This window comes from Culex quinquefasciatus, chromosome 2 (assembly GCF_015732765.1).
Source record: "Culex quinquefasciatus strain JHB chromosome 2, VPISU_Cqui_1.0_pri_paternal, whole genome shotgun sequence".
NCBI classification, from domain to species: Eukaryota; Metazoa; Arthropoda; class Insecta; order Diptera; family Culicidae; genus Culex; species Culex quinquefasciatus.
In genome coordinates, this window is record NC_051862.1 from 123138553 (window position 1) to 123264559 (window position 126007).

The following is a 126007-nucleotide window of genomic DNA, read 5'->3' on the forward strand; positions in this document are numbered from 1 at the left end:
TATAAACGGAAAGTTTCTGCGTGCATAATAATTCGTAAAATCATAAATATTTTTCATGACTTCTAAAAAATCAGTCATGGACGAAAATTCATGAAAGTTCGCAAGTCATGAATAAAATTTAAAAAATCATGAAAATTAATTCACGGTTCCATTGATTCATGAAAAGTATCACGAAATCATAAATTGTAAATTTTCATGAATTTTTATCGTCAAATTAGCTTCTCGCTACGGTAAAGTATCCCATTCTGCACTTCTCTCGCACTACTCAGTTTTCCAGCCGGCAGTCGGCCATGTGTGGACTAGATTAATGGTGTCCGATAACAGGGCTAATAAAACTGATGGCCCGGTCGTGATTGAATAATTTCTTCATTTAGACCCGATGATCGCCAGTAATAGATTGCGCGCGAATTAACTGTTATCCTTTGAGCGGGGGAGACCCGAGTACAATTGAGTCTCTGATGTTTACAAGGAAAGTAGATTTGCTCAAAGGAAGTTGATGGCTAATCAAGTTTTGTCGTATCATGTAAAATGTATCGTCAAACTGGTTAAATTTGATGCAACTTCAAGTAAAAATTCGAAACGATTCTAGCTAATATTCCATCTTTAAGGGTCACCGCTCCAACCGGTCGTTTGTGAAAACTTCCTCATCCGGTTCCGCGCAGTCATAACTTTCGAAGTCAATGTTGCGAAACACACTGCGAAACTGCGCCCAGGAATTCCCCCAAGGGACCAACACCGGGATAATCTAAATTATGATATAATTTAGCATTAATCTCCCTCCTGCCGTGCGAAATCTTGCGTCCGTTTTTGGTGGGTTCTGTTTGGATGATTTTCATCAAGTTGGATTTAAAGTCGAAGTCTTCGTCGTCGAGGGGAGCCAAAAAAGTTGCAAAATGGCGACAGATAAATTTTATCCCCCACCTTGGAACACCTACTTCCGGAAGACGGTTTTCCCTCTCGTTTGGAATCCTCCCGAGGAATTTTAGCAATTAGAAGTAAACAGGCCAAGAAATGGATTTGTGGAAAGTAAAAGTTTGTCATAAGTCTTGGGCTGGAGGTTGGCTTTTTACCCTCCTCGGACGCGAGGAGGTTTTCTCCAACAAACGAAATGGTTTTCCGGGTTTCTTTTTATTGTTGTTTGATTTATGTGAGCTATTTGCTCAGCGGGAACGAAACATTTTTCTTTTTTTTTTTGTCTGGTTGTGCATTTGACTCATACTAAAGATGTACTAAATCCAATTATACGTCTGAATGATAATCGTGTTTGATCTTTTGGTTCTGGATTGTAAATCATTCATAATTTTGTCAATTTAGAATTTATGACTCATGCAGAATTTTAGGCAGACTTTATATTTATTTGCTGAATGTTCAAATGTGTTTGTGAAGTCGTACAACATTACTCCAACATTGAAAACACAACAGCTAATTGATTTCGAAACTCATTTGAATCTGCAACAATGCTGATGAATTGTTGATTGGTTTACACTTTGTCCCCAAACCTCAAAAACTGAAAATTACAATAAACAATGCTTCATTACAGCACAACCCAATGAAATATTCATTGCCGAATCCTTGCACGTGTCCTGACTCCGCCAGTGTGTTTGTGTCGCAGTCTATTTGCGCTCCGCCGCTTCACTCTTATTTACACTCTCATCAACTAAATGACCCACCATTCATTAGCTTTTCGCAGAGGGTAATAAAGCACTTTTCGAGTGCACCTCGAGTATGAGTGGGTGGGTTCGCTGGCAAGTGGGAAAAAGAAAAAAGCAAGAACGAATGAGATGAAAAAATAAACGCTCGAGTTTGGGAGCACCACCACATGTGGGACGAGTGGAAATTGCAATTGCGAAAAAGCATCTTCTTCGTCGTGCACTTTTCTGCCTCCCGATTTGGCCGCCCCACTCAAACACTCAGAGAAGGAATAATACAAACACACACACATACAGTCGGTACTTGAGTTTCCTCCCATATTTTCGAGCAGGACCTTTAGGAGAGAGTTCGCTGCAATGTGATTTTAGTCTTTTTTCTGTCATGTTGTCTTATTTCTTGATTTGTCTATTCTACCATTTATGTATTTTTATCCTACTTTTTCCTCTATTCTTGTACCTTCTTCTGTCTTTGACCTGTTGTCTTTGACCTTCCGACTTTGACATGTTGTTTTTGACCTTTTGTCTTTGACCTGTTGTTTTTAACCTTTCATCTTTGACCTTTCGACCTTGACCTTCTGCATTTGATTTTCTGTCGTTGCCATTCTGTCTTTGTCCATCTGCCTTTATTCTTCTGTCTTTGTACTCAGTCTTTGTTCATCTGTCTGTTCCTTTTGTCTTTGATCTTTGGTCTTTGGTCTTTGGTCTTTGGTCTTTGATCTTTGATCTTTGGTCTTTGATCTTTGGTCTTTGGTCTTTGGTCTTTGGTCTTTGGTCTTTGGTCTTTGGTCTTTGGTCTTTGGTCTTTGGTCTTTGGTCTTTGGTCTTTGGTCTTTGGTCTTTGGTCTTTGGTCTTTGGTCTTTGGTCTTTGGTCTTTGGTCTTTGGTCTTTGGTCTTTGGTCTTTGGTCTTTGGTCTTTGGTCTTTGGTCTTTGGTCTTTGGTCTTTGGTCTTTGGTCTTTGGTCTTTGGTCTTTGGTCTTTGGTCTTTGGTCTTTGGTCTTTGGTCTTTGGTCTTTGGTCTTTGGTCTTTGGTCTTTGGTCTTTGGTCTTTGGTCTTTGGTCTTTGGTCTTTGGTCTTTGGTCTTTGGTCTTTGGTCTTTGGTCTTTGGTCTTTGGTCTTTGGTCTTTGGTCTTTGGTCTTTGGTCTTTGGTCTTTGGTCTTTGGTCTTTGGTCTTTGGTCTTTGGTCTTTGGTCTTTGGTCTTTGGTCTTTGGTCTTTGGTCTTTGGTCTTTGGTCTTTGGTCTTTGGTCTTTGGTCTTTGGTCTTTGGTCTTTGGTCTTTGGTCTTTGGTCTTTGGTCTTTGGTCTTTGGTCTTTGGTCTTTGGTCTTTGGTCTTTGGTCTTTGGTCTTTGGTCTTTGGTCTTTGGTCTTTGGTCTTTGGTCTTTGGTCTTGTCTTGTCTTGTCTTGTCTTGTCTTGTCTTGTCTTGTCTTGTCTTGTCTTGTCTTGTCTTGTCTTATCTTTGAAACAATTAGTATTGTTCTACACTGGATCTTTTTTTTTGTTTTTTTTTCTGCAGAACTCCTCATTAAAAACTTTCTCCCTTTTCCCACAGTCGAAGGAAAACTCATCCCAGACTTACATTTGCAGTCCATATAGGATTGCTTTCCCCCCATCTCCCAGATGAATACGATACTCCACAAGACTTTGTGAGCAATCTAGCCGGAACATCGTAATAGCGGTTCAGCCCAGAAGCTAGGGAGAACGAAACAGCTTACACTCCCGCCTTGGCCTCTCCTCGTGTCATTTATTTTCCATTAACTTCAATTAAAAATGAAACATTTGAAGCTGCTGGGGTAGCAAAAAATAACACATCGTAACGTAGCGTTGTTACTCTCCCCCTTTTCCCTCTGGCCTCGCAGGCTTCTTCGCCAGTAAGTGAGTGAGTGTGTGTAGAGTTGGTAAGTGCTTGCCCATCAACCAATTTCGAGTGCGAAATGGAGCCTTATGTTTGCCTTTGGGGAAGCTTCGTTTTGGGAGCTTTTCTGACGAAGAAAGATTCAGTTTTCAGTGGGGCAAGGGGATTGAGTGAATGGATTTCATGCCCACATCATTGCGAAATTGGAGAGTAGGGGCAAGGTTAACCTTGGGGATTAAATGTCCGAGTTTTGAGTGAAGGAAAATTGTACTCTCAGAATGGTCAATTCTTGAAATAATTTTATAACGCTGATAAATTGCACACAATGAAGTATGTATGACACTGCACACCTCATCTCTGATTTTTGCTTAATTAATCCAATTATTAGAAGCAGGTTGCACCACATCCAGATTATCCGAATGTTTTTAAGAAACTTCAGAAAATCTAATCACGGATAAAAAAAAAGGTTTTCGTATTTTTAATCAAAGGTAAGTTGTTGATTGCCTGTTACATCATCAAAGACATATATGATTTATTTTATCAACACTCACTTCCACCGCTTACCATTTTTGGGGTAGTGGAAAAATCAAGTTCCTTACAACATTGTTGTTTTGAATATTTCGATAAACAGTTTTAAATGGGTTTTTTTCAGTGAAACGTTTGTTTTAACGCTTAAGTTTAGCTACCGTGTCAACTCGATAACCAAAAAAGTATCAGTAAGAATTGCTTTTTGATACAAGTGTTGAAAAGTTGACCTTTCCAGCACTCAATGAACTTTTGAACACTGTTATTGTCGGTGAAGATTTGTAGAAATTAAAAAAATCTGTTGGTCATTAGGATGTTATATGAAAATCGATTTTGAACACGCTTTTTTTCAGGTGCAAAATTTAGAAAATTACAAAAAATACAAAAATTACAAAGACTACAAAAATTACAAAAATTACAAAAGTTACGAAAATTACAAAAATTACTAAAATTACAAAAATTACAAAAATTACAAAAATTACAAAAATTACAAAAATTACAAAATTACAAAATTACAAAATTACAAAATTACAAAATTACAAAATTACCAAAATTACCAAAATTACAAAATCACAAAATTACAAAAATTACAAAAATTACAAAAATTACAAAATTACAAAATTACAAAATTACAAAATTACAAAATTACAAAATTACAAAAATTACAAAAATTACAAAAATTACAAAAATTACAAAAATTACAAAAATTACAAAAATTACAAAAATTACAAAAATTACAAAAATTACAAAAATTACAAAAATTACAAAAATTACAAATATTACAAAAATTACAAAAATTAGACAATTTTGGAAAGAAAATTTGTAGAGATTTCAAATGAATTGGTTAACTGTGAACCGGTTTCGACACTCAGGTGCTATCGTAAAAGTACATTGTTTTTTGTTTTGTAACAACGTATATAATAGTAGTTTATGCAACAAGTTGCAAAAAGAAGATTTTTTCAGCACGAGTCGTACATTTATCCAACGAGGTTCACCGAGTTGGATAAATAGGAAGAGTGCAGAAAAAATCAAGTTTTGCAACGAGTTCCATACAACATTTTTTGCAATTCCCAAAAACACACGCTGAGTGAAATTTTGTGTAAAATTTTCATGTATTTTGTCAATAAATCGTTTAAATCAAAAAACATGTTGAAAAGTGTTACTTTTCAGCATTTATTTTGAAAAGTGTTGCTATTCGATTCTGTTATTTTTGGTACTGAAAAGTAGGCTATTTCGTCGTTCAAGAATGACAGGAAAAGTAAATAGTTTCACGACGGAATTGCAAAAAAGCAATATTATGACCAAATTCGTAATATCTAAGTTGACGATATCTTGAAAATCATAAATAACTTTGTAGATTTTGAAAACATTTAAATCGAAATCCAGAAAATTGTAAAAGATTGTGTTTAAAAAAAATGTTATGGATGTTGAAAACAACAAATTTTTTTGAACATGAATTTGAGCATGAGCATGAGCATGAGCATGGTTGACTGCCAATGAGCTGCTACTCCGTTATTGACAGATCAGCTGAAGTTAAACAATGAATCAAAAATGATCAGTGGGAACCAACCATCCGTTCACTGTTTAACCCCTGAAGACCCCGACTTTATTAGTCAATACCGGCGCCCTCCCAAGAAGCCTGCAGTTCAACAAAAGGGAGGAATGTTAGTCCGATAGTTGAAGTTGCAGACTCATCAAGCACATAGTTTTTTTTTTTTGTTGATACCGCTTAAGACCGTTGAATCCACAGCATCTCCTTCAAGCATCACGTGATTATTTTTTTTGGGTTAGTAGGATAAGGTATTGGCTTTTCGATGCCTCCCGAGCTACGATGCTATGGGGAGGACTTTCATAACAAACCCGTCGGCGAGCCTTCCGAGCAACGATGCTATGGGAAGGTCTTTCTAATTAGCACACAAAAACACTCGCGCACAGGTATTTAAATACTGAATAAATGTAATTTTTCATCACGATTACCCAGACGACATTGATGATATAGGAAGGACTTTTTTACAGTCATTTACAGTAATACTTAAACTTATTTTAATGCAACAATTCACACGACGTCGTGCCTCCCGATCAACGATGATATAGGAAGGACTTGAGCAAACCAATCAGGATGAAACACGAAATAAAATTCTTTTCTTTTCACACACAATGCCACATAATTGACCGCGCGTCACCACCCAACAAATTGAACTGATCTTTTTTCTGCTCGTGGGCCAGCCAACCAGGATGAAACACCACAAATTTTTTTGAACATGAATTTTATACAGAATAACTCTAACTGTGGATTTTACGAATGCGCTGACATTTTTTTTTTTGATAACTTTAATGAAGCTTTGTGATGATATTTTAAAACCTTCCAAGAAAACCATGCCCGTTCTGATGAATAAGGAATGATCCTTTGTTTCTCCATAAACTTAATCATTTCGCGCAAATTTCTCAATTTCCCAGTGAAGCCCGGAAGATTTTCTTTCACGAAGGCATATAAACAATTATCGGAAAAGCCCTCGTATTTACCTTTCTTCTGGGAAGGTAAATAAAGCCATCATAATACGCGGCTCTGAAGCGTGGAAATTGACGCACTTGTTGTGTGCAAACGTCGGAAATGCCAAATATTGTATTACCCATCAACCGTAGGACACCACACTCGCGTGGATCTGCACTGCCCGAGGGCAACTCTTGATGATTTGATGGCAAAAAGGGCGCATTTTCCTGCACTTTTTTCCACCCATCGTCGTTGGTCGTATGGCGTCACGGCTTTCTTGCTTCACGAGGACACCTAACCGAATTACTTTCCCACTTCATCTCGATTGGCTCTGGCTGGGATGGCGCATTAAGAGGGGTTGCGAGATTGCAAAGTAAACTGTCTAGGGCCGTACAATTCCCAGAGGGAACCTCTGCCAAAAGTCTACCAAGCATGCTAATTCAAGTTTCGAGGAATGCAAATATTGTGATTTGCGTTGGAAATATTTTTCAGTTTTGCTTAAACGCGCTTTTTTTCGTTTCTGAAGGAGAAAATTAGAGTGTACCTCGTAATGAGTAAACGAGATCAGCCTGAGGGTAACAACAGGCTGAGGGATCTTTTTTCTACTTGTAAAACTGCATGCGGTAATCATAAAATATTGAAGGGGAGAAAAATTTGCCGAAAATGTGTTTGATCAGATGGCCATCGCTCGCGGGTAATTTGGATAATGTTCGGAAAAGTAAACGATTGGATGAAGTGCAGCTATTTGGATACGTTCATGGTAATTGTTTTCTGGAAATTTTGAATACTGCTGGAAATCAAATTAAATATTGAAACATGTTGATCCAGGTACTATAACATCAAAGAAAAAGAAATGACCAATTTTGGATAAATCAATGTCCTATACCCGGGCAGACGGTAATAACAAAATTAATAATATTTCAATAACAAATCCTGTTAAAATAACAAAAAGTGTTATTATTTTATCATGAAGTTCAACTTCAAGAATAAAAAATAATAACAGTTTCTGATAAAATAACAAAATTTGGTATTGAAGTGATATTACATTGAAAATGTTTAATAACACGCTAATAAGAGGAAATGTTATGCATTTCAAAAACTCTCATAATAACAAAATTTGTTATTCGTTCGGTATACTGACTTAGAAATAAAATTACCATAAATCGCACAAATGGAAAAGTTTCTAAGTGTCCATAACAAAATCTGTTATTATTTTTTTCTTTTGTTAAATATGTTTAGATCTTTGGGATAATTTTGTCTAATTTCGTCGGGGTCATTATTTTGGCCATGAAATGGGGTCCTTAAGCTAAAATTATTCTTAAAAGTTGAAATTTTGAAAGTTGATTTTTTAATTATTTGATATACCCCCTAAGTGACTTTTCGAAAATTGGCTAGAACTATGGGATAATTTTGACCAATTTCATCGTGGTCATTTATTTCACCATGAAATGGGGTTTCAAGCTAAAATTAATCCGAAAAAATTAACTTTTGAGAGTTAATTTTTTTTATATTCCCTAACGGAATTGATGTGAATACAAAGAGACGAGTTGTTCCTTTTAATTCCGCTATATATTTTAATATCTTGACAGATACGTATTTCGTCTACTACATGCAGACTTCATCAGTGTTCTGTTCTCGACTGAAGGTTCATCGCTGGTGTATCCATATTTGTAGTTACTGTAGGTACTACCTCCTCGTTCTTCTTTTGTGCCTGTATAGGTAACAGCTTAAACAGCCACGTTGAGCCGTTACCTGAATCCTTGTTGAGTAAACGTTTGTTGCCTGCCTTGAAGATTTCCAAACTTTCAGCGACAGCCAGCTTCGATGGGTTAGTGATGTGTCTTAAGATGACCGCGTCGCTAGCTGTGATGTGATGTTTTCCCTCGATGATGTGTTCGGTTTCTGCTGACTTGAAATGGGGGACAAATCCTTTCCGTTTTTCCTCCATGGCAATTTTGACATATGTGTGTATATGCTCATCCAACCTGGTTTGCAGCAATCTCTTAGTTTGTCCAATGTAGCTCATATCCTGCGGCCACTGTGATATGAGCTACATTGGACAAACTAAGAGATTGCTGCAAACCAGGTTGGATGAGCATATACACACATATGTCAAAATTGCCATGGAGGAAAAACGGAAAGGATTTGTCCCCCATTTCAAGTCAGCAGAAACCGAACACATCATCGAGGGAAAACATCACATCACAGCTAGCGACGCGGTCATCTTAAGACACATCACTAACCCATCGAAGCTGGCTGTCGCTGAAAGTTTGGAAATCTTCAAGGCAGGCAACAAACGTTTACTCAACAAGGATTCAGGTAACGGCTCAACGTGGCTGTTTAAGCTGTTACCTATACAGGCACAAAAGAAGAACGAGGAGGTAGTACCTACAGTAACTACAAATATGGATACACCAGCGATGAACCTTCAGTCGAGAACAGAAAACTGAATTGATGTATTTATTGAGAATTTTTGATGTGTGAATAACAAAAACTGTTATTATTTTCACAGAGCCAGGAAGTCGGAGCTGACGTTGAAGTTCGAGCTGGAGTGAGACCTCGGAGACTGCATCAGATTCAGCAAATTTTCAGCAACTTTTACTTGGAGTCGGAATCTGTGAAGTCGGGTATTTTTGGAGAGCTGAAGTCATCGTTGACGTCAAATCCTGCATCCAGAGTCGGATGTTGTCTTCAAAGTATGGATTCAAAGTCGCTTGGAGGTACCCGACTCTGCAGCCCTGACTAGTATAGAGGAGTTATGGCAACTGCAGGTTTATTTGCAAATTACAAATAAACCAAAACAATAACTTTTTTTGTTATTATGCTGCTCCACCTCTCCGCACAAAATAACAAATCTTGTAATTCCTTCATGATTCCTTCTGTGTTATTGGTTTGTTATTGCAATAACAACATAATAACAGTTTAAGTTATTCTTCGAACAAATCTTTGCTATTGATTTTTGTTATTTTAACAACTTATCCGATCATCCCAATAACATATTTCGATCTTCTCACAATATCAAAAACTGACCTTCCCAAGTTATTTCCGTCTGCTCGGGTAGCTAAGAAAAAAGATAAGCCTGAAAAATAACTTTGAATTCTGACTTTTTGAGCTACAAAAATGTTAATAAGTCATGGATATTGCCAATTTAAAATCTTAATGTTGAATACACACTATACAGCTCATTACGATATATTGTAGCATTTGCTGATTGTAATCATTTTTTCACAAAAAAGTATAAATACCAAAAGTATATGAATATAACTTATTCCATTAGTAAGTACAGAAATATCGCTTAACAATCACTTAATTAAAACATAATCCCCTCATCCAGCAGTCGAAGCGCCACATACCCTTCCCGACATCTCCATAAAACTCCTTAAAACTCCAACCCTCAGAACCGTCTGCCAGGCAGACACTTGTTCAATCGTTTTAAGTGGAAGTAAATGATGATTAATATTTCATTAAGAGAGCAAACGTTCCGACGAACTGCTGATGCTGCTGCTGCTGCATGTTTTCTCAACAAAGCCAAAAAGCAGTTGAGTGGAACCTGACAAACTCGGCAGCGGAAAGGTTTGCTCTTTGGCAAATTGAATTACAAAAGTGAATCTTTTAACTCGGAGGAAACAATCCATGTTTGCGTCAATATAATTAATGCCTTTTGCCTTTGTGTGGAGGAGGGCAGAGAGACGGTGGTTGGAGCACGGATGTGAATCCATTAGGAGGGTCCTTAATCGCTTTTACAGCCGAAAGAGGGGAAACATTGAGATTTGTGAGTTTATTTTCTGGGTAGCTAAACGCCAGCAGTAACTCAATTAATGGCAAATAATAAAGATTTATTTTGATTCTGCCTTTCAGTTTCATGAATCATATCAATTAAATAAAAACAATACAGAAATAAATATCCAGAAATCTTTATATGTCTCCTGGTTAACCTTGAAAGTGTGATCGTTCTTCAATTTATGGTTTGATCAAGTAAAACAAAATTAAGCGCCTTTCGTTATGCAACATTCAAAACTGTTCTACATTCTTTTATACACAACAGCGTCATCATAAGACTATCAAGTTTCGCACACGTGTTTCTTTGGAGCGAGTTATGTTTAATTCAGTTGTTGAGTTATCAGGGCAGCGAGTGACCGCACAGGTTAAAGCTGCCAGAATTAACAACAACATCAAATTAAGGCTCTGGAAGGCATCATTCCAGATCAGCCATTTGGCGGCCATGTTTGTTATAGATAAACATTCAAATCTTGATTCAGAATGTTTCAATCAAAAAATGGTTTTCTTTGTATTGTTTGTAGAAGCATTTTACATATCGTGATTATTTTTCCATTGCAATTTACTATTTCTGTACCCTTCTACGACCTTAAAACAATAAAGGTCCGGTCAGTGGTGGTGACATTGGAGTTGTATTGTTAATTTGATTTTGGTTTACCGCGGTGTTCAAACCTCAATGTTTTATAGTGTTTTGGAAAGGGCTTCATCTGTACATTGCGTTAAAAATATAATAAAAGTACCTTTTCATACAAATTTGTCTTAAAAAGTTTGATAAACTTTTATTGTTTACTTTACATACTTTAGTAAAACAGTGGAAACATTTTTTGTTGAAGATTACACTCATCCGACATATCAAACTTCATTAAATTGCATGAAAAGTCATTTTGTTAAAAAAACCAAATCGATTTACCAAAACCTGTTTACCTAACCGGTACAAAAGTTTTACTTGTAAGTTGTTATAGTTTAGAAAAAAAATCTTAAAAATAATTATTTAAATTATACTTTGGTGATTTATTTTAAAATTTATTAAACAACTTTAACATCTGGTATAAAAAAAAAATTATAAAAAATTAAACATTTTTTTTAAGTTCTTTAAATTCTTGAGGGGTAATTCTCCGCCAACTCACACAGCAGTTGCCCCGACCCCTCTTTGATTTGCGTGAAACTTTGTCCTATGGGGTAACTTTTGTCCCTAATCACGAATCTGAGGTCCGTTTTTTTTGAAAAAAAAAGATAGTATTTTTCAGTTTTCCCACAAGCCTAAGCCATCGGCTAGGCTAGGTTCATTTTTCTGGTTCAGGTTCACACCACACGTCGGCAAGCATCGTCGGCTCAGGCTCATTGAGTGCCGTGAGCCATGGTTCATTTGGTTCAAACCAGGTGAGGCTAGCCAAAATTAACCATTGGCTTGAACCAGGCTTGTACCTGGCTTGAACCTGATCAAAGAATGTTAGGCTAAACGGCAAGCTTTGTTACACCGTAGTATGCTCAAACCGTAACATTGTTACATCGTAACATTGTTACACCGTAATAGTATTACACCGTAACATTGTTACACCGTAACATTGTTACACCGTAACATTGTTACACCGTAACAGTATTACACCGTAACATTATTACGGTGTAAGGAATGTAACGGTGTAATGATAGCTACGATGCAACGAATGTTGTGGTGTAACCATGTTACGGTGTAACAATTTTACGGTGTAATGAATGTTACGGTGTAACAATGTTACGGTGTAACAATGTTACGGTGTAACAATGTTACGGTGTAACAATGTTACGGTGTAATAAATGTTACATTGTAACATTGCTACACTATAAGATTTGTTACACAGTGCATTATTCCTATGGTTTTTATTAGCCTTGTTAGCCTGGCTTAAGCCATGGTTCATGGTTCACTGAACCAGGATTGAACCACAAAGGGAGGCTTAAGCCGAACCAAGTTTATAGGTGAACCTAGCCTAACCGGTTCATTTGGGAACTCTGGACTATTTTTCAATAATTTGTAGCTTGAAACGGTGTTGACAAAGAAATTTGGTGTCAAAGTGACTATTATGTAAAATAAGACGCCCGATTTAATGGCGTACTCAGAATTCCGAAAAAAAAACGTTTTTTTTTTATCAAAAAAACACTAAAAAAGTTTTAAAAACTCTCCCATTTTCCGTTACTTGACGGTACAAAATTTTGGAACATGTCATTTTATGGGAAATTTAATATTCCTTCTACATTGACCCGGAAGGGTCATTTTTCATTAAGAACATTTTTTTTAAATTTCATGATAAAAAAAATCGACAGGTCTGATATTGGCACAATGAAAGAAGGGCCAACCCCGACAATTTGCTTGGTATACCGAAATATTTCGTCGGAGAGTCTAGGAGCAATGTTTTTTTAAAGATTTTTCTCGATTTTATTGGATATTTCTTTTGAAAAACGCTGAAAATCAATGGATTTTCATATTTATCAATCCATCATTCAACCATTATTAATAAAGCAGAAAATTCAATTTCATATAGCATGGCAGTTTCACAAAAGCCCATCTTGTGACAAGTCTGCCATGAGAAGAATGAAAATTGTTTGCAAGATAGTTTACTAGCGTATTATAATTATTAATTTAAAATTTAATTTTATGATTTTTTTTTGTTTTTTGTTTTTGGCCGGATTATAATTTTTTTTCACAGATTGAGTAATAGTTCAATCAATTCTTCTAATCAAATTATTCGCTCTACAGCATTGCTTTGGCGTTCTCGATTGCAAGATTCCTACTCGTAACTAGGTGTCCGAAAGCTTGACTGTTGAGGCAATTGCAAACCTCTTTTTACACCTTAGCTTCCATCCACCCCGGGATTCGACCTGACGACCTTATTTTTGTGAGTCCAACTGCCTACAAACGACTCCACCGAGACAAGACCCAGGAAGACGACTCGGACGACTCTTACACCTGGACTGCACGGAAAAAATGTGTGCGAGAAATCAAGAATTTCTATTCTTGAATTTGTGAATAACTTTGTTCATGATTTCGTGATACCTTTCATGAGTTCACGAACTGTATTCATTAATGTTATTCATGGCTAACATATTTTTACGAACATTCATGAATTCATAAAAAATATTCATGATTTTACTCATGAGCTAACGACCTAACCTCTAGGTAAGACCGGTGCCAATATTACTTCCCCGTCCGACGGAAGGCGTGATCAGTCAAATCTTGTCTCGAAAAATGCCACCGGGACCTTCTGGGATCGAACCCAGGCCGATTGGGTGAAAGACAACTACGCTTACCCCTACACCGCTGGTCCCGGCGCCTTGCTAATTTTAAAAATAATAGATCAAAAATTATTACAATATTGAAAAATAACAATGAATTGGGTCCTAAAATGAAGCTTAGATTGCTGATATTATTGTTTACGGCGATAAAGCTTATTTTTCTGAGTACAATGACCCTTTGTACGAGCACAAAGAGTTTAAAATGGATTTTTAAATCAATTTTGAAAAATTAACCTCGCGGTCCTTCTTGACAGAAAAGCTCCTACTTGACAGCTCGTTCCAAGGGGATCATAGTTGATCCATCGAAAAAATGTTGTCCTGTAAAAAAAAAATTTTGCATTAAAATGAAAAAAAAAAGTGATCAGAAATGGTTTTTAATCGTGTTTTTTACCGTTGTACATAAAAATTGACATAGGACTTTAGTACCCAATTGATGAAAATATTTGTCGATGTTTGGTTAAAAACACTATAAAATTATATTTTAAAAAAATGTAAAAGTTACGGTTACGGCCTACACAAAAAAATCCGAATGTTACATCATTTAAGATGTACCGTCAACTGGGGCAAATCGGGACTTTTCTGATTGGTTTCGTTTACAGACTCAGACCAACAAAATATGTACATCCGTTTCTAAGTTTAAAAGCTTTAAGTGCTCTGAAAACTGCTGTCCCTATTCAGACTGTAGTCCCGATTCCCGAAATGACGGTAACACTTTTGCACTTTATTGAACATTTAAATTTGAATGCAATTTAATGTAAATTTGCATCAAATTATATGTACGTGAAAACATGATTTTACGTGTGATTCAACCGTTTACGTCGAATCTCAAATTTATTTACATCAACTGAGTTTACATGTGGTTCATTTTTTCCGTGTCGAGAAAATTCACATATTTTTTCTGTGTATCTACAATCACTTAAAATGCTTAACATAGAAAATTGCACTTAGCTTAGTAATTTGAATCAGTAGGAATGAATCTGTTCATATACGATTGAAAAGTAATCAAATTAGACACTTGACGTACCGTCAACAAGGGTGAGATTGGGTCATATAAATTTCTGTATTTTTGTTTGACCTAATTTCACCCTCAAAATCTACGGTAAGTTGACGTTTCCATATCAAATGTAAACAAACAACTGCAACAACTGAATAAGGTTGCCATCGAAGATGGCGTTACGAATGGTGCACGCCCGAAATGTCAAAATCGTGCAGTTGTACCAGCAATAGAAAAAAAGTGTGGCTGACATTTTTTTTCTAATGTTGGTACCGCTGCACAATTTTGACATTTCGGGCGTGCACCATTCGTATCGCCATCTTCGCATAAAAATCTGGATAGAAAAGCAAGCAAAAGCAAGATGAATATATCTCAAGCATTGTATTCTTGTGGGTGTAGAAAGTTTCTTTTTAGGGAAGTCTTTAATGGGAAACCATCTGTGATATTTCTACTTGAAAGGACTCGTTTTCGGACTGCAATGCAATGAAAACACCATCTTCATTTGTGTTTAAAAATAAATTTATTTGTTTCGAAAAAGTTTTTCCTCCCTAACGGCTAATTACTTACAATCGCACTTAAAAAATAAGTAGATCCGCGCGTTGCAATAAAAATTATTTCAGTCATTATTTACACAGAACAAAAAAAAACTTTTTCCTTGTAAAATTAAACTTTTTCGCGCGACTTCAATTTGCCTACATCTGCCTTGATCATTTGAGCTAGAGAGTTTCCTGCTGCTGCTGCTAATTGATACTGAGATGCTTGTTCGCGCTATTTCGTCGCTCCCGACTCGACTTTGTGTGTCGTTTTGTTTCGGTGTGCAGTTCGGCAAAAAACTTTCCTTCGTTAACAAACTCTTGTTAATGTTTAAGAAATTGCTTTCTCGTTGTAACTTTTCGTCGTCCGCCAACTTTGCGCAAAACTGCATCCACAGCACAACAAAAGTTGCTGTGCGACTGTGAATATTTGTCGCCCGTTTCAAAAGTGGCGATTTCTTGCAGTGTGGGAAGGGACGAGAGAACGATTAGCTCACACTTTCCGTTTGGCAAAGTTTCATTAAAGAACGACGCTTTGAATATGTATATATTTAAGTTTTGCTCTGCCTTGCTTCGCGTCGTCGGTATTTACAAGTTTTTAATTACTCATTTCTCACCTAGCTACTAGCTCTGTCGGTGCTTATCGGTTTGCCCGACTTACTAACTTAAAAAAAACACTTGTTTTAATTTAAAAACTATGGAGGGAAGAAATATTTTGCTTCACGAAATGAAAACAGAAACTGGAAGGTGGAAGGAGGTGGGAAAATATATACTTTTATACATGTTGCACACTTTGCGCAACTTGGGTCGGCAAAGGTACGAGGAGTTTAGAGTGTTTCGAGGCACTTGAGGAAAGGTTAGACGAAAAACTGGTCGCACCGCTTTTCAAGCAGTCAACGTCAACAAACGTTCGTGATAACTTTTCTCAGTGTGGTGAAAACAGTTGCGTCAGCTTTGCGTTTGACAGTTCGAAACCGCGCTCCGGTTGCTTTGATTCTTTTTTTATGGGATCAAGGGGAGCAATGTTGAAGGTGGGTTTCGAACTGTCAAACGCAGGGCTGGACTCGGGTGAAAAGTTTAATAAAAAGGACTTTCGTGGCAGTATTTTTTAAGAACAAAGAGATAATATTCAGCAATTTGAGGAGCTTAATTACGTTATTGTCATGTGTCTCGCATTCGTTTTCTGCACTTTTTTTTAGGTGGAAGATTCATCAGAACTCATTTCAAGTGACCTTTTTCGGCACGTCAGTTGAAATGAATTGTGAATGGCACCATTTGACCTTAACTTAGTTCCAACCATTCGAATCTCGCGCTCTCGCTCGCTCATTTCACAGTTAACTAATTATTCGACTTAGACGATTCTTTTGCTGGATTCTCACCGAGTAATCTCATAAATTTCCAGAGTTGCCATTCCAACTGCACTTTCGATTCGCTTCCGAAACATTTTTTTCTGAATTATTACGTCAGGTAATGGCACATTCGGTTCCAATCGACGCACAGACGATGAGAATATTTGCTTGTGATTTGTGAGTTTGAGATTTTCAGACGGGTTTGCCACCTTAGAAATCCTAAGGCAACATGAGCAACGAATAATTTTAATCGATCATACTTTTCTTTACAAAACAAATTACTCTTTTTAAAAAAATAACTGGACCTACACTTATCAATAGCTTACGGTTATATTTACAATCACAGTTTGGCCGCACCATCCAGCGATTGCCTCTGGAAAAAGAAGAAAAAAAAATAATTTCTTGTTTTACTTAAATTTCTATTCAAAACTTACCAGAAAGAGTTATTTGAGATCAAACAGAGCCCTTGGGCTGAAGCCGTTCGTCCAGATGATCGTTATTTTATTTCAAACACATAAACTCTCTTGTTGTCACTCTAATAATAACGTCTCTTTCAACTAGCTGCTCTTTCTCTTTCTCTCGTGATAAAATTTGAACTATTTTGTGTGTTTTATTCGTTTCTTAAAAATTGTGTGATTTTTTCCCCATTTTCATTGTTTTCCTCTCGTTGTGTGATTCTCTCGTAGCCTTTCGGATTCTTGCATTGTCCATTGTCCACCCGGTTCCAGCGACTCTACACGACGATCTCGTGTATCACGCGGCGGTTCCGGGAGTTGGGGGTCGAGTAGCCGCTCTCCAGCGCGAGCGCGTCGTCGTAGCTCATCGAGAGGTGCTGGTTCGGGCCCGGCGACTTGACCTCGTCCTGCTCCATGTACGGGTCGGGCAGACCACTGACGTCGTGGTAGGGTGATTCGGCGACAAAGTCTACACGGAAAAGGGAAGATTGGTTAGGTCTACATTAGCTAAAAAGTTTTCATAAACTATAATGAGTCCAAAATTCGTCGTTTGAACCTGAAGTCTCCAAATCTACAAAGTCTTGAAAAGTCTACAAAAATTTAAATGTCTCCAAATTAAGGAAATCTTGTAAAAACTAAATGAATTTATAATTGTTCCAAGTTTCAAAATTATTAAAAATTATTTGCTTTAAACTTTCCAATCATTCAAAAGTCTCCAAAACAGCAAAATATTTAAAAGAATGAACAGCCTGGGGGGTCATTCTCAAACACCGCAACCAAAATATTTCCTATGCATGTGCCCTCCTCCCTCCACCACTGAAAACGGCTTAAAATTATCAAAAGCTCTAAATTACGTTCAAGTCTGTGAAGTCTCCAAATCTGTTAAATATTAAGTCTCCAAAGAACTCAAATTCTTCTGAGTCACCAAAATCAGTGTGAAAGTAGGTTTATGAAATCTTTGAAAATAAACTAAAAAAAACACATCGCTAAACATGTAATAAACAATTGAGAACATTTTTTTTAATTATTAAAAAACAGATTTCTACACGACATCTAGCATTTTTTCAAAGTTTTCAACGCTACCAAAATCTGATTCACTTGAAACTATCCAAACTCTCCAATCATTTAAAAAACTGCAAAATATTAAAATAATGTTGTTAAATTAAACGACCTAAATTTTTCAAACACCTTTAATTTTGATTAAGTCTATCAACATAAAAAGTCTACAAAATCCTCGAATTCTCGAAATCTATATTTTTAAATCTTTGAAATTACACTCATCACCACACATTTGAAAAAAAACTTTGTAAAACTGATCTTGGAAGATTTAAAAAAAAAAAAAACAAAAAATTCTACTCGACATCTATCAATTATTTTTACGTCCTTAACTATTCAAAATATGATTAATTTGAAACTCTACAAACTCTCCAATCATTCAAAAATCTTCAAAACAGTAAAATAATTTTGTTAAAATAAACAACTTAAATGTTTCAAAAGTCCTTAATTATGTCTAAGTCTGTTAAGTCTCCAAATCTGTCAAAAAATCAAGTCTTCAAAGTCCTCAAATTCTTCAAAGTCTCCCAATCAGTATGTGAGCATGTTTTCAAAATCTTTGGAAATAAAAAAAAAAACATCACAAAACATTTTAAAAACACATAAAAAAATTGAAAAAATATTAGTCATGACATCTATCATTTTTTTGGTCTGTAAATCTACCGCTTGAAACCCTCCAATCATTCAAAAATCTTCAAAATAGTAAAATCATGATTTTAAATTAAACGACTGAAACATTTCAAAAACCCTTAATATTTTTCAAGTCTGTTCAGTCTGCAAATCTGTCAAAATATCAAGTCTCCACAGTTCTCAAATTCTCCAAAGTCTCACAAATCAGTCTGTAAGCATGTTTTTAAAACCTTGGAAAATAAAAAAAAAACACAAATCAAAACATTTCAGAAACTTATACTTCTAAAAACTAAAACTACCGAATTCCCATGTCCTCTGAAATTTTTCACGTTTTGTTAGTCTCCACGGTATCAAATTTTAAAAGTTTAAAATAATTCAAAAAGTTTAAATTCTCCAAGTCTCAAAATGAACTCTAAAAACATCATAACCTCTAATCCAGCAATGTTCTGAGAGTTGAAACGTCTCCAAAAATGTTCAAGTCATCAAAAGTCTACAATGTTCTAGATTACTTAAAAAAGTGTTAATTTATTGAAAGAAATTTGAAAAAAAAAAACAGATCCCTCCAAAGTCCCTGAATGACTTTAAAGTCTCCAAATGTGTTCAATGCTTCCAATTCTCTTTCAAAATTGAAAAAAAAATAACTGTCTGAATGTCTGAAAGTCTCCAAATGTCATTCAAAACCATAAAATGTCTTCAAATTCTCCAAAGTTCATTCAAAGTTTTAAAATGTCTTCAAAGTCTCCACTTGTCTTGAAAGAGTCCAAATATCTTCAGGCTCCAAATGTCATTCAAAATCATAAAATATCATCAAAGTCCCCAATTGTCTTAAATATCCCTAAATATCTCCAAAGTCTCCAAACTCACCCATATGCTGGTCCATCCTCTTCTTCGGCTTGTGCACCGACGCGTACGGATCGCTGCAGTAGTCCTGGCGCGACGGGTTCTGGCTGGTGCGCATGTTGTGGTGGTACTCGTCCCCTCCGTGCTGGCTCGCCGTCGTCATCAGGTGCGGATACGGGGCGTAATCATCGACCGCTCCGTACCCACCGTGCGTCATCGGGTCGTAGCCGTAGTTCTGCTGCAGCGGCTGGTCCATGTAGTTGTGCTGCGGTACCACCATGTTGGCCGAGTTGGACGCCGCCGCCGACATCTTGAGCTGCCAGATCGAGTCCTGCGAGTTGACGCTGCCGCCGTTGTTCGAGTTGGAGTACGAGTTCTCCACGTAGCCCATGTTGGACCCTAAGAAGGTGGGAGGAGATTTGAGGTTAGGATTTTTGTTTTGGAAGGGGGGATTTTGGGGTACTTACAGTCGTTCTGGGGAACCTGGGGCATCATGGCGTTCTGTTGGTGATATCCGTAGGTCTGCTGGCTCGCGTACAGCGCCTGGTTCTGGTCCATGGCGAGGTCCATCGAGTGCTCCAGGGCCTTGTTTTCGAGGCTGCTGGCCGAGTAGTACGGAGGTGGAGCCTGGTTCTGTTGGTTCACGATCGACGGGTGGATCGAGTCGATGTCGTACTCCTTGGCCTTGGCCGACTCCTTGGACTGCTTGCGCTTGCAGCGGCAGAACATCAGCAGCAGCACGGCGAACAGACCGGCGACGATGCAGGACACCACGATCGCGATCAGCGTCGGGAGTTCCACGAAGGCGGCTTCTTGGATCAGAGAGGGACCGACTAGAAAAGAGGGGGAAATTTGGTTAAGATTTGGGTCACGATCATACAACTGATCAATACTCACTGTCAGCTTCCATGTACTCGCCGCAGTACTCGTGGTTGACCTTCAGGCACAGTTTGACTCGCACGCGTGGGTTCAGCTCGTCCTCCAGCGCCGGCAGCGGGATCTCGTCCAGTCCAGTTCCCAGCGATCGTCCGTTGTTGCGGCGATTCGCCACAAAGTGCTCGATCTTGCTCTCCTTGTAGGTCGGTTCGTGTCCGTTGACGTCCAGCTCGACGGTTTCGATAATGTGCCAGGCGGCCATCGGGGTGTCACCGTAGATCACTGACTCCACGATCGCGATCATTGACAGGCAGGTCGGGGCGATGTTCAGCGCCAAGATGCGGGTTTCCGGGTCGAATGAGGCTCGCTGGGGAACGGGGACCTTCTCGACCTTCGTCGTTGCGCTGATCTCGTTCGAGTGTTCGGAAACACCCTTGGTGTTGAGGGCCTTTACCTTGAAGACGTAGCTCTGGTGATGATCGAGAGGGGTGATCGTGCACGGGACTTCCCGCTGGCAGTCGAATTCCATCCATTCGGCACCGCTTGCAGCGACTGCGGCGCAATCGTCGGTGACCAGACTCTCGTTGGGGATCACGATCTTGCGGTAAGAGACGAAGTACTTGGTGTTTGCGAGACCTCCGTCGAATCCGGGAGTCCACGAGAGGACGATAAAGTTGGAGCCCAACTCGACGGCCTTCAGCTTGGAGGGCTTCTCTGGGGGACCTTTCGGTTGCAGGCGGATCGGGACGTGGATCGTGTTCAGGGCGTTGGACACCCGGCAGTGGTAGTCTCCGTAGTCCTGGTGGCGTAGGTTGCTGATCTTCAGGATGCTGGTGTAGATGTCGTTGCTGTCCGAAGTCGAACTGATCTCGTAGTGATCGCTGTTGAGCAGCGGAGTCGGGTTGGTTCCAAACTGCCACATGAACTCCGGTTTCGGGTAGGATTGGACCTTGCAAACCACTTCGGCGACCTCCCGGATATCGTTGGCGACCTTGTTGTACTGGTGCAGCACGATCGGTTCGTGCTCGATCTTCAGGTGCATCGTAGAGTTGGCTTTGTTGACCTCGTTTTCGTACAGGCAGGTGTACTGGCCGCGATCACCCGACATCAGATCGTTCCCGTTGGGGCGGACCTTTCCGGCGAACTTGAGCATACTCTGGACGGTAACCATGCCGTTGGGTCCCTTGGCGATGTTGGTCTTGACTTCGAACATGTGCATATCGGGAATGATCTCGACATCGTCCTTCAACCAGGTGATCGACGGTTCCGGCTTACCCTTGGCACTGCAGGTCACGGTAAAGTCAGCCTCTCCAGCGCGTCGGATCATGTTGGACTGCAGCTTGGCAAGGAACTGTGGTGGTTGGTGAACTTCCAGCGTAGCACTAGCCATCTCTCCGTTACCGAGATCGTTTCCAGCGTGACAGTAGTACTTGCCTTCGCTCTGTAGACCAGCCTTCGGGATCAGATATTGGGCGCCCTGTGCGATCACCGTCGGGGACATTTCACCTCCAACATCGCGGTACCAACGGTACTGAGCCAACGGCCAACCCGGAGGATCCGCCTTGCACATCAAACTCACACTGTTCCCAACGTGAACAACCGGCTTCTCCGGAGTGATCACCGACTGACCAGGCTTGTGACGCACCAACAACGCGATCGAGGCGTTACCCTCCCGTTCCAGCGTCTTACCTCCGTACGGCTTCATGATGTTGATACCTCGACAAACGTAAGTTCCGGCATCCTCAGCGCGAACATCCCGCAGCGTCAGCGTGTCTCCGTTCTTGCGGAACTCCAGATCGCCCTCCTTCAGCCACTCGATCGTCACCGGGGGCGGGTTGGCCGTCACGTTACACTTGATCTGCACCGTTTCCTTCTCCTCGGCTTCCTTACTCTTGGCCTCGACGTGCACGATCGGTGGGTACAGCACGTTCAGGATGATCTCCTGCTCGCCGGACTTGCCCAGTCCGTTGTCGGCGGAACACGCGTACTTGCCGGCGTCCTGCAGGGATACCCGGTGGATCGTGTGGACGGGGTGGGACGAGATAAAGCGTCCATTGCGCGTCCACTGGACGCGTTCCGGCTTGGGTTTGGCGTCGACGTTACACTCGAGCTTGGCGGTTTGGTCGCGCTCCACGCTCAGCGGATTCTCCGGACCGATCTCGACACGAGGAAAGTCTGGAAAAGTTATAATTAGTCATGAATTCTGTGGAAAATGATTTTGGGCGGTTCTGATTTGCATTTTTCGTTTTGCGTGATCACAGTTCTTCTAGTCACCACCAGATGTCAATATTCCAAGAGTTACCTCTTGCATGCAAGTTTCCCTTTCTCGCATCCAACTTGCAGTCATTCTATCGCCCCGAGATGTCGCTCCACCAAGTTAAAACAATCCTCAGCTCAACTTTAAGAAAGTTCAAATCAACCACAGGCAACGTCAAACCCCCGCTCCCTTACGCCAACCTTCTATTTGCACAATTTCCGTCGAAAAACTTTAAATTTGATGGAACGTGTATAAGAACTAATTAGCTCCCGCGGGCAGACACTTTCTGGGTGGGGGCGTTTTTTTGACTGCTCCACGCGCAAAACCACCGAGACCTCTGCGAGATGAGTTCCCGGTGGAACGAGAGAGTGCAAATTTCCGCCAAGTCATGCACATCATTACCATCATTGCCCTAGCCGCGTCGCGCAGCATCATCTTCGTACATTTGATGTGTTCTCTCTAGCTGCTGCTACTCCCCGACGGTGTGTTTGGGGAAGAAATATTTTCAATTAATTTTTTGTTTCGCGTTTGGTCTTCTTTTCTTGTGTAAAATCGTCCGGGAGGTGAGCTCCACAGAGAACGAGAGTGGGGCTTTTCTGGTCCAGAGGAAACCAAACAAATATTTAGATTGTCCGCTAAATTAAGGTCCGGCAGCGCACGAGTCCAGCGCAAGTGGTAATTGAATGGTGGGGAGGCTTTCGCCGGGGTCTCCAGATTTGGAAGTTATTTTTTCGGCTTCGAGGACCGTGCGGTTTTAGCGATGCAGACACGAGTCACGTTTTGTTGGTTTTGTTCTGCCTTGCTATGTTGTTTTGGGGTGGGAGTGGCAATTTCTGGGCTTGAAAATGAGGTCAACTGACTGGTTTCTATGTAATTTGAGTGAAATTTGTCGAATTTATTCGAAAAAGGCTTCCTAGATGATATGTTGAACTACTCGCCACTAGATGTCACTATTAACGGTCATCAATCTTGTATGCAAGTATTCTTTTCAAGGTTGAATTGTTTGAAAAACGTTGCATACAAGTTGAACTTAGAAGCTTTATTCTATTCGCTACTAGATGTCACTGGACTATCTAGTGATGAAATCAACCATGTTCAGCTTGATTGATCAACTGACTTTAATCGATACCATGAAACTCGAATCATGTCACCAAACTTAATTGCTCTCTAAAAAAAATCGCTCATGTTCCAAAACTCGCCAAAGCCATCCAATTTAAATTACGAAACTTTGCTAACGAGCCGAACAAGCTGCCGTTTTAAAAACATAAAAACAGAGCACACAACATCGTGGGCCATACCCGAGCCTTAAAAAAAAGCCTATAAAAAAGGAGAAAAGTATCTTGCACTGCCTGCACGAGAGATGGAAACACAATACTTAATTCAAATGAGACACCTTTAGCGGCGAAGGCTTCGCCGTTGTCAAACTGGTTTGAGTCCCCCAGAAAAAAAAACGAACATCCCTGAAATGCCTTAAAGCCACCACCGTCGTCGAGGAGCCAATCAAAATGATAATGAACATCTGCCCGGTTGAACGATTTCTCGGATCCTTTTCGGTGTCGAACGAAGAGCAACGTGCTCGAATCGGGCAGGTGGTTTTCTGGTTTTTGAGGCACGAAACTGTCCGGTTTTGGGGGGAAAAAAGGGTTTGACTTTTGCTCGGAGTAAATCATTCTTTTGGCGCGGTCCAGCTGGTATTTTTATTAGTTTTTGTGTTTAAGTTCGATTTTTATCGCAAACAGATGGTTTTCAATCTTGAAAGTAACCAACAGCTGATGATGCTTTTACTTTGAATAACTTGTGAAATTATTTTTTTGCTCTTTGAGAGATTGATTGAAATATGTTCACCAAATCCTCTTACCAAAAAGTCAAAATCTAGAGCTAGATTAAATCGATCAAGCTCAAATTTGAGCAGTAGACGCGTAACAATATTGTCTTCAAATTGTCGGGCCGGATTTCCGAAAAAATTAACCATTTTCGAAAAATCTCAATTTTACTAAAATAAAAAAAAAACTTGGCCTCAGCCCTTAACTATGGAAAAGAACACCAATTTACATTTTTTGACAATTTTGACAATTTTGACAATTTGAATAAATTGGACAATTTGGACAATTTGGACATTTTGGACAGTTTTGACCATTTTTACAATTTGACAATTTTGACAATTTTGACAATTTCGACAATTTTGACAATTTTGACAATTTTGACAATTTTGACAATTTTGACAAATTTGACAATTTTGACAATTTTGACAATTTTGACAATTTTGACAATTTCGACAATTTTGACAATTTTGACAATTTTGACAATTTTGACAATTTTGACAATTTTGACAATTTTGACAATTTTGACAATTTTGACAATTTTGACAATTTTGACAATTTTGACAATTTTGACAATTTTGACAATTTTGACAATTTTGACAATTTTGACAATTTCGACAATTTCGCCAATTTTGACAATTTTGACAATTTTGACAATTTAGCATGAACATTTTCTCAGTTCTTGATGCATTTCGTTTGAAAACGTAAATCGAGTATGTTCAGAACGAAATTCCGATGTTAATCAAACGACCTAATTCCGAGCAAGATTGGATTTAAACTTTACAAACTGCCACCGCAGCTCTTCTGCCCCATAATCCGTTTATTCTTCTCGATTCCAGCAAAAGTCTTCAAAGCGCTGGGAAAGCTCCCGAACTATGCCGCCTTAAAACAATTGCCAGTGATTCCTCCATTCTCGGCTCGTTCTAACAAGCTTAGCGAACTAAACTTTCAAACAAGCTGGAGTCTAAAAATTTTAATTGATTCGATTTGAATACCTTAACCGCCCTAATCCGCAGACTCGAAAATTCCGACAAAGTTGGACCTTTAAAGGCCGTCTGGACCACGAAAACCAACGGCATAGACGGGGATTGAATTAAATTAAGCGGATCATTGCCCGCAGAATCTTTCTCCATTTCTGGAGTCGTAAAAACTACCTCCAAAAAAAAAAGAGTCTCGAGTTGGATTACCCAACAGGTTGAGACGCGTACATCACCTGCGCTCATTACGCACCAAAAAAAGTTGCAGTAGCTTTGATACTCTTTTTTTGTTTGCTTCTCCTAGCGTGTTTGCACTTTTATGGCCGCGGACCTCAAACATTGTAGATTAATCTGTTCACAGGGTCGTCGAGATTGCCTGGGCTGAGAAAATTGTAGCATTTGGCGTGAATTTGACGAACTGTTGCGTAAGGGCCCAAAAAAGTTACCAAAAAGAAGCGGTGCCATCTAGTTGCGACTAGATGCAACTTTTAATTGGATACAATATTTTGCGACTTGCGTGCAAGGTACGCTTTGTTACGCAATGACATCTAGTGGTGACTAGATCAAACTGTAAATTTAAATTGAATAAAACCTTTTAATGCAGAGTTTGTCTTACAACTCACAAGAACCGACAGTCTGCAGACTGTCCGGAAGCTTATCACTCTTCATCAGCTGTCCCATTCTCCGGTGACAAGAAAGCGTTTTCACCTTGGGACCATGGCCACTTCTTTACACTTTGAACGGCTCTTGCCGCGCTGCAGTTGAATATTTTAATTAAATTGCTTTCCATTCAGAATGGAAATTGTCGCCGTCGTCGTCGTCCACCTACTAAGTGGCCGTTTCATATTCAAACAGAACTTTTAATAACAATTAGATGCAATTTGTTCCAACCGTCCGAACCTCAACACAATGACCAGTTTGGGCGGGTGGCGACACTTGGCCGGTGGGGTCCCCGTTTCGTCACGATTTCTTTGGCCGGTAGCCGAACCTCACGGAAAGGGTTCTCTGCTCAATCGGAGTTTTGTTTGAATAACAAAGTACGCGAGCCGCGATATGCAAAGTGTGACCCCCCTTCCCCCAAGAAGGGAGGGGGGGGGGGGGTCACGAAAACCGTGCCCACGCCCTCGATCGACAACTCCGGTAGGCAGTAGGTAGCTCCCAACCTAATCCATTCGTACAGTAATGGGTGTCATTAAAATGTATCAGTCGCAGTTCATTTTTCTTCTTTTCAACGCCGCGCGCGAGGGCCAAATTAAATACGAGATATGAATGACATAATCCGTTCGACTGTAGGTCTAAAACTCTTTTCAACCACCCAACAAAAAAAGAAGAAGCCAAATGTAGAACACGTAACTCCCTCGGTGACAAACGCGCCAGATTTATTAATAGACAAACCATGCACCGTGTTCTGAAACGGAGTCTTTTCTTTGTGGAAGCCATCGCCCATAAGACGCACGACTTTGTCAGCATGTATAATTTATTAGGAAAGCACCACACGAAACGGCTCTTATCGCGAACCCCCTCCAAAACTGAGCTGAGCCTAGAGCAGCTTCTTTCCTGTTGAGTTGCCATTAGAATGAAATTATTACCAAATTATCACCCGAAAAAAGGAACTTCTTCTTTTTGTTTTGTGGAGAGATAAGAATTTGGGCTAGGGTGCGCTTGAAGGTTGTGCTGAAATTTGGAGGTTAACTTTGTTGCAGAAATCTAGGTTGGACTTTATTTGACGTTTCAGCAGTTGAAATTTTACGACAAAAAATAGCTCATGAAGATGTTATTAAGAACCGGCCTGAGTCAATGTAAACAAGGTCGTCTATGTTGAATAAATCGTCGACAGTAAAAAGTAATAAATTTATGAACATGTAATACGTCTTCATTCTGGATCTATTCTTATTTTTTTTTTACCAAATCTGTAACATTACAAATTTTCGTCGTTAATGAACTTCTTTATATTGAAAAGCCCCAATAATACGATTTAAGACTAGTTTGTGAGTTAATCGTGATTTTGAAATTATGAAAATATCTTTGTTCAAATAGATAGGGACCATCCCTAAACCACGTGGACACTGTAGGGCGGGGGGGGGGATGACAGAAAAAAATGTATCGACAATTGTCCACAAAGTGCGGGAGGGGGGTTGAGATTTCAAAAAATCGCGTGGTTTATGAATGGTCCCTAAATAAAATTTCATGATTAATTTATTTGACATGGAAAATTGGATCTTAGATTTACAAGAAATTTTCTGAGCTAAACTAAAAAAACATTTTTAAGGCTTTTTATCAAAGAAACAGATCAACTGATGAGTAAATTGATATTCTATGCATTCCAAAAGTGCATTAGAATCTACACAGAAAAAAATAATGTAAATTTGGAAGCTGTAATTTTGGAAGGTTGAAAATTACCTCTTTTATGATGTAATTTTACCTCAATTTAGACAGAAAAAGTGACATTACACCAAAAAAGTGGTAAAATTACACATTTCCAGAGGTAAAATTACACCTTTTTTCTGACATAAAAGATAGACCCCTTCCCAGATGTAATATAACCATGATTTTTTTTTCTGTGTAATTCTGACAGATTTTTTTTAATCACACTAAATTTTAAAAATAAAGTCTATACTAAAACGTTTACTTCTATTCAAAAAAAGTAAAATTTAACGTTTTTTTATAATGACCAAAAAAATAGATTTATGATCAGTTCTTTCAAGTTTTTTTTCTCATGTAAAATATTTTAATTATTTCCATAAAAAAAAAAACAAAATGAAAATAAAACGCAAAAGTTTAATTTTTGAACATTGAAAATTGAACTGATAATTTATCGCGATGAATAAATGATGGCCAACAAATGAAAAAAAACTCTTTTTCGTCAAATTTTAATTTTAGGAGGCTGTATCTCAGCAACACCCGAACAGACGGTAATAACTAAATTCATGCCATTTCAATAACAAATACTGTTAAAATAACAGAAAGTGTTATAGAATATTCTTGCAAAATCCATTTTTGCATAAGAGTTTATGTTATCATAACAAAATTTGTTATCGGTCAGATATTGATTGAAAGCCAAAACAACTTTGGAATAACATTTTTTGTTATGGAAGAATAAATCCAAATGATATTGGGATGATCGGATTAGTTGTTAAAATAACAAAAAAATAATAACAAAGATTTGTTCGAAGAATAACTCAAAATGTTATTAGTCTGTTATTACAATAACAATCCAATAACAAAAAAATCATAACGGCGAATAACAAATCTTGTTATAAATAACATAAAATGTTATTGGCATAGTATTTTAAAATATCAAAAAATGTTATTCCCAAGTTATTTCCGTCTGCTCGGACATGCATTTCGATCAACATTTTAAAAACGCAAGAAACTTTCCAAGCAATTTAATTTATATTTTTTTGCAGGGATGCCATTTTAAGAATAAATAAATTACTTCAAATTTTAACCATCAACCACCAATTGTCAAAAACGTGAAGAGTTATTTTCGCATGCAATCATGATTTTGCATCTTAACATTGATTTTAAAACTCCGTTTGATCAATATTTCGAATATTTCCAGCGCAAAAGATTCTACAATTAGTCCCTTAAAACATTAAAAAAAAGATTTTCAGACTAGTTTGTAAAATTGTATGGAGACTTGTTAGGAAAAAAAATATGATGAAAAATGGCTTCTCTTAACAATCAAAAAATACAAAATAACAAATCTACAAAAAGTGAAATGCTCTTCTTAAAGTATTCAAGGAATTGATTTTGTTTTTATTTATATTTTTTCAGAAAATTCATCAGGCTGTTTTATCCATAGATATTGAGCATGAGCAAGATAAAAAAAAAAAATCAAAATATGTAATTAAAAATTATTACAACAATTTACTAAACAGAACAAAACAAAAGTTATTGAATCAAGATTGTACAAGTTTTTGTTAAGGTTAATTATCATTTATTCAACAATTTATCAGTACCGCATTTTTTTAAAAATAAAATATATGTTTTTAAGTGGACAATTTACTTAAGTGCTAATATCATTTTCTGAAGAATCTGAGAATAAAACCAAAATTTGCAGATAACATCCTGTCGATCAGAAAATCCCTTTTCAAGAAGATTATTTCTTCACGGTACTTTTTATATAAACAGGTAAAATTTAACAGAAAAAGATGATTTGTGATGGGAAAAGAATTACTTCAATGGTGTGATTATTTTTGTAATAATTTCGAGAGTCTTAATCTGTTCTTGAACTACAAGTCCCAAAACTGATGAAAGTAGCTTCAAATATCGGTTTAATCATTATTGCACTGAACATTTAGTAAAACCGTTGAATGATGTTTTGAGATTTTATCTAACGGTTGCTATTCTATAATTTGTATAGCTAAAGAAAAGCAAAAGAAATTTTGCACTACCCAGAAAAGCATAACTGTCCCGTTTAGACTATCATGCAACTGAGAAAAATGCTTATAGGTCCTTTTGAAAAAAAATACAGCTATGGGGGACTATGTGGTGAATCATGTGCCAAAATAACCCTAAGTTCTGAAATAACCCCTAACGAATTTCTCCACCATTAATCCATCAGCAATAACAAAACTACCGTAGCAGTAGGCGACATCGCCGATGATCACGCGACTCCAACGCCAACTACAATCACGCAGGGGTCCCAACTTGGTCGAGACTCCTAAAGCAACCACAAAACGCAGAAACGACGAACCCGTCGCCAAGTCAACCGTTTGAGCTGATTGTGGCCTCTGCTGCTGCGCCCCGTTAGTTCAACGAACCTTTTCTTCCATCTTTCTTTTGCTTCACCACCAACACCAACGCCAACTACGATACTGGAACACCTTTCCCCGTGTGTGTGTGTGTCGCTGCGTACGTGAGTGCGTGTGTGTCTGTTTGGTTGGAGATGTCCCCTCTGGGCACCCACCCGAGTCCGGGGTCTTGCCGACTTTCCGAGCCCATAAAACTCTCATCGCCCGAGGGTCGCTGCGTTGCACCTGTGTCGCTGTCTCCGCGGCCACGTTGCGAGTTTTTATGACGCGCGGGTCCAGATCTTCAAGCGCTGATAAAAAGCGATGTGTGTGAGTGTCCGACGACGGCACAGGGTGCCTCGGCGGCAGCACCGACTTTATTTTCGGGAAAAAGGAGAGCGACGGTGTCACGACGACCGCGGGCAGCCAAACAGGTGGCGCGATCTCCGCTGACCTTCTTCTGGTACAGTGGCACGGTGGCGGTTTGATATCATTGAAATTGGCCTTATTTTTAGAGTGATCAAAAGAACTGACACTGAGAACATAATGCAGTTTGCCAAACCAAAAAGTGACTTTTCTACTGTTACCAAATTTACGGTTTGACAATGTAATACTTCTGGTCAAATTATAAAGTGTCAAACCAGCATGATTTCACTGTACTGTGCTGCCAGGTACCATACCGACCGAAAATCGGAGGACGATAAGAAACTCCGTTGCTCGGAGTGTCAAAACGGTCAAAATCTAAACGGCAGACTACAGTGGCCAGCGGCCAAAAGAGATAAACCGCTTCTAAGCTGTACCTTTACGAGTTGTGGAAGCTGTGCCCGAAATGTTGTGCAATTGGGCCCCTCTCTAGATCTTGACGCGGGAAAGCAAAAGTAATGACACTTTTATTTTCACCCGAAAAGCTGTGTCCCCACACACACCTGCTGGAAAAAGCAGTTAAAGTGATTTTACAAAACGTTTACCTTTTAATTGTGACACATTGAAGTGAAAGCAGCACACAACAAAACTGTCACACCGACTTGTAACCACTATTTCAATTGGATGTGTTTTTATTACAAACAAGCACATTTATTGCATTTGCAAAACCGTGCCCATCAATTGTTTTGTGGTCAACCTCAGCACGACAATGATATCGAAGGGCTGTTTTTTGCTGGCAGCTTCCGGGGAAAACGCACCGGAAAAATTGGAACCACCCACACCCTACTGCGAAACCGCAGAATTTAATACTTTGTTGTGTAAAGCAGTGGGAGCCGTGCTAGGTGCGATTTTTATTTATTAAATTAAAACTTTGTATTGAATCACGCTGGGGTTTTAATCAACAAAGTGTCAATTTCTATAGCTTTAATGGATGATTAGTTCAATTTATGCAATAGATGCGTAAATTTTTTAACAAACAGTTACTTACTAGAACGAAATTCTAGGATTTTTCATGAAGCAATTTCAACCCCAATAAAAAAGCTATGCAAGTTTTCAATTTTAGCTGAAATTGGGTACTTTGCGACAAAACTGTAGCTACCCGGGCAGACGGTAATAACAAAATCAATAATATTTTAATAAAAAATCCTGTTAAAATAACAAAAAGTGTTATTATTTTATCCTGAACTTCAACTTCAATAAGAAAAAATAATAACAGTCTCTGATAAAATAACAAGATTTGGTATTGAAATGATGTTATACTGAAAATGTTTAATAACACGCTAATAAGAGGAAATGTTATACATTTCAAAAACTCTCCTAATAACAAGATTTGTTATTCGTTTGGTATTCTGACTTAGAAATAAAATTGCCATAAATCTCACAAATGGCAAAGTTTTTTAGCGTCCATAACACAATCTGTTATTATTTTTTCTTTTGTTAAATATGTTTAGATCTTTGGTATAATTTTGACAATTTTCGTCGGGGTCATTATTTTGGCCATGAAATGGGGTCCTTTAGCTAAAATTATTCTAAAAAGTTGAAATTTTAACAGTTGATTTTTTTACATTATTTAATATACCCCATAAGGGACTTTGCTAAAATTGGCTAGAACTATGGAATAATTTTGACCAATTTCATCGGGGTCATTTATTTAACCATGAAATGGGGTCCTCAAGCTAAAATGAATCCGATAAAATTAACTATTGAAAGTTGTTTATTTTTTTATTTTTTTTATATTCTCTAAGAGAATTGATTTATTTATTGAGAATTTCTGAAAGGGATCATTCATAAACCACGTGGACACTTTTTTGGTAATCTCGAACCCCCCCCCCTCCCTCGTGGACAATTGTCCATACAAAAAAATCTTTTTTGTATGGAGCATGGACAATCGCCATACCCCCTAAAGTGTCCACGTGGTTTATGGATGGTCCCAAATGTGAATAACAAAAACTGTTCTTATTTTCACAGAGCCAGGAAGTCCGAGCTGACGATGAAGTTCGAGCTGGAGTGAGACCTCGGAGACGGCATCGGATTCAGCTAATTTTCAGCAACTTTTACTTGGAGTCGGAATCTGTGAAGTCGGGTATTTTTGGAGAGCTGAAGTCGGCGTTGACGTCATATCCAGCATCCAGAGTCGGAGTTGTCTTCAAAGTATGGATTCAAAGTCGCTTGAAGGTACCCGACTCTGCAGCCCTGACTAGTACAGAGGAGTTTTGGCAACTGCAGGTTTATTTGCAAATTACAAATAAACCAAAACAATAACTTTTTTTGTTATGGAGACATACCAGTTTAATAACATTTTTTGTTATTATGCTGCTCCACCTCTCCGCACAAAATAACAAATCTTGTTATTCCTTCATGATTCCTTCTGTGTTATTGGTTTGTTATTGCAATAACAACATAATAACAGTTTAAGTTATTCTTCGAACAAATCTTTGTTATTGATTTTTGTTATTTTAACAACTAATCCGATCATCCCAATAACATATTTCGATCTTCTCACAATATTAAAAACTGACCTTCCCAAGTTATTTCCGTCTGCTCGGGAAGCATTAAATTGTGGTTGGATTTTTTAGCTGTTATATTTATTCAATCAATTACCATTATATTATTAAAACTCTTTGAAGCAATCGCTGAAAATTTAAGTAAACATATCAAAATGTTGAAAAATTTGGAGGGGCGCCAAATTGATGCTTCGCCAAGGGCGCCGTGGACCCTAGGTACGGCTCTGGCCCTTTGTTTACATACCCGAGCAGACGGAAATAACCTGGGAAGGTCAGTTTTTGATATTATGAGAAGATCGAAATATGTAATTGGGATGATCGGATTAGTTGTTAAAATAACAAAAATCAATGACAAAGATTTGTTCGAAGAACAAATTAAACTGTTGTTATGTTCCCGAGCAGACGGAAATAACTTGGGAAGGTCAGTTTTTGATATTGTGAGAAGATCGAAATATGTTATTGGGATGATCGGATTAGTTGTTAAAATAACAAAAATCAATAACAAAGATTTGTTCGAAGAATAACTTAAACTGTTATTATGTTGTTATTGCAATAACAAACCAATAACACAGAAGGAATCATGAAGGAATAACAAGATTTGTTATTTTGTGCGGAGAGGTGGAGCAGCATAATAACAAAAATGTTATTGCACTGGTATGTCTCCATAACAAAAAAGTTATTGTTTTGGTTTATTTATAATTTGCAAATAAACCTGCAGTTGCCATAACTCCTCTGTACTAGTCAGGGCTGTAGAGTCGGGTACCTCCAAGCGACTTTGAATCCATACTTTGAAGACAACTCCGACACTGGATGCAGGATATGACGTCAACGACGACTTTAGCTCTCCAAAATACCCGACTTCACAGATTCCGACTCCAAGTAAAAGTTGCTGAAAATTAGATGAATCCGATGCAGTCTCCGAGGTCACACTCCAGCTCGAACTTCAACGTCAGCTCCGACTTCCTGGCTCTGTGAAAATAATAACAGTTTTTGTTATTCACACTTCAAAAATTCTCAATAAATAAATCAATTCCGTTAGCGAATATAACAAAATAAAAAAAAAAGAACTCTCAAAAGTTAATTTATCGGATTAATTTTAGCTTGAAACCCCATTTCATGGTGAAATAATGACCCCGATGAAATTGGTCAAAATTATTTCATAGTTCTAGCCAATTTTAGTAAAATCCCTTAGGGGTATATCAAATAATTAAAAAATCAACTTTCAAAATTTCAACTTTTAGAATAATTTTAGCTTAAGGACCCCATTTCATGGCCAAAATAATGACCCCGACGAAATTGGTCAAAATTATCCCATAGTTCTAGCCAATTTTAGTAAAATCCCTTAGGGGGTATATCAAATAATTAAAAAAATCAACTTTCAAAATTTCAACTTTTTATAATAATTTTAGCTTAAGGACCCCATTTCATGGCCAAAATAATGACCCCGACGAAATTGGTCAAAATTATCCCATAGTTCTAGCCAATTTTAGTAAAATCCCTTAGGGGGTATATCAAATAATTAAAAAAATCAACTTTCAAAATTTCAACTTTTTATAATAATTTTAGCTTAAGGACCCCATTTCATGGCCAAAATAATGACCCTGACGAAATTGGTCAAAATTATCCCATAGTTCTAACCATTTTAAATTAAGTCCTTTAGGGGGTATATCAAATAATTAAAAAAATCAACTTTCAAAATTTCAACTTTTAGAATAATTTTAGCTTAAGGACCCCATTTCATGGCCAAAATAATGACCCTGACGAAATTGGTAAAAATTATCCCATAGTTCTAACCATTTTAAACTAAGTCCTTTAGGGGGTATATCAAATAATTAAAAAAATCAACTTTCAAAATTTCAACTTTTTAGAATAATTTTAGCTTAAGGACCCCATTTCATGACCAAAATAATGATCCCGATGAAATTGGTAAAAATTATCCCATAGTTCTAGCCAATTTTAACAAAGTCCCTTAGGGGGTATATCAAATAATTAAAAAAATCAACTTTCAAAATTTCAACTTTTAGAATAATTTTAGCTTAAGGACCCCATTTCATGGCCAAAATAATGACCCTGACGAAATTGGTAAAAATTATCCCATAGTTCTAACCATTTTAAACTAAGTCCTTTAGGGGGTATATCAAATAATTAAAAAAATCAACTTTCAAAATTTCAACTTTTAGAATAATTTTAGCTTAAGGACCCCATTTCATGGCCAAAATAATGACCCCGACGAAATTGGTCAAAATTATCCCATAGTTCTAACCATTTTAAACTAAGTCCTTTAGGGGTATATCAAATAATTAAAAAATCAACTTTCAAAATTTCAACTTTTTAGAATAATTTTAGCTTAAGGACCCCATTTCATGGCCAAAATAATGACCCCGACGAAATTGGTCAAAATTATCCCATAGTTCTAGCCAATTTTAGCAAAGTCCCTTAGGGGGTATATCAAATAATTTAAAAAATCAACTTCCAATATTTCAACTTTTAGAATAATTTTAGCTTAAGGACCCCATTTCATGGCCAAAATATTGACCCCGACGAAATTAGACAAAATTATCCCAAAGATCTAAACATATTTAACAAAAGAAAAATAATAACAGATTGTGTTATGGACACTTAGAAACTTTTCCATTTGTGCGATTTGTGGTAATTTTATTTCTAAGTCAGTATACCGAACGAATAACAAATTTTGTTATTAGGAGAGTTTTGAAATGTATAACATTTCCTCTTATTGGCGTGTTATTAAACATTTTCAATATAATATCACTTCAATACCAAATATTGTTATTTTATCAGAAACTGTTATTAATTTTTCTTCTTGAAGTTGAACTTCAGGTTAAAATAATAACACTGTTTGTTATTTTAACAGGATTTGTTATTGAAATATTATGAATTTTGTTATTACCGTCTGCCCGGGTTTGAAGAATATTCAAATTAATGTTTTATTATTTTTAAACCATTTCAATCGATTTATATCTTTCCAATACAGATAGGTTGTAACGAAAAGGTGCTTTAGGATTAATGTTGACTGAAAATAGCAGAGTGTTGTTTTATCGTTTTAAACAGAATTTGATCTGACCTAGCTTAAATTTCATTGTATCAGCATTTTCCTGCATTCCTGAAAAAATAGTTTAACTGATTAGAAAATGGACTCCTTTTCAAACTTGTTTTTGGATGGATTCCTTTTGAAACTATTTTTTTTCAATTTATTTTTGAAACCAATATTTCTCTTCTCTGTGACTGTGTTTTTTTGATTGATATTAAATTCCTAAAATTTGTTTTTTGAAAATTCATAGCTTCAAACAAAGGCAATTAGTTTTTACCTTTTTAACACATTGAAATTTTTTGTGTTTATTTTTCGACATCTGAAGTTTCTTAAAATTTTGTATAAAAACCATTACACTCAAATAGAGGGTGACGAGCGGGAATTCCCGGGAAATCGACCATTTTTGGACCTCTCGATTCCCGGGAAATTTGGTCGAAGCAAAATTATATAAACAAATAAAAAAAAAATGAAAATTCGAAATTGTTCAGAACATTGGGTGTTCAATGTAAGGTGTTCAAGTTCGAATGAACCAATGCTTTTCTTATCTTCTTATTCAGAAAGTGTAAATTTTAACTTATTAAAAATTTCAATAACTATAATCGGGAAAACTTAAAATAATGTGGACCCCAAAATTAACCTTAAAGCATACTTAGCAGTTAGCCACAAGAAGAAAGTCTATTTTTTTATATTTTTGATTATTATTTCTAAGAGTATAATTTTCATATCCTCTTTCAAGCATAGCAATTCTTATAATCCATTTTTTTATTCTTATTATTTTAATTTCGCTGTATCAAGGTAATTTCCTTTTTTGATGTCATGGAGTAATTTTGTGTTTCGCTTAAACCTCAATATTAAATTATATCTTAGAAAAAAAACTCTGGAAATCTTTGTAAAGTCCGCCAAATGTGAACATTCGGGTTTTCCGGATCACTATTTGTTCAATGCATATTTACAGTTTTAAAAAAGAAAAAAATATTAAAATTGTTGTTTTGAGTCGCTATTTATTATATTGTAAAAATCCCAATACTGGGAAATTATATATTAGCTATTTTGTTATTTCACAAAAATCTAATAACAAGTTCATACAACAAGTTGTATTGCAGATTCAGAAAAAATCAAGAAGTAGATCATAGTTCCCAAAAATAATGAGGCTACTAATTAACGTTTCATTAAATAAGCATGAATAAATCGTCACTGAATTCATTGAAAAGAAACACATTTATAACTTTTCTTTATACATTACTGGCACTATTGGCATAGTTATAAACACTACCAGGTCCCGGGAATTCCCGGGAAATATCCAAATTCAACTCTCGATTCCCGGGAAATTGAAAATCTCGAGAATAGTCACCCTCTACACACAAAGCTTTTAGAACCGTTTGTGTAAATGTGAAAATTTAGGCGAAATTACACTGGATAGCCCAACACATAGAATCCATGAAATAAAAAAAAATGTATGTGAAAGATAAGCAACTTTATCCATTCCATTAAAACATAACAAAACAAAAATTTTCAAGGAAAATGTTACTAACATTCTTCAAATTATTGACCCTAGAAGCAAAATTAAGTGGAACTTGCTGTTTTTGGAGTTGGAATTTTGCTTTGCTTTAAAATCTAATGGGTCCGCGATAATGGTGTTTCTGCAAATCAAAATTATACAAGAAATTGTATAATAATTTACTTTTACTACTAAAAAGCTGGTGGGCATGCCAATCTATGCAACTTTGTCGAAGACACCCAAATTTTACTTTTGCTACAAGCAATTGAATACAAGCAGCAGAATATAATATATTTAGAGCAATTTATGTGCTCTTAAAAAACCAACATTTTTATGTTGAAAAAAAAAATATATTTTGCTAGAAATTTAACAAAAGTCCAAGCATTTTTTGTGTAAGAAATATTCAATTTAAACACTTCAGTATTTCGAAAACGTAGGCCACTAAACTTGAAATATCTTATTCTTTTTATTTCAGATTTTCAATAGAAATGTGTAAATTTCAATTAAATAGCTGATAATATAAAAAAAATACTTCAAAACATAAAAAAGCTTGATGGTTCCTGATGCTGGAAAAAATGGTGAAATTTAAATTGAATTTTATATACTGTAGTTGGAATATAAAATCTCTAGCTATTTCAAAGAATTGTTATAAAACCCTGAAATTTTTGCCACTTGAGCGCCCCCTTTGATAAATGAATAGAGAGAATTTAATTTTAAATTTAATTCTGGTACAATTATTGAAATAGTTGATTTTGGCGCCCCAAGTGTTATAAGTAATATTTGTAATATTCCGACCAAGATTATCGAGTTATTTTGTAGTCCTACTTTAAAATTTGGCGCCCCTTTTGTTCTGAATACCTTTCTAGGATTTTATAATAACATGACAAATTTGTACAATCATCGTTTTCGGCGCCCCCCAAGGGCTGGCGCCCTTGGCGGTCGCCAACTGCGCCAACCCCTAGGTACGGCGCTGCAAAGGGCTTTCACCTTTAGACAGAGTCTCGGCCTGAAACTTCAAATGCAAACAAAAGCAGCGAACCGAAGACTGGCAATGACGTTTTGGAATTTTGACAGTTTGGAACGCGTGAATTACCCCATTTTCGGTTTCCCGTTTGGGTGATGTGGAAATTGTTGCCCATTAGGTTTTACAGCGTGACGTCACGAGCGCACACGCACACACATTTTTACTGAGACACACGTGCAAAAAATGTAAACAGTGCAGCCAAGCTGTCAAATTTCTAACCTCCAAATCGAGTCGGCGTAAAACCTAATTGACAGTCTGGAACGCATGAATTACCCCATTTTCGGTTTCCCGTTTGGGTGATGTGGAAATTGTTACCCATGGCTGAAGTTGGGAATTTTGCAACTTATTATTATTTTAGCCGAATTGTTAAATTTAAATACGAATTCAGAGCAAATCGATTTCTAAAATAAAGTTACACTAAAGGCACGATGATTTGATATGCAATCTTGTCAAAGAATTTTTTACAAAAAAAGTTTTTTTTTCGGTTCGTCTACAAACAAATGTTTATAAACAAACGACGCCTTACACTAAAACCCCGATGGTTTGACACTCCTTTTACACAGAGTTCACACACACTACCAAACATTTGTTTTGATAGGGCTTCAGCCATAAAGTACGTCACGCTAAAATCAGCCAAAATGGATCGATGTTAGCTGTAACTATTTTTCTTCGACATTTTATCAAAAGTAACAATGTTTATAAAAAGACATCAAGTGAAAAAAAGTCCCTGACAAAATTAAATATCCGCACGTTTAATTCCTCCACTTGACATTATCTTACATCTCACCCTCGCAGCCTTAAAGAATGCCTCCTCTAGGTGCAACAACAAAAAAAAAGACTGCCAACGTCGCCCATGAATAAATCCCGACTTCCGACGCCCGCCGGAACGACAACCTCGCCGTCGACGACCTAAAACATCGCCGGGGCTGCTGTTCAAATTTTATTAATTGTCCCGATGTCGACGAGGGGGCGGCATGCAGGTCCCCTGAATAATTTATTAATCCGGATGGCTGCGTCTTGATAGGTTGTGCACTTTTCTGCCTGGGCTGATTTTTTTTTACTGGGAAGGTGCAAAATTTATGCCGGCATGTCCGAACTAAAGTTTGTCAACGCAAAGATTAAGCTCTTTGCGTTGTGAAATGTTTTGAAGGCACGGTAAAAACTTCACTCATGCACGTTTGTTTAATTTGGCGAGTGCAACCAAGAACGCAGCCAAAATGTCGATTTGAACGAGGTGGTGCGTTCGTTTTGGAACTCAGGTTGGCACATTTTTTTCAACAGTGCATCTCGCTCAAAGCCACAATCGACAATCACTGGCGAAGTAAACCTTTTTCCATATCATCCACCGAGAACCATTTTCACGCTATAAATAAAAGGGAAAGAATCCCTGCACTGCATTTCCGCTCGGTCCCCCCCCCCCCATTTCAAGTGGCGTTGCAAGAGTGGCAAACATTCCCAGCCGGAACCGACCCAGAACTGGACACGACGGGACATTATTGGAGCATTATCTAGCGGCAGCAAAAACATTCCTTCGTCCCCAATTTACCCAGAGAAACCCCCCGGCTAATAATTTATGAACTGACAGTTTGAGACCAGCGGGGCTGTAAGTTTTTGAGTTATTTCACTTTGTTGTGCCGAGAAGCGCCCAGAATGGAGGGGCTCTCTTTTTCATTAAACCTCAAACCGCAAATGACAATATAAAGTCCGGCAGCTTTCGAAAGTGCAAAAGTTACTTGGCCCGGCAGCAACAAATGCAAAACCGACCAGCTTCTCCTAAGTGGTCTAATTTGGCAGTGGGCAAACGTGGTGACCGAGACGCGGCGGGGTGGGGTCAGAAGCCATAAGAAAACCCTGACAAACCACTTTCGCCTGGCCGCCAGGGTGGGTCTGCAGAAGGAGTCGGTTTGGAGTGCACGGTGTGCTCTTTTGGCCAGCAGTTGAGGTTCGGGCAGAAAAGGGTCGAAAAGTGGAAATGTGCAGCGGTTTAAATGGAAGGCAGTTACAGCGCAAGGCAGTTACAATGTTTGGCAGTTGAATTGTAAGGCAGATGCTACATTGCAGAGATAAAGATGAGCAGATGCAATAAAAGGCAGTTATAACGAAAGGCAGGAAAAATGGAAGGCAGTATTGCTGTTAAGATGTATGGCAGTTGTAACAATCAGTTTATATGTAAAGTAGTTGAAATTTAAGGCATTTTGGAAAAAAAGGCAGTTAGAATGAAAGACAGGGGCAGAGGTGAAATGTATGGCAGTGGATATGATCATCAATTAGAATGATAAACAACTCCAGTGTTAAAAAATTTTAACGAACAGCAGCATTCAAAATGTTCATGAATATTCTTGAGTTTTTTTTCTCAAACCCACCGTGCAAGTTCTTGCCTTCAGGGTGGCCACAATAAAATGATCGCTTCGTTAGTGCGCTTGCCAGGTTCCCGATGAAAATTTATGGGCCGACATTTTACGTTGCTGCAGTTCACTTTTTTCAACTCTCTCCTCGCCAACTTCAAGCCAAATCGTATGCATGCGGCAAGTACACACTTGTTCGCAAGTAGATGTGCGCACGATAAGAAACGATAAAAACGATCCAAAGTTGCCCGCCAAGGGTTAGTTCCCGCTAGATTTCCGTCAGTTTAAGGTTAGGTGGCACTGTTGAAGTTCGTCATCGAGTGGCGTTAATTTTGATAGATTTTAACGACTTTGCATTCCAGATTGAAAACTTCTTAAACTCAACTTTTCTCATTTTCTGCGTCGTCCAGGTCGCTCGGCTGCACAGAACTTTATACCCGTGTATTTCTTCGCCATTTTGTTTGGCAAAACTTTTTGCAACTTGTCCAACGCTGGGATGCAGTTTTACGACTTCGACACACATCTATCTCCCTTGACTTCAAGTTTGGCGCAACAGTCGACACGGGGAAATGCCGTTAAAAAGTTTGAAAAGTTGTAAAAATTTACGACCCACCAGGAACGACGAGACATAGATTGTGTGAATATGTAGGTATGGTTGTGCTAGAGTAGGGTTGAGTTAGATATCGAAGAAATGGATATTTAACACGTTGAGCGATTTTAGTGAGGAAAGGCTTGTTTTTTTTTTTTTTTAATTGTGAACCATTAAAAAGTTATTTATTTATTTAATATAAATATTTAGCACATCTAATGAAATCCTCTGGAAATGGATTTCAAATAAAAGCTTCGACATAAATCATTTTCTAGCGCTTACCTCTTTGAAAACGCGCACAAAACAACAGAAAATTAAAAATTCATTAAATTTATTCCACGACAAAATATGACAATACTGCTCAAGGACGCCAAAAAAAGGGAGCAAAAACCCAACCCCATGTCAGAACGGTTAATTGCGCAGAGTACCTTTACCTTTTGGCTAGCATTACAAAACCATCCAGCCTTCTTTTGTCGGGCCAAAATGAATTTTTGATTAATATTTTACGTGCATCAGTTATTTTGCTTCATCCCCTCGGCGACTCAAGGTCAATCAGGGAAATATCCAATTCACGTTCTTTTCGAAGAAAAAAGAAAAAAAATGACCCCGTCAAAAGTGAGGATTTCCAGCTGCGGATAAACCCTCTTGACTGAGTAATACCCAACTTCCAGGAAGCACGCCATTATTGAACCCGACGTTGACCGCGTCGTGTCGGACTTTGTCGCGGATCTTTTTCGCTTCTGCACGACAAAGATGATGCAAGAAGCTCTCTGAAGCCAGAATGTCGCGCCAATAACGATAAAAATGCAAAAGAGAACTCGTGATCATGGAGGGTGAGCTACTTACAGTTGACGGACAGTGTCGTAACCGTCTCGAGCCGCTGGCCTTCCGGCAGGGCACGGTTCCAGACGACGCACATGAACTTGGCACCGTCGTCCTCGCGCCGCGGGATGATCGTCAGCGTGCTCGTCGTTTGCATGTCCCGCGAGCCGCCGGAGATGAGGTTCGCGGCCAGCGGGGTCGTGCTGCCCTCGCGGTACCAACTGTAAAAGGGGGGGGGGAATCATCAAATTAGCACTTAATCGGCACTACAACTGCTCTAAATCCCACTTTAATGCCAATTCCCAGAAAAAAATACTCACGAAATCATCGGATCGGGCGAACCGCCCACGCTGCTGCAGGTCAGCTCCTGGGCCTTGTCCTCGGTGGCGGTGGTTTCCGAGCCGGGGAAGATGAGCGGGGGCTGCGGGGGTGTCAGCACCGTCAGGTTGTAGTAGTCCTCGTAGATGACCTCGCCGTCGCCGAACAGCTTGATGCGGCACTCGTAGCGGCCGTTGTCCCGGGAGTAGGACACGTTCAGGATCTGCAGGTCGTAGATGCCTTTGTCCGGGCGGTAGTCGATTCTGGGGAAGATCAGAAGAAGAAGAAGTGTTTAAGACGTTTCTTGTTTTAGGATGTTTGATATTTTTGCAATTGTTGCAGTTTTTTTTTGTGATTTTTGTATTTTTTTTCATTTTTGTTATTTTTGCTATTTTTGCTATTTTTGGTATTTTTGCTATTTCTGATTTTCGTGCTATTTTTGCTAGTTGTGCTAATGTTGCTATTTTTGCTATTTTGCAATTTGTACTATTGTTACTATTTTTGGTATTTTTTGTCTAATTTAGCAATTTTTGCTATTTTTGCTATTTTTGCTATTTTTAGCTATTTTTGCTGTTTTTGCTATTTTTGCTATTTTTGATATATTTGATATTTTTGATATTTTTACTATTTTGACAATTTTTTGCTATTTTTTCTACTTTTGCTACTTTTTGTTATTTTTGCTATTTTTACTATTATTAGTATTGTTGCTATTTTTCAATTCTATCTTTTTTTGCTATTTTTGCTTTTTTTTGCTATTTTGGCTATTTTTGCTATTTTTGCTATTTTTGCTATTTTTGCAATTTTTGCATTTTTTGCTATTTTTGCTATTTTTTGCTATTTTTGCTATTTTTGCTATTTTTGCTATTTTTGCTATTTCTGCTATTTTTGCTATTTTTGCAATTTTTGCTATTTTTGCAATTTTGGCTATTTTTGCTTTTTTTGCTATTTTTGCTATTTTTGCTATTTTTGCTATTTTTGCTATTTTTGCTATTTTTGCTATTTTTGCTATTTTTGCTATTTTTGCTATTTTTGCTATTTTTGCTATTTTTGCTATTTTTGCTATTTTTGCTATTTTTGCTATTTTTGCTATTTTTGCTATTTTTGCTATTTTTGCAATTTTTGCATTTTTTGCAATTTTTGCTATTTTTGCTATTTTTGCTATTTTCGGTATTTTTACTATCTTTGCTATTTTTGCCATTTTTGCTTTTTGCTATTTGCTATTTTTTGCTATTTTTGCTATTCTTGCTATTTTTGCTATTTTTGCTTTTTTGCTCTTTTTGCTCTTTTTGCTCTTTTTGCTTTTTTGCTTTTTTGCTTTTTTAGCTATTTTTGCTTTTTTGCTATTTTAGATATTTTTGGTTTTTTTTTGCTATTTTTGCTATTTTCGCTATTTTGCTTTTTTTGCTATTCTTACTATTTTTGATATTTTTGCTATTCGTGCTATTTTTGCTATTTTTGATAATTTTGCTATTTTTGCTATTTTTGCTATTTTTTGCTATTTTTGCTATTTTTGCTATTTTTGCTTTATTTGTTTTTTTTTGCTATTTTTGCTATTTTTGGTATTTTTGCTATTTTTGCTATTTTTGTGTTTTTTTTTTTGCTTTTTTTGCTGTTTTTACTATTTTTGCTTTTTTCGCTATATTTGCTATTTTTGCTATTTTTGTTATTTTTGCTATTTTAGCTATTTTTGTTTTTTTTTGTATTGTTGTATGTTGTTTTTTTTTTGTATTTTTGTATTTTTGTATTTTGGCATTTTTTTATTGTTGAATACAAGCTTAACCATTCGAAGACATGATCAAAACTAATCGGCTTTCTAAAAACGACAATATTTTGCTAGATTGAAAATTTACAAAATAGCTAAATTATTGGCTAGATTGTCAAGTTTAAGAACTAATTCAAAATGTCGAATCTAATGCTTGTATCGTTACAAACGACCTCAAATATCTCTTAGCCTAGCAAATAATCATTCTTCATCAGCTCCACGGTTTATTTCAGAGCTATAAAAAGGTGAAGATCATTTTCAATAAAAACCCTCACAAAACCCATCAACACTTCTTGCAAAACCCCACGAGTGTTTACCCTTTAATTTCTTACGCCTCAAAACTTGAATTGCGTTGCTAAAAACAACCCCCTCATTTCCTGTACCGGGCCGGCAGCAATTCGTTGCACCTGACCAGCAAAACCAACTCGGTCCGGTCAGCCCCACACGACGATGACTTCATGGTCGCCTCGTTAGCTTCAGCCCCAAACCCACAAAGGGACTCTCATAAATTAATTCATAGATGTCTGAGCTCGTTTTTTTTCTCCTTCCAAGAGGTTGAACTCTGCTTACTACAATGGATATTTGAATTTTTTGGTGAGTAGGCACATTTTCAGGATTTACGCGCGATTGAACTTGCGTCCATCAGCGGTCATCTTAATTAAAAGGTTGGAGCAGGTTCATTCTTTGGACTCTTTTGGCACGGTGAGTGATGTGCACAGTATGCAATTTAGTTGAAAAAGATTGACAGAGCTATTTGTCTTGATTTTATGATGGATTTTCTTGATAATGGATATTTTGATTCATGATATCATGAACAAATTTCATGAATCCGTGAACTATGTAGTGTGTTACTTTTTTTTTCTTCTTAATGTCTGCCTTTTTTGATAATTATAGTTTTTAGAAGAAGTCAAATTCTAAAACAACCCTGTTTTGAAGAAATCAACAAATAAAGAAACCGTAACGCCTTCGCGTAACACCTGACATTCACGATCGATTCATCAGTACACTCACTTGTAGTTCTGGTTGAAGGTATCGGCCTTGATCGCCACGTTGTCGTACTTGTTGAGGCTCTGGCGGGCCCAGTAGTACGAGTACTCCCGGTCCGAGTAGTGCTCGTTGAAGCGACACTTGAGCGTGATGTCCTCACCCTCCCGGGTGTCCATGGTCTTGTCGGCGGAGCAACTGCTCGCGAGCAGGGCCAGCACGGCCAGCGCTATCACCATCGGTCGGGGTGCTGTGAATGGGAAAAAGAAGAGGGGAAAGAAAACGATTACTATCACGAAGAAGCTGCAGCTTTGGAGAGATGTTGTTGATGATGTAGTAACGACCAACGCAACGGTTCTTCCCGGTGTCGTCGTCGCTGGAGAAAAAGTTAACTGTTGTTGCAGCTTCTTTCTCTTTTTTTGCTGTTTTTTTCTTAGGTTAGGTTATTGTAATATTGATATTGTTGCGCACTGTTTGGCGGGAAATTCTGCCCAGAAATAAATCAAGTTTGAAATTCTCAGCATTACTTCAGTGGCGGTGGGTCCAAACAAAAGGCCGCAAAAAAGGGAGCACCTGTTACGGTTCCCAGGGCGTCCGACGACGTCGGTCGTCGTCGCCTACAAGCCAAGAGAAATTTCCCAAGTTAAGATAAAGTCAAAGTAGGTGGCGTACGCTCGGCGTTGATGAAGTGGAAGATTCGAGCGCAGGGGACAAGTAGGCGTTACAACTAGAGCAAGGTAGGGACCCGCTTGGCAGTAAGGCCTACTTGTTTTTCTAGTATTTTTGGCATACCAAAAGCATGGTTAGAACAATATTGTTGTGCCACAGACAAACAGACCGAAAACTTGATGCGTTTGACAGCTCAACAGCAATTCGCGAGTTTGCCGTACCCACCACCAGATGGCTTCGCGTCAGTCGAGGGAAAACAATCGAATTTCACGTCTGTTGGCAAGTTACTTGTGTGAGTACCGACCTCTCAAGAGTTGCTGCCGTACCTTTTGTTGTCGAGCCAAACAATTGAATTTTAAAAACAACAAGTCGCGTGTACTCTCCCACACACACTCACATCACCACACAAGTTCTGTTACCAGAAGAGGCCATTCTTTTTTTTTGCTGTGGTCTTCTTGGACTTTTTCTTGTTTACCTGGGCTCTCTATTGTATGCAAGATTTGCACAGCCGAGTTCATTGTCTTCTTGTGTGAGAGAGTGTAAGGAGCGCTGCAACCAGCGGGGAGGTCATGCAATTTTTCATTTTTATAACAAAGTTTTCTTTTTCCACGCCGTGGTTCCTTAGAACTCCGCGTAGATGGCGCGCGCGCCCGCACGTGTACCTTGCGATTATGATCAAAACATAATTACATTAACCCCTCCTCGCGCGCCCTCCGCGTGTTTGCAGGTTATGTTTGTTTGGTATTTTGATGCAATTTTCGGAGCATGTTTTATGGCCGCGCACCGCGTAATGATTGGATTGATGGCGGACTCATAACACACAAAAGTACAAGTTGTTTTTAACTTATTGCGTTGTTGTTGTTGATGTTAGCAGTTCAAGCGTAAAGGGCAAATTTGTCGCACGGGCAAAAGCGGTGAAGAAGCGAAATTGCTGGAATTGTGTGTGTTTTTATGCGGTGGAATTGCGCAGAAAAGTTGTTTTCCCGGGATAAGAAGGGCAACTGAAGAATTGATAACAACTTGAGCGTAATTGAACAAGCAGAACTTGGTGGAACACGAAGGTTTTGTGATTATCTTAACTTAGCGCAGATTGTTTTTGGACTGCAAACTCAAAATTTCATTGTTGATCTTTATTTCACAACTTATCTGATTGGAATCATGGCTCTAATCTGTGTGGGCATACGCGACAGAGCGTGCCAGTCTATGTTGAGAGAGTCTATTGCACTCTCACAGTGACAACATGGAAGTGCTCGATGACAGCGTGCAGCTGTCAGTCGACCAGTCGCATCTAAGCAAGCGGATGGTCAAGCTGCATGTCGCAAACAGTGATCAATCCCACGTGGTGGGTGATTTCCTGGAGGCAGTTTGCAGCTACAGATAATCTAACCTTATCTAATCTAATCTAATCTAATCGAACACAGACTCAGCCAGTCCGATCAATGCATGCTGAAAAGTCTTAAAATTAGATTAAGAACTTTTTTTGACGCAGTATTAATAATTGCAATACATTCGGACAGACCCAATAATAAAGAACACAAATCAAAGCGGCCAGCCCTACTGTGTTACGTTTTTCGCCGAGAAGATTCTGTAAACGGATCATATTTCACAGAATCTGCAGGGAAGGAAGGATGTGTGGACATACTGTTTGAAATTCTAATTATTTTGATATTTTCCAAGGCTTACAATTTCCAATCCCAGTCATTAGCAGATGAAAATTTTAAGGTTATACTTGCTCGATGAGATCCCCACACAACCTCACTCTCCAAGCCCCCCATTCGAGTTCATTCAAGCGGTAACCTAACATTACACAGCAGCATCCCAGTGAGAACGTGCGTGCGTGCGAAAGCATTAAGACAAATCCCCTAGCCAAGAGCTGAGCATGGCAGCGATGCAAGTAACTAGACTACGCTTCTAACGGTTTTCCGAGCCCGTCTGCACATCTTTACGCGAGGGGAGACACAATTTGCGACGTCAAGATATCCCGGAAGCTCGTGTGGATGCGATGCTGCACTCTAGCGCTCAAATCATGATTAATTACCGTTGTCCTTCATCTGCGACTGCTTGCTCTTGTATGCAAATCGGGCTTCGAAAGCGCACCCGGCCAGAAACTGAAACGTATCGACATAAATTCTTCATCCTGCGACTCGGTACACATGTTAACTGGGAGAGTACAAAGAGGGACGAGCACGGCGTTGTTCGGATGGATTTTCGAAGAAGCCCCCAAGAGAGAGGGAGTCTGTGGGACAGGTCCGGACTGGCGTTCCGACGGCCAGGGTTCGGTCCCGACCGGAATCCCACCCTGAACTCCGCTTCAACGTCGATTGGAAGAGAGCTGGAAGCTGGAAAAAGGCAGAAAAGTGCTGCTCCATCGAAAGGAGAGGGATTGATTATAATCTTGAGCAATCAATTTAGAGTCCTGGGCGAAGAGGCAATCCTTTCTCCTCTGCTGGGGGGGAAAACCAACGAATAAAGAGCTTCCAGCCGGCTGGTAAATGGTATTTGCAGTTGTGTGCCTCTGTTTGTCTTCCGTGTGGTGGGAGCTGCCTTTTACGGAGGAGTGCCGGTTCGTTAGTCCTGCACCGGATTGTTTGCGGATTTCTTTTCAAAATTTTACTTTGCTCTCGAGGAGAAGAGTACTCTTTTTGGAAAATGGGATTAATTACAACACGGCTCCAATGTTTGAGGTATCGACTTTTTGGATTTTATTATAATTGGAATAATGTAGACTCCGTAGACATGAATAATCCTTGCGTCCATGTAAACGCGTCGTAAATAACCCAACAAGGCAGTCTGTCTTGTTGCGGGTATGACCCTGGAACGGTCGGTCCCCGGTCGAGACTTTGAAGGCAATACTTGCATCCACTTCACTCCATTTGTGGCCACTGATGATCATGTTCGAGGCTTGATGCGTGATATCTGGGGTGTGGAGGAGAGTTGCATTCGATGGTGTAATCCTGTTCAATCTTCAGACGAATGCATAGGGATGGTTAGGGTGGTCCTTGACAAATGTATGAACATCGCCATATTTAGGTTTGCTCAAACAGACTCCTCGAGAAATGAAAAAATAACATCATCAAGCTAGATTTATGTTGATGAATATTGCAACTTGATCCGGGTTTACCCAAGTATATAACGGTGTGAGCATTTATATGAAAAGACACTAATTTAATCCCTCTTGCCTAGAATCTTTCCGATGCTATCAAATCTTTCCGTATTAAACAGGGTTCGAGATTTTTACATTTTGAACAAATTTGTCGAACATCGCAACACGATCCGACTTGATCCGACAAAGTTACATCGCCCCTAAATGGATACCTGTAGATCAAATTGCTCCAGAATCCTACCGCAAACGATCCCAAACAGTCCACCCTATCCAGGCATCTCGTCCGGGGCCTTTGGACCTACCCCGCACCCCCCACATTCAAGCCACGTGTGTGCATAAATTATGACTCAATCAGAGGACGCCGCCTTCACTGATCGATCGAGACGAGAGGGAATTTCGAGACAGATGGATTGCCCTAATGCGCTTCCGGGAATGCTGCTGCAGCTCCACGAATCCAACCGCTCGTGATGAAGATAATTCGTAACAAATCAGATTATTCCGTGCCGTTTCTTTCGCTCTGTGTTCGTGTCCGTGTGTGTGACGGAATCCTTTGGAGACCCCTGCGCGAGCGGCCACAAATTCTCCACGTATGGAGGGGCCTATTTCTTGGCCACACGACGTCGACCGAGACAACCGTACTAAATGATACGAATCGGATTTGCGGCTTCCGTTGGAAATTAATTCCGATTGCGATACTTTCTCCCGGGCGCGGGTCGGATGGCTGTTTTGTTTCGTCTGTGTCACATTCGTCAGTCGCGTTGGACTGAAGTTGGTTAATGCAGTTTTACGGACCTTGACAGATTTCTTGTGGTAGTTTTCACTTTTCGTCTGGTTCGGGCTGTCATGTCGAGTTGCGAACGAAGAGATTGATGTCCGCTTCCGGAAATGGATCTTGTTGCCCATATTTTCGTACTTTTTGCAAGAAAAAAAAATGCTTTAAATAATTTGAACTCAAAGTTTAAGTTTACTTCCATCGCTTAGTGGGTCATAAAATCACTTGTACGTGTAGTTTCCAATTTACAGCACACCTAGCTCACCACAAATCCGTTCTTTACGACAGCAAAATCCGCGCCCTTCTTCAAGCGGCCAAAAAGGCACACTTTTCGTAATTTCGCCAGATTAAATCTTAACTCAGTAATGAACCTGGAGTCTTAAGCCAAACCGCCGCCGCCGCCGCCGTTTTTCGTCAAACTTCTTTGTTCCATCATCAGCTGCAAGCTCAAAAGCTTATGATTTAAGTACCCACCGAGGTGGGGGTGGTGTGCGTTTTTGCTGTTCTACATTCTTCCTGCACAACGTTTCTTTTTTTCTCGACTCTTGGGAGACCAGCAGCGCCGATGCAATTCTGAATAATGGCTGCCATAAACAGCACTAACGAGACCTAGTTGTTCGGAGGGTGTTTTTTTTTCTTCAACTCGTTATTTCTGCCACAGTGTAGAATAAAGTGTGGCGCGCGAAATATATAATGGCGGCAAATGAAGTGACGACGGAAAGTGTTTGCGCGGAGATGAACACTGCGTTGAAGTTCCGACCAGCAGCCGAAGATTTGAGGCGTTCCAGGGAGTGGCCGAACCCATTTTTGGTTACAATCTGCTGAACTTTGTCAGTTTTGACTCGCGAACAGCTCAGAGAGAACAATAGGCAAGATGTTGCAAACATGTTGCAATTATGTTGCAATTATGTTGCAAATTTGTTGCAAACGTCTGATTTCACTTTCAGTTTTCTGACTTGGGCAGATCCGTAGCCATTTAAGAAATTTGTCAAACTTATTTGACTCTACTGTTTGCAACGTTTATGAAACTCATGTTCAACATCTACAACAAGTCACTAGTTGAACAATTGGTACACTTACCCTACACTTCTCCCCGACAAAACAGCGTAAATAAGTTCGCCGGGAAAGCGAAAAAGCTTTGTACAAGTTTCGAGTTACCAACTTGAATTGTATCCAGTAAAAGAAGTAGCACAACGGGCAAAACTTTGTTGCACATCCAGCCGCGGAGAGAGACTTTTCCGCGACAATGGTCACCCCCGCGTCCCGAGAGCAGTTCAATCCCGGGCGGATGTTTTGTAATTGCGGCGTTGTCGGCACTCTCTCGAGTGGAAATAAAAGTGTATTCGCAGGGAAAAGGCATTATGCAAGTTGCTTCCCCACGTTTTCAAGGGGATCGATTGAATCGGCGAAATGGGCCAATCAATGGACGCACTCGAAACGAAGCCGAAATCGGTCAATCGAACGCTGAATAGCTCAGCCAGTCGGGACTTTCTGGAGCAACGCAACGCTGGAGATGAAACAAAGTCGGGTTGGGTAGGCGGGCGGTCCGGTCTTCAAGTGTCGGAACCGTTTATCCATGCCGTAACGAAATGTGGCAACACACACGTGGCGCGAAATTGGTTCGCGATGCGCGCTTTTTGCTTGTGTTCATTGAAGCAACAGGCTCGGAACGGTTAATCGGTAGAAACACACCTCTCTGAACGGATTTCTTGGTACGTGTCGAGGTGGAGGGTCTTGCGTCGATTGCGGAAGGTTTTGCGTCGTATACATCCAAAGAATCCAGTAATTTTTGTTTCAATTATAATAGAGCAATTATTTACGAAATCTGTCTTTCTTAGAATTTTAATTTTTGTATTTTTTAATCCAACTGAAACTTTTTTGGTGCCTGCGGTATGCCCAAAGAAGCCATTTTGCATCATTAGTTTGCCCATATAATTTTCCATACAAATTTGGCAGCTCTCCATACAAAAACGATGCATGAAAATTCAAAAATCTGTATCTTTTGAAGGAATTTTTTGATCGATTTGTTGTATTCGGCAAAGTTGAAGGTATGGATAAGGATTACACTGAAAAAAATGATACACGGTAAAAAAAATTGGTGATTTTTTATTTAACTCTTTGTCACTAAAACTAGATGTGCAAAAAAACACTATTTTTATTTTTTTATTTTTTGATCTGTTTTAGAGGACATTAAATGCCAACTTTTCAGAAATTTCCAGGTTGTGCAAAAAATAATGATGAGAATGGATTCAGCAGACAAAAATATATTAAAAATGATCAATTAGACTAACGAGACATCGACCTTTAGTCAGCTCTGAGTCATACTTTAACATAAAATAGATTTTGTTTTGAAAAAAAATCATGGAAAATTCTATTTTTACTCAAAAACTTGACCTTTTCGAAAAGATCTAACGGTGGGAATGGATTCAGCAGACAAAATTACATAAATAATGATCAATAAGATTGCCGAGACAAACTTATTTAGCGTTCTGCAAAGCATTTTTGATTTTTATTGATATCCCAGCAGAAATTGTCTTGCATGCAATTTGGAAAAAAACTTGAATGAGAACCAATTGATAATATTATTTTAAAATGGCTATAAATATGCGTAGAAACAATCAAATTTAAAAAAAAAACCGGGGGTGTTTCAAAAAGGGGAAAACTTAAACTTTGAGATACATGTATTGGTTTAGTTGTTTATTCAATAGTTCTTTTGTAAAATTGTCGACAAAGTAGCAAATTTTGACCTAAACTAACATTTCAAACCGGTGTATCTCAAAATTGGGACCATTTGGAGCAATTCTGGACCCGGATTCGGATTCAGCAGGCAAAATCTACTAGAAACACATATACTCGTCTCAGAAACAAGAAACATTTGATTTTTTGTTGAACTGTGTATATTTGACAGAGTTATGAATTTTTTAATCAATTCTATTTTTTTCAAAAAATCAAAATATTGGTAGCAAAAAATTTTCACCATCATTTTACGATGTGAAATCAAATTGTCAACAAAAAGTACTGTAGTGAAATTGTGATAAAGTGCACCGTTTTCAAGTTACAGCCATTTATTGGTAACTTTTTGAAAATATTCGCAGTTTTTCATTTTTTTTAAATTAGTGCACATGTTTGCCCAATTTTGAAAAAAAAATTAAAAAGCTGAGAAAATTCTCTATATTTTCCTTTTTTGAACTTTGTTGATACGAACCTTAGTTGCTGAGATATTATCATGCAAAGGTTTAAAAACATGAAAATTTATGTTTTCCAAGTCTCACCCAAACAACCCACCATTTTCGAACGTCGATATCTCAGCAACTCATGGTCCGATTTACAATGTTGAAACATGAAACATTCGTGAAATTTTCCGATCCCTTGGAAAACAATATTTTCAAAATTTTAAATCAAGATTAACATTTCAAAAGGGCCAAATATTCAATATTACGCCCTTTTAAAATGTTAGTCTTGGTTTAAAAATTTTGAAAATATTTTTATCGAAAAGTTCGAAAATTTCACGAATGTTTCATGTTTGAACATTGTAAATCGGACCAATAGTTACTGAGATATCGTTAGAAGGTTGTTTGGTTGAGACTTGGAAAACATCAATTTTCATGTTTTTAAACCTTTGCATGGCAATATCTCAGCAACTTAGGGTCGTATCAACAAAATTCAAAAAAGCAAAATATGGAGAATTTTCTCAGCTTTCCAAATTATTTTTTTCGAAAGTGGGCAAACATGTGCACTAATTAAAAAAAAACGGTGACTATTTTCAAAACAAGTTACCAAAAAGATGGCTATAACTTGAAAACGTTGCACTTTCTCACAATTTCACTACAGTACTTTTTGATTGCAAATTTGATTTCACATCGAAAAATGAAGTTGAAAAATTTTGGCGATAGATATTTTGATTTTATGAAAAGTATTGATTCAAAAATTCATAACTCGGTCAAATATTTTTTGTACAACCTGGAAATTTCTGAAAATTTGGCATTTGATGTCCTCTAAAACATATCAAAAAATAAAAAAAAATAAAAATAGTATTTTTTTTGCACATCAAATTTTAGTGACAAAAAGCTAAATAAAAAATCACTTAAAAAAAATTCCGTGTATCATTTTTTTCAGTGTAATCCGTATCTATATCTACAACTTTGCCGAAGACATCAAATGGATCAAAAAATTCCTTCAAAAAATACAGATTTTAGAATTTTCATACATCATTTTTGTATGGACAGCTGCCAAATTTGTATGTAAAATTATATGGACAAACATATCATGGCTTTCTTGGGCATACCGAAGACACCAAAAAAGTTTCAGTCGGATTAAAAAATACAAAAAAAGATCGAATGACCGAAATCTGAGAGAACTGCTCATATTCAAGAATCAAAACAATAAAAAATCATAAACAATCGACAGTGGACCAGTTTCATACAAATATTCGGATTTCAGCTTGTTTACAGTTTCAAGAAAACAAGAACTGTCAAACGTGTGTAAATAAGCTGTGGTGAATTCATGATGAGTTCCAATCATTCAAATTGATGTTTGATTGATTGATTTAAAAGTGTTTTATTCAAATTGAATACTCTAAAATTAAATAGTTATGCTGAAAACAGTTTAACATTATTATTTTTAACATTTCTCAATTTTATTTAAGCATGAGCAATTATGATTCAGCTTTTCCAAAAACAATAACTGTCCCACGACGATCTTCAAAACCACCTTTTGCTGCCTCAAAATACAGTTCAATCCATATTAATTAGCAAATCAAAACTAGCCCAAACTTTCCTGAGCTTCACCTTATCACTCGGAAAAGAAGCACACCGTCGGTGGTGGCCACCACATCAAAAGAAAGACCCAGCCATTGCCAGATGTGGTTTTCCCCCCACGCAAACTTTGGCGGCCTCAAATCGAACACCCCCCCCCCCTCCCCTCCTTCAAGTGAGGGAGGGGCGGTCTTCTTTCGATAATAGACCACGTGGAGCCACGAACGCTGGCGCAGATTAATTTTCAACTTTTTTGATAAATTTAATTAATTTTCGCCAATGGTGGGGCACAGCTTGCGTGGAAAGCCGAAGAAAAGATGACCGGGAAAAGCTATTCAACAGGCGCACACTCGTGGTCAGGAGAGACACTTTGTAGCGAAAACAGGTTTGATTTTTGTTTTGTTTTGAAGTTTCACATCTGATTAGTCTGTGGTGTCGATTGTTTACAAGAGTTTGACAGATCATTTTTTTTACATTATCAACAATTTTAGATCACAGTTTAACAGATGTAGAACTTTGTCAATTTATTCAATATTTAGAGAAATTTGTCGGTTTAAAACTTGTTATTCAGTTGTGACTACTCGAATCTAGATGGCGGTAGTTCAATTGAAGAGAAAACAATAGGTTTCATTCCGAAGTCTCCTTTTTTGCTACTCAGTGTAGCTCCTCTATCTGCAGGACCACTCGTGGGTAGCTATTTTTTCGTGCAACTCTCCCTCAGAAAAGCCGGAAAGTATAACTAGTGGAGACAATTTTCCAATTTCGATTCCCGTTCCGCTCAATGGACAATCGTAACAAATTTATTTTCAATCCCGGCCCTTCCGGTGCACTCTTCTTTTGTACCTCTTGCAGGTTGGCCCAGAGGTCACTCCAGAAGGCTCTTATCTGTGGCCGCCGACGAAAGTCCGTTGATAGTTCCCCAAAGGGGGAAGGAGCACGAAAAATTCTGGAAGCTCCCACTAATTACATCTGACTTCTTGGTTCTGATTGCAGACGACGACGACGACGACGTCGTCGACGACGAAAAAAAAATCGTTAAAATAATTGCAGCTGAAGCTGGTCCGGGCAGGTCTCGGATGAATAATCTCGCGCTCGAATTTTTAATTACACTCCCGGGCGGTTAATAAAGATAATCACCTCCGCGTGCAACCAACCCTTCTTCCCTTCTTCTTCTTCTTCACGGGTACAAGGAAGGTACAAGCCCTTTCGCCGTAATTGCCGGGCAATAAATTGTCACCGGGCGCTGAAACAATTCGTAGTATTTAACTCGCCACTTTATGCTACGGCGACGACGATGGTGACCAAGATTTCCAGAAAAGTTCATATTTTTAGTCCAGGGTTGCTAGCTAACGACCCCGAAAAAAAAGAAAAGAATCACGCGGGGGGAAAAACAGTCCAATCCGGGGCGAAGTGGCCGCGCGGGCCGTAATCTGGTTCAAGTCGTTGTGTCTTGTCGACGACGACGACGAAACTAAGCGCTAATTATGAATGGAAATTTATTTCATTGTTATGTTTTCATGCTGCCAGAAGTTGTCTCTTCCCTGGTTCGACACTTAGACTGCCAAGGTGAGGAATTGATTCTACATGTTTTGCTTTAAACGCTTCCTCAGAACACTTCCTCATTTTTAGAATCCTTAAAATCCTAAGAATTTTGGGGTCATGTACATTGTAGGACCACAAGCAATAGTGTTGAGAAGCAATCCCTCTAGGAATCCATGGTGTTTATATGAAAAGACACTCAGTTACGATCTGTTGTGTAGAACCCGTACAATGCAATCGAATCTCTTCAAAATCAACCTGTTTGAAGATCTTTAAATTCCAAATAACTTTGTCGAAGATCGTATCTCGATTCAACTCAATCTGAAAGAATTGTGGAAGAATTTCTCAGATACATGCAGTTAATACTGATCCAAGATTTATACGGTTGACCAGACTGTTTGCTTCAATGTTTCATACCTGAATGAGCTTTTTTTCAAAAGTTGTTCCTCTGAGTTTTTATACGAAAAGACACTTGTTTATTTTCTCACAACCAAAGATGACAAAATTCTTATAAATTTTGTCTTATTCCAGATATGTATAGATTAAGACAAAACGAATAACTTTGTTTCATATATTTCACTTGGAGAACGTGTTTGTTGAACATTGCAACTCGATCCAACTAAACCCAAAAAAGTTCGAAGAGGTATAATGTAGCTCATTCACCTTATTTTGCTCCAAGGTCCTATTCCAACAACAGCATTGCTGTATGAAAAAAAAACATGGGATTTTCATGGTCTTTATATTAAAAGACACTAATTTACTTACTCTGTGAACTTCAATGAAATCTTCAAGTATTCAATGTGCTTGTAGATTAAGCCATTTCAAACAACTTTGCCGAACACTGCAACTTGATTCGAGTTGATCTGGTAGAGTTGTAGGATCTTTAAGCTGATACATGAAGAATAGATTTTAAAATCTTGAAATCTCAAAGCAATCAAATGAGAACCAATACTTCAAGCTTGGTAGTCCATGTGTTAAGTCAATGCACTGACTGTTAACAAGATGCTGCAAAGTTCGGATTAGCCAAGCTACTCTCGAAAAAAAAAACAAGGGGGATCAGACAAACAGATTGTTGAGCATCTCGTCTGTTCCAACAAAAGTGGTTTAATCGTCACATTTGAGTTCTATCAACTTTCGAGATAACAACTCGCGTTGAACTCGAAAATCGAAACTGCAAGAATCTCAACCCAGAGAAAAAAAATCGACCTCGTCGAAAATGAAATATTTATTCGGATCAGATTGTAATCTTTTAATTATTTTCCCATTTCACTCTGGCTCGTTTTTCATAAACACAACTTCAGCGGTCGTCGTCGTCGCTGCTGCTGCAGCGGAGTTGAAGAAGTGAAAAATACGGTACGCTTATCTCCATTTATTTCGCTGCCTCGTCTTATTTCGCCCGCTCCGCTCCTCATCATCAGCTTCATCATGATTTGGGTGTTGGTGGGACGGGGGTGGTCCAGTCGTGGGGAGCAGCAGCATAAAAAATGCACGTAATTTACAATGGAATTTATGATAGTCTTTTCGATTGTTTATTACTGCCACTGGCTTGTGGTGGTTGATTTCGGAGTGGCGAGACCACTTAGTTTTGGTGAGGGGGAGAGAGAGCCCGAGAGGCTTTTGACCATCTTTGTAGATAAGGTCGTTAAGCATTGTGAATTGCCGGGCTTAAACGGCGCGATTGCACTTTCGTTTCATTGGGGAATGACGATGGTTTGGAGGGTGAGTGATTGGAAATTTTTCGAGGGAATCTTGACCCCAATTAATAAGGTATTAGTCAGCATCCTTTATGAATAAACAAGATTTTGGGAAAAGTTATACTACCCACAAGATTTAGCACGCATTTGATAGTTGATTGAAACTGTATGCATTCACAACACGATTGCTCTAATGAGGAGTGGTTGAAGAATTATTGGTACAAATTCCTATCTTTTTGTCTGTGGACAAACTGTCAAATGCATGTAAACATGTGGTGAATTCAAAATTTCCGTGGTGAGTTTTTAAATAGTTTTGAAGACAAATTTTCAGGTTCAGGTTGGGTTCAGGTCATAACTTCAGATTTGTTTAAGATAAAAACAAAAAATAATAATACACAAATTGGTAAGCAATTCTACAAACTTCAAAGCTCAGATTGCCCTTATTTTCCACCACAAATTACCACCACTTTAATGATTGCACCAATTGAAACCATTCCCTCCACGTCACTGCCTCCGAACAATGTGCCCCTTTAATTTGATTTTAATAACACACCACAGCACCCCTTCCGTCTGTCCCAGCCAAAGAATTAATTACGGCATACTTCATTACCGCGGGAGGGAACGCCGGGGCAGGAGGGGACCACAATAAAAATCATCATTCCCTTCAATCCGGATTCCAGGAATCGTTCAAATTCACACACCTCGCCACATCCTCCGGTTGTCTCAGCCTGCTGCGCCGTTTTGAAGCTTGCGGTTTAATTAGGACTTTGGAGGCCGTCCCACCACCAGGCCTTTCTGCGCTCCGATGGGTTACACTGTGAGTAAAAGTAGTGTAAATTTTGCGAGAAATTTTCAAACATCTTGTGATGTTGAAGGCCCTGAAAGTTTAGTGGGACAAAATGGTACCTTTGGACACAAACGTTTAAAATCATTTGCACAATTTTCTGTGTATCCAAAATTTCCCTCCAACTTTTTCCCAGTATCAGATTTCATGTGGCTGGTTAAGAAACAACAAAAACAGAAAATCTCAGGGAAAAACGACGACGACGACGACGACGAAACTCAGACGCCCAGATCACTATCTCATCAGTGAATGGAAACTCATCAATTTCAACGACGACGACAAAGATGCTGGATTTGCCAGCTTCAGCTTCAGCAGCAGCAGCAGCCAGCTCTCCTAAAAACCGAAGAATGAGCCAAGATTAATTACTTCTTTGACTTGATTTCTGAACTAGCTTGACACATCCTCCGCTCCAAGACTCGTCGAGGACGTCACTGTGATTACGTGCCGTCCGTCCCACCACACTTCAATAGAGAGCGCAGTGATGAAGACGGAGGCGGAAAAAAGCTCTCCCTCACTGTCTTTAGAATTGGTCGTCTTCCGGCCGGAGCTTGTTTTGAGAAGGTGACGAACCGCGTCTTTCGGAGATAAATCGACTGATACGGCGAGGTGGTGGGACGGCCGGCCTGAAGCAGCCGGAGGCGTTCGCAATTAATTACAGATCAAACAAGGGGGGCCGACCTGTTCCGAGCGTCCTTCCCCCGGCCTGCTGCAAAAGCTAGGTCTATTATTCACGAAATCATGTGGAGGAAAGCTATATTTTTGGGACACCGAGAGTGGGATAAACAAATGTCCGCAGGGGCCTCCCCCCGTTTGAAACTATAGGTTGGCTGATTAGGTCTAAATAAGGGAATCAAACTGCCTAAAAAAAGACGATTAATTATGGTTCCTCGCGCAGATCATCGAGGATGCTGCGAGAAAAAGTGTGCAATCAATCCCCAATGATGGCTATCGAAGGGGGAGGAAGTGGATCTGCTGTTGTTGTCCCACTCAAATGGGACACGTCAGATGGGGCAGGAAAAGGTAATCAGCTATCTGCTTAGCAGACTCTTTAAAATGGATCGTTTTTAGCCTGCCACGTTGAGCAGGTTGCTTCAGTGATGTGTGAGAGCAGTAGCGTTGTCTCACGCTGTGATCTTGCGATCTGGTTTTGGGTTGAGAGCTGTCCCACCAGATATCACAGTTGCAGATCAATGTTTTGAATACTTTAGCAATGCATCAATGGGCGAAAAAACGGACTCAGAGTAAGATTTGGAGTAAGAATCAGAATCAACGTCAGAGTCAGAGTCAGAGTCAGATTTGGAATCAGATTTGGATTAAGAGTCGAAGTCAGAGTCAGAGTCAGAGTCAGAGTCAGAGTCAGAGTCAGAGTCAGAGTCAGAGTCAGAGTCAGGGTCAGAGTCAGAGTCAGAGTCAGAGTCAGAGTCAGAGTCAGAGTCAGAGTCAGAGTCAGAGTCAGAGTCAGAGTCAGAGTCAGAGTCAGAGTCAGAGTCAGAGTCAGAGTCAGAGTCAGAGTCAGAGTCAGAGTCAGAGTCAGAGTCAGAGTCAGAGTCAGAGTCAGAGTCAGAGTCAGAGTCAGAGTCAGAGTCAGAGTCAGAGTCAGAGTCAGAGTCAAAGTCAAAGTCAGAGTCAGAGTCAGAGTCATGTCTGATTTAGATTCAGAACCACATTCAGAGTCAGAAATGAAGTCAGAGTCAGAGTCGGATCTTCAGTTGCATAACTGCAGGCGATTGCAATAAATTGCTACAAGATGAATCCAATCTTTCAATAAGTTGTTTCCCTAATCGGTCCACTACATCTCAACTAGAATGCCGTTTTGAACCATTTACGAAGTGGAATCCCCCATCCCCCAATTCAATGTAACCAAACAACTCAAGCGCCCATCCATTTGCGCAGTGAAAGAGACGAGTGTACTTCAATCGTCTGAAAAGGTAGAAATAAAATGCTTCTTCTCTTCTGGGCACGAGCGCGCTCGGAAATCAAACCTCACCCCTGAACATGTGGCCATCTCCAGCGCGCGCAAACCGGAAAGTACTTTGAGTTATTATGATTTCTGTTTACTGCCATATTTATTCCATTCCATCTTGCTTAAAGTTCGAGCAGCAGCAAAAAAAAGCTCTCTTTTGCGATTCGTTTCGAATGGCCATCGTTGAAGCTGAAAAAAAACGACGCAAACTCATTTGATAATTTCGATTCCGGTGTTCTCCTTTGCCAGCGATTCTCATCTCTCGGCAGCGTGAAGTTCACCCCCACATTATTGATTATGCTAATCAATTTGATTAATCAGCGTTCGTGCCACCCTCCCCTCCCCTACTCTCCTTCTTGGACCACCAAATTTCAAAGTGAGATTGGATTTGGTTTACCAACTCCGAAGAGCGAGTCATACTTTGCGATCTGTGGCTAGTGACGTTGAATTGTGGCCACGGCTCCTGGAGCAAGTTCCGATTGAAGTGGCGAACGTCAGTTGGTTTGGAGAGGATTTTGATGCAGAAGAGCCTTTGGAATGGGGTGAATGAAAGTGCTTGGTGGATTGAGAGTAATGGGATGAATGCAACGGGGAAAGGATCGCACTGGTTTAATTATTGTAATGTTATTTACAAATATTTGAATATTTTAATCATTGTTGGCATCTCGTTAAGAATCAGAGTTTGTATTTTTGCAAGAAAAGATCAAGATATTTAAAATATAATGTGAATATGTAACATGAACTTATTCAAATCAAAATTTTAATACATGAGCAGTTCTCTAGGATTTCGGACATTCGATTTTTTTTGTATTTTTTAATCCGACTGAAACTTTTTTGGTGCCTTCGGTATGCCCAAAGAAGCCATTTTGCATCATTAGTTTGTCCATATAATTTTCCATACAAATTTCGCAGCTGTCCATACAAAAATGATGTATGAAAATTCAAAAATCTGTATCTTTTGAAGGAATTTTTTGATCGAGCTGGTTTCTTCGGCAAAGTTGTAAGTATGGATACGGACTACACTGGATTCAAATGATACACGGTAAAAAAATGGTGATTTTTTTATTTAACTTTTTATCACTAAAATTTGATTTGCAAAAAAACACTATTTTTATTTTTTTTTATTTTTTGGTATGTTTTAGAGGACATAAAATGCCAACTTTTCAGAAATTTCATGGTTGTGCAAAAAATCATTGACCGATTTATGAATTTTTTAATCAATACTGATTTTTTCAAAAAATCGAAATATTGGTCGCAAAATTTTTTCAACTTCATTTTTCGATGTAAAATCAAATTTGCAATCAAAAAGTACTTTAGTAAAATTTTGATAAAGTGCACCGTTTTCAAGTCAAATCCATATTTAGGTGACTTTTTTGAAAATAGTCGCAGTTTTTCATTTTTTTTAAATAGTGCACATGTTTGCACACTTTTGAAAAAAATATTTTTGAAAAGCTGAAAAAAATTTCTATATTTTGCTTCTTCGGACTTTGTTGATACGACCTTTAGTTGCTGAGATATTGCAATGCAAAGGTTTAAAAACAGGAAAATTGATGTTTTCTAAGTCTCACCCAAACAGCCCACCATTTTTTAATGTCGATATCTCAGCAACTAATGGTCCGATTTTCAATGTTAATAAATGAAACATTTGTGAAATTTTCCGATCTTTTCGAAAACATTATTTTCAAAATTTTCAAATCAAGACTAACATTCAAAAGGGCCAAACATTCAATATTACGCCCTTTTAAAATGTTAGTCTTGATTTGAAAATTTTGAAAATAATGTTTTCGAAAAGATCGGAAAATTTCACAAATGTTTCATATATTAACATTGAAAATCGGACCATTAGTTGCTGAGATATCGACATTAAAAATTGGTGGGCTGTTTTGGTGAGACTTAAAAAAACATCAATTTTCCTGTTTTTAAACCTTTGCATTGCAATATCTCAGCAAATAAAGGTCGTAACAACAAAGTCCAAAGAAGCAAAATATAGAAAATTTTCTCAGCTTTTCAAAAATATTTTTTTCAAAAGTGTGCAAACATGTGCACTATTTAAAAAAATGAAAAACTACGACTATTTTCAAAAAAGTCACCTAAATATGGATTTAACTTGAAAACGGTGCACTTTATCAAAATTTGACTAAAGTACTTTTTGATTCGGGTGGGTCTCGTGGCGCAGGGGTAGCGGCTTCGGCTGCCGATCCCGATGATGCTATGAGACGCGGGTTCGATTCCCGCCTTATCCACTGAGCTTCTATCGGATGGTGAAGTAAAACGTCGGTCCCGGTTTCTCCTGTCTCGTCAGAGGCGCTGGAGCAGAAATCCCACGTTAGAGGAAGGCCATGCCCCGGGGGGCGTAGTGCCAATAGTTTCGTTTTTACTTTTTGATTGCAAATTTGATTTTACATCGAAAAATGAAGTTGAAAAAATTTTGCGACCAATATTTCGATTTTTTGAAAAAATCAGTATTGATTAAAAAATTCATAACTCGGTCAATGATTTTTTGCACAACCTGAAAATTTTTGAAAAGTTGGCATTTTATGTCCTCTAAAACATATCAAAAAATAAAAAAAAAATTAAAAATAGTGTTTTTTTGCAAATCAAATTTTAGTGATAAAAAGTTAAATAAAAAAATCACCATTTTTTTACCGTGTATCATTATTTTCCAGTGTAGTCCGTATCCATACCTACAACTTTGCCCAAGACATCAAATCGATCAAAAAATTCCTTCAAAAGATACAGATTTTTGAATTTTCATACATCATTTTTGTATGGACAGCTGCGAAATTGTATGGAAAATTATATGGACAAACTAATGATGCAAAATGGCTTCTTTGGGCATACCGAAGGCACCAAAAAAGTTTCAGTCGGATTAAAAAATACAAAAATTAAAATTGAAGAAAAAAGACCGATTTCGTAGAGAATTGCTCACATCACAGAAAAAAATCCGATGGTAAAATCGCATGCAAAAGCATGCACATCACCTTCGTCAGAAAAGACACTTAATCACGGATTAACGGACATGACACCAGCTACAATTTTTCTTCAAATTTCCGAAGCAAACTATCACTTGTACCATCCATATTCAAGTTGTCGAAGTAGCATTGCACGATCACGCATGATTTCTCAAAATGTCTTATGCAATAAGTAATTTAAACATTTAGCATTAGTATAGTGCTTTTAAACCACGTGGCGTGAAGATTTTGACACAAGCGATCTCGCTTGCGCAGGTTTTTGCCAAGAAGAAGAAAAAGAAACCCTGCATCACTTTTTGAAACCCCGTGTCATGTCCGCTCGTCCGTGACTTAATATTGTTGCATGTACAATTTTTGTAAACACATAAAAAAAAACTGCAACCGACGGGATTCAAACCCAGAACCAACAGTAAGGACTGGCGCCTTAGCCCGCTCGGCCATCAGACCGGTGAAGAATGAAAAGGATAAACGCATATATGTGCTGGACATTTCGGTCATGTAGGTTTCTTATACTGATGGACTTCTTATTCCAGGGTGTAATATTACAAAGAATTTCATAAAATAATGCAACATTAATTTTACACCCTGGCCTTTTACACGCAGCTGGATTACTACACGTTTTTGCTGTGTTTGATTTAAAAAATAAGCAAAATTTAAACCTATATATTTTTGGGGATTGAAAAAAAGGTTTTTTGTGTTGTTTTTTTTATTGTAAATTTAAATAATGAAATTTCATTTTTTTTGCGTTTTTTTATACTCAAATTGCAAATAAAGTAAATTTTAGTAAAAGTATGTTTTTACGCAAATTCAGTAAAAGTTTGTTTAGCCAGTTTCAATTGAAGAATGTTTCAACTCCAAAAAACACAAAATACCGTTTTTTGATTGAAATACTAAAATTAACGAAAATTACAATATAGGCATAAAACAAAGCAAAATTTTGTATGAAATTTCACTTAATTAGATTTTTTTCAAATTTAAAATACTCACAAAAAACAGAGAATCAATATTTCAAGACAACATTTTTATTAATTTACAATATGAGTTTCAAACGACGCGAAATCAAAAAAAGACAAAAAAAAACAACTTACTTTTGTTTATTAAAAATAGTATTTCACATTTTAAATTCAGGTACAGAGAAAAATTATACAAAATTTTACGTCAAAGGGTAGTTTGAGCTATGAAAATTTTAATAAAATTTCAATACGGATTGTCTGAAAACGATACTGTATTAAAAATAAACTGTAATGTACTGAAAACCTATACAAAGTTTTTAAATACCTGTATAAAAATTGAAAAAATTAAGTGTTTTCAATAAATGCCGTATTTAGCAAAAATTTTCGCAATTAACTCGAAACTGCTGATGTACTGCAATTTATGAGAATTAAAGAATTTTGAAAAAAAAATGCGTATTTATCACTTAGTCTTAAATTTAGGACAAATTTGTGCAATTTTTGATCGTTTTATGTCCATAATGAAAAATATGAAAATTTGAGTATTCGAGAAACGATAATTTGTGAATTTTCTAACTTTTCAAACTTACTACATTATCAAAAAAAATGTTTCAACAAAAATCAACTAAAATTAAAATTTAAGTTTATTTTGAAATATAAACGACCTTATTTGTGCTCCGTTTGAATCCTGGTTCCATAACCCATTAAACTTGTTAATGAAAAACTAAATTTATTTGTAAATAGTTGTCAAAAGAATCCGATTCAAACTATGTTTAGTAGAGAAAATGACAATTTGTAGGTAATTAATTGTTTAAAAATTTATGATTTTTGAAAATTTGATTTAAATTTTGATTCAAATATAAATTTTCTCTTTGAAATCTACTTCGACGGAAATGAGAAATGAAGACCTCATCTTCATTTTTCCCATAATTTTAAGAAATCATTTGGACTTTTTTGTCAGTCAGAATTCTGAGAAATATTCTTTATCAATTAACGTAGACAATTTCTACTAGACATACAACAAAATTAAAAACCCTTAAATGCTATTTTTTTTTTTTTCAAGGTAATTGAGAATTTTCAAAAGAAAATACATGTTTTCTTATTTTCATGTTTTTGAAATGTTTTAATTAATCAAAATAGTAAAGTTTTTGAAATATCTTCTTCATTATGTCTTTAAATTTGCTGAACTTTCAAAATATCTTGTTTTAATTTTGTTAATTCTTTGCAAGCATTTTTCTTACTATCACACAGTTATGATTTATTTTTAATTCTAGTTCGTATTCTTAAAAGCTTTTCGAATCGAACCTTCTTAGAATTTCTTCGAATAAAGTCACGGCAAAGAGAGCAACATTAAATAAAATATCTCAAACTTAATTAAGTAACCCACATACATGACATTAAATAACATTTATCTTTGATCTCCTTCCGATGCAATGAAACATCAAATATTTCGATTTCAAGTAGTCAACCGCCTCAAACCACACAAACATGCAGTCGATTACCACGATAATTAATTCACTTCTCGACCGCATTCTTGGCGCAAGTCAATCTGAGATTGTGCCTGTGTGTGGAGTAATAAATCAGATATTTTATTGAATGCTTCTTGAATGAAGTTATCCTCAACCCGCATCAATCTGGGTTGAAGTTCTCCAATGTCAAGCGTTGAACACCATCTGCCCCTCATATGTGTTCGAAAGGCAAAGAAATCTGATAATATTATCTCTGAAGGTTTTTTTTATTTTTCAAATTCATCATCACGCTGATGAATCGACGTCTGATTAGTCGACAACTAGCCGCCACATTACTCTCATTACGAGCTTGAGCATTAACTCACCAAAAAGAGAGAGACATTAGTGAGGTTCGCGCTCGCAATCTAATCCCAAATTGCGTTCGTTTTATTATTCACAGCTCTCATTGTTCCGGACTACCCCACAAAAAAAAATGGTAGCGGAGGCCATTTTACATCACTCAAAAAGCCATTTAACCTCACCCAACCTGACTTTCGGGAACAAAAAAGTGAAAAGTCTTGCTCACGAGCGATAGCTCGCGCGCGATAAAGAGGCAGATCGGTATCGGCCAATTACTCCTCGAGTTCCTCTCACTTTTTTCTTCAGGATCACGACTCCGGTGCTCCAAATTCGTGACCGCTCGCGAACACCGCGCCCCAAAGTGATCAGCTGCGAGACACAATCACGCGAGAAAGGCCACTTCTTTTGAGGCTTTCTTGAATGGCCGTGTAAATGGGACCTCAAGTACCCGCCACTGAAACGCGGCAGGCGATCACAATCTTAAGGTGAAAACTTTCCATTTTTACGTGATCTAATGGGTTAAAGTACGTTGAGAGTGCATCGCAGCATGCATCGCGAGCGATAAGATAACGCGAAGATGGCGATGTTTCCCATCGCTGCCGCGTGTTCTGCGCGGCGAGCTGTCATTCTCACTCTCACGCGAGCGCGAGAGTGATCGATCGCTTAATGCGATGCACTCTCTCGCAGCGATCGCGATGCGACCGAATCTCGCTCTCTTTTGTTTTTGGCTTTTCTCACCAACCAATTTAACCCTTTTGCAACTAAAACTTCGTTTATTTTTTCCCATTTCAGTCCGCGATTGCCAATATTACGCGGCCGTTTTGGCCGCGTCGAACGCCATCGTGATCGTTTTGAGTTGTGTTTTCTCCGGCAATCCGTCGCGGATCATTCATCATCGCTTTTAACGAGCGCGCAGTTTTTCGGAACAACCGCGTGTTTTGTTACGCATGTTCAGAGCTACCAAACGATCGATCTTCACGCATTTTGGAAAACATTTTGTTTCACTTGGCGTCAAATATGCCGTTTTCTCTGCCCTCTTCAGCAAAACAAAAGCAGTTTTGACGCGGAATTCGTCAAGGGTCATACACGTCATGCCAGCGCGCAATAAATCATAGAAAAAAATTGCCCACCCCACGCTACGATTTGGGGAGGCTGGTTGGAGTCTCAGCTGGACGTCACCGCGAAAAGTCAAACGGTGCGAGAGCTGTCAAAAGGCGCGGGTTGAGAAAGTTTGTAGCTTTTTGGGAAAGTGATTTTTTTCTTTCTTGGGTGAGAATGGCGGACGACGACGATTTAACTTACTAATTTGGGGTGATTTTGGCGAGTTTGGGTCTGTTGGGGAATGGGGTCGTCGTGGTGAAGGGTACCAACCTGGAAGGAGAGAGAGAATAAAGAGAAATATTTATTTAGTGAGTTATTCAAAGACATTTGATGTAGAATGTTCCTAAAATATAACAATTAGGTGAATGTAAAATTTTATAGAGTGGGATCGCTAATTCAAATGTCTAAAGCTTGAAACCACGTGCTTGAAAATCATCGAAAACAAGGATGAAATGTCAAATGTTTAAGTCCTCCTGAAGTCCGAATCCGCTCTTTATTTTGTAAATTAAAACTGAATATAGAAATTCGAATAAAAGTTTAGATTTTTGTTAATAGTTTGGATAACAATACATTGAATTTAGAATGTGAAATATGTTTAGTCGGCATGTATTCTTGAATAACCAATTTTCACCATTCAATTAATTCAATTTTAGACCAAATTTGTTTTGTTTGTCTTCCGCTTTCAAAAATACCCCCAAAAATCAGGAGGCGAAACAAATATTACATAATACTATTTGCATCAACATTGTGAAATTTGGACTTGCAAATTGAAATTCATTGGCCTATTGAGAAATTTAATCAAAATCACGACCAAAGTTGTCCCAGAATAAGGAAATTTACTAAACACAAGCACATTAAATAAATCATACCACATGTTTACCAATAACATGAAGTTCATTTACCAAAAATATTTTAATTTGCGCACACACATGTTTTGATTAATTGTATTTCTGATAAGGTTCAAAAAGGGGCAAAACAAAGTGTATTTGATTTTCTAGAAAAAATATACATTTTTACACAACAACATTTCTGTACATGTGTAGTAGCGTGGTTCACGTTTCTATGAAAAAGACAAAAGTTGTTATTTTGTCTTGCATCAACCGGAATTTCGTTCTTTTATGTCCCCAGAAGCACTCCTGATATTTTGAGCCCATTTGGTAAGGTCTAGGAGCTCCAGTTTTAATTTGAAATTTATATGGGATTTTGATTTATTTTCCATGGGAAACTATCTTTTTTTACATTGTATTAGGATTTTTTTTATAAATCGATGAAATGACTTGAATCTTATAGTAGGAGATAGGTTTTGAACTGGGGAACAACTTTGTAGAACATACCAACAAGCTAGGAAGTGACCCTTTAAAGATACAGATACTTTCAGATGGTAGCTTTTGAAGGGGCCAGCCACCATCTAAAAGTATCTGTATCTTTAAAGGGTCACTTCCTAGCTTGTTGGTATGTTCTACAAAGTTGTTCCCCAGTTCAAAACCTATCTCCTACTATAAGAGTCAAGTCATTTCATCGATTTATAAAAAAAATCCTAATACAATGTAAAAAAAGATAGTTTCCCATGGAAAATAAATCAAAATCCCATATAAATTTCAAATTAAAACTGGAGCTCCTAGACCTTACCAAATGGGCTCAAATTTTCAGGAGTGCTTCTGAGGACATAAAAGAACGAAATTCCGGTTGATGCAAGACAAAATAACAACTTTTGTCTTTTTCATAGAAACGTGAACCACGCTAATGTGTAGACAACAAATCTGCTGAAGCTTATATATCTCTTGAGTAAACACTCAAAAGGACGCAATTTTCTCATTTCTTTAAAAAAAATGCACAATTTATTTTAATTTTTAGTTTGAATGCATTTCTAAATTATGGAGAAAAAAAAACATCAACAAAATCAATAATAGCTGTATAAACGAGTTTTGACAAATTACTTAAGAATTTCAGAAATAGAATTAAGTAAGAACTCTTCACGCAGAAATATACTTTGTAGGATCAGCCTGTACGAGGTTTGTTCAAAAAAAAATGTTGTTGAATATAGGGGAACAGGGGGTAATATGCACCCCCTAAGGGAAAACTGTGATTTCTCATCCATAACAGCATTTCTGTGAAAGAATTTCGTTAGATGTTCATAAATAACTATTATTTAACGTCATCCAAGTGAAAAAAGTCTTTGAAAACCGCAAAATTGTTTAAAAATAGCAGATTTCTAAAAATATTTTTGATTCATTTCAAACAACCATGCGGGGCAATATGCACCGCAAAATTGGGGCAAAATGCACTACAACAACGGGGCAATATGCACCACAACATGGGGCAAAATGCACCGGGTAAAAGCAGTTTTCACTACTCACCACTAGATGACACCGCTGTTTTTACAAAGGAGCTTCACAGCGGTGCATTTTGCCCCAACCACGCTTTTTGCAGAAAATTTAATTAAAAATGCATTTTTTGATGTTTTTGGACTCATCTATCTACAGAATAATTAAGATTATGGCAAAACAAATATGCCTCAACACTTACAAGAACAATAAATGCTTTTTATATCGTTCAAAAATCATAATGAATGTTCAATGAAAATTAGATGAAAACACAACAATTTAATTTATTGCAAATAACTTAAGCTGTTTTTAAACCACGATGCTCATTTTTTCCAGCATAGTTTAGCAGTGTTAAGCTTACAATTTCTTTGATTTTTTCACCGGAAAATTCTTCCAAATACCGAGAAAAGCAGGGGGTGCATTTTGCCCCGGGGTGCATATTACCCCCTCTCCCCTTAATCAACGCCGATTTTGCGTTGAAACAAACCATGATTTTCACAAATCCACAAAAATCTTCAAAAAAAAGCTTCCTTAACCTGCACATTTCGACTAAGAATCAAATTCAGAAACATGTTACTCTAATATCTTAAAACTGGATTAACATATTATTACCGGGTTTGCTCCAGTAAGTCCAGTTTGGGTTATATTAGTCCCTGTTGAAAAATTATTATGTTTGGTAAAGTGCTTTGTAAGTTACAAACGAAAATGACTTTCGACTTTTTGTGGAAATATTGGCCAACTAAATATTCAAAGCTTGTTTGATTGACTTTTTCTTGCATGGATTCCAGCGAAATCAAATACAAACAGGAAGGATTAGCAAATAATAGTCTACCAATGCAGATATTTTCGGTGATGAAGAGATCTTGAATTTCAGAATTAGGAACATAGTAATTGATTTTCTCAGTTATTTCACAAAATCAATGAAGAAAGATAAAGTGTGTTTATGATCCAAGCAAATTCAACTCAAACATACGACGACAGTCTTGAATTCTCAGAATCGAATGCAGCGTAATCAAAGTTTATTTTAAATTCTTAGAAAATATCCAAAATCAGTAAAGGAACATTTTCGATTGTTTATGATCAAAGTCAAAAAGTATCAACGTTTAATTGCATCCAAGCAATTTGAGGTTCGATTCATTATCATTAAAGAGGCAATTCCACATAAAAATATCAATGACTATCAACAACCCAATCCATTTGCTGACCAGACCGTCTCAAACGGATTCTTTAATGTTGATAACCCTACGTGAAATCTCCATTCTCTCATATGCATATCGCTTCTTCCAGGAAGTGTGACCACATTAGCTCATCCCAAAACCCTTAAGCGTTAAGGTGCATGGTCGCTCTTTACCACAGTAATTAATAGCCGCTACCTCAAGTCCAAACTCAGACGACACTTTCCAATTCACATCTTAATTTACTATCTTGCCTTCATCGATTCCCGCACCATTAAATTGTCAAGAACTTTTAATCGACTTCAGTAGGAGTCGCTTAATCGGTTCCGGCTAACGCGATTAGAACGCATCGACTGTTGGGAACGCGCTAAGCCGATTACGGGGTCGTCCAAGGCCGCCGCGTAATTTTCCCGAAAATCATCGAGAAACCAACATTCGTTCTAGCCCCAAGACCGCTGATGACCTTTTCGACGACTCCCGAAAACTCCCGCTTTGATGTTTGTCGGGCTGTAATTTCACAGTTTCGGCATGTTTGGGTTTCGATTTGTCGAGGTGCGCCATTAGCGGGTATTTTTTGGAGAAAATTGATAGTGCCCAAAGGCGGATGGACGGTGGCAGGTCAGCCGTGAGAAGACACTTTCAGGGCTGTTGTTTGGTTTTTTTCGGGAGAAGAAACACCGCAACTAATGTATTGTAATTGAGTCAAATAAATTAGCAATCACTCACACTTGGCGGAGACTTGCCCGCGGGAAGCCGCGTAACAAGCGAGGAACCCCCCTTTGCTAAGATATATGTGCGAGCCGAGACTTGAACCCGGAGGATCTACCAAGCCAAATTACACACCGGAAGACAGTTAGAACAATAAAAAGTAAATTAATTTTATCTTTCGCAGCTAATCTCCTCTCCAAGTTTCCAGTTGAGGGAGCGCGCAGTCGTCCCTATTGTTCTTGCCAGCATCAGGTGCATTTTCCCAAAACCGGTCGCCATCTCAAGAACATTAACACCGAAGACGGTTTTCGCCTTTGTCTTGGGACGCGTGAGAACCGGTTGGACAAATTTCTCACGCCACAGAAAGCCACTCATCAGGTGGCATCGGTAGTCCACGGTTCGTTGAGCTTGGCCTGATGACAATTTGAATTTTATATTGCGGTGGTGCTGCCCCCCTCCCTGCGCTTTTTTTTTATTCTGAATCTGTGACTCGACAAAAAGTGGGAGATGACTGACGTTGATAAACTTCGTTTTTCTTGTGGAGGTTTGTGTAATAACTTCACCAGAAGTCAACAACAAAAAGTTTGACATGAACAATTATTGTTCTTTTTATGCTTGGACGGTAGCAATTACATAAATTACCATAAAATGTCAAGCATCACTTGTTTATGGAAAGCGACATCTAGTTTTAAATAGTTTTAAAACTGCTTGTATGCAAAACTTGCGTACAAGTTCAACGATGCAGAACACTGCCATCTTTTGGGCAAGCACTTTCAAATATCTTTTACCACCCAAAAAACAATCAAAATGACAAGCACGAAGCAACCTTCACTCAAGTAAGTCAACAATCAGGTGAAAACCCAAACATTAACTGCTCACAAAGAGCCGTCATATACAGCGAGGCGCACATTTGCAACGGTTACATCAGCAAACAACAGGAAGCAGTTGATGCATGTCGAGAAGCGCTCGACACCCCTCGCCAAATGAAAGGAGCTATGTAATGCCCCAACCTCACCTGTTTCGCGCGAGGTCGCACTTCCGGGGACCATCATCGCACCGGCAGGATATGCGAAGAGGGGCCCCGTGTCGAGTCAACTGTGAAGGAATGCTCACCCTACCCCCTTCGCGCCCTAGCAAACCGACCTTTTTTCTTTTGTACTGTTGGTGTAGTTCAGCAAAAAACCCACAAACGTTTCGAATATTTATTATTGTTTATCACCTCGCCAACGACCGTGACTTGGTGTACCGCCGCCGAAAAGCAACGGTTAAGGTTTGCGTAGGGCTTTCTGGCAGGGTAAGGTAGCAGTTGTTGGACGGGTTTAAACGTCACTTTGGCGAAGAAATGAGCGTTTTTTTGTCGTTTGACAGTTGAGTTTCAAGTACCGACCACCAGATGGCGGTAGTAGTGGCGAAGGGAGAACAATAGAAGTTCGTACTACTTTTGACAGAAGTGGCAATAGTGACCAAAAGAGATCTCACTACTAGATGACAGTACTGACAGTGAGGAACTAACAATACAGTTTCATGAAATTAGCCTAAATCAAGGTACAAAAACTACCAAATTACCCCAAAAAAACCGAGGGTCGCGCATAGTTTTCGGCGGAATGTCGTCGGCGGGAGTTTTCGCGTCTAGCGGTTTACATCGCCGAAGAAAGCGAAAATTTGTAGTGCAGAAACAAAAAGGGAGTAGCAACGGCTGGTTGGCCCCCCGACCACCCCGATTACGATACGTAGGAGGTGTCTTCAGAGGTTCAGCGATGCGTACGAAGCTCGACGACTCTGACAATGAAACTTGGGGTTGGAAGAAAACTTTGCAAGCCGGCAGCGCGTTGGCGTCGAAACGTGCAGAACAACAAAACACACAAACACACTCAGAGAGGAAACTTTTCGGTAGACGAAACGACGGTGAAACTTTTTCGATTGTTTAAAATCACGTTACGGTTGAGGAGGTTACGGTTCGTAACAGTTTGGCACCTTCGCTGCAAACACACATGCGGAAATTCTTCAGATTCGGTGGCGGTCGGGGATGATTCACGGCTGAAAAATCTTCCACGCGTTAGTCGGCGCGATTTGGACCGCAAAGCAGTCACATCCTGTGCGATCGGGCCAAATTTGGACGGGAACCGCAGCCTTAAGTTGGTCAATTTCAAGCTGATTGGGTCACCTAATTAGCTGGTCTTTTAAATCTTGTCGACAAATCTTGAAAAGCGACATCTTGTAGCGAGTAGTTCAATCGATTTCATACAACTTGCATGCGAAACTTGCGCACAAGTTTCCCAACGCTCACCACTGCCATCTATTGGTGAAAAGCCCGACAACCTTAATTGCCTCGCACGGAAATGAAATACAATTGTTTCAACAACAAACACTGTCGCGTTGAGTGGAGTTGGTTCAACGACTTTAATGTATGTGTGTCAAGAAGGAGGAAAAAAAAGTTGATGACGCAAAGTCTTCAAAAAAAAAGCCCCCGTTGAAAGGCGTTATCCCGTCACGTCCTCGCAAAACCAAGCTAACCAACCAAGTGTTGGTGTGTTGGCCCGGGGCATACCAAGTCCTCTCACACTGGGAGCAATTGTGTACTCAAGTGAGGAATGAAAGCACGTTGGTCCTCCCCTCTGGAAGAAGAATTTCTTCTCAGACATTACACTTTCTTCTGCGAGGTTGAGGGGTGACCCGAGAAAAGGTTTTTTTTTTGTGTGTTTGAGAAAACAACTGATTCAATAATATACGAAATAAAAAGTAAATTTAAATAAATTCTCATGTTCCAGTTCTGAACAGAACATGCTCAAATTAATATTCATGAATAAATCAACCTTATTTTTTCTTGTTTTTCCTACGTTTAAACATGTTGCCAAACATTAAAAAGACAGTTATTTGTATAAAAAATTGCAAATAATTTCATTAAAAAAGCAATTGTAATAAAAAGAAAAAATAAAAGTATGTCTGAAAACAAACCAAATATAAACACGAACATAATCTTAAACAGATTCTAACAAATGTTGTTATTTTAAATTAATTATTTTTCTATACAAATATTCAAACTTCTTTTTGACAAGATTTTAAAATTATAAAAGTGTCATAATGTCAGTATTTTCACAACTTTTCCTCGGGTCACCGTGCTCCAAGACTTCTAGACTTTGTCGTCCCAGCCCTGCTCACTTGGTATGTTTTCTCGCAAAATATTTCCACAATGTCATAATTGTTCTTACAGAAAATTAACTCTAGTTTGCTTTATTACGGCGTGTATTTTTTCTCCCAACACACACACACACCCGCCGCAAGTTCTTCGTCCCTGGGTTGAGGTGTTTGCTTAAAAGTGCCTGCCTGTTGCATTCAACCTTTTTAACCATTCTCATGTTTCCAACAACCGGTGTGACGAAACGCTTGCGGTGGCGGCTGGTGGCGCGGAAAAATAGCAATTCTCATAATTGCATCCAATATGGCCGTCGTCGTCGCACCGCCAAAGCCGCCACCATCGCATTCCACGTGTTGTGGCTCAGAGACAAAAGAGCGCAAATATTTATTCTTTTCCATTTGATACTTTGCCACTTTTGCGATATATGTGTTTGCTGCGCTCAATGGCAGCTGGTAGGGTTGTTCTACGAACAACTTATCACTAAAAAGTCAATCTTTGGAGTTAGACTAAATCAATCGGGCTCATATTTTGACAGAAGATGCGTAGTAATGAGAACTACAAGTTGTCAGTCCGGTTTTTCGAAATAGTTTTGCATTTTTGAGATATCTCAGTTTTACGAAGGGCTGAGGATACCCTTAAGTGTGTTTTTCTTAAATTTTTGACGTTTTCACAGGTTTTCGTTACAAACGCACCACCCTATCGTCACAATCAGACGAATTAGCTGTATTCCAGTGCTCAAACACGGAGCGAGCGGGTCAGGTGACATACCGATCTCCGCGTGTCCGGGATCCCAGGGAACCGCTGGAAATCGCTCAACGCACATTCTGGCCGGGGCACAAATTATTATTGTTATTATTTTATCTTGTGCAATTTAATTAATTGCGAGCGCCTGTATTTAGGCACGGCCACCGCAGGGCAGACAAAATATTTGTTCCCGACGACTCGGACGGAATGGGAACGAGGAAATGAGCTTTTGATTCGGTGCCGACTCGTGGTCATGACCGCCGCAGTTTTGCTAATTTGGCGCAAATATGAAACCCGTTCGTGGGGAAAAACTGAGTGTGTGTCCCGTCGCATATCTGAACGACAATTTGCTACGTATGTGGACAGCGTCATTTTTGTCGAAATTGCCCTCATTGAGGTCAATGTAGACGGTAATAGCGGGACCCGGACAATGAATTGTCCCTTCACTTCACGAAGCGATTTCCAGTGCAATTACGGGATAAATGAGCTTTCGGTGCACTTGGCTTAGAGTCCACCTGCTGAAACTTGAATTGAGTTTCGAATCAACTGGAAAGTGAAACTTCAATTGGGCACAATACTGTCCTCAAAAGCGACTTCAAACGCTCTTCAATCAAAACTTCACATCTGCGAAGGTTAAGCAAACCGCAGCCAGATTTATTATTACTGCCAGAAGTGTCCGCTCAAGTATCGGCTATCGCAACTGTTTTCATATGCAAATAACTCTCCAGCGCTCAAGATTCTTCTTCAAGCAGCTTGGAACGTTTAAAAAACCCCCCGTCTCGACACCATAATGGTCCATCATCATCTGGACCTGGTATCTTCTTCGATTTTGCAACTCTCAAACTGTTTTATTTACTTTTTGCCCCCTTCGGCAGCATCTTCAGAGTCTGGTCAGACATCGGAGATCGACGTCTCGGATGGACAAGGGCAGCTTGCCTCCTTCTACGGAGTCATCGAAGTTCATCGGTTCAAGCAAAAAAGCTGGTTTAGGTGGCAAGAAGAATTTGGCAGAGGTGGATCCAGAGTTGTAATTAATCAGACAATTGGAGACAGACGAATTAAGCAGGACGCAACCAGAACTAGTCTGCAACTGACGTTTCAGACACATAAGTTGCAGGATTCTAGAAAGCACAGTTCTAATTAGAATGTCAACAGTTTTACAGGGCGCAACCAACTTTAGAATACCAAACAAATGCAAATGTTCTAGCAAACTCTGACAACTCGCAATCAAAACCTGTCAACCAAGCTGTAATCCCTTAATCCGATCCTGCTCCCCTCACCACCCATTCCAGAACGCATCCCAGAATGGACCAACTTTGACCGCTGCTTCTGCTACTCGGCGCTGCTTTTTATTGCCTCATTATTTTGAGTTTTAGCCACGTACCACGTTAATGCTCGGACGAAGAACCTGGTAACATTTTGACTGCCCCCCGTCCCCAACCCCCTCCGGCCAAGCCAACAAAATTAATGATGAAGAGTTGACTCCGGCCCCTTCCCGGCTGTGGAGAGCCCTCTTGCAGAATCACTCGCGGAATGATTCGGCAGAAATCTAGCGCGCTGTTGAAGCAGGACTTGAACCTCTCCCTCGCGGTGGCCAGAAAGAGAAAATTACCACCTGAGCTCGCGGTGCCGTGCCCCAAGAAAGACCCGGCCAAGGTGGAGAGACGAGAATTTTAATTGCTTTCACTCCTTTGAAATCCGGACGGGGCGAACCTTGGCCCCCGGAATCTTCCTGTGCCACGAGAGGTGTGACTTTTTGTCCCGCGCGCGCGGGCTTCATTTATCTCTAAACATGGAGCCGCTTTTTCCGTAGCTGAATGATTCGACCTCCCCTCCTCCGTCTGGCTTCCCAACCCGCCGGTGGATCGAATCGGAGCGCACTTGTGCCCAGGCGATCATCTTGGCTGCGACGAAGACGTCGCTTCAAGAGACTGCAATTAACGTGTCGCGCCTAGATCGAAGCGCTCGATCGCGAGAATAGTAGGCCGGCAACTCGTTGATGAACCTTCGATACGATCGATTGATCGCGGAAGGCCACGACCTTCTTTTTGCTCGCGCGGCAGATTCCGCAAGTGACGGGCGCAGGGTTGATTAGTGTCGACAAACAATGGGCACTTGATTGCTGTCAAAGGCATCGCTGCTAGTAGTGGTTGCGTACTGACAGCAAGTGTCTGCTTAGATTATTCGTAGATATGTGTTCGCGGAGGAGGTGACGGGATGACAAGCAATGGGTACTTGATTGTCAGGATGATCTGGGCGCTAGAAGTGGCTGCGTTCTGCTACTATTTCTTTATGATGTGCCAAATTTTTCGGCACCCTCAGCAAACGTCAAATTGATACAAATAGCTGCAGGAACTTTTTTTTTCGAATCTCTTCCGGAAACGACCCGGCAGCAAATCTTTTTATGCATCAGCCAATTCAAAGCCATTCTAGTAGTGGTTGCGTACTTGATACGCCTAACGAACTGTCACTTTCACAACGCCAACTAAATTCAATCAACTTTTTCCATCAATTTGATTTACAGCCGATCAAGTTGGGCCACCGTCGAAGACGGTAAGCGTGAAAAAGCAGGCTGAAAGACACCCAGAAGCCCTTCAGTACGACGACGTGCTGACCTCAAAGTGTGGTCGATCTCTCTCTCTCCGCCACACAGAAGCCAGTCGAGACTGCGGTGACACAGTTAATTTTTTCCTCTTCCGCCAGCATCGAGAAAAGAAAATAAACATGGTCGCCATGTTTCAAGAAGGTGCGATAGAGGTGGTCACCCGCAGCCGTTAGGCTGCATAAGTGACAGCTCGTGACACTCCTTGCGTCAACATCGTCTTGACAGTGCGAGTGCTCACCCATTCTGCACCATCTTGGCGCGCGCACACACGTCCGAGAAAAAGTAAACATGTCGTCGTCTTGGTCCAAGTCTTGGTCTCTCGAGTTGTGAAACGTGTTTTTATTGGCGCGACTCTCGACGAAGAAAGTTGTCGATCGCCTCGAAATGGGCGCGAGGGTCTTCCGGGCGGTGGTGGGGGAACAGACCCGCGGGGTAAAAACAGTCAAAAAGTCATAATTTATCCGAAGTTTGTTGGCTTTCTCCTGCTCACGACGACGGTGACCACATCGAACCTCAATCGTTTTCCCCCCCTTGCGAGAATGGTCTTTTGGGTCTACCCGAAGGAGTACGTGGTGACCCCGTCCGAGACCCCTGGCTTAATGATTTGGTGGTTTTGGGGGCCCCGATTTGGTGTCGAAGGAAAGGGGTCGTGGTGATAACATTCCAAGATGGGAGATTTTTCAGGGGAGTCTTAGTTTGGACATGGTCAAGTCATTAGAGAGGTGCAATTAGTGGTAAAAGCTGCGAATGTGTCGTTTACGAGAGTTTGCAACATAAAAAACTTGTTTGCAACAAGTAGTTTGCAGATGTTGCACAAGCGTTTCAAATCTCCAGAAGCTTCTGAACTCTGCTACATCTCAGCAAAACTTTTGGTACAGCCTCGCGTAACCTTACCCATTCCAATGGAAACTTCCTTTGTTGCCTTTGAACTCGCGCAAAGCATCAATTCGAATTGGAGGAAGTGAGAATCATCATCATCTTACCTGAAAGGAGAGAAAACACAAAGCAAAAGGAAAAATAAATTATTTGTTTAGAATTAATGGTTCTGTTTCGGCTCCGAGAAGGAGAAGGAGGAGGAGGATCACGAAACTGAACGTAAGGTTGAAAAGAATGAAGAGAAGGTAGAGTAGAAAACCAAAACCTTAACGATCAATGGCCTAAAGAATGGAAGAAGAACATCAAAATTCTCGTCAGGGAAGAGAACACAGATAATTTAGATAAAATTGACTCGATAAATCCTGCCTGTTCTTGGGTTTGGCCCCTTTTTTGAGGAGCAACATGTGTTTTGGATATGCCTTTGTTTCGAAAGTGGTTGCGTGCGACGTGAGATGCACCACAGAAATCGGATTTCTTGATCCACCAACTATAAATGGTTTAATCTGATCTAGTCTGAGAAGCGAGACTTGTTATAAAAAGGTGGGTTTTCTGATCGGCCGAAATTGATTACATTTTCGACGGAATCGATTATTTTCTGTCTGCATGGAAGTCATTTTGAAACGAAACGTCACTTTGACAGCCACAGGCTGTCAGGACGCAACCACCAATAGACTACTCGCTCATCGCAGCCATACTGATAACAACACGTTTTGACAGTTCGCGAAACCATCTAGACGAATCTACACCGAAACGTCAACATGACAGTTACGTTGGCGGTACGCAACCAGTAATAGCTCAACGAAGGCGGTTTCAACGCCGAAACAGTTAAAGGTTTGACAAATGTCACCCTAGTGTTTATGAATATTTATACTGTAAAACTACATCCGTCGAAAGAAACGGCCAATGTGCAGAGAGCCATTTAATTTTTCTTCTTTTCATCCTGCTTTTCTTCCGTCAGCCCCCAGCAGCTTTCATTTCGGGTCGGCGTTGTTGTTGTTGGACCGCGCTGCCGTCATAAATATGTTGAACATAAAAATTGGCCGTTGATGATGACGACAAGACACGCGCGCGGAGGCTGCGGCACTCAAAATAGGACATCGCGGAGCTCCAGCTCGGCAACCGGTTTACTCCTACTCCGGAGAAAACATGTCACCCGAAACCTACCCAAAAACGACGACGACGAAGAAGTTGGTGGGCAAAAAAAGCAAACAGGTATTCGCGGGCCATGTCCGCCTTCCGAAGGCGACGGTTGTGTTGTTTTTCAACCATCTTTTTGGTGACTTTCCTTCCAGCATCCAGCAAAAACAGCATGATTATTAAAATGCTTCGAGAGAGTCCGTTACTTTTACTTCTCGCGGGTTGCCCCGCGACGCAGCCACCCCTTTCAGACGTCAAACGGAGAGTTTTCGGGGACGCAACTCATTAGGCTTCGAGTTTGACTATCAATTTTATTAGCATCATTTAATTAGCTCTATCGATGACGCGCTAGCTGCATATTTAGGACCAAATGAGTCGCGCAGCGGCCATTTTGTTTTTTTCCGAGCGCCGTCAACGACTCGGAGGTTCGTCGCCTGGGGGGTGATTAAGTCTTGCTCCACGAAACAAAACACACAACCACACACACGTGGCCTCGATTGGGTGATATTTGCGCCTTCGAAGGAGTGCTGCTGATCATTACGGGGCGCTCAGCATCCAGCGTCATGACTCACGTGGCATATAAGTTACGGTGACTTAAGCGGCTCGTTCGTGGAAGTCGTGGGGAATTCCGAGGAGTGGTTTCGCGGTTGGCGCGAAATCGTTTCCGAGAATGACATTTCTCCTTCGTCGACGCGGATGCTGGGGACAGCTGCTGCAGGGTTGCCACATTTGATTCTGTATTTTTGAGGGTCAAAAATCTGTATATCTGTATCAGGGGGACGAAAATCTGTATTTGGAATCTGTATTGACATTTTTAAACAATTTTTCAAAAAACATAATATTTTTAATTGTTTTTGCCTTCCTCACCTTACTGAGAAAAGGCTTTAAAATCACTCGAAAAATGAACTTCTTAATTCGACCTCGTAGACCCAGCTTCATGTATACCTATCGACTCAGAATCAAATTCTGAACAAATGTCTGTGCGTGTGTCTGGATGTGAGTCCGTGCACCGAAAAATATGCACTCGATTATCTCCGGACTGGCTGAACCGATTTGGACCGTTTTGGTCTCATTCGATCCGTCTTGGGATCCCACAAGACCCTAGTTAATATCATAACGTTTAGTAAAGTACTTCAAAAGTTATGCTTAAAAAACGATTCTGGATAAAGTTTGAAAGATTGTAAAAAGGGTGGTTTTTGTAAGAAAACCCGTCGGATCATACATTTTTAGAAAGGTATTTCAAAGACCTTTCTAATGAGCCCGAAACATTGAAGATCTGATAACCCTATCAAAAGTTATGAGCACTTAAGTGTCATTTGTACACATTTCAGAGGCCGGATCTCAAATATTTTGATGAAAAAGTTGTCCGGATCTATTATGCGACCCATCGTTAGTTAGATAATTGAAAGACCTTTTTAATGAGCCCGAAACAATAATGATCTAATAACCCCATCAAAAGTTATAAGAACTTAAGTGTTATTTGTACACATTTTTGAAGCCGGATCTCAGATATTTTGATAAAGATTAGGTCCGGGTCAATCATGCAACCCATCCTTGGGTGCGTAATCAAAAGACCTTCTCAAGTTTCCTTTTATTTCTTCGTTGGGCCGAAATCGCCATCTAACCACACCATACCATAATTTGGCAACGGGACGGCAATTTCTCCAAGAATCTTTGGTGTCAATAAAACAAACGATATAAATTTTCACACATTTACTTGTATATTTACACACTTTGCATTTTTATTCATTTTCCTACTCGAATGTCCTTCCCTTTTCCTCCTCCTTCTTTACCCCATCGCAGCTCCATCACATTCATGCCCATCGTGGTGCTCCAGCAGCTGCACATCCTCCGGGACCCAGGGAAAAACAATCTTGTTCGCAGTGATCAACATTGGCCAAATCGATCAGATTAATGCGGCCTCCCGCAAAAACATCCCGTCCCGCACCTTCTTCTTCAAATGAATCTGCGTCAAGTACTCCTTGCCATCGGTCGTAAATCACCTCCAGCAGGCCCTTCTCAATCAGCAGAGCGACTACTTCGACGTAATTCCGACAACCTGTCCGAGAAGAAATGGAAAGTAAAGTGACACATCTTCCAGCAAAATCGCAAGAACCTACCTTTGGAAGCTGGTCGTCAGCTGGGCATTCTGGAAGTCGGAAGCGAGCCGCTCGATTTCGTCCCAATCGGAAGTCATCATGGACGAGAGGTTTCGCTTCGGTCAACACTATAAAATTCACAGGACCAGCTGCTGAAATCGCACAGACGGAAAAACAGCTCCAAATCACACGAAGACGATGGCAAAACAAAAAGGGCAAAACAAAAAGATCTGTCAAACAGGGTAGTACAATTTTTTTGGTCGAAAACTTTTTCGAAGAAAATTTAATACATAGGGGAAGGTGGGGCAAGACGACCATATGGGGCAAGAAGAACAACCGCTCGTACGGCCGTAATTTTTTTTTACAATTTTTATATTTCCAGTATGAGGAATTGTTGCCAGCAATGCAATTAGTTGATTCTACCGCCAAAACGATGTAAACGCCACGGAACAGAAGATTGAATGGGTTTTTTTAAACCGTCGTTTTCTTTCATTATTTGGAATGCACATAATATGGCTAAGAGTTTGTTTTTTGTCATTTAGGGGAACAGCATCTAACTCCAACGTACCTCTAATATTAAACCATGAAAATCGCTGGTGTAGAGGGTTGCTATTTTCTACAAATGATGTCTTTGTCAAAAAGTGTGACAAAAAGTCTGCAGTTTTTTTTAAATCGGATTTTATTTAATATCGGACAAAATTACTATATCTAGATTTTTAAGCGAAAATTGCATTACAATAGGTACACGCCCGAAATGTCAAAATCCAACATTAGAAACAAAATGTGGCTGTCAAGTCACTGCACACTTTGTTTGTAATGTTGGTACCACTGGGAAATTTTTCGGGCGTGCATCAATCGTAACGCCATTTTCGCTTAAAAATCTGGATATATCAGAGGAAGGCACCAACCACCTAAAGGTGGATTAAGTAACGTTTTTTAATGTATAAAAATGCTATACAATCTAAAATTTAATGTTTGGGCTCATCCAGCAATTGAAAATTTTTTTTTAAAGAATTAAAATTATTTAATTTTAATAAAAAAATCGAGAAAATCTGTATATCTGTATGTTTTTCTTAAAATCTGTATTTCTTTATATACAGATTCTGTATGACCTCATCACCTCAAAAATCTGTAAAATACAGATAAATCTGTATTTGTGGCAACCCTGGCTGCTAGTCGAAAGTTCACAAAGTACGCAACCAGAAATAGCTGAATAGCGCAGTTTCCACTGTGACATTTGTTGTCAAAAGTATGCAGCCAGTTTTAAATTACTATGACAAACAAACAAAATCACACTTTTGAAAGTTCTCCTGAATTTGTTTGCAGAAACATCAGCCTGCTTTGTTTGCGAGTTTGGCACACTGTCAAACATGAAGAGTGCGAGTTTTATTGTTTGTTTGTCATTGTCTAATACCTCTCTACGTACAACCATTTTTATAAGTACGCAACCAATAATAGCCTATATAGGGCATCTCCTCTTGAAGTGATCATCAACTGCACTATTTATGACCGATATTGATTAATAGCTCCAGGCCCGGATTTACGATATCGGAACGACTTTATGATTGATGAGTTTTGAGTAAACACTCGCCTCATTAGATACACATTGACAAATGTGTCGGACATCATTTTTTGGTAGCTCGACAACGACTTTCTTGTCCGGTATCAATTGCTGTACATGAATAAACGCTGATAAGCCAGTACTAACGTGGACTAGCCGCGGGCCCTTTCGACAATCAATCACACCCGAGAAACTTCTGAAAATAATCGCTTCCAGGCAGATGTTGCCCCCTTGAGTACACAACACTCCGCCGTATCGAGCGACCAATCAATTAAATGACCTACCCAGAAAAACGACAATCATTGCAAAATGCCACGGTTCGCCGCGTTGCGTCCCGCTCCATTCATTTCCTTAAATTATGTTTGAATAAATCCCGAAAGGGGTCTCCAGAAATTGACACGCCCGGATAGGCACCCCGTGTTTGCCACACCAGCCCGATTTTCTCACAGAAAGAATTGTGTGTACCTTTCGTCGAGCCACTTCTTACCTGGGCGGACAAATTCCTGTAGATTTCCCGCCATTCAGGGCACTTCAGAAAAGAACGTAACTCCCGGAGCGCAATCCGAAATCAACCACCGGCAGGGGGTGAACATGTGTTGTTGTTGTTCCTTCCAACATCAAAAATGAAGCAGATCCTTGAACACAAAAGGTGCCTTTCCACTCTGGAATGTCGGTCGAAGAAATTCTAACCTTTTGTACACCGTCACTTCCTGGAAATCGCCAAAATCGCAAAGGACGCAACAAAAGAAAGGGACTCCCTTGGCATCGCGCACCATGTTTTGGGAACTGCTTTGACCCTCACAATAAAGTCACCTGAGAAACTTTCAAGATCGATAATGTATGCCAGCCAGCGAGTCTCCGCAGACACAATGGCCGGGACCTGACCTTTACCGAGCTGCAATTTCTTAACAAAACCATTTATGACCGCTAGGGGTCATTAAAGGTGACGACGGGGAAAGCCCTTAAGGGTGTCGTCTCCCCCCTCTGTCGATTCGCAAACCTTGCCGGGATCGATGACAAAGTGCTTCTCGTCGCCGGGGATACCTGACGAGCTCAAATTACCAAGGTGTTTGCCAGCTCGAGATCGGTGGGAAAATCCGGCAGGAACCGAAGGGCGAAATCGATCCGGTGGGAGAATCGAAGTTCGGGTAGAAGTAGTGGGCGCGATGATTAAATTTCTCTGTGTCAACAAGGGAAGAAGTGGGGCAGAGTGATTGATTTTACTGGCAGATTGCTATTACTGGCTGCATCATGCCAATCCAAGCTGAAAATTTTGACAGAAATGGCTGCGTACCACTCGCAAGCTTTGGTCTTACGCCATTACTAGCAGCGTACCGTAACCTGTCAAACCAGCAGTGGTCCGATCTGTTTCACGTCCAGAAAACATTTCCAATTATCATAAGTTTATCATCGGGAGCAGTACGGGGCATCGATTACCGTCGACCGGAACACGTGCACCTGTCAGAGTCAATTTGAGAGAGAAAAGTGCAGTATTTTCCAACTGACCAGAGCTCGAACAAGGACTACTCCCACGTGCACTTTTACGGGTCACGGAGTCCGAGGAGATGTATGTTGCAAATGCAGCATTTCTGACCACTTCAGGACCAGCACCGGAGAGTGGGTTGGTTGGAGTGTTCTAAGCATTTGCACACGTAGTCGGAATAAATCCCTGACTGTGCTCTCTGTGTTTGTTCAATATTCCTTTCTCTAATCACCTTGATCTGTCAGGGGCAGGCAACCTGGGCCAACACCACAGGGCTAATATTTACGTTCGTAATCTGCTCGGGCCAGTTCAATCCGGCCTGGCTGGCACGGATAAAACTTATTTGCGCTTGCCTTCCAGGTGAGGTGCGGGTAATTGGAGCGGATTTTCCAACAGTGCCAACTTCCTCGGGAGGCCCGGTTTTGATTGGCCTGGTTTCGAGGCGTCCACAAAAGCCACCTCCCTGAGAGAACTGGTTGTGTTTGCATAGAATGCAACTGCCTGCACCGGTCAGGCTGGCAAAAAGTTGAAACCTCAAGAAGATTTTCTTGTTATCTTGGTTTTTATGATGTAAATTGCCAGAGCCCCCTCGTCCACCGCCTCTGCAAAACGTGGCTTACCTGAATAATGAAGAGATTGTTATTTATTTCAAATTTAAGCTGCTGGACCAGAGCCAGAGCCTTGGTAGGGTAAAAGTTTAGAATGGATTTGCATATTAAACGACGTGCTAGGGCGGCTTACTATATCATCCGGAGAGGGAGGGAAATGCACGTGTGGCCCAAATTGACAGGATGGATTTATGATGGAATTTACGGGTAGTTTTAATAGTTTGGGGAGCAATTTACTGGGTCAATTAGTGGAGCATTAATACGTGATTGCACGCCTTTGGGGCATTCTCGCTATTATTGGTTCCTTTCTGCGAAATTAAGCTGTCAAACTGACAAACGTCAAATCGACAAGCTCTTGGATGCATTCTTTCAGTGAAGTGCTCCGCTGATACTGGCTGCGTCCGGTTTCGCTCAGATGTCAATCTGACATATTGATTGCATCCAGCAAACTTTTAATCATATTCGATTATTCTTTCGAGGGTCTACGCTAAAATCAGCCTTTCCGTTGAATGACATGACCTCTCGTAACCAACCATCGTCAGATGCCTTTATCTCCTTCGATGCAGCTGCATTTTATGATTGATGATGTACGTCAAAAGTATTTAACACCAAGCCACTTAAACCTCGCGAGTACAAACACGCATGCAGGGGAATGAAAAAAAACCTGAAGAATTGGTCATGACACTCACACCACCGGCACATGCATCCGATCGTTCGAAAAAGAACAAGAAAACCCGCATGCAACAACAACAACAACAACGGCGACTCCTGCCTCGAAGTTAAATTTACGATCGAAAGGTGTACAAAGTTATTTCTCTCCCTTCCATCAATCGTGGTCTCCGTCGTCGTTCTTCGTCTACCTCAACCCCTCTGCTACACCTCTTCACGCTCACAGGGTTCTTCGTAAAACCTCTTTTGGATTATCGAGCTTTGAACACGGAGCACACGTTCGCGAGTGCAACGAGAGTGGCCGGACACGAAGGGGGTAGAACCGGTTTCTCGTCGTCGTCGTCGAACTTGTTGGGTGCACGTCAGGGTTGTATTCATGCATGGTGTCGATTTCTGGAAAAGTCAGGGAAAACCTGGAATTGTCAGGGAATTTTATTTGACCTGGAAAAGTCAGGGAAAGTCAGGGAATTTTAAGCTGGGTCAGGAAATTTCGATGATCTTAAAAATATTACTACAAAATTTCATTTATTTTTGAAAATTCGCCCTTGATGATGTATTTGAATGTATTCCCGGCCAAACTTTGCCACATTGTGTGTAGGCCAGATCCTTGCTCATCTTTTGGTATATGTAACATTGAAGTTTGGAGCATCCTGGAGCTCGGTACAGACCTTCAAAGTTTGGCAATTTTTCGAAAAATCGTCCCCGGCTAAAAAGATATGCGTCGCACCTCGCGACGCCCGAGACGCCATTTGATTTTGCTGGGACCAATTTTTCGAAAAAAATGCTAAACTTTGAAGGTCTGTACCGAGCTCCAGGATGCTCCAAACTCCAGTGATGTTGAAACTAAACACTTTAGTGGTCAAAATGCCTCAAAAAGTGACATATTTGAAAAAAATCTTGTTTTATGGGTTAAATCCCATTTAAAATTGAAGGGCGAAGCGCCAGCTCCTTTTACGTCCAATCAAGCTCATATTTGGGATTTGAGCTCAGTATGCCCACCGGAACAAACCCCTGAATGCCCGCCAAAAAGTCATTTTTGTTAAACTCTAATAAAGATTCTAAATTTTGAAAATTCGGAATTTCTGATATTTTGGAATTGTTGTTTCTTATTTTTTCAAATTCTTAAATTCTTAAATTCTTAAATTCTTAAGTTGTTAAATTCTTAAATTCTTAAATTCTTAAATTCTTAAATTCTTAAATTCTTAAATTCTTAAATTCTTAAATTCTTAAATTCTTAAATTCTTAAATTCTTAAATTCTTAAATTCTTAAATTCTTAAATTCTTAAATTCTTAAATTCTTAAATTCTTAAATTCTTAAATTCTTAAATTCTTAAATTCTTAAATTCTTAAATTCTTAAATTCTTAAATTCTTAAATTCTTAAATTCTTAAATTCTTAAATTCTTAAATTCTTAAATTCTTAAATTCTTAAATTCTTAAATTCTTAAATTCTTAAATTCTTAAATTCTTAAATTCTTAAATTCTTAAATTCTTAAATTCTTAAATTCTTAAATTCTTAAATTCTTAAATTCTTAAATTCTTAAATTCTTAAATTCTTAAATTCTTAAATTCTTAAATTCTTAAATTCTTAAATTCTTAAATTCTTAAATTCTTAAATTCTTAAATTCTTAAATTCTTAAATTCTTAAATTCTTAAATTCTTAAATTCTTAAATTCTTAAATTCTTAAATTCTTAAATTCTTAAATTCTTAAATTCTTAAATTCTTAAATTCTTAAATTCTTAAATTCTTAAATTCTTAAATTCTTAAATTCTTAAATTCTTAAATTCTTAAATTCTTAAATTCTTAAATTCTTAAATTCTTAAATTCTTAAATTCTTAAATTCTTAAATTCTTAAATTCTTAAATTCTTAAATTCTAAATTCTTAAATTCTTAAATTCTTAAATTCTTAAATTCTTAAATTCTTAAATTCTTAAATTCTTAAATTCTTAAATTCTTAAATTCTTAAATTCTTAAATTCTTAAATTCTTAAATTCTTAAATTCTTAAATTCTTAAATTCTTAAATTCTTAAATTCTTAAATTCTTAAATTCTTAAATTCTTAAATTCTTAAATTCTTAAATTCTTAAATTCTTAAATTCTAAATTCTTAAATTCTTAAATTCTTAAATTCTTAAATTCTTAAATTCTTAAATTCTTAAATTCTTAAATTCTTAAATTCTTAAATTCTTAAATTCTTAAATTCTTAAATTCTTAAATTCTTAAATTCTTAAATTCTTAAATTCTTAAATTCTTAAATTCTTAAATTCTTAAATTCTTAAATTCTTAAATTCTTAAATTCTTAAATTCTTAAATTCTTAAATTCTTAAATTCTTAAATTCTTAAATTCTTAAATTCTTAAATTCTTAAATTCTTAAATTCTTAAATTCTTAAATTCTTAAATTCTTAAATTCTTAAATTCTTAAATTCTTAAATTCTTAAATTCTTAAATTCTTAAATTCTTAAATTCTTAAATTCTTAAATTCTTAAATTCTTAAATTCTTAAAATTTTAAAATTCTTAAATTCTTAAGTTGTTAAATTCCTAGGTTCTTGAATGCTGCCATTCTTGTTACCATCTTAGAAAACTTGATAAAATTTGAAGTATTTTTGGAGTTATTTTTTCGGTTAGAGAAATTTTGAGAAGAAGATGTAGGAAAATTTGCTTCGATTTTTCTAAGTGACGCTTTGGTAAGATCATCGAGTATGAACTGTATCTTAAATTTAAAATCCCAAGATCGAGGACTTATTACAATTTTAAAATTTTATTATTTTCCTTTATTTAGATTTGATTCAGTTTTTAGATCTTAATTTCTAAATGTTGAAATTTTTTATTTTATTTTTTGCCAAAATGTTTGATTTGCCTTTCCCTTTAATTATATTTTGGTATTTTCAGCGTTTCTTGATTCTGCCTTATGAGATTACAAAATTGAATTTATTATGAAACTCTTTTGTATGTTTGTTGCAAAATTATTTTTCTTAAAATGACGCGGATTTTGCGCGGATTGGGGTGGCGCGGATTTTTTTTTCGCTTTCTCCGTAACAACCCTGAATGGAGGAATCTGAGAGTTCAAGAATTTATAAATTATGGTCTCTTCGGAAAGTTGTTTCAATTTTAATTAAGATCCAGCATCTGAGATTTCATAGGGATTGAACAACTACATTTTACATATTTTTCCTAAACAACATTCAAGGGCTTACAAGGAGGAGTTCCCGTGATCAGATCGAGCTTAAATTTGTAATCTATTCCAAAACACCCAAATGTCTAAGTTTGATAAATAATGACTTTTTGAAAAGCTCGAGCTTTTATTTGTTTTTATTTTTATAAAATGTGTTGATCGTGTGAATGATCGTCTGTAGGCTCTGGTCAAGGCAGAAATTTTTTTTAATTTTATAGCAAAAATATTATTTTGTATAATTATCTAAGAAGATGTTATCTTCAAATAACCAGAAAACCGTTTACTTTAAATACAAACATTGTTGAAAAAGACCTAGATCTTTTTTTAAAACCGTAAACATGAACTTGTTTTTCAGTTTTATAATCTTTCTTAAAGTTCTGCAAAATTACATATTTATTTCAAGTTTTTGTCTCCAAAACCATTAATTTTTTTTTATAGAAACATAATCAAAAATAGCATCGGCCTAATTCGTTTAAAAATTCGGCAAAAGGCAACAATTTAAAAATTAAACATAACTTCTTACTTTAATTAAAATTTTCAATTGGTTTTTTTTAACTTTAAATTTTCTTTTGGGAAATGAAGTGAAATCAACTAATCGCAATTTGAAATTTGCAACAATTTTTATTATTAATTATTTCTAGAGTTTTTTAAAAAGGTCCTATAAGCTATTGTGTTTTCTATTTTTATAAGACCTATTAAAAAAACTATAGATTTTTGGTAAAGGGCAACATTTAAAATGACATCACCAAATAATAAAACATAGGAAATTTTTATGGTTGCTCATTTTAGATGTTCGATAAGAAAAAAATAATTGACAAAATAAAAAAAAAGTTTTTAAGTTTTTGCAGAATCCATCGTTAGAAAAAAAAATAAAATAAAATAGTCATTGAAGTTTTTAAATATCATGAATTTCCAATATTCAAAAAGAAAAATGCACGAAACCATAAAAACGCTCCAAACAATATGTTAGTAAAAAACAGAAAATAAAAAAAATTGGTGGTCTGGAGAGGTCAGGGAAAAGTCAGGGAATTTTATTTTGGGATTTGGATCGACACCATGTCATGACTCCGTGGAATCACTAAGTAAACACATCACAAAATAAACACAGGAAGTGACATTTGCGGCTATTACTGGTTGCGTCCTGTTGATTTGAGATACCTGACGTCAGACTACACCCCTGTCCCATGCAAAACCACCTTTTGTGTTCAATCTTTACCCTGTTATCTCCTTTCCATTTGCTCGGAGGATTTCCAACTCCATGCCCAAAGAATGGGAAAAAAACACTTTTCTTCTCCGACGGACCGGAGGTCCCTCGGGTTCGCAGCAAAGTGGCCACCATCCAGCTTGTTTTTCTTCTCTCCGGGTTTCCTTTCCCGAAAGCAACGTGTTATTATCGTCATTATTATTATCATCGCGCAAGCCCCGTCCATATGTGGAGTCCCGGGCCACCATAAATGAAATATGATCGAGGAAAATAAGATGAAATGATGGCAAAACGAGCCCCTTTTCGCTAGAGAGCCGTGAAAAAGTGCCTTTTCAACTCCAAATTAGGCGCTCTTTTCATCAGCGGTTCGATTCCCGGTCACGCGGGGTCTATCCTGAAAGGTGCGCGGGGTTTCGGAGCGAACAAGGTAGAATAGAGGTCAGGCCAGGTGACGGCGATAAAACGCGAGGGACACATGTGTGCCGTTTCGCAGCGTCAGAGGTGGCTATTAGTGGTTGCGTCTTGTTACAGCAATCTAGGATAATTACAGAGTTAGACTGAGTGAATCAAACTCTTTTTTTCTTCTTAAAAGTGAATCTAAATCTTGTAAGCTGGATAAAAAGTGAAGTAACTCACTATTAGCTGCATCATGTCATTGACAGCTGTCAAAATGACAGAATGGTTGCGTCCTTTGGTTTAAACTTGGTAGACGGGTTACTTCTGTAACAAAAATGGTAAGAAAGGTTACGGCTGCGTGCCGTAAACTGTCAAACTGCTTCACCGCAAGATGGTGCCACTTTTGCTATTGACGTAAGGCTCGTTAAGCTCGAAAACGGTAGATTTCGGGAAGTGATACCCCTCGAATGCAGCGTTTCATAATGGATTATGTTGGTCATAAACCTCCCCGTCTGGTTAAAAAGCTTTTTTTCGTAGGTTAATGCAAATTGGCAACAATATTTAATTAACAACTTAAGTTTCTCTCTTGTTTAATCGCCGAGAGCTCTTAAAAACGCAAACAAATTGTTTGCCCATCCATCTCGTGTGTCCCGCGCTTAAGTCGCACAGCAGTGACACGGGCGGGGAGCTCCGGAACGTATTTAAATGTCCGCTCGTAACGGGTTGGGTCGCGCCTGGCTTGCCGATTTTCGCTTTAACCTCGCGTAAATAAGAAAGAAAAAAAAAAAGATAATTTACTTACATTCCATTTTGCCTCCAACACTCGTTTATGCCTTCGTGTTCCACGCACCGCGCGCGTAAACAAGACCCTCAACCACGCAATTTACACACCCCTCGTCGCAGCCCAAGACGAAGGCCCCTTCGAGTAGGACCCCGCGAGTTGGCTCGGCGAGCGGAGTCAAGCCGAGTTCAAGCGGCTTAGAGGTTCAACAATGCCAAGCCGATCTGAATGTGGTGGGTGTGAACTTCCCATGGACCTCGAGAGTTGATCCAACTTGGAGTTGCTAATTAAAACTAGAGTTGGCAGCACTGCCGCGGTAATCACATGTACGCAGCCATAACCGCCGTCGATCAAACCGTCACTTTTGATTAGCGAAATTACATAGAACTCGCAGCGTAGAGTTGCTTTCCCCTCCTAACCCGATCGTAACAAATTACCTTGGCTATGATAGACATTTTTAAGGCTTCTTCGTACACAATGGATCAACCCGGATTGCTCGAGCAAAACATATTTATCACATGTATGCGCGGTGACCACGAAAGCCGCAGCCTGTACACGTTGAAACAGGAAAAGCGAAACCACCTGAATTACCTCCTCCAGATGAGGAGGTTGGACCGAGCAAGACACTCTCGGGATTTGATTGGAAACGAGGTTTGGAAAAGAAAGTCCGACGACGTCGTGGTATCACAATGGTGACGGCTAATGAAGTTTGAAATTAAAGCAGCTTTCGGAGCTTGCAGATCTGTGTGAGTTTGTGGTGCAAATATTGTAACAACAAAGAATAAATGGGTAAAAACAAATCGAAAATGAGTCTTTTTGTGTGGTCGTGCACAGCTGTCAAATCCTCAAGCAATTTTTCTTGTTTTGTCAGGACTACAATCAAAAATCAAGAAGATTTTTTTCAATTTTTATTTTCAACTGAAAATTACTCAAAATTGAGCCTTTTTGTGTCAGCGTGCAACCATTTTGTAAAGTAAACAAACAACTGTCACTTACGAAAAACCTCAGCAAAACAATGCAAATAGGCCGAAGATAAAATGTAAATAAACAATACATTCAGCTCATGTCAGTTTATATTTACATCAGAAACGAGCATGATGTATCGATTGTTACTCTCCTTCTTTTGCACATTGTCGGAATCGGACAGTGGATGGAGTGTGACAGCGTGCTTGTTCTCTTGAGGTAAACATACAGCTGTCAGTTAGGACAACATCGAGCCATTTTCAGCCAACGTCGGCTCAACAAGCCAATAATCTTTAAATTTCTTACAGGGTGACATGATATTCATCAATTTCAGCGAATCAAATTAAATCTCGAAATTCCAGAAGCATTTCTCCTGCAGTTTTTTCGTTTCGTTTTCAGACGCAGGTATGAAATGCAGCAGCACTTTTTTTCTGCCCCATTTCTAAACTAGTCGCGTTCCATTCTCCATACCTCTGGCATATAATTAAATCCTGATTAAAATTCCGCAACCGTACAGAAGTCTGCGGACCAAGCTTTTACGCGGATTGGATCCATTCCTTGCAAACGCAGTAGCCGGTCCCCCTTGCAGCACAGTGGTCAGACCGTTTCGATTTGCCAGGATCTCCGTTTCCACCTGCCGGTCAAACCTCAAAACGTGTTGTGGCTAGCAAAACATGTGCAGCGCGCGAATCCCCAATTTCAAAATGTATAATTTTGACGTGCAAAAACATGCAACGGCTCTCTCGGGAGAGCAGTTGGTCAGCTATAATGAACGGAGTCCCTAACAAAAAAAGGGGGAACGAACGTAGCAACAAAAAATCCTAAATGAAAATTATAACCCATCGCTCGTCGGAACCCTCGTGATGCAATTTGGTTCTACCGCCGCCAAGACGAGACCTCACTCATAATCAACGTCGGACCACAACCCACCTGATGCATTATTCCTAACCTCACCTTTGCCGACCAACCAACCAAGTCCTGGGTTTCACCACGTGGTCACCGGTCCGTGTCCGCGTGGTTGAAGGTGGGGAGGGGAAAAACGTTGCTGCTTCCATAAAATCATAAACATGGATCCTTTTTTTTGCACTTTTGTTGTGCCTTCCCTGATGGAGTTTTAATTTGAATTTTGCACTTTTGTGCACCGATGCTTGCGTTCTCACCGGATATTTTTGCTACCTTACCCGGGACAGGCAGGTTGAGCAGGTCAAGTAAGCTGTTACTGGGAAGTCATGTTTATTTTAAGAATCATAGAAGAAATCGTTTGCTTCTGTTATTTGGGCTCTTTTGGAGTCACGAAAGTTTGCTGGATGATTGCCATAGCAATGTGCGCAGTTTACATGCGTTTTGCTGATTTGATAACCAGCTTGCTAGACAGCTTAAATTTTTGTAAGTCTCGAAAATTCGTGTTGCTTGACAAGCAACTTTCGCTTTTCAAGTCACCACTTTTCACAGCTTGGAGACACAATTCTAAGCATTTAAAGTGCACACTCTTTCGTGCAATTCCACAATGCTCAATGCTAAGAAACTGGCTTAACCCTTTCAGGCCTGAATTTTTCTGAGCTGTGTTAATCTACAATTTTGGTACCAGTAGTTCATTTTTTCCATGAGTAAACAGAAACAGGCAAAAAAAAGTTACATTTCATTATTGGACGTTCTGGGTCCTCCAAAGTGTCCTGGAATATAGATCTTGGAGTCTACCGCCGTAACAACACGATTCTACCAAGTTTCCGATCATGGTTCATATGCAGTGATGTCCCTGGGACCCTTTGGCAACACTATGAGCTATGTGAATCTCTTTTGGGATGGTCTGGGTCCTCCAAAGTGTCCTAGAATACAGATCTTGGAGTCTACCGCCGTAACAACACGATGGTACCAAGTTTCCGATCATGGTTCATATGCAGTGATGTCCCTGGGACCCTTTGGCAACACTATGAGCTATGTGGATCACTTTTGGGATGCTCTGGGTCCTCCAAAGTGTCCTGGAATTCAGATCTTGGAGTATACCTCCGTAACAACACGATTGTACCAAGTTTCCGATTATGGTTCATATTCAGTGATGTCCCTAGAACCCTTTGGAAACACTCTGAGCTATGTGGATCGCTTTTGGGATGTTCTGGGTCCTCCAAAGTGTCCTGGAATACAGATCTTGGAGTCTACCTCCGTAACAACACGATTCTACCAAGTTTCCGATTATGGTTCATATTCAGTGATGTCCCTGGGACCCTTTGGCAACACTATGAGCTATGTGGATCACTTTTGGGATGGTCTGGGTCCTCCAAAGTGTCCTGGAATACAGATCTTGGAGTCTACCGCCGTAACAACACGATTCTACCACGTTTCCGATCATGGTTCATATTCAGTGATGTCCCTGGGACCCTTTGGCAACACTATGAGCTATGTGGATCACTTTTGGGATGTTCTGGGTCCTCCAAAGTGTCCTGGAATATAGATCTTGGAGTCTACCGCCGTAACAACACGATTCTACCAAGTTTCCGATTATGGTTCATATTCAGTGATGTCCCTGGGACCCTTTGGCAACACTATGAGCTATGTGGATCACTTTTGGGATGTTCTGGGTCCTCCAAAGTGTCCTGGAATATAGATCTTGGAGTCTATCGCCGTAACAACACGATTCTACCAAGTTTCCGATTATGGTTCATATTCAGTGATGTCCCTGGGACCCTTTGGCAACACTATGAGCTATGTGGATCACTTTTGGGATGATCTGGGTCCTCCAAAGTGTCCTGGAATTCAGATCTTGGAGTATACCTCCGTAACAACACAATTCTACCAAGTTTCCAATTATGGTTCATATTCAGTGATGTCCCTGGGACCCATTGGAAACACTATGAGCTATGTGGATCACTTTTAGGATGTTCTGGGTCCTCCAAAGTGTCCTAGAATACAGTTCTTGGAGTCTAGTAATGCTAAAGGGTGCCAGCTCCTGGCGGGTTTCGCTTTGTAAGCGAAAGAGTGGCTTGAATCCCATTTGTCGAGGCAAAAGGGGTAGGTGGTGGTCGAGGGAGGATTTTGACTGCAGCGTCAGTTGAATTTGTTCAAGTCATAAACCTCCCAAAACCCAACACATTCAATCTCTCGAACGATCTGTAGGCGGCTGAATCTGAGCATTGAAAAACTCTGTAGCAATACACGGAGAAATGCCTCAACTGCAACTTTCTTCTCGCTAACATAGTCTCAGGCAAAATTCGAGCTGAAAATTGGGCTATATGATCGGTATCGAACTATATATGGGTCAAAAATATACGAGGTTTACCCTCAATCTCACTTATCTCCACGTCCGCGGATTGGTTTCTCGTGTTCGTCAAAGGGTCTCAGGGACATCACTGAATATGAACCATAATCGGAAACTTTGTAGAATCATGTTGTTACGGTGGGAAAATCCAAGATCTGTATTCCTGGACACTTTGGATGACCCAGAACATCCCAAAAGTGATCCACATAGCTCAGAGTGTTTCCAAAGGGTTCTAGGGACATCACTGAATATGAACCATGATCGGAAACTTGGTACAATCGTGTTGTTACGGAGGTATACTTCAAGATCTGTATTCCAGGACACTTTGGAGGACCCAGAACATCCCAAAAGTGATCCACATAGCTCATAGTGTTTCCAACGGGTCCCAGGGACACCACTGAATATGAACCATAATCGGAAACTTGGTAGAATCTTGTTGTTACGGCGGTAGACTCCAAGATCTGTATTCTAGGACACTTTGGAGGACCCAGATCATCCCAAAAGTGATCCACATAGCTCATAGTGTTGCCAAAGGGTCCCAGGGACATCACTGAATATGAACCATAATCGGAAACTTGGTAGAATCGTGTTGTTACGGCAGTAGACTCCAAGATCTATATTCCAGGACACTTTGGAGGACCCAGAACATCCAAAAAGTGATCCACATAGCTCATAGTGTTGCCAAAGGGTCCCAGGGACATCACTGAATATGAACCATAATCGGAAACTTGGTAGAACCGTATTGTTACGGCGGTAGACTCCAAGATCTGTATTTCAGGACACTTTGGAGGACCCAGATCATCCCAAAAGTGACCCACATAGCTCATAGTGTTGCCAAAGGGTCCCAGGGACATCACTGAATATGAACCATAATCGGAAACTTGGTAGAATCGTGTTGTTACGGCGGTAGACTCCAAGATCTGTATTCCAGGACACTTTGGAGGACCCAGAACATCCCAAAAGTGATCCACATAGCTCATAGTGTTGCCAAAGGGTCTCAGGGATATCACTGAATATGAACCATAATCGGAAACTTGGTAGAATCGTGTTGTTACGGCGGTAGACTCCAAGATCTGTATTCTAGGACACTTTGGAGGACCCAGAGCATCCCAAAAGTGATCCACATAGCTCATAGTGTTGCCAAAGGGTCCCAGGGACATCACTGAATATGAACCATAATCGGAAACTTGGTAGAATCGTGTTGTTACGGCGGCAGACTCCAAGATCTGTATTCCAGGACACTTTGGAGGACCTAGATCATCCCAAAAGAGATCCAAAGGGATCGAAGTGGTCCCAAATGGTCGTGAGGATGTGACTGGTAATAACTAAACTTCATTTGCCTGGAAAAATCGTTGTAAACCTGAATCATCTACAACATTTTCTGAAGTTTCCAAATTTCAGGTTTTCAGGATGTTCTAGGTCGTCAAAAAGGCCATTAACAACCACTCAAACATTTTTTCCTAGGTAGAGAAACTTATAAATTACAACTTTGCTGAACAATGTTATATATTTTGAGCACTGTGTGATTTTATACAACCGAATTTCGGTATGGGTCATATATGACCCATCAGGCCTGAAAGGGTTAAGAGCACATACTTTGCAACAAGAGCTTAAAATACCCTCACACAACACACACACACACACACACATATGCTCTCTGCACACGCTGACTGAGCAAAATCCTAGCTTTGTTTAATGATCTTGTCCGAGTCCCACCGCCGCTCCCCTCAAACCTTGTCTGTTGACAAAACCGGTTTCCAGCTTTACAGCAGCGGCTACAACCCGACTTTGGGGAGTTGTTGTTGCGGCGGAGCAGAGAGAGGCGGGCGGGACATTTGCATTAGTATTAAATTCCATTTTATTAATAAATTTGCAATATGCAAATGTTTGTGCTCGGGCCAAGCGAGGAGTTGATGCTCTAAGCTGCAATCAGAGACTTTACAAATATGAAAATTTATTGATCTTCAGTGGCCGGTCATGCTCTCGGTCCGATGTTGGGCAGCAGCCCCTCAGGGGGAAACAACAGCCAAACAGGTTCGTCATACGGTCGATTGCGGTAGATGTCGAAGGCAACAGTGGAGTCGCTCAACCGGCAGAACAATCCCCGAGGTGATACATGCTGGGAAGATCAACATTTGCGTACGAATTAGAGAGAGTGCAATAAGATACGGTTCGGGGCAGGTCACCCCCCGGGTTAAGCTCCGTTGATGGATCGGTGGTTCGGGGGGAGGTCATTATCTACACATACGGACTTTGAGTTCCCTCAAATTAACCTTTGAAGGTTCATTTTTCGGACAGCTTGTCAGAAAGTTTTGCAAAACACTTTCCTAAAAGTGCCATCACTCCGGAATGTGTGTGTGTGTGTTATTGAAGGGCTAACCTCAAAATCATCCACTCCAAGACAAACAGTTCTGGCAAAACTCAAACAAACCACCGCAACTCGGTAAAGTTCCGGAAGGTGGCGCAGCGTACGGAAGGAAGATAAATCCACACACTTGCATGAATAATAATAACATTTATGTGTGTATCTTGGGCTGCACGGGTGGTACGGTAAGAGTTCGATTGTTTGACACTCAAGCTCAAGCTGGAAGCTCAAAGTTGTCAAAACTCGGTTTCAGGTTTCAGTTCAATTACAACAAGGGGGTTGACACTCGATCAGTCATAAACATTCCAGTTTAATCTTTGTTTGGATTCAACATTTTGGTTTCAATCAGGAATAATAGCTTTAAATATATTTATTTTTCATATCAAAACGATGACGAGTTTGTAAAAAAATTAGAAGTGTCAACCCCCTTGAATCAAAATCAAACGAAAACAAAATCTGACAGTTCGTTCGGTTTGAAGCCCCGTTTCTAAACTCGCTCAAAACACTTTGACAGCACTCAATTTGGAACAACCAACAAGCTTTCAATTATTTTGATATTTTTTGTAGTGTTTGTGAGAGAAGTGTCAAAAGTGACAGTTGGTCAAACCGCACAGCGTTCACTGTACCAGCAACCATGACGCTACAGACGGATTGATGGAGAGTTCCCCCGTGGGGTAGGGTGAAACGGGACACGCACCCAATATCTCGTCATGTGTTTGTGCAATATGGAAGATGGCAAGATAGTGTAGGTGTAGGTATGTATTTCGCACATTATTGGTGCGGCATGCCCGAGATAAACTAACGAGGAGCGTTCGGTTGCGAGGGTTGCGGGTCCGGGATGTTTGTTTCTGTATTTCTGCACCGTGAAATGTGATTATAATTGATTACAAGTGAAATAACGTTGATACCTTGTTAGCACCAAAGGGATTGTGGCCCGAGGTGATGCGCGTGTAACCACACTCGATTTAATTTGTTTGAATGCTAGATGATGGTTGTTCTGTGGTGCGTTCGTTTGATACTCGAGGTCAAACTCGGAAAACAACTCCTTTATGGTGCTTCATTTGACAGTTTTCGTCAGGTTGATTGACTTTGAATCGCTCGTTTTAAAGAAAAGACTGCAAACTGTCAAAGAAATTTTAAGGTTGTTTGTTTACCATTGATATGGAAACGTCAACTTCACGTAGATTTTGAAGTAATCTAATTATTAGGTCAAGTCATGTACTTTTCCATTGTAGAAGATCTGATTCTTATCCATGGATTCAAATTACTATGCTACGGACAATTATATAAGATAAGTGATTGTAGATAGGCCATAACTCGTCATATTGATTGATTCAGAAGCTTATTGCTGATAGATAAAATTCCGGAAATCTCTCAATGGATACGACCAAATAATACAATCAATCAAAACACTGGTTAGATCTCGATGACTGGCTGAATCTAGAATCTTTCAATTTCACACTTACACGTCAAAAGGTAACAAAGAGAAAACAGAAAAGAGGCGAGGCACGATTCTGCCAAACCCTTAGACAAGCCCCTAACATGACTTTGTTCCATATCCTGCAAGAGGTGAGTCCAACCCCTGAAATCCAGACGATCCAAGACGATCGATCTGAGACGTCATGATCGACACCAATTAAAATCCAAAGATTCCGATCGCCACGCTAGTCACAGGTGAAAGTCTGACAAAACGCGGAATTTCACCCCGAAAAATCCAATAAATTACGGTGACCTGCGCGATCGATCACTTGATCGATCGCCACTAACCAGCGACTAATTATCGCACAGCCGGATGGTCAACCCCTTGATCGATCAATAGCGTGGCGTTCGTTGAACTCCGCGTAAGACCTTTTGCAAAAGTGACGAACACTACGCTTCCGGACCAGCGTCCGAAACCCTATCATTTCCAACGCCGAAAAAATGTCCAAGTCACGCGACGGCCACGATCGCGCCGCTGCGGAAATGGGAAAGAAAGTGTCGTAAAGTGTTGAAAATTAGCGTGTTGGGTCTAAAATTAGTTAAAGAGACTGGATTTGGGAGTACGCAACGGCATGTGGGAAATCGAACGCTCGTGCGGTAATAACGGTGAGCAATCGGGAAAAGATTTCATGGCGAAGGCGTGCGCGCAGGCAGATTAGCCGCGGCACCTGGAGACTTGAAGGTGCGAATCAATGGTGATTTCAGAAGGAAGCAATGACAGCGCTTCGATATAGTTACGATACGGGGTGTTGTGTCATAGGTGGAAATTGACGCGATTAATGTGACAAATTTATTATTATTGACGTCGCCGGATGAGCTTGGTGAGAAGAGGTTGGAGACTGTTGGATAACAGCGTGGATCAGCGAATTAATGGCAAACCACAGTTACCGAGCATCCAGGCAATCTGCCGCTCTTCCACCAACAAGCCCACCAAAGAGCCCTGGTTCGAATCTCGGCAAGGGCAAAATCTTTTTGACTGCAATCTTTTGTTCTAACTCTGATGTAACTGTTTAAGGTGAGAGGTTAATAACTTGATTTTTTCTACTGCGACTCAAATTGCTCACCTCAAGGTAACTCAACTAATTCCGCTGTTTATATCGACAAATTATCATTATTTTTATTCGCCACCAAAGCCAACGATCATTAGTCAAAAGAGCAAGCAAAACAACAACAAAAATGCGCCAGCGATCGCGAATTATCGCCTCTCGACATGCTTGAACTCGAGAGCAGCAGCAACAACAAGAAGCAACAAGAAATCATCGATCGGAATGCGAATGTTTATGATCGTAAAAACGGCGAACGTGCCACAACGTCTTTTCAAGCCTTGACTCTGTGCGGAGAAACCGGTGTCATTCCGAAGACGTTGTCGTCGTCGCTACGGCTCAAACTATCGACGATCTTCAAGCCGGTTTTGCTGGTGGGTTTTTAAAAATGGCCGCCGCGGTGAGCGGCTTAAGTGGGATGCTCGTGGGGACGGAGTCGCTCGAAAGTAGGATATGTAAATATTGATAATTTGATAAACGATGCTGAAGGGGAGGGTTTTGGTAGTGGGCTTAGTCGTGGACTTCTTAGATAGACCAATTTCACAGGTAATCTTCCAAAATGAAGCTAATCGCCTTAACTGTGGGAATTACAAAGTCCAGAACCTCCGAAGGAAGCTGATCTTCGACAATTACCCCTTCGGAAGCTTCGAATCCTTTCTTCACCACGAACAATGTAGTCGTCAAACAAAGACATCGCGTGTTTTTTGTTTGAAGTTAGCTCGGACCGAGCTGCCATATGCGCCTTTTGCGTGTTGCGCGCGAACCTCGGCAACGTGTAATTATGTTCTGCCAACTCCTTTCTCCCCTCTCTCTCAACTGGTCAACTGGTCCGGCAAAAGTCAACGCTGCAAAACCTGAACGACAGGTGAAAATTGAAAAGTTTTCACGAAGCCGCTGGTCAAACCAGATTCGCTCCGCGTTGGCAGTTTCGCCGACACTGATGCCAAAGTCGAAGGTTAAAAGGGGAGGCAGAAAAAAAAAGTTTCAACCAGCTTGCCATCTGACATGGGGCCACTTTTTCATTGTTTTTATTATGGCGGACCTACCCGGTAGGTCCGGGGTTGAAATTTGAAACCGTCTAATTGGATCGGGTGAACCAACGCGCAAAATGTGCGACAAAAGGTGACTTTAACACGGTGTAATCTCGGTGGCAGGTGGAATCTTGATAATCTGTAAATTTATACTTGAGCAACTGGTTGAGATTTTACCGTGACTTCGTGAAACTCCAACAAATAAGCATTTTAAATGACAGAAGATGTCAATATGACAGCTATTGTGACGTATTGGTGTTACCATGTGAGCGCTTAAAACAAAAAATCGTGAAATCGTGACAAATTTCATTTCAAATCATAGAAGCTGTCAATTTGACAGCTATTGTGATGTCGTGATGTTGCCCTGTTATCGATTAAAACAAAAAAAAAATCGTGAAATCTGACAAATTATCATATCAAATAACATGTGTTGACAATTTGACAGCTAATGTGATGTTTTAGTGTTGCTGTAGGGTTTGTAAACTGTGTAATGTAAACAATATTGATCAGGTAATAATAATCCGAAACAGACTATTCCTTACTGAACGTGTTCTTGGTTTTTGACAGCGCATGATAAGAGACGCGTGTTTATGTTTACGCTATGGACAGTTGAGAGTGAACATTTGGCGAGGAAGTGTGAGTGTGATTGAATTGTGTTCGAACCGGTTGTCGGAATCCGGAGCAGGACACGACGGAAGCGGACATGAGTGTGGTTGGGTGGTTAATGCTCGGCAGCGATGGTGTTGCGTCCGGAACGTCGTTTCTCAAGGAGTCCCGGTTGCGGCTCTACAGTTGCCACGATAGGCACGTGCAATTTTAAAAAATCCTTTGATATGTAGTCAATCTCTTTATCGCAGAGTCACGATGGCTGATTTCATAAAGTCACAGTTTTAAAGATGTCAACAATCAACAAAAAAAGCATCAAAATCCCCAATTCCTCACCGTCCACTCCGGCAGATGCCAAACCCCCCGATAGGCCACTTTCCGCGAATCGATTCATTAATGATGGCCTATTCAATGGCCTCACACCGTCGCACCTCCTCCTTCCCTTCCCCTCTCAAAAGATGGCGCTGCCGAAGATTCATCGCGCAGAGACGGAAGAAAAGACAACAGATTTCATTAGCGATGATCATCTCGGTGCCGCGTGCCTTTCCCCCCAACTTCATACCTCATTGGCGGGGTCCAGCGTTTGTTGATGGGTAGGTTTTGAATTTTAAATGAGTCGTAAAACGGAATGTTCAGCTCTCTCTCTCTAGGCACAACTCTTTCGAATCGATTCAAGCAGCAAAAAATCTATGCCCGGTGGAGAAAAGAATGATTTTTACTCTCAAGGGCAGTCTGCGTCACGAGCGCTAGCGCGTGTGTCTGAATTGACTTTTTGCTCCTCTTCTAGTTGGAAAGCTACTTTCCAGCTGAATTTGGTCATTTGAAAACACTGACCTGTTGTTGTTGCGATTTTTGTGCAGATTTGACAGCTACCTTACCTTTAGCAATGAAGTTACGCTACCTTGAACAGTGCTGAATCTTGGTGCATCAAGGTCAACAGTGAAGAGGTGCGCAACTGTCAAACGCATGTCAAGCGAGAACTGTCAAACGCAGCGTTCCAAGACAATCCCGCACGACTCTGCGGGGTGGATCGGGCCCGTTCTACGAGCCAACTTGGCAAAGAGATGCCACCACCAAAGAAAATATTTTCCTTTCTATCGCCAACAAGCGGCACACACACAAGCTCAACGACGCATGATGGGCTCTCGAAAACTTTCCGTCGATGGGATGATGGATGATTTCTGAAGAGCTGCTCTCTGGGTCTGAATTGCAGAAGAAAAATGCGATTCAGACGTGCGCGTCGTACCTGAAAAAGTATTTTTGCTGTACGTACTTGGGAGTTCAACCTAACGTTGCCAGTCTCTGAAAACAAATTCGAGAAGAACTCTGCTGAAGCAACAACCGGCGGGCAGCAAAAAACGTAATGAAACGAGATAACAATATGTTGATCCCCAGTAGAACGGGACCAGAGGTGAAATCCGATCCCGGAGATAGAACTCGTCGTCGTCGTCCAAGTATTCTCGACTCTATTTAATTAGACATGAAAAGAGAAACGCAACCAATAGAGTTCCAGGTTCCAGGTTCCCGGTGGAGTCTCGCTCGCAGAGCGATGATAAACGACGACAGGACAAGAATTGTAGTGAAAAAACGAACCTCACTACTAGTTCTACCTGGAAACCCGAGAAAGGGATGTCAGTTCCCATTAAACGTGTCTACCTGGGCATTGTGTCCCCTACGGGCGGCTTTCGGGGCCGTAATAGTTGGTCGTATCAATAGAACAAGGACGACTTTGCTTCTTTCGTTCTGCGTTCCGAGGGTTGCTGCATCGAAAAGATTCAGAACCTTTTGGACAAAAAAAATACCCCTCTCCTCACAAGACAAAGCAGATTTTCGACATGCGATACGAAGGCATCTTGAATGGATGAAGCGAGAGAGAAAAAATCTCAGGTAAAAAATCACCGAAAAAAAAAGATCGGCAACAGAATGGAAGCGGCCTGAATTGGCTGCCAGAAGGTGGAAAGTTTTTTTTTGCCGTGAAAAAAATATATTTATGATGTTGTTCAAAACTTTTCGGTCAAGCGATAGCTCAGAGTGGGACACACCTTTTGGTCACAACATCGCGTCAAATAAATTTATTTCTGCGATTAGATTTTCATCAGTGAGGCATCCTCTCTCGATCAATCGACAGAGTTTTCTTTTGCATTTGACTTTTTGTTTTGTTCGTCGTAAACTCACCCGAAAGCAGTAGGATTTTAAGCCGATGGTCTGAGAGTTTTTTACTAACCTGCAAGCAAAAGGAGAATTGATTTAGCTTTTTGATTAAATGAATTATAAAACTCAAAAATTATTTAGATCTAAAATTACAACAGCAAATATATTCCAAATCGTCTAATCAGGAGTTAATCAGAAGTGAGCAACAATCTGCTGAGTTCCGAAGCTAACGAGTGAGTGCTTTCCGTCACGTGACTCAATCAATCAAAGCAAGCCAAAAAATTGTCGTTGCTCACTCATAATCCAGCTGTCAATTTTCTTGTAGAGGTTACTTTGAATGTAAACAAGCAGCTCAATGTAAACATTCCGAATGAAAACTGAGTGATATTCACCCACATCAGAGACTTATTTACTCATTTTTGAGTAGGTTCGGTTTTGCCGAAAAGTGAGAGCGGGATGAACTGTTTGTTTATATACAAGGTTAAGCACGTTTGAAAAGCTGGTACAGAAAACTGACTACACTCTCATTTCAAATTATTCAGTTTATTTCAAAATCTGACTACTCAGAAGCAATCAATTGAGATATCTGTCAGATCCGAGTTATTTTCACTCAAAATGTAACAAAAATTTAGTAAAATTTACCAGATTTGACCGATTTACTTATTTCTGAGTAGGTTCGATTTTGACGAAAATTGAGTGATTTTGAATGTGTTATATACACTGCTAAACATTTTTTGACAGTTGATTGCAATTTAGTACAATTAAACCCCGTTGATTTGAAATTTCTTAGTTTGCATTCCAGTTGTAATGTGTTTTTAAACGAAAACGACACAATTTGCTAAACTACAAACATCTTTTATGTTTGAGTTATTTTATTGGTTTGTTTGAAGCAAAACCGGTTGTTTTGACAGCTACGACTCACGAGTTAACAACTCATTGATGAGTGTCACCATCTGAAGATAATTCAAACGATTCAATCGTCAGTGAGCAATGAGTCTTTAATCGATGGCATGTTTGACGTCCTAATCGCTAACGATTTACTTCGATTTCATGATTTGGTTGATCAAAATTGATAGATGGATGAGTGAATCGATTACCAGAGCCTTGTCTTCTTGTTTTCACCTCAAGCAAATACAAATTCTGTTCTACTTTCCAACGAAAATCATCCCCAAGTAAAAATGTATCATTTCCCAACCCAATCAAAACACGTTTATCGCGCTAACCAGAATCCATTTTGCACAACATTCCACTCGCCTCCTCCCGAGCGATACTAATTAGGTTTGCGATTGACAGATGAGTGAGTGAGGAATCCAGCGGCGCCCCGTTAAGTCGCGGAGTTTAGTCACCACTTTGATCGACGTCTGTGTAAACATACACATGTGCTGTGCTGCGCTCGTCAATGTTTACAAACATCATTCTGAAAAGTGGCTGAGCTGTTTGTTCTGTCTGCTAATTTAGCTGTGCGAATGAAGCGGCTGTTTTTTCTTCTATAAAAAGTTCTCATTTCGGATGAGTGATATCGGATATTTCCGAACCCCTTTCGGAATGTTTAGATCTGCGGCAAATCAATCAACATTCGACGATGATGTTTCTGGCAGTTGCATTCTAGAAACTCAAACAGTGCGCCAATTTCTTTGGTTTGACTCACATTTGTAGTTTCGGGACTAATTTGAAATCGGCGTGTAACGAGAACTACTTTTGAGGTAAAACCTGCACCAGACAGCCCAATTTGCCCAGCTGGTCGTCGTCGTCGTCAATCGACCGACCCCCGGTGCATAATTGAATAGTGTGGGCTCGTTTGGGCGAGGGATCACAGTAAAAAAATGATTATTTGTTCAGCACTTAAAAGGAACGAAACGTGCAATACTTTTTGTATTTTCTTTTGCTAGCATCACAAACAATATTTTGACAGCGTAATCTCATTGTTGTGATTACCGTATTAATGTTGAAATACTCATTTCAAATTTTGATATCAAAATGAAAACTTACGTTGAAAAAAATGCTGTTTGAAAAGTATTGCGCATTCACTTCCTTTTTGCGCGCAATTTTGACAGCTCGTGCCGCACAAAATTTGTTTACAGCGGCACTTCAAATCAAATTAAATTTGCGTGCAAACAAAAAGCTTCATTTTTCGCTGTGCTAAATCGGCTAGCCTTGAAACCTCAGCTGGAGCCACACTCTCGTTTTGATTCACAACAGTTCGAATAGTAGTGGAAGGTAACCAGCAGCTGACTGCGCTGTTTGCTTTTGGCAATCGTATATCGTTCAGCGCGCAAAAATATTTACCATTCGCCAGCAGACAAGGGAACCGGCGAGGGGAACTACACGAACTCTCGACAATGTTTGGCACCCCACGACGCTGCATAATTCCCTGCTTTATTCGCGCACATGGCATCGAGGGGCTGCCGTACGGTAGTCCCAGGATTACCGACGTCATCCTCCGATGTGATAACCCCTCTCGGCTTGTTCGGGCACATGTCGATAGTTTACGATAGGTTTGGTCTAGCTATGGCCAGGACATTCCCTAACCGCTACGCACTCGGGGTAGACTTTTGTGTCCATAAAATAAATCAGTACCGGTATTTCCACACGTCATAAATCTTCCCGAGTTTGTGTGTGAGCGCGCCAGCTGACTGCTCTGGGACCGGGGACCAAATGGCACACCCGGCCATTAGTTAATCGCTCAATAAAATTATTTTAATTAACGAGTCGTTAAGCTATTATCTCGCCGAGGTGTGCAGAACAAAGTGATAGGATGACCTCCGCGACCATGTGCAACAGTTGGGGCGGAAGCACCTCAAAAATCGAAAATCCGACTAGAAGTAGTCTTGTTCAGTGCGCTTTTTATGAGTTATTGAACATTTCCTCCAAGCGGATAAGAAACAGATTGTGAAAACAAGACCGACTTGTTGAACACGGCTCGTTACAAGAGACCGCGTCGACGACGTACTGACAGCAAACGCGACTTCAAAGCCGAGCTGCTTCAAAGAACATAGTTTTATCTGTGCCGGCGATGTGGGCGCGCGAAGCATTTAATATTTATAAGGCATTTATTTCCACACACTCACACTCGAACTCGAACTAAATACGGAGAGTCACACGGCCATCGTGAAACTTGGCTTTGGCACGGATTTTTCGACATCGGTTGTTTATATGGAACGCGCGCAGGTCAGTTTTGGAACCGACCAAATAAACACGTTTGATTGAATTTTAATGACCTTTTAAAGATACACTAGAGAAATGAAAACAAATCTTGAGTTGTGATACACAACTTGACTTTTAAGACCAGAAGCTCAAGCGAAATAGCGCATCAAAGCGCGACTCTAGTGCGCCAACTGCTATGGCAACCGCACAGCAAACTTTCGCGTGTTTGAGTGCCCAATCAGTCTTGCGGCGTCCAAATTTAGAACCCATTTCTGTGCGTCCGCCGGTCAAACCCACCTAGGTAAACAACTTTCCAAACAAACAAATCGAACAAGTCATTAAGCTACTTAGCGTGGAATCTTCCACGCTTTTATGTCCGTTTGCGTCCGACAGGAACCGACAACAAATCACCCATGTCGAAGGGCGGAACATCTTGGCAGCGCCCAAACGTAAACAAATTAGGCGGATTCTTTCGGTGCGGGGGAAATGCATCGAATTAAGCTGGAAAGTTTGAGGAGGAAATTTCAACTGAGATGGGCCACGTTACAACTACAGTACTGTAGCGCTGGTTTGACAACCGTTGTAGTTTTTGAACTGGTGAAATTTGAATTGAAGATGGAAGCTCTGTTCCTAATGTAAACATGAACTGGCGCGAGGAGGATAAGCAATTGTTTACAATTTATCTTTAAACCGTTTACACAGTTTTGCTTAATCTTAGTTTGCTTTGACAGCGTCGTATAGAAAGTGACAGCTCAGATGGTAAATTTATGGTGTTTCATGATTGGGCTGACTTAGTTTAGTTTGTGAGAGTTCTCAACACTGTTGACTGTAGAGTTGCCAAGCTACCAGTGTTCTACCGCACAACTACAACCTATTTCAATTGCCGTGATGGCAACACACCGTTTGGACGCAAATTCCTGCACCCAAAAATGTCTAAGCAGGGCAAGCCCCAAAAGGTTTTCTGGCATTTCTGCACCCGTCCATAACCGAGATGCTAATGTTTTGAGAATTCCGTCACGTTTCAACCCGGCTCAACGCTCTTGGTGACGACTTCAGCGAGTTGGCGTTGGTGTCGCGATCGACGGAATTTCGGATGTTGCTACCTTTCAAGATGGCGCGTTCCGAAAGATGGCCGCCAACAGGTTGTCTGGAGTTTGGAAATCGGTTTCGTGCCTGCACGTTATTAAAATCTGAACCGAAAAACCGGCGATTTCCTTCCCCCTCTTCTGCTCTGTCTGGAGCTCGGAGAGCAATTTGAATAGCTGCTCGTCGATTCTCGAGGGCCTGACGTTCGATCCTCGCGATGATGATTGTTCTACAGCAGTGTTATTTCGTTAATTACTTTATCTCCCTCTTGCCGAGGCAATGATGGCTTTGCCGGGTAGTCTGAACTCTGAAGTCGATTGTTTTTTGTTTTCCCTCATCCCGGCCACCACTTTACGAGATGTAGAACCTTTAAAAGTTGCCTTTTGCCCTCGCAGACCCCTGAGGAAGAGGAGAACGAGGAGGGAAAAGAGCGTTCAAGGGGTCTTCCTCACGAGGGCCGGTGTTTGAATCGTTGATGAGTGAAGCATCCGCTTTTCTTCTATTTTCGGGCGCGAGCAGTTTTGGGAGTGGTGATGGAAGATGTTGGGAGGGAGTTCACCTAGTGGAGCTGTACAACCTTTTCTGACTGAGGAAAAATTATATTTATGATCAATTTCAACGAGCAGAGATAGAGAGCTAGTTCTTTAATCGCTCTTTGCTCTCAACATCAGAATTTTCATACCTTCTTACCTTCGAGTAAGCTCTCAAAAGATCAGTCGGGAGCTCATAATACGCAGAGCACATTTGCTGCTCATTACTTTCAATTTTCGAGGATTGGGCTCCCAGTTTGAAAGTTATTGAGCAGTAAGTGAGCTCTAACGAGCACATGGTTAGGTGATCTCGCTCTTTATTCGCTCATTGCTCCCAATAAAAAAAAATCACAAAAGCACACTCCCAAGTTTAGAGAATGCTCATTTTTTATTCGCACTTTGCTCTCAATTTCAATGTTGATTTGTGTGTTTGCCCTTATTTTGAGAAAAATTGCTCACTGCTCGTTATTGAAGAACATCTTTTAACTAATGAGGCATACACACAGAGCACATCTACTGCTCACTGCTCTCGAATTTAGAAGATTAGGCTTCCAGTTAAAAAGCTAATGAGCCGTGAGTGAAATCTAAAGAGCACAGGTTTGTGAGCTCTAACTCTTTATTCGCTTAATGCTCTCAGTTTCAAATCACAAGAGACCAACTATAAGTCAAAAAATAACTACCAACCACCACTATCTCCACGTACAGTGCTCAAATTCCAAAGTAAATTTGTGTTTTGCTCCCTTTTCAAGAAGAATTGCTCATTGCTCATTACTAAAGAGTATTTTTAAGCGTATGAGCAAGCGCTCAAGAGATTCGAGAGCGCTTAATATGGTGAGCTCTCAATTTGAGGATAATTGAGATAAATTCGCCTTCAGATTGAAAAATACTGTTTTTCATCACAATTTATAACAAATCCTCAACTTGTGAGTGAGCTCTAGAGCGCACAGAGTTGTGAGCGCCCGCTCTTTTATTACTCTTCGCTCCCAATTTGAGCTCAAAAAGCTGTGCGCTCGTTCATTATCATTCTTTTTTATTCTTGATTCTTTTTTGCTCTCAACTTCATAATTGTTTTGTGCTTCACAATTATTTTGCAAATGCATTGCTCGTTTATCAAAATAGATTAACATTTAAAAAAAATATCATCTTTTAGCTAATGAGCAAGCTCTCAAAAAATTTAGGAGCGCATAGTATGTAAAGAACTTATTTTTCTTCACAAAACAACCTGGTCTGGAGCCTTTTCCAAACCATGCCCTTGAAAAACTGACAAGTGCTATTGGGTGCCGATGCACGTCTGACGAGCGCTCGCTCGCTTGTTTGCTCTTAGCTCCAATTTGATAGTCATTGCACTCTGATCTGAAATTTCAACTTATTTCGAGCTCAACATTATTTACCATTTTTCAATGATTAACTGAAAAAAAAACAGTGTTGTAAATAGAACAAACAAGTTACTCATTGGTTCATTGCTCCTTATCTGTGAGGAAACAAACACTTTGCTCTCTCATTTTGTAAGTAATTATGAGATTCATAGAAATGCCAATATCTAACAAACAACTCGTGAGCTCATAAGAGCACACAAGCTCGTAGCAGTGCAGTAAGCAGTGCTGTGAGCTGAGTTGAGATTGCTCTTAAAAGCTCATTCGTGAGCCGTTTATGCTCTCTATGTATTCGCTCTTCACTCATAATTAGAGGAGCCAACTCTGTTTTGATAATGATACAAAAAAAGTTTGAAATTTCAGCCAATACAAACTTCTACAACTTCAAGAACAGTAAATGAGCAAGTCAGAAGCCACGCTCGCAAGAGCCTCACTCGCGCTGCTAATAGTGGAGCTGCGAGGAAAGACATGATTTAAGGTCAGATTTTCATTTTCGCGCCTCTTCCGGCCGCCGTTGAAGGGATCCTTTTTTCATCTGGACGAAACTTTGATGAAGCGAACGGTAAGACAAAGGTGAAAATCCCGTGAAGGGAAATTACTTTTTTTGTATGTGTTTCGAAGAGTTCGAAGTCGAGCGCTGTGTGCAGTGTGTGATCCCGGGTGGTTTTCCCGAACAACAACAGTTGTTAAACGATTCCATTTATAGAGCCGAAGAGCTGGGCCGTCCGAGGGCCTTCAGAAGCAGAAACTCCGGCAGACAAATGATAGATTGAGACCGCTCCACTGGCAGTGAAAAGGCGCTCCCGGTAATGCACTTTTTTGTTTTTTTTTGCGCTCCAACCAAGCCGACCTTTCGACCGAGTTCCCGGAGTTTGGCGAAATACGGCGAACGGATCAAACCTCCTCCCGATTTGCCGACGTGGTCAGTCCTGTGTGGCGAAAAGAGGCAGCCCGGTAGACCGGCCAGATTATCGATGTGATGTGCCAGGTTGGTTTGGATCGCAAAACATCGGTGATAACCACAGCGGGACTCCGGTTCTGATGAGAACTCGTCCTATGAGCACGTCTTTTCCCATTGAGAACCTCTTGATTTGTTTGTGAACATTTAACTCTCAATGTAAGAGCAAAAAGCTCACACATTGTTTCATGAGCAATTTCCTCTCATTCTAGCTTTGATAACAAAACTTTTAGTAAAACTCTCACAAATTTCACAAATTTTCTTGAATTCATTAAATATCAGTTTGAGAGCGTTTTGCTCTCGAACGAAAATCGAAACATGTGCCCTCAAAACCGGGCTCAAAAAATTGCAAAAAAAACACAGTTTTTCTCTTTGACAATGATTCCATCTGGATGCTTCCCGATACCGAAACCAGAGGGCTGTTTGTCAGAACGTATGTATGTGTGCGCGCACACCAGACACCCCATATTCTGGTGTATGTGTGATCCGAACCAGCTGGGATGGACCGAGATGGGCCGATGTCAGGCGCGGCTGGCTTTTGGTTTTCGAGTTGTTTGATTTGATATGGTCCACCAGAAAGTACACAATCAAAGCTCGGCCAAAAAGGGGGAGGGGGAGGGGTTGGTTTGCAATTCATCAACACACCTACCTACCACACATGCATACAGAACGGGGTGCACAACATGCAGACATGCCAGGATAAAGCGGTTTTATGTCCGGTATGGCCACCAACAGATAGCAGCGTCCCCCATCCTTTTTCCACACAGTTGATCAGGCAAGGCAAGTTTTATCGGGGAAAATCCTACGCCAAACTCGATATTTGATATTTTGGGGGTGCCAAGCTTCGATATATCTCGTGTTGCTCTCTTCTATGTCTGGCGCTGATTGCTTTCGGTCAGATAATCTTGGAATTAACAGCACGAGTGGTTAAGTCGAGATTATGTGGATTCGAATGCAAACATTTCGATGGATGAATCGGAAATAGTTCAAGTTGTTTCCTGTTTGCAATGCTCTGAATGTTTAAAAAAAAAAGATTTCGATTAATTATAAATTTAATTAGCAATATTTCAGAATTCGGCCCACTCAACAAGAAGCTTAAAAAAATAATTCAACATTTGGAAGGTTTGCATTATTAGCAGGTTGGTTTGTATGGATATTTTTTATTACATAGTGATTTGATTCATATTTGAAACCGTTTTTAAATATCTATTAGTTTTAATAATGTCAAACTAAATTTGTGCGGTTTTGTGAAAAACAAAGCAGTTGAATTCATCAAAATCAAGTCATCAACAATGAAATAAATTAAAATGCTCGGAAATCTATGACCGTAAACCTTCGGGCGAATGATTCAACCCGACATTTTGTAGTTCATACTTGAAGCCTATTGTATGGGGTTTTGCCCAAATTTGCCTGAAGCTTTGTAAACCGAGATCGAAAACTAGCTAAATTATCACGAAATCTTGCTATAACTCATCACATATAGCTCCTATCAATTTGGCGTCTTCGACAAAGTTGTTTGTTTTGATATTACTGACTACTTTTCTGAACATTGTAATCGTCTAAAATCAAAGCCCAATTCCATAACCTGCTGTGATGAGTATTTTGAAAAACAAATTTCACCAAAAGTAGGCCATGACAACGCTGAACAAAGTTGAGAACATGTCAAAGCACGAAAATGTTTACTTTTTGTTCATCAAAACAGTCTTTTGAACCACTGTGCAGAGGTTTATCGTTTTATCGTTTATCGTTTTTTTTTTTGAATCATTGTTAACCCCACTGACGGTACATTGTATAAAGTTTATGTTGTATTTTTAATCAAACAGAGCTACTTGGGCTACTTCAGGCTACTTCAAATTTTCAATGTTGGGATCACAAATTTAAAAAAGAACACAGAAAGGAGAAAAAGACCTTAGAAAAAAAAATCAGGAATTCATTGATATTTTGTTAATCTTAAACAGTAGTACAGATGTAATAATGAAAAAGCTTCTTAAGATACTTTTTGTTTCATTTTTCATTTTTATTTTGAAAAGGTCAATGGCAAGACTTCAGCATTAAACTGGTGCTAATAATGAAATTTTGTTTTCATAAGGAACAGTGAAAATTCGACACTGTTATTTCATATAAAAAGCTGTTTCTCAGCACCAGAGTCACAGATGGAATTTAAAAAAACTGTTCAGCGGAAAAAATTACCCTAACACCATAACATTTTTGGAGTTTGGCTTAAAAAACAAATTGTTTATACTTAATCAAAATAAAAGTTACGACTTGCTATCAACAGAAATTACATCTTTCTGGACAAATAAAAAGACTAAAAAAATTGCCGGGACCCTGAGCTAACATTTGACAAAAAATAGAGAGTGATTGAAAGCATTTTTGTATTTTTCATGAAAAATTAAAAAGCTATTTTTTCGGTAAATCGCGATCCGCAAGTAAAAACATTCTGAGTCTGAAAACATTCTACTTAAGAAAATTATCAATCAAATTTCAGATGAGCCCAAAAGGCTCCCAAAACATCTCGCTTTTTGGGACATTCTACACAGCAAAAAAAATCATCATACTTCTGCACAGAAAAAAAATGATGGTAATATTCATCAGGAAATGGTGACAGATTTTGTGGCAAAATAAATGATAAATTTTACCACAGAAAATGATGAATTTTCATCAGTTTTTGATGAATATTCATCAGGTTCACATTTTTACACATTTTTTATGTAATATTACACAAATAAAGAGGTAACATTCAAGGTAATATTTTTAACATTCCAAAATTCAACTTTTTTTTTTCTGTGTGGGAAGGGCTACATCTTTTATGTCAGAAGAAATGTGTTATTTTACCTCTGAAAATGTGTAATTTTACCACTTTTCTAGTTTAATGTCACATTTTCAGTCTAAATTGTGGTAAAATAACACCATAAAAGAGGTAATATTCAACCTTCTAAAATTATAGCTGAGCAATTCCTTGTCAAATAGCGAATCGGTTGTACCCGACCCTCTCCGACTTCAATGAAACGTTGTAAACATGTTATCTTAGGAATATATAAGCCATTTTTGTGTACACAGAAAAAAATATGTGAATTTACTCGTCACGGAAAAAATGAATCATAAATTATGTAACATTCGGAAATATTTTTTTGTTTGTATATGGAGCCAGTTTCACTCGATAATGACATTTGAGAAGGGCGTAAGTGTTTTAAATATTTTTGTATTTCGTAATTTAAATATTGCTGTATCTCGAAGCCGTTGCATCATATCAAAAAGTGGTCGAAGACAAACTTGTAGGAAATTTGACGGGCTTTTCGAAAAAAAACCACTGAAAGACAAAAACACTCCGTTTTTTTATTTTTAAGTTAAAAAGTCAAATTTGAAGGTTAGCCCATTATTTTTTTCATTCAAATTTTTTGTGAAAATAGCCCAAGATGTTACAAATTGACTCACGAAAAATGCAGGATGGAGAAACTCTTCACAGAAAAAAATGATGGTAATATTCATCAGGAAATGGTGACAGATTTTGTGGCAAAATAAATGATAAATTTTACCCCAAAAAATGATGAATTTTCATCAGTTTTTGATGAATATTCATCAGGTTCACATTTTTACACATTTCTTATGTAATATTACTCAAAAAAAGAGATAATATTCAACCTACCAAATTTTCAACATTCCAAAATTCAACTTTTTTTTCTGTGTTCTTAAAAATTGCAAAAATCATTTACTGAAACTGTTATTTTAAAAAGTGCTCTGAACGTCAAAATTTTCAAAAACCGAAGACAATTTTACATAAAAGTCTCAATATTGAGCACTATCGTAAGTCCAATCCTTGTGATGTTACAGCGGTTTTAAAAATAAAAATGTTGAAAAAAATGCCCAAGTAACATTTTTTTCCAGGAGTTCTACTAGAGCTCTTCAAGATAGCTACAGCATAGCAGTTTGGACCTCGATAGGATAAAATTCTCTTCAAAACTTCTTCAGGAGTTTGGAAGAGTACTTGAAGAGAGTTTTATCCTACCGCGGTCCAAACTGCTATGCTGTAGCTATCTTGAAGAGCTCTTGTAGAACTCCTGGAAAAAATGTTACTTGGGTGGTTTTTTGTTGGTTTTTGACTATTTCTATGTGACAGACTTGCTTTTTCAGTCACGTAAACGGAAAGCTCGTCCAATTTCCCATAAGATTGTCCCATAAAATTATACAGGTCAAACAGAAGGACTTTTGTGAGCGTTCAGAAATAACAATTTCGACTTCACTTAGTCGACCACTTAAGTTAGTTGCAACTAGTAACCACGTAAGCAATAAAAACTAACCTTTAGCTAAAATTTTCCGCTTCAATTTTCAAAAAAAAACTGAACTACACAGCAAGAAAACCTTGCCGGCCATTACTCAACGTTTCAAAGTGACTCAAAGTGCCATTCTCCGCGTCGTTTAGTTGGCCAAAAATTAGATTTTCATTAGTTCCCATTTGGAGCACATGGTGTGGCGGGGCTCAGCTCAGCTCTTTTGCTTAGTGCAGCACCTTTTTTTTATAAAGCGTCGTTTACTCCTCGGGTAAGCAGCACTTTTGCAGCGGGCCCAGAAATTGCCACACTTGAACAAAGAGTTCGGACTCCAACCAACCAAGCAACCATTGAACCTACAAATAATAAATTTCCATTAAAACCGTGCCTGGTCATAAGCCTAATATCTCTCTAAGCCTGCTGCTGCTGCTGTTGCTGCCTGCAGTTTTTCCGCCGCTAATGTCTTTCGGCGGTTTCGCGCGCGCGCTCGCTTGGGCCTTGGCCATTCACTCGCGGTTTGGCCATAACTTGGGCCACCACCGCGGCCATTGTAATAATGCACATAAACGGGGGCTGCACTCGCTGAAAAATAATGGTGTGTGTGTGTAGTTTAAGTTTAGCGTGTATATTAGGAACTGACCACCAACTGCTGAACTCCACACCAAAAAAAAAACTCGGTGGTTGATATTATACAACATTTTTTCTCTGGCCTAAAGCCTGCAATCATGCTCGAAAAGAAGTTGACCAGTTGGCACCCCAACAGCCAGCAGTTGTGTAAAAATGGCCGCAATTTGTGGGTCCCCAGCGCGCTTAATGGGCAGGAAAAGTGTCGCAAAAATGGGGCTCCACTTAATTGAATTAAGATGACGGTGCTGACTGACTGACTGACTCTGACTTTGGTGGAAGTGGGCGTAATTGTTTGGCTTGACGAAAGATGCACATCTTAATTAAGGGTTCCTTAGGAACGAGGGGAGAGAGAGAGAGGAGGGTCAACCGAAAGAATTAACACCGCGATTTATCGTTGTGCGTCCCACGGATTTTGGAAGGGTGGAAGGTTAAAAGATTAATTAGTTTGGATGGTGCAAGTTGATCGTTGGGCGGAGGGACAAGGTGGTAAAAGCAGCTTTTACAAAAACAAATGTTGTGCATTGAAACCCCTTTTTTTAATCTGGTTATGTTGGTTTTAAATACCTAAGACCTTTGTTATAATTATTATATTGAACGTAATTTTCAGCAATTTTCCATATTTCGTGTACATCGAATGATTTAGATATGCTAAATGTTTATTCTAAACATAATTGTTTCATCTCTGTTAATTAAATAAAACAAGTAAATAAATCATTAAAAAAAAATAAAACATCAGAAAAAATCAAGCGTCAAGCCCAACAAAATTTAACCGATCACATTTTTCAGAATTAGAAAATTGTGAATTTTCTTTACATTAAAATCGATAAAATCGGTAAAAATACAGAAAAAAATGTCATGTTCTATAAACGTTTTAAACTTCTTGATATAAGTGCATGGAATTATGTACATAAATTATCTTTAGGGGCCATTCATAAACCTCGTGGACACCTTGGGGGAGGAGGTTAAAATTAACAATAAATGTCTCATAACGTGACTGTGACTTAAATATCGTAAAATAACCAGAAATAGACAACTTAAACAAATATAAAAATGAAAATTCAGAAAAACGATAATTTAAATTTTCTTTACACTGGACCAATTTTTGTTATAGCGTAAAAATCCCATTTTAAATTTGATAAATTATTGTTAACAACCAAAAAATGTGATATTTTTTGTGTTTTATTGCACAAATATAGGGGAAAGTGGGGCAAGTGTAACAAGCTAAGGAAAAACTCGTTATAACCCATTAGTACCCATTAGACTTTAGTAGAACAAGTTTTTAAAAATATCCTGTTTTTCAATGTAAAAAATTGATTTTAAAATTTTGATTTTCCGTACGTTCTACTCAACTAGTGGGGCAAGACGAACAACCCGTTGGGGCAAGACGAACAACCCGTTGGGGCAAGAGGAACAATGCATGAAACAACATGTTAATTTGCTAACAATTGAACTGTTATCGCTTAGATACATCTGATTAGAATGTATTTGAAACGTTTCTTTCATAATTAGATTAAATAATATTATTTTACTTAAAATTTGATCATTTTTACGAAAATTTATATGACTAGGATGATAAATAGTATATTTTCATGATATCACTGTATTTTGTATAGACAATTTTTTTAACAATTGTATATCAGTTTTTAAGTACTTTTATGTATTTATTTTACAATAAAATATGTTGTTGCAGCAATTCGTATTTTTTTCCATACTAAAAATCCATATGCACAGAAAAAAATAATGTAAATTTGGAAGCTGTAATTTTGGAAGGTTGAATATTACCTCTTTTATGATGTAATTTTACCTCAATTTAGACTTAAAAAGTGACATTATACTAGAAAAGTGGTAAAATTACACATTTCCAGAGGTAAAATCACACCTTTTTTCTGACATAAAAGATGTACCCCTTCCCAGATGTAATATTACCATGATTTTTTTTCTGTGTGGTACACTTGCCCCACCTGAACAAGAATTTTTTAAAAACTGTCAACAAAAATAACCAAAAGTTAAATCATTGTTTATAATAGGTGCAAGTCATTGGTAGGAACACTACTAATCTAGGAAAAATAGCATTTTGATAAAATGAGCCTTAAAACGAACCCTTATTTTGTACTTTCCAAATATTATTTAAAAAAAAACAAAGGTTTTGAGAAAACTTGACGGTTATGTGGTAGTAAAATCAGCTAATTGCATTGCTAGCAACAATTCCTCATACTGGAAATAATCAAAATTGTAAAAATTACTGCCGTACGAGCGATTGTTCCTCTTGCCCCTTATGGTCGTCTTGCCCCACCTTCCCCTAGATTTGGCATTAAAATGTCATAAATTTCTTGTTTTTTTTTTGAAAATTGTTATTTTTTTCGTAAGAACCTAGATTTTTTTAAACAAATGATTGCACACCAACTGTACTGCTGTATTACCCATTTTTCATGCCTTTTTCATTAAAATGTAGTAAATCTAGCTTGTTAGAACAGATGACAGAATACTTCAAGTCCATTGCAACTATGGCACTGCGACTTTTTGCGTTCGCTGAGATTTGAACCGGAGCTCTTTAGGTGTGAGTTTAACTCTTCACCGAAGTTTTGTTGGCAGTAAAGGAGCAGAATGCAATGATGCCTTTCGCCGTTGGAAGTGGCACGGAGTTACTAACGAGTGAACTGCTAGAATGGCGAGTTAAGTTCATCTTAATTGTTTTGCAGTAGTGCTGCCAACGGATGTCAGCAGCTTGATCATCTATGAATTGTAGGGGGGGTTTGGTTTAGGTGTAGTTCACAAAAACAGAAGTTCAAGAAATAATAAGAACAAATGAAATCTAATAAGAAAACAGCTTTAAAAGGTTGAAGCGTTAGTAAATGTACTATTTTTTCGTGAATAAAAAAATGACATCATGTCGTAACATTTGACTCTCAAAAAACGCTTACCTGTAACGCTTCTCGGTATATCCATCGCTCGTGTAACTCGTAACGAATCCATAATGGGTCAATCGTGGTCAGCAGCAGTCTCGAACTAATCACGCCGCCAATTCAACGTCTCAATCGCTCGTGTCTAAATTTCCGGCTCAATTGTCACAAACAAAACAACACTCCACACCTCCCCGTGGCTGCACTTTTTCTCACCCTCACCAAAAAGTGCCTCAAATTCTTCACTCAACCATTTTTCCAGTCGCGCAGATTTCGCGCGCCTTCAACACAAACCAAAAAAACTGTCGATCAGTGTCGATAATGCTTCATAGCCCAACGTGTTTAGTTTTCGCCACGGTTATTGGCGTTGAAATCTGTGCCACTTCCAAAAATTCCGCCACGCGATTTGATCCTCTGCCGCAACAACCACACTTGCAAACAAATCAATCACTCAGCTGCTGTTTTCCGAATTTTCAAAACTCTTCTCTCACTCTCGTTTAATTGATTAAATAAACATATTTGTTTTATTAAACCATTATTTCGCACCTTCTCTTTTGATACACAACACTCGAGCTCTTTCTCCGGCACGATCTTCACCTTGAAAGCCTTTACACCACTTGTGAGGCCTTTTCGAGTTGTTTTCGCCCCAAACAAAGTATAAACAAATGCTCACTCGCACACTTCGCCACGGATAAACAAGTTGCAGTAATTAGCGAAATTAAGTAATCTCCAATTAGCATAATCAATCGCCGCGGCACGCCGATCGAATTTCCTTTTGAATCACACTCACACACAGTAGGCGATGCAGTGGATTCCACCGGCGAACGATTCGTGTTAGACGTCTATTGCTTCCACTGCATCGGGCTTCGTGGTCCTAGTAGGCCACCTACGCAAACCCACACACACACACATTCACGGCAAATATCCTGCGCGCGCTCTGCACATTCACCATGCGCGTACAGGTGAGGCGAGGGGAAGGAGGTAGCGGGGTTCGTCGCCACAGGTAAAAAAGGGCCCTCCAAGAATCACCTTGAGGTACCACATAAAAACAACAACAACACACAGCCGACAATAACACGTCGTTGCCCGATGTGGCGATATTCGAAACTAAACAACGCTGCGCCGATGACGGCAACATCTGCCAGCCCGGCTCAAGCCGAAGTCGGCCGAGCATAGCCGAAGCGGGCCCGAAGTTGGGGTGGGCGAGCTTTCGGCAGCGTTGGCAGACGAATTTGTTACCAAGTGGGGTTTTCACTAAATTTTATGATTTTTTCTCATGAAATTGACAACCTGTTAGATTTTAAGTGTATTTTAGTTTATAAAAAAACTTTATACAATATTTTTATTTGAAATGTTTCATCTGGCAACACGGCCCCCAGGTGAGACGCGCACAAACGCAGAAAGTTCCTCTCGTGAGCCGAACATTAAAGACCCAAAACATCAACAGGAAGGGACCACAGAAATCTAAACGTGGCAACCTGGCTTTTGCGCGGCGCGGCCAACTGCGATGGGTGCCTTGCGATTGCGCGCCCGCAGTCCTCGTCGAGCGTTAGGGAGCCTACCGCGGAAAAGCGTGGCTTGCGTTGATTAGGTACAAGATAATTTTAACATAATTTTTTTCTTTTCAAAATGGGATATTTTGCTTCATTTGACGTATTTTTTAGAACCTACAAAGTCTACAAATTTTAAGAGACTGAAGTCCAGTTTGGTCCAGTTACCGACTCTTCTGGCTCTTCTCTGATACAGGTTTCTTAGCTGAAGTCAGTTCGGGCAGGCAGACTCGCGCACTTCAAACATACACGAATCGAGTGAGTGAGCGAATGAGGTTTCAAAGAAGAAGGTTGGAAAAGAATGCTGCTGCGCTACGGCGAAGGGTAGGCAAAGGAGGTAGAAAGCATAGACAGGCACACACATAGCCATGTTCAGAAGTTACTAAAGAGCATAAGCTGAAGCACACAGTCGTAAACACGTTTCTGCTCAGGTTGCGAGGGGTTTTTGTATGCTGGAAATTCCGAATCTGAATGCTAATTGCAGCATTAGGACGTGTTTCGATGGTGTAAAATTTTTGCCAAAAACTTGTTTCGCCAATTTTTCATAAAATTTATGGAACTGTCCCAACTTGTCCAACTGCACCACCTTGTCAGCTATTCCATCGGAAACTGTCCACCCGGAGTTCAACGCGCAGTCCCCTGTCTGTTTACATTTCTCCTATTATTTGCTCAGTTGGCTTTTAGGGCACTCCTCTCATTCGTTTCGCTTTGGCCTTCTTCGCTTGGTCGTCGTTGGTTTGTTCGGTTGAAGTCAACTTCTAGGGTACGTTATCCATTAGTGGACCCCTTTCCTATAGTGGACCCTCTGAAGGGTTTTTGATGAAAAATTCAATAAAATCACAATTTAAAGCGTGTTGTTGCCTACAAATCTTTTATTTGGCATGTTCAGCATCATTTAAATCAATGTTGACTGATATTGAATTGTCCTTTTTACCAAAATAAGTGTTTTGAGTTCGACATCTGTAATCAGCCATGGCCACTAGCATTTTCACAACAAAACTGCATTTATATTTTATGATTGAATTAACTATTCAATCATTTTTTGACTGATTATTTAACTTCAGCAAGTCGAAATAATGTAATTTTAAGGAAATTTACTAAAATAAAGCGAAGAACTGCTCATTTTCAAGCAAAAATTAGGGGGGTCCAATATAGGACAACGAAAATCCAAACTTTTCCAAAAGTTGACCCCTGTTAATTAAACCTTCAAAAATAAAGAAAACTTTGTATTTAAGCAAAAGTTTCTCTTAAACATACAATAAATGCTTGTTGTAATCAACCTAAACGCATATTTTTTCAGATGTGAGTATAAATATAGCTGTTTTCATGTTAAAATTACCAAAAATGCTGAAGCCGTAAAAAAATATAATTAATCAAAACTATAACCAATTGTTTTTAACTGAAGCATCATAATTGCAGTTTGAAATTATATTTTATAATAATAAATCAAGAACAAAACTTTTTTTAAAAAAGACATGCGTGGTTTTAACAGCAACTGTAAACAAATCTATTGTTTAGTTTCGGTCAACCATTTATGTAGTTAATATCAAAAGATGTGCATCAAAATTTATTTTTTTTATTATTTTTATGTTTACAGTGATTTTTGAAACGTTTTCTCTGATCTTTTTTGGAAATAAATGTGTTTAAATGTCTGTTAGGTTTTTTGTTGTTTAAAGTTAAATTTGTTAACAAAACATATTTGTTTATGATGAAAAGTGAGCAAAATTCATCTTTTGTTCATTATATCTATCATTAGACCTACACCATGCATCAAAACATCAAATATCGGTTAAATTTGGTATAAAAATAACAGTTTGCCTATAGTGGACCCGGGTCCACAATCGGATTATAGACCCGGGTCCACTATAGGAAAAGGGGGTCCATAACAGGAAAAAAAACTTTTTTTTTCAAATGACTATTTTTCTGCTCAAAGACAAATAAACTGATAAAACAAATAGTCAAAATTGTTCAAAAGGCTTCAGTTTTCATTGTTTTGTACAAAGGGTTATGAAAAAGAGATTAAAATATTGAAAATTTGTGAAAAATGTGCATCGGCTCTACTAGGGGGTCCACTAATGGTTAAAATACCCTATGCCACCTGAAACCAAATCCGTCAAACGCGATGCGTTGCGCGCTGTCGCCGTGAAGTCCTTCTCAGCTTATGAAGTCCTCGCGGGGTCTTTTTTCTTCTTTTTTTCCGTATTATCATATCAAAATACCATAAATAATGGTCGTTTATTGACACTCGGGCGCGTATTTTACTGGCCAGCACGAAAAAGGCACCTTTTATTTATGAGCCTGATCCTTTTATTCGGCGTGGGGACGCGTTTGGAGAAAAGAGTTGTTCGGTTTTGTTGGGCAAAGGGTTCCATTGGATAAACTTTCAATTGAAATGTCTTTATTAGGTAAATGTTGGAGTAGATCGATCGATTGAGAGGGGAAATGTTTGAAAATGATCTCCAAACTGGTATTCTATTCACAAAAGAAATTTAAGAACCGGGAAACCGGTCCAGGGGTAGAAGTACACATCACAAATACTTTCTCATTAAAAATCATAATGTTTGATATGTAACACTTCTTGTGTATCACACATTACACATCTCGGAACGCGTCTGGTTCTCCAGGTTCTACTAAGACTTTAAGTCTTGGGAATCGATTGGAGGTGGTTTTGTCCTGGGTGGACTACGGGGAAGCGAGATATAGCTGGATTTTCACCGCAACGTTTATTCCGACGATTTTATAAAATTCCCTTTTTACTAAATATCGACGCCACATTTCGATCTCGACATGACATGACATCTCCCAAGTTAAGATAGTTCAGAATTGGCCAAAAGAACCATGTTCTGGAACACCAAAGAAAGATTGACCAGGACAGTGCAGTAAATTTAGCATGTGAGCAATTCTCTACCAAAACCGGAAATGGATTTTATTTGTATTTTTTTATTTGGCTCAAACTTTGTGGGGGCCTTCCCAATGACCACACGGAACAAAATCCGGTTTGCGGAATCGCAAACTTTGCTTCCGATTTGCTCTACCAATCGCAAACCTCCGTTCACACCCGTCAGCAGGAAGCATTGCTTCCAATATCGCAAACGGTGATTTTCGATATCGCAAACGTAACGCCGTAACGCATGCCTGCCAAAAGTACGCAGCACGCAGCCACTACAATATTTACTGTTTTGAATTGACCGTTGCTTTTCAAATTTTGGATGGTAATAAGAAGAAGAAGAAAAGGTTTCAATGTTTTTATTTATTTATTCATAATTCAAAACAAAATCAAAGCAATTGTGAGAGTGGTTTACTACGGAATTTTGATTCTATCAGTCGTCGATTGTTCTGATCTGGTCGTCCTGGATGTCCGCGGGGCAGCAGGTTACTGCTGGGCGTCGGTGCCGCCGTTGGCATGTTACGTGACGTGATTCCCGGTGCTAGCAGTATGTAAAGAAGGTGGCGTGGCCGAAATGCACTCGTTGCTGCTCTACTTGCCAAAATATTTGTGGCCGGCACCGCGGCAACTGATTGTACAGGTCCTTCTCGTGTTCGGTGACGTCGGCGGCGGGGCCACCCGGATAGAGGTGCTGAGACCGGTGCAGCGTGCTTGGGTCGTCGATCCGGCTGATTTCCATCGTCACGCAACGAGCTGGCACGTCCTTTGAGCGGATTCGCGTACCGCCAGAAGTCCTGGAGGTTGACCGCTGACCTTCACCTCGAGAATCGACTTGAGCGGGGTGGCCTCCACTAGAAGACCGTCCACCTGGAACAAGTCCCCAGAATCTCCGCCAGCAGTCGGATCCGTGAAGGTGTTTGCCGAACTTACGGTGCAACTGCGAGCCGTAGACTGCGAAAGAGAACCCCAAATTAAATTTCAATATTATTGTTCCTCGACTTTTCTAGAATAAAAAAAAAATAAAACTCTGAAATTCTAAAAATTTTATTGAAAAAACGGAATCGGGTCCTTTTAAACCTTACAGTTTCAATTTTCGAAAATTCTCAAAAATTCTCAAAAATTCTCAAAAGTTCTCAAAAATTCTCAAAAATTCTCAAAAATTCTCGAAAATTCTCGAAAATTCTCAAAAATTCTCAAAAATTCTAAAAAATTCTAAAAAATTCTCCAAAATTCTAAAAAATTCTCAAAAATTCTCAAAAATTCTCAAAAATTCTCAAAAATTCTCAAAAATTCTCAAAAATTCTCAAAAATTCTCAAAAATTCTCAAAATTCTTAAAATTCTTAAAATTCTCAAAATTCTCAAAATTCTCAAAATTTCTCAAAATTTCACAAAACTCTCAAAAATTCAAAATTCTCAAAATTCTCAAAATTCTCAAAATTCTCAAAATTCTCAAAATTCTCAAAAAATCTCAAAAATCTCAAAATTCTCAAAATTCTCAAATTTTTTAAAATTCTCAAAATTCTCAAAATCTCAAAATTCTTA

General features: G+C 39.2%; 1 protein-coding gene across 1 annotated transcript; it reads right to left on the minus strand.

The window, feature by feature from the left end:
* Positions 1-15061: 15061 nt before the first annotated feature.
* Positions 15062-121127, minus strand: LOC6043214 (hemicentin-2). The gene is made up of 9 exons (XM_038252582.1): positions 120049-121127; positions 45432-45654; positions 42661-42921; positions 42365-42561; positions 20318-22471; positions 19888-20253; positions 19445-19819; positions 16877-17366; positions 15062-16815 (listed from the first exon to the last, which is right to left on the minus strand). Exons 1-8 carry the CDS (start codon positions 120098-120100, stop codon positions 17176-17178), a joined length of 3819 nt encoding a protein of 1272 aa, XP_038108510.1. The 5' UTR covers positions 120101-121127; the 3' UTR covers positions 15062-16815; positions 16877-17175.
* Between the last annotated feature and the right edge of the window lie 4880 nt (positions 121128-126007).

Bases quoted from the DNA above. Each gene is read 5' to 3' on its own strand.
- LOC6043214 (XM_038252582.1), bottom strand. From the start codon at position 120,100: ATGGATTCGTTACGAGTTACACGAGCGATGGATATACCGAGAAGCGTT. The intron at 22,472-42,364 runs GTAAGTAGCTCA...TAACTTTTCCAG, and splicing joins TACGACACTGTCCGTCAACT to ACTTTCCTCGTGTCGAGATC. The intron at 20,254-20,317 runs GTGAGTATTGAT...CCTCTTTTCTAG, and splicing joins CGAGTACATGGAAGCTGACA to TCGGTCCCTCTCTGATCCAA.